Source organism: Chiloscyllium plagiosum, unplaced genomic scaffold (assembly GCF_037043375.1).
Source record: "Chiloscyllium plagiosum isolate Xiang-an unplaced genomic scaffold, Cpla_swu_hap1 HiC_scaffold_13, whole genome shotgun sequence".
NCBI lineage: Eukaryota > Metazoa > Chordata > Chondrichthyes > Orectolobiformes > Hemiscylliidae > Chiloscyllium > Chiloscyllium plagiosum.
The window spans coordinates 48,979,648-49,123,826 of NW_028270151.1; the positions used below are offsets into that span (position 1 = coordinate 48,979,648).

General features: G+C 41.9%; 1 protein-coding gene across 2 annotated transcripts; it reads right to left on the bottom strand.

The window, feature by feature from the left end:
* Positions 1 to 28,930: 28,930 nt before the first annotated feature.
* Positions 28,931 to 92,012, bottom strand: s100p (S100 calcium binding protein P). 2 transcript variants are annotated; one of them, XM_087993571.1, is made up of 6 exons: positions 91,897 to 92,012; positions 65,624 to 65,734; positions 38,774 to 38,863; positions 34,299 to 34,466; positions 32,516 to 32,711; positions 28,931 to 30,286 (listed from the first exon to the last, which is right to left on the bottom strand). In XM_087993571.1, the coding sequence occupies exons 1-6, from the start codon at positions 91,947 to 91,949 to the stop codon at positions 29,993 to 29,995; spliced, it is 912 nt and encodes a 303-aa protein (XP_087849697.1). In that variant the 5' UTR covers positions 91,950 to 92,012; the 3' UTR covers positions 28,931 to 29,992. The 2 variants fall into 2 exon arrangements, with proteins under 2 accessions (XP_087849697.1, XP_043558866.2); XM_043702931.2 differs by lacking the exon at positions 38,774 to 38,863.
* Positions 92,013 to 144,179: the final 52,167 nt, after the last annotated feature.

The following is a 144,179-nucleotide window of genomic DNA, read 5'->3' on the forward strand; positions in this document are numbered from 1 at the left end:
CCCAATGTTTCTTGTTATTCTCCAAAGGATATATCAGGCCATTTTATGATGTTATTATGCTCTGTTGCAAAGAAAACCATTTCAATAAACGACATGTAAAACAATCTTTTATATCCTTCCCTTTGCTTAGTTTTGTGTTTAGTGTTTCCAAATGATACTGCAACTGTAAGACAAAAGTCCAATCTGAAATGTAAAAACTTAGTCATTAAATTTAGCAAACAATGGGAGAGTCTGTATCCTGCACACAGTCAGGAAGTTACTCGACAGCTGTACACTGTGAGCTCTTGGTTACATTCCAGGATAGTTGTCATGAGCAGCAACAGCAGACAAAGAATATTCTTGCCAAGTAAGGTCTTCGATGACGACATTGTCTCACATGAATAATAAATTAGCACAGATTCTCTGCTGAATAGATGCATTCTTCTTTGGAGTTACTGCTGCCAAAATGGCTTTTATAAACTATTTGTTTTGTTAACTCAGTATTCTGTTAAATTCCCCTGACAATCCTTGGAACATGTCAACAAAAATGCTGACAAAAATTTTGACCAGAAAATATGTTTTGATTACTCAACAATAAAATTAACCTATTTTTTCGGCAAATAAAATATACAAACTACAGTATACCAACCAGAAAGAAGCAGTTGATGAACCATAGAAATTGATTGTGTTTCGCAGCGAATAATTATTCATAAAGGACAAAATGGTCTGTGCTTAGTGTTAAGGAAACTCAAACACATTTTTACTTTTGTAACATATTCTTTATGGAAACAGATGAAATGGAAGTTATGCCATTTTCTGGTATTTCTGGGAGAAAAGCAGTTAGGTTAAATTTTAAGTATTTTTCTTCTGTTTTCCAGATCTTTGTGTGTCTGTTGTTGAATAATGCATTATTTTAAAACAGGGAGAACTTACAAAAAGTTGTGGTCGAAGCTATGAGATAGCTCAAAATAGTGGAGACCTTTCAGTTGATAGTAGCTGTTTTTAACTGTTGTTATTTCCATACTTTGTGCATCCACCATATTTCTAGTATTATATTTAAAGGGGCAATGAGATCTTGAATTTGATATTTAAATTATGTTGCTAGTGTTAACCATGGTAGAGTAATAGCACTTTTTCCTTTGAGTTAAAACATTGTGGGTTTAAGTGCAACTCCAGAGACATGAGAATATAATGCAGCACTGAGGGAGTGGTGTCATTTGGATGAAACTTAAGACCCCATCTTCCCTCTCAGGGAAGACTCCCATGGCACCATTTGACAAAGAGAAGAGCAGTGAATCCTGTTCATTAATTTCCCGCCAAACAATTTTATGCTATTGTCTTTGTTTACTAAAAACACCACAATGAGATTTGCTCAATATCTAAGCTATTTGAGAAGAGTCAGAAAACTCACTCAGCGTTTAAAAAAAGAGGTGAGTGACCCAACTGTACTTCAAACAGCTGTCTCGCCATGGAACCAACTGTGATCAGAGAAAAATAAGAGTGAGATCTCAAGGAACTGGTTAGGTAATTATTTGGTAAATATCTAGCTCATTTACCTTGTAAAACACCAATCATGTAATTTTTTCTTTGCATCAGTAAAGAGAAACCTAATTAATTACAGCTAGTAAAGCGTATTTAGCATTAGTTCAATTTACCAATGCTTGTAATGTTTATTAATACCATATACATTTGTGTAAAAGTTGAATTTTTTAAGATTATTTTTAAAGGTTCAATTTATAGGAACATAGAACATAATAGCGCAGTACAGGCCCTTCGGCCATTGATGTTGAGCCGACCTGTGAAAATATTCTGATGCCTACGCTGTTCCATTATTATCCTAATGTATGTCCAATACCCATTTAAATGCCCTTAACATCGGCGAGTCTACTACTGTTGCAGGCAGGCTGTTCCATGCCCCTACTACTCTCTGAGTGAAGAAACCAACTCGACTGTATGTCTAAATCTATCAGCCCTCAATTTAAAGCTGTGTCCCCTCATATTAGCCTTTACCATCTGAGGAAAAAGGTTCTCACTGTCCACCCTATCTAACCCTCTGATTGCCTTATATGTCTCGATTAAGTCACCTGTCAACCTTCTCTCCAATGAAAACAGCCTCAGTTCCCTCAGCCTTTCCTCGTAAGACCTTCCTTCCATACCAGGCAACATCCAGGTAAATCTCCTCTGAACCCTTTCCAAAGCTTCCATATCTTTCCTATAATAGTGACCAGAGCTGCACGCAATACTCAGGTGCAGCCTTACCAGTGTCTTGTACAGCTGAAGCATGACCTTATGGCTCCAAAATGCAATTCCCCTACCAATAAATGCCAACACACCATATGCCTTCTTAACAACCCTATCAATCTGGGTGGTAACTTTCAGGGATTTATGCACCAGGACAACGAGATCTCTCTGATCATCTACACTTCCAAGAATTTTACCATTAGCCCAGTAGTCTGCATTCCTGTTATTTCTTCCGAAGTGAACTACCTCACAGTTTTCCACATTGAACTCCATTTGCCACTTCTCAGCCCAGCTCTGCATCTTATCTATGTCCCTGTGTGACCCACAACATCCTTCGGCCCTATCCATAACTCTGCCTACCTTCGTGTCATCCGCAAATTTACTAACCCAGCCTTCTATGCCCACAACTAGATCATTCATAAAACTGACAAACAGCAGTTTGTGGCACACAACTGGTAACTGAGCTCCAGGATGAGCATTTCCCATCAACCACCACCCTCTGTCTTCTTTCAGACAGCCAATTTCTGATCCAAAATCTGCTAAATCATCTTCAATCTTGAAACTCTGTATTTTGTGCAATAGCCTACTGTGTGGAACTTCATCAAACGCCTTACTGAAGTCCATATACACCACATCAACTGCTTTACCTTCATCTACCTGTTTTGTCGCCCTCTTGAAGAACTCAATAAGGTGAGTGAGGCGCAACCTACCCTTCGAGGAGAAAGTGAGGTCTGCAGATGCTGGAGATCAAAGTTGAAACTTTATTGCTGGAACAGCACAGCAGGTCAGGCAGCATCCAGGGAAGAGGAGATTCGACGTTTCGGGCACAGGCCCTTCTTCAGGAATGAGCAGAGAGTGTTCAGCAGGAGAAGATAAAAGGTAGGGAGGAGGGACTTGGAGGAGGGGCGTTGGAAATGTGATAGGTGGAAAGAGGTCAAGGTGAGGGTGATAGGTCGGAGTAGGATGGAGGCGGAGAAGTCAAGAAGACTGCAGGTCAGGAAGGCGGTGCCGGGCTGGAGGGATTCGGCTGAGACAAGGTGGGGGGAGGGGGGATGAAGAAACTGGTGAAGTCCAAGTTCATCCCCTGTGGTTGGAGGGTTCCCAGTCGGAAGATAAGACGCTCCTCCTCCGACCGTCGCGTTGTTGTGGTTTGGCGGTGGATGAGTCCAATGACCTGCATATCCTCGGTGGAGTGGGAGGGGGAGTTGAAATGCTGTGCTACAGGGTTGTTGGTTGGTTCGTCCGGGTGGCCCAGAGGTGCTCTCTGAATCGCTCCGCAAGTAGGCGGCCTGTCTCCCTGTTTTAAAAAATTCTCAAGGTCAGGTTCGTAGGAGAGTAGTCTGACACAGAACAAACGACCAAGAGGCGAGTCTGCTAGAATATGCTTCAGCTTTTTATTCCCCGCAGCGTCGCCACAACCAGGTACAATGGGTCTGGCTTATACTCACTCTACATGTTACCGGAACTGGGAGCCGTCAGTTCTCGTAGAGCGGTTGCCAACAACCCACGCTCGGCGGTTAAACGTAACCCCGGAGCAGACTCCCGGGTCTGGCTTATACTCACTCTACATGTTACCGGAACTGGGAGCCGTCAGTTCTTGTAGAGCGGTTGCCAACAACCCACGCTCGGCGGTTAAACGTAACCCCGGAGCAGACTCACCGAACTGGAGACTTTTCCAGCTGATATACTCTTTTCCAGATATAAACATTCATGTGAACAGCAGAGCAAGGCTAAAAAACACATTCCATTCTGGTTACATACAGATAAGAAGATTCACACGGGGAGGTGTGTAATAAGATTCACACGGGACTAAGCAACACCTCCATTCCGGTTAGATTCACACATGTATTGGGACATAATTTTTAACCGTTTCACCACATTCCACTGCTTGGAATTTTACACCACACTCCCCAATATAGAGGAGGCCACACCGGCTGCAGCGGATGCAGTAGATGATCTGGGTGGACCCTTCACAAAACCGTGTTGACTACCCCTAATCAAATTATACCTTTCCAGATGATTATAAATCCTATCTCTTATAAACTTTTGCAACATCTTACCCACAACCAAAGTAAGGCTCACTGGCCTATAATTACGAGGATTATCCCGACACCCCTTCTTAAACAAGGGAACAACATTTGCTATCCTCCTGTCTTCTGCACTACTCTGTCGACAATGATGACATAAAGATCAAAGCCAAATGTACTGCAATTTCCTCCCTGGCTTCCCAGAGAATTTGAGGATAAATCCCATCTGGTCCAGGAGTCTTATCTATTTTCAGATCTTCCAAAATTGCTAAAACCTCTTTGTCAACCTTAATCCCATCTAATCTTATAGCCTGTATCTCCGTATTCTCACTAACACTATTCTCACTATTCTCTGCGGTGTATACCTATTCCTGCCCATTGCTAACGTAAACATAACTGAATTATGGTCACTATGGCCAAAGTGTTCACCTACCTCCAATCTAACACCCAGTATCAAATCCAATATGGCATCTCCCCTTGTTGGCCTGTCTACATACTGTGTCTACATATCCTCCTGCACACGTTGAACAAAAACTGACCCATCTAAACTACTTGAACTATAGTATTCCCAGTCAATATTCAGGAAGTTAAAGTCCCCCATAACAACTACCCTGTTACTCTCACTGCTATTGAGAATCATCTTTGCTATCCTTTCCTCTACATTCCTGGAACAATTTGGAGGCCTATAGAAAACCCCCAATCGGGTGACCTCTTCTTACCTGTTTTTAACCTCAGCCCAAATTATCTCAGTGGATGAGTCCTCAAACATTCTCTCAGCTGCTGTGATAATAAACGCCATCACCCCCACCTCCACCTTTTATCATCATCTCTGTTCTCTCTGAAATATCTAAAATCCCGAATCTGCAACAACCATTCCTGTCCCTCCTCTAGCCATGCCTCTGAAATGGCCACAACATTGAAATGCCAGGCACCAACCCATGCTGCAAGTTCACCCATCTTATTCCGATGCTCCTGGCATTGAAATACACACATTTCAAACCGAAATTCTGATTGGCGGTGTCCTCTTGCAACTTTGTAAACCTATCCCTGACCTCACTACTCTCAACCTCCTGTACACTGGAACTACAATTCTGGTTCCCATCCCCCTGAAGCATTAGTTTAAACCATATCCCCCACCCCCCCACCGCCGCAGAGCATCAGCAAATATTGTCCCCCCCCCCATGCCAGGATATTGGTACTCCTCTGGTTCAGGTGAAGACCATTCTGTTTGTAGAGGTCCCACCTTTCCAGAAGGAGCTGCAATTATCGAAAATCCAAAATTCTCTCTCCTGCACCATCCCTGCAGCCATGTACTCAGCTCCATTCTCTCCCTGTTCCTCGCTTCATTAACATGTGGTATGGGCAACAAACCAGAGATAACAACGTGGTTGAAGATGCCCTCTAATGCATCTCATCCACATCCCGCACCTCCGCCCTCAAACCCCACCCCTCCAACCTCAACTAGGACAGAACTCCCCTGGTCCTCACCTTCCACCACACCAACCTCCGAATAAACCGCATCATCCGCTGACATTTCCGTCACCTCCAAACGGACCCCACCACCAGGGATATATTTCCCTCCCTACCCCTTTCCGCTTTCCGCAAAGACCATTCCCTCTGTGACTATCTGGTCAGATCCACAAACCCCAACAACCCACCCTCCCCTCCTGGCACCTTCCCCTGCCACCGCAGGAATTGCAAATCCTGCACTCACACTTCCTCCCTCACCTCCATCCAAGGCCCCAAAGGAGCCTTCCACATCCATCAAAGTTTCACCAGCACTTCCACAAATGTCATTTATTGGATCTGTTGCTCCCAATATAGTCTCCTTTATACAGGGGAGACTGGACACCTTCTCGCAGAGCACTTTAGGGAACATCTCCGGGACACCTGCACCAATCAACCCCACCGCCCTGTGGCTCAACATTTCAACTCCCCCCCCCCCCCCCCACTCTACCAAGGACATGCAGGTCCTGGGCCTCCTCCATCGCCATTCCCTCACCACCCGACACTTGGAGGTAGAACACCTCATCTTCTGCCTCGGAACATTTCAACTCCAGGGTATCAATGTGGACTTCACCAGTTTCCTCATTTCCCCTCTCCCCCACCTTACCCCAGTTCCTACCTTCCAGCTCAGCACTGTCCTCATGACCTGTCCCACCTGCCAATCCTCCCTTCCACCTACCTGCTCCACCTTCCTCTCCGACCTATCACTTTACCCCTACCTCCATCCACCTACTGCACTCTTAGCTACCTTCTCCTCAGCCCCACCTCTTCCCATTTACCTTTCCATCCTGGAGGCGCCCAACCTTATTCCTGATGAAGGGCTCATGCCCGAAACGTCGATTTTCCTGCTCTTTGGATGCTGCCTGACCTGCAGTGCGTTTCCAGCACCACTCTAATCTCCAGCATCTGCAGTCCTCACTTTCACCTGCCATTTTAAAAAGGTTGAAACTAAAATCCCTGTTGGAACATTTGCCAGGGGGGTGCATTTAAACCAGATTGTCAGGAGGATGGGAATACAAGAGGGAGCCCTGAATCAAGCAAAGTGAAAATGGCAAAAGTAGAAAACTAGAAAGCAAGCACAAAAGACAGACAAAGTATAGGCAAGCAGCAAATAGAATCAGAATAGAGAATGATGTTATAAGAGTTGAATTAAGTGCTCTTTATTTGAATGCACATAGCATTCACAAAAAGGTTGATTTGCACATATTGAGATAAATGGATTTCATTTAAGTGCTATTATAGAGAATTAGATAGAGGGTGGCCAAGATTGAAAGCTGGATATCCAAGGATATGCAACATTTAGGAGGGATAGGCAAAAAGAAAAATAAATTAGGTAGCACTCATAATAAGGAATGAGATGAGCTCATTAGTCAGAAGGTATCTTAGGTCAAAAAATCAAGATGTATGGAATTAAGAAATAGCAAGGAGCAGCAAACATTGATGGTAATTGCCTTTAATTGGTGGTAGTAATGTTGAGCACAGTCTTAACCAAGAAATTAGGCAAACATAGATAATAATGGGCAACCTCCAGTGAAGCATTGAGATAAATGTATATAATATATATGATTATAATTTCAGCTTTTAACTTAGAGACTGAAGGATTTGGTTTCAGTTCAAAGAATGTAACTTTGAAACAGTGACCTAAATATATCATTTCCAAAGAATAATGTATCTAACGATTGGCCTAGCAGGATTTCGGTGGTGGAATTGATGGGAATGTTTATATTACTGAGTTCCATGACATACAGAGAAAAAGCAGAGGCCATTCGTTTCGGTTTGACTTCAGTTCAGCAGTATCAGGAGTTCAGTTCCTCCTAGCAGAAGAATCAAGATCTTAACTTTAGCGATGGAAAGGGATAGGTCCATACCGCAGGGCAAGACTTATAGTTGGGGGAGGAAGGCAATTATGATGCGATTAGGCAAGTTTTAGAATGTATAGGATGGGGGAAGGAAACTGCAGGGGATGAACACAATTGAAATGTGAAGCTTGTTCAAGGAACAGCGACTGTATGTCCTTGATACGTATGTATCAGTCAAGCAGGGAGGAAGTAGTTGAGCAAGGGAACTGTAGTTTACTAAAGAAGTTGAATCTCTTATTAAGAGGAAGAAGGAGGCTTATGTAAAGATGAGACATGAAGGCTCAGTTAGGGTGTGTGAGAGTTACAAGCTAGCCAGGAAGGACCTAAAGAGAGAGCTAAGAAGAGCCTAAAGAAAGAGCTAAGAGGAGACATGAGAAGTCTTTGGCAGGTAGGATCAACGTAATCCCTAAACTTTTCTAATTGTATATCAGGAATAAAAGAATGACTAGAATAAGATTAGGGCCAGTCAAGGACAGTTGTGGGAAGCTATGCGTGGAGTCCAAGGAGATAGGAAAGGTGCTAAATGAATATTTTTTCCTTCAGTATTCACACTGGAAAAATACAATGCTGTTGAGAAGAATACTGAAATACACACTGTTAGATGAGACAGGATTAAGATTCATAAGGAGGAGGTGTTAGCAATTCTGGAAAATATGAAAATAGATAAGTCTCCTGGGCCAGATGGTATTTATCCTAGGATTCTCTGGGAAGCTAGGGAGAGATTGCAGAGCCTTTGGCTTTGATCTTTATGTTGTTATTGTCTACAGGAATAGTGCCAGAAGACCAGAAGATAGCAAATGTCTCCTTGTTCATGAAAGAGATTAGAGACAACCCTGGTAATTATAGACCAGTGAGCCTTACTTCAATTGTGGACATGATTTGGAGATGCCGGTGTTGGACTGGTGTGCACAAAGTTAAAAATCACACAACACCAGGTTATAGTCCAACAGGTTTAATTGGAAGCACACTAGCTTTCGGAGCGTTGGGTGACTATCACCTGATGAAGGAGCATCGCTCCGAACTCCGAAAGCTAGTGTGCTTCCAATTAAACCTGTTGGACTATAACCTGGTGTTGTGTGGTTTTTAACTTCAATTGTGGATAAAGTGTTGGAAATGATTGTAAGAGATAGGATTTACAATCATCTGGAAGGGAGTAATTTGATTAGGGGCAGTCAACATGGTTTTGTGAAGGGTAGGATGTGCCTCACAGACATTATTGAGTTCTTTGAGAAGGTGACCACACAGGTTGATGAGGGTAAAGCGCTTGATGTGGTTTATATGGATTTCAGTAAGGTGTTTGATAAGGTTCCCCATGGTAGGCTATTGCAGAAAATACAGAGACATGGGATTATGGGTGATATAGTGGTTTGGATCAGAAATTGGCCAGCCATAAGAAGACAGAGGGTGATGGTTGATGGGAAATGTTCATCCTGGAGTTCGGTTACTTGTAGTGTACTGCAAGGATCTGTTTTGGGGCCACTGCTGTTTGTAATTTTTATAAATGGCCTGGATGAGGGCGTAAAAGGATGGGTTAGTTAATTTGCGGATGACACTAAGGTCGATGGAGTTGTGGACAGTGTGGAAGGATGTTGCAGGTTACAGAGGGACATAGGTAAGCTGCAGAGCTTGGCTGAGAGGTGGAAAATGGAGTTTAATGCAGAAAGGTGTGAGGTGATTCACTTTGGAAGGAGTACCAGGAATACAGAGAGTACTGGGGTAACGAGTAAGAATTTTGGTAGTGTAGTTGAGCAGAGAGATTTCAGTGTCCATCTCTGAAAGTTGCCACCTGGTAGAGGAATTGAGTTTCAGAGTCATGAGGTCATGTTGCAGCTGTACAAAACTCTAGTGTGGCCACACTTGGAGTATTACGTACAGTTCTGGTCACCGTATTATAGGAAGGATGTGGAAGCTTTCTGTTGCAACATAACAGAAATATGCAATGTTGTAGTGTTGGGATTTTGAAAAGTTGAGAGGATTGAAATAAAATAGTATGGTGCTCCTGTTCCCTAACATAACACTAGAGCCTCCATAAATAGGTAAGTATTCCACTCACTGCTATCCATGTGCATGTCCAGCAGTCACTTAAATGTCCCTAATGACTCTGCTTCCGTCACCACAACTGGCAACGCATTCAATTCTCTGCATAAAGAACCTACCTCTGATGTCTCCTTTATATCTTCCTCCTAATATCTTCAAACTATGACTCCTTGTACCAGTCAATCCTGCCCTGGGGAAAAGTCTCTGGCTATTGACTCTATCTATTCCACTCATTATCTTGTATACCTCTATCAGGTCTCCTCTCTTTCTCCTTCTCTCCAGAGAGAAAAGTCCGAGCTTATTCAACGTTTCTTCATAAGGCAAGCCCTCGAGTCCAGGCAGCATTCTGGTAAATCTTCTTTGCACCCTCCCTAAAGCCTCTGTATCTTTCCTATAGTAGGGCGGCCAGAACTGGACACAATATTCCAAGTGTGGTCTCACCAGGGACTTGTAGAGCTGTAGCAAAACCTCGCGGTTCTTAAACTCGTTCCCCCTGTTAATGAAAGCCAAAACACCATATGCTTTCTTAACAACCCTATCCACTTGGGTGGCAACTTTGAGGGATCTATGTACTTGCACACTCAGACCCCTCTGTTCCTCCACACTGCCAAGAATCCTGTCTTTAATCCTATATTCAGCATTTGAGGTCGATCTTCCAAAATGCATTACTTCGCATTTATCCAGGTTGAACTCCATCTGTCATTTCTCAGCTCAAATATTCATAAATCCTATCCCTCAGAATTCTTTACAAAACTTTGCTGACCACAGACGTAAGACTGACTGGTCTGTAATTGCCAGTAATTTCCCTATTACCCTTCTTGAAAAGATGAACAACATTTGCCTCCTTCCAATCCTCCAGTATGACTCCCATGGAGACGGAGGAGGCAAATATCCTCGCTAGCAACTTAGCAACCTCCTTTCTCGCTTCCTGGAGCGGCCTAGGATAAGTCTGGTCTGGCCCTGGGGACTTATCAATCTTATGTTTTCCAAAATATCCAGCACACCAACTTCATCAATCTTGATCTGGTCAAGACTGTATCCCAGCTCCTCAAAGCTTTCATTCACAACAAGGTCCCTTTCCTTGGTGAAAACCGAAGCAGAAAAAACTCATTTAGAGCTTCCCCTGTCTGCTCAGACTCCACGCACAAGTTCTCTCTGCTATCCCTAATCGGCCCTACCTTGTCTCTGATCATTCTCTTATTCCTCACATATAAGTAAATGCCTTTGGGTTCTGTCTATTCCTTCTTGCCAAGCCTTTTTCGTGCTCCCTCCTGGTTCTCCTCAGTCCACTTCTGAGCTCCTTTCTAGCAAGTCTGTAATCCTCTAAAGCTGTGCTAGATCCTTACTTCCTCCACCTTACGTAAGTTGCCTTCTTCCTTTTGCTGAGAAGCTCCTCTGTTCTTGTCATCCAAGGTTCCTTAGTCTTACCCCTTCCTAACTGTCTCAGAGGAACAAATTTGTGCATCACTCGCAACAACTGCTCCTTAAGCAGTCTCCACATGTCTGCTGTGCCCTTTCTGTGGAACAATTGTTCCCAGTCTGTACTTCCCAACTCCTGTCTGATAGCGTCATAATTTCCTTTTCCCCAATTAAATATCTTCCCTCGGTAATTGCTCCTTTCCCTCTCCAAGACTATGGTAAATGTGAGGTAGTTGTGATCACTGTCACCAAAGTGTTCTCCCACCGCAAGATCTGACACCTGTCCTGGTTCATTGCTGAGCACCAAATCCAAAATGGCCTCTCCCCTCATCGGTCTGTCTACATACTGAGTAAGGAAACCCTCCTGAACCCACCAGACAAAAACGGCTCCATCCGAACCATCTGCACTTAAGAGGTTCCAGTCGATATTGGGAAAGTTGAAATCACCCATAACAACAACCCTGCTACTTCTTCATTTTTCCAGAATCCACCCGACTATGAGATCTTTAATCTCTCTACTGCTATTAGGGGTCTGTAGAAAAGCCCCAATGCGGTGGCTGTTCCCTTGCTGTTCCTAACTTCTACCCATACTGACTCAGTAGACAAACCTTCCTCAACAACCTTCGTTTCTGTAGCTCTGATGCACTCTCTGATTAGCAATGCTACACCCCCTCCTCTTTTTCCACTCTCCCTGTTCTTTTTCAACGTTCTAAATCCTGGAACATCAAGCAACCATTCCTGCCCCTGTGAAACTCACGTCTCCATTATGGCCACAACATCGTAGCCCCAAGTACTGATCCATGCTTTAAGTGTGTCACTCTTATTCCGGATACTCCTTGCGTTAAAGCTGACATACTTTAACCTATCCCTTTGTTTCATCGCGTGGAAACTTTCCTGATAGATTCAATACAACCTGTCACTGCCCCATCTGCAACTGTCCCCCTCTCAGACATGTGACTCTGATTCCCACCTTTCTCTCCTTTCAAATTTTAATGCTGACATCACTTTTATTAGCTATTTAGATTTTTGTGTTGCACTTATTCAGTGGTCCTGTTAAAAAAATTCAGGGCTTTTGACTGTTACACAGTGATCTATGTTAAAAGTACACATCTTTATACAGTACTTCAAATAAATATAGAGTATCAGGTTGACTGTGATGTCTACTGTGGTTGCACTGACAAACACTGAGCTGGAAAAGCATAGCAGATCAGACAACATCCTGATGAAGGGCTTAAGCCTGAAATGTTGATTTTCCTGTTCCTCAGATGCTGCCTGACTTGCTGTGCTTTTCCAACATCAGACACTCGACTCTGATCCCCAGCATCTGTAGTCCTCACTTTCTCCCACTGACAATCACTGTCAAGAGTCACCAAGGAAGAATACGCTCTATGTCAAAATACTGGATAATAGCTTGGACTATTGGAACCAAATCCCAAAAGTGAATTAATATCTTCAGGGAAGGAGGTAGGGGCTTAACTGATTTTTGTCAAATCTAAAAATTATTAAATAGTGAAGTGGCAGTAGCAAATTGGTAGAAGGAATAAGAGAAAATGTTTAACAACAAAATAACAAAATCTCCATAGTAAAGGCATGTAAATGAAAATTGGATTTAGTATTCTAGCTTTGGCTTCATTTATTTGCACACACGACTTCAGTTAGCAGGGTGGTAAGTGGAATTCATCATTTAAAAGCCAACAAACTTGCCAGTAGTTTTGTTTTTGTAAATGTGAAACCATGGTTTTGTAAAATGTAATAATTCATTTAATAAACTTTGAGAAAAACCTGTCATTAAAATAATAATTAAGAAATTTTGCAAGAGAATTTAATGTTGTCAGAGCTACAGGTTTTAATAGAGCATTCTATAAACTAGCACTCACAAGTGAGTTGTTCACTACTTCAATAACAGCTTCCAGTTTATTTCAATACTTTCTGTAGTTCTTGAAAAGTTGTTTTTCTCTCTAATGATTAAACTTGGATTATTTATTCTCTGGAAAAATGCTGTTATTATGCAACTAAAACCAACTGTTCCTTTCTACTTTACGCATTGATGATATGCCCAGAAGCACACAGTTGAGAGTGCCAAGAACTCGAACTCACTGGCAAAATATTGTGATTTCTCAGATTATTTATACCAGTACCTTCGGGCAGACTAATCAATTTCTGAGAAAACAGTCTTACATTTTCCCAAGTGAGTAAACCATCTGGCATGTGACTGATGTAAGGATTATGTTGTCAGCCTCTATTGTACTATGTGGCTGCTGCAGCCTGAAATGAATAACTTTAAACATTGGAGGATGTGCAGTTCAAATTAAGACAGCGATAAAAGCGTTGAGATTTGTTTAAAGGAGTTCAAGCTAGATCAGCCCAAATAGCCAGAAGGGCTTTCTTTTTGATATGGAGATCTCTAGCTTGATGACTAAAATGTCATCCTGTAAAAGTGTGATGCTTCATTTTAGTTTAGGACAATCAATTCTATTTAAAGAAATACAGTCATTAAAGCCTTGGTAATCAATGATGGAATGACCTTGTCACACCATCATACAAACTGTACAGCCCTCCACATACAAACCTGGTAAGATGCCATGGAAGGTGGCTTGCCAAGTTGCTAATGTTCTTTGAAAGAAGAAGTTTGGATGCCAACACTGTTCTAGTGATTAGGAGTTCTATTTTTACTCTTTGTTTGTGACAAAATAGTAAAGTTAATCAGGATAAAAGTGTAAAACAAAATAAACTGGTTGCCTCATTTTTCTTCAGTATTTCTCACCCTAATACACTAGTAGGAGAGACCTAGTAATATTATCGCTGAATTGTTAATCCAGAGACCTAGGCAATGTTTTGGACATCTGGTTTACAATCCCTCCACAGCAGATGGTGGAATTTGAATCCATGAACTGACTGTTAGGGGAAAATGACTCTGGATTAGTGGTGCTGGAAGAGCACAGCAGTTCAGGCAGCATCCAAGGAGCTTCGAAATCGACGTTTCGGGCAAAAGCCCTTCATCAGGAATAAAGGCAGTGAGCCTGAAGCGTGGAGAGATAAGCTAGAGGAGGGTGGGGGTGGGGAGAAAATAGCATAGAGTACAATGAGTGAGTGGGGGAGGGGATGAAGGTGATAGGTCAGGGAGGAGAGGGTGGAGTGGATAGGTGGAAAAGAAGATAGGCAGGTAGGACAAGTCCAGACAAGTCATGGGGACAGTGCTGAGCTGGAAGTTTGGAACTAGGGTGAGGTGGGGGAAGGGGAAATGAGGAAACTGTTGAAGTCCACATTGATGCCCTGGGGTTGAAGTGTTCCGAGGCAGAAGATGAGGCGTTCTTCTTCCAGGCGTCTGGTGGTGAAGGAGTCGCGGTGAAGGAGGCCCAGGACCTCCATGTCCTCGGCAGAGTGGGAGGGGGAGTTGAAATGTTGGGCCACGGGGCGGTGTGGTTGATTGGTGCGGGTGTCACGGAGATGTTCCCTAAAGCGCTCTGCTAGGAGGCGCCCAGTCTCCCCAATGTAGAGGAGACCGCATCGGGAGCAATGGATACAATAAATGATATTAGTGGATGTGCAAGTAAAACTTTGATGGATGTGGAAGGCTCCTGTAGGGCCTTGGATAGAGGTGAGGGAGGCGGTGTGGGCGCAAGTTTTACAGTTCCTGCGGTGGCAGGGGAAAGTGCCAGGATGGGAGGGTGGGTTGTAGGGGGGCGTGGACCTGACCAGGTAGTCACGGAGGGTCGTTGCGGAAGGCAGAAAGGGGTGGGGAGGGAAATATATTCCTGGTGGTGGGGTCTGTTTGGAAGTGGCGGAAATGTCGGCGGATGATTTGGTTTATGCGAAGGTTGGTAGGGTGGAAGGTGAGCACCGGGGCGTTCTGTCCTTGTTACGGTTGGAGGGGTGGGGTCTGAGGGCGGAGGTGCGGGATGTGGACGAGATGCGTTGGAGGGCATCTTTAACCATGTGGGAAGGGAAATTGCGGTCTCTAAAGAAGGAGGCCATCTGGTGTGTTGTGTGGTAGAACTGGTCCTCCTGGGAGCAGGTACGGCGGAGGCGGAGGAATTGGGAATACGGGATGGCATTTTTGCAGGAGGTAGGGTGGGAAGAGGTGTAATCCAGGTAGCTGTGGGAGTCGGTTAGGGGAAAATCCCATCTTGGTTCACCAATGCCCATCCTTACCTGGTCTGGCCTACATGTGACTCCAGAACCACAGCAATGTGCTTAACTTTTAACTGTCCTCTGGGTAATCAGGGATAAAAGCTGGCCTAGCCACTGATGCCCGCAGTAGGGAATTTTGTTTTTGAAAAAAACAAACAACCCAATATATCTGCAGGGATACAGGAATGGATTTGTTTATTTATTTGGAGAGAGACATGTTTTGAACAGTATTAAGTATTACAAATCACAAATGTTGAATGATCACATACAATTAGTCTGGAACCTAAAAAGAATCAATTGGCCTCAGCTTAACTGATTTTTGTCAAATCCAATGATTGACAAATAGTGGCAATACCAGTTAATACTGTGTTCCTAATGTTCAATGATAATAGCAGGAACAGAACTCAATGACTATCATACATGATTTATAGATAATGGCATGATGAACAAATTGGTGATGATCATCAAGGTGCTTTCCAGATCAAAATACTTCCATGTAAATGTAGACAGCATTGGGAATCATTCATGTTAATGATACCTAATCGAGGTAGTGGTTATATTTAAGACTTTGTCATTGAGCTTGAGATACATAAACACATTAGATTTTGGACTAGAAATTATATAGGCCTGCTTTGACTGTTGCAAAATCAGATAAAGATGAGCAACACATCAAAGTGGTTTATTTATCATACCTGCATGATTTTTAATGTTTGGCTGGGCAGGGCCATGTTGCTTATTCTTCCATGATGCCTACACTCTCTGCACTCAGCAGGGGGCACTGTTTACAGACTTAATGGTTCTAATAACCTGCTCCTTCTTAAAAGTAGGCTGTCTCTTTCAAAGGGAATTTGCACTGGACGACATTGTTGTATTTGAATTTACAATAAATTGAACAACAGAGTACGTAGACGGTTTCTGAGTGACATGTTACACTGAAGATGAGAGAGAGAGATATGAAGTGTTTCTGTGGGGTGTGAAAGGGCAAGGAGGCCTTAAAGGACGACCGTCAGAACGCAATGTAAGTGGCCACAGAGGCCAACCTCTGGATGCTGGACCTAAAGACCTGGCCACAGTCCCACAAGACATCTAATGATCAAGATCAGTGACTGCATCTTCCCATCAGATCAACTTCTCATGTTGCTCAAAGCACCACAACACCCCAAACACTCACCCTGCAGCAAACCCTGACACTCATCATTCATACTTAATGCCAGACACCCTCAAACTTACCAGTGCTTCCAGCCTTCCACTTACCTCTCTCTGGTTCTACACACCTCCAACTGTGCACCTATAACATGCATATCACGTGTTGATATCATGTGCATATCAAGATGAGAATGACTCAGGGCCATAAGTTTTTGCTATGGGTCTTTGTATACAGTGTGTCTATTTTATACCTGTTGGTCTTAGGCCACAACAGGCATCATCCAAGAACAGTGTTGTATAATGTCTGATATTCTGTGCACCTTCTGAGTAAAGCTGTGAGAGGGCCAGAGAACATTGGGAGTTTCTGCTTTATGCCCCTTCTTAGCTCTCAGCTCATCCTCACCACACTAACAGGCATAGTGCAAGTTACTGATGATGTGTGTGAACATGGACCGCTGACTTCCCAGTCCAATTTCAGCTTTCAGGCTCCCAAGAATTGCCCAGGCATAGAAGCCCTAGGAGAATCAGAAGTAGCAACAGTGTAACAATAATGAGGAAACATTTTAAATGGCATTCACAACTGCCAACTCAGACACTGGCACTGCACATATCGTGCAGCATGTACAAATCATGAGGTCCACTAGTTTGTAGGCTGGGTAAAGGCTGGCAGATTTCTCAGTTCACTAAAGAATGGTTGCAGAGGTTTTTCTGCCACATTAAACTAGATAAGGACCATGGTGTAGCAGCATACAAGAGAATGTTGATGAGCATGCACAAAGATGCTATCTGCATTGGCTGGCTGCGAAACAACAATCTGTCTCAATCACCATGGAGGAGCCTGACTCCAACTTGGCAGGGGCCATTTTATTGAGTTTGAAGCCTCAATCTGCAACCTCTGCTATATCAGATAGTCATCCTGCAGACTCAGAGGCACTGTCCTTGATGTTTCTATGCTTGTTATAACCATTACTTGTCTCCCCCCCAACACTCCGACCAATTAGAATGGAGCAACAGGAAGAGTTACTTCCCTTGGCATTTAAAACATTTCATAATGGTATATGGGTGCCACTAGGTGGCATTTATTTACTTATTTCCCATCCATAGTTGGTCTTGAGAAAGTGGTGATGAGCTGCCTTCTTGAATCATTGAAGTCCATTTGCTGTAGGCAGGCCACAAAGTTGTTAGCGAGTGAATTCCAGGACTTTAACACATCAAATTGGGTACCTGGCCCTTTAAATAACAGTAGCTTCATGTTCATTGTTTGCAGATGAAAAATAGAATGAAGGTACCTGCACACAGGTTGCTCAAACTTGAGATCCTCGTCTTATACTAGCCAATTGAGCTATGCTATGTTAGGATAGCTGTGATTCAAGATTTTCTGGCGTATCCAGGGGTCACACCTGTACCCCAGGAAGTGGTGGTTCATCCTCACTATGTGGATAGATTCAAGCTTTTTGTCTCCAGCCACTCTCAATGAATCAATGGCTACTGCTCAATGGTACCATTTAGAAATGTGTTTTTGATATGTGTTGTATTATTTAACCATTAGGATGATACATTATGAAACCATGAGCACCACTAACTTTAACAATAACATGTGATATTAATGATATTCTCAACTTATTATGGGCTGTGCCGATTTCCTCTGACTTTTAAAAAAAGAGCTTTGTAGAGGAGACATTGCTTCACAGAAAAGGTTGTGAATCTTTGAAGTTCTCCACCAGAGCTGAGGATGTTCAGCTGTTGAGTATATTCAGGTCATAGAGCAGCAGGAATTTTGATACTAACAAAATCAAGAGATACGGCGACAGTGCAGGATGGTCTATTCAAAATAGAAGGACAGCCATGATATGATTCAATGGAGGACAGGCCTGAGGGGCCAACACCTTTCAATATTATTGCAATTGCACATAATTAATGCAAAGCACCAATGACACAACCTGGGGGCATATCAGAGTAACAATTTACCATCATCTGGATGTTTCCCAAAAGTTCTTTCAAAATTGTAAAATTAAGTCATATGAACCAATCACAAAACACTGAAGTCAATATTTGCAGAGATAACAATCACTATCAGATGTGGAATCCTCCTTTCCCCAACCTCCAAGAACATAAATAGTCAAGCTCATTCCCAGCTCCCTCATAGTCTCCAGGGACCAGCAAAGTAAGTTTAACTCGGCTGATCGGTGAAAACAAAGTGGGGGTGTAGCTAAAATGGCACGGTTCTCCTTAGTGGGCAGGGAACTGCAGCCTTGTTGTAGCCAACACTTTCCAGCTGTCACTTTGCACTAAAAGTGAGAAAGCTTACCATCAGCATTCAGTTGAATTGCATTCTGGCATTTATAATTTATTGGGTTTCCAGCTCAAATTGTAGCATTAAACCACACACCCTAGCTTCCTGCAAGGAATTTAAATCTATCCTCAAGAACCTGCACAATGCAATTTTCACATGCAACCACAGGTTAAGCTAAACTTTAAGTTTTCCTTCACTAGAATGGCAAAGGTCCCTACCCAGAACTGCTAAATACCATGTTTCATCTAGGACATTTTACATATCATCTATTAATTCTCAGCTTTCAAAGTAGTCCAGCAAAAACTATTATTACTGGAACATAAGAAACAGGAGTAGAGAAAGGCCCCACCACCATTCAATGAAAAAAAACTGGCTGCTCTTCCATTTCAGATACACCTTCTTCCAATATCCCCTTTTCTCCTTATTCTTGTATTTGATGGTCTCTAACTGGCCCTCAAACAGACTGGTTTGCTGGGCCATTTCAGGGGTCAGTGAAGAGTCAATCACATTGCTGTGGGTCATATGTAGGCCAGACTAGGCAGATTTCTTTCCCTAAAGGTCATTACTACACTTGAAGAGTTTTTACAACAATTGATTATAGTTTCATGGTCACAACTACTAAGACTAGCTTTACATTCCAGATTTACAATATACACCAATGATCTAGAAGACGGAACTAAATCTAATATCTCAAAGTTTGCAAATGATACAAAGCCTGGTGAGACAGTATACTGTGAAGAGGATGTAGGGATAATTCAGTGTTTTAGATAAGTTGAGTGAGCGAACAAATGTATAGCGGATGAAGCATAATGTGGATAAATGAAGTTATCCACTTTCATAGTAAAAACAGGAGGGCAGATTATTATCTGAATGGCAACAGATTTGGAAAGGGGAAGGTGCAATGAGACCTGACTGTCCTCATAAACCAGTCACTGAAAGTAAGCAAGGAGGTAAAGCAGGTGGTGAAGACAACAAATGCTATGTTGGCATTCATAGCAAGAGGATTGGAGCACAGGAGCAGCATTGTCTTGTTGCAATTGCACAGGGACTTGGTGAGACCACACCTGGGGTATTTTGTGTAGTTGTGGTTTCCTTTCCTGAGGAAATCTGTTTTGGCTATGGAGGAAATGCAACAAACTTTTTACCAGACTGTTTGCTAGGATGGCATAGGAGGAGACACTAGATCAGTTGGGTCTGTGTTCACTGGAGTTTAGAAGAATGAAGGGCTATCTCATTACAAACCTTAAAAATTATAACAAGACTAGACAGGGTAAATGCAGGGATTATGTTCTCTATAATCTTGGAGTCGACAACCAGGTTTGAAGGACCAAATGGCCTACTCTTGCTTATTTTCTATGTTTCTACTTATTCATGGAATTCAAATTCCAACATATTCTGTAGTAGGATTTGAACATCTCCAGGTTACTGATATTATTCCAGACATTGGGATTACTCGTCCATGATATTTCCAAAACCCCACATACTCTTGTTTTCTTTTGTATTGAAGATCTGTCACTCTGAATGAAATATATTCAAAAGTTGAGTGTGTACTACTAGAGAATTCCGAAGTTTCACAACCATTTGAGTGAACAAATTGAACATTATGTTAATCTTAAATACTGACCCCTTATTCTAAGACTGTGACCCAAAGTACTTTACCCTACGTTCCCAGCATCTATTCTGTTATATCCCTTGAGAATCACATATGTTTCAATTAGATCATATCTTGTTTTACTAGATTCTGGGGAATAGAGGCCAAGTCTACTTAATCACTCTTTGTAGAACGATCTCTGAATTCAATAATAGTGAATCTTTGATGTATTCCCTCTGAGCCAAGTTTATCCTTCCATACTAGAAGACAAAAACTGCGCACAGTAGTCCAGATATGGTCTCAAAGGCTTTATACAATTGTAGGAAGATTTTCCTTTAATACACCAGTCACTTTGTAATAAAGACCAACATACTACTATTCCTGATTTTCTGTATTTGCATTTTAACATTGTGATTCAAGAACAAGAACCTCCAGAAATGTTTGAAAACCAACATTTCTAAATCTTCCACTGATTGAATCAGCAGATCCTTGGATCCGTACACAATTTGTCATAAAATACTTTTCCCATATTAGTGTGAGGTTTGCAATTAAACCATAAATAATGAAATAAGTCATCTCCTACAACAATGCAATACATTATTTTAACATTTAGACTGAATTACATATATGTATTCTGATCCAATTATTCTCCATTCTTTATCCAATTCACTTGAAGCAAACAGTGGGTCATGAGTCTACATAGGTTATTTTGACTTTGGACAATATAGTTGCATTAAAAGGATGACATAAGATTAGCCATTCATTAACCATTTCTCCCAATTTTAACTCTCATGGATTTTCTTTAGATTAGTCAGAGTTCAGATTACATTGACTGGATCCTGCCAAACCTATGTTACGACACAGGGTACACCCTCCTGCTTAATTTAAACCAGCAACATAGAAAAGATTCATCCTGTGCAGTAATCTGTGAAAATTCGACGGCCAAGAACTGTTTAAGTAAAATTTAACAGCTTTATTTCTTAAAGTATAACAGAGAATACTTAACTAACAACTATTTACAACTCCTTCCTCTAACCTATCTTTTACTTTCCCTTTTATGATATTAGTATGATAAAACCTCTGATTAAGATTTACCAAACTTCAACTTTTCAAAAACCAGCAAGATGTTTAATCTTTTTTTCTTTTTCTTTGGGATTTCTGTTTCACAGTTCGATAACGGTACCTTTAAGAGAGCTATTCTCCAGGCAATTTGCAGATGTTGTTGGTTTGGCAGGTCTCCTCCCAAGTGTTCAATTTTCCCCAGTCTTATGCCCCCAAAACATCAGATTATGTCATTGGCTTTTACAATTGTCAATATACTAAATTCAAATTTGATTGGAATTTGGTATTGTTTGGGGTATAATTTAAACTGAGTGGCCTAATTCGAATCTGTTTTATCATTTCCAGGCAACCAGCTATCTAATCTAGCTTTCGACTGAGTAATACATTGTTATCTTATTTAGAACATAGAACATAGAACAATACAGCACAGAACAGGCCCTTCGGCCCACGATATTGTGCTGAACATTTGTCCTAGCTTAAGCACCCATCCATGTACCTATCCAATTGCCGCTTAAAGGTCGCCAATGATTCTGACTCTGCCACTCCCTCAGGGAGCGCATTCCATGCCCCCACCATTCTCTGGGTAAAGAACCTACCCCTGACATCCCCCCTATCCCTTCCACTCTTCACCTTAAATTTATGTCCCCTTGTAACACTCTGTTGTACCCGGGGAAAAAGTTTCTCACTGTCTACTCTGATCATCTTATAAAGCTCTATCAAGTCACCCCTCATCCTTCGCCGTTCCAATGAGAAAAGGCCTAGCACTCTCAACCTATCCTCGTACGACCTATTCTCCATTCCAGACAACATCCTGGTAAATCTTCTCTGCACCCTCTCCAAAGCTTCCACATCTTTCCTAAAGTGAGGCGACCAGAACTGTACACAGTACTCCAAATGTGGCCTAACCAAGGTCCTGTACAGCTGCAACATCACTTCACAACTCTTGAATTCAATCCCTCTGCTAAGGAACGCTAATACACTATAGCCTTCTTACAAGCTCTATCCACCTGAGTGGCAACTTTCAAAGATCTATGAACATAGACCCCAAGATCCCTCTGCTCCTCCACCTTACTAAGAACCCTACCGTTAACCCTGTATTCCGCATTCTTATTTGTCCTTCCAAAATGAACAACCTCATACTTGTCAGGGTTGAACTCCATCTGCCACTCCTCAGCCCAGCTCTGCATCATATCTAAGTCCCTTTGCAGCCGACAACAGCCCTCCTCACTATCCACAACTCCACCAATCTTCGTATCATCTGCAAATTTACTGACCCACCCTTCGACTCCCTCTTCCAAGTCATTAATAAAAATTACAAATAGCAGAGGACCCAGAACTGATCCCTGCGGAACTCCACTTGTAACTGGGCTCCAGGCTGAATATTTACCATCTACCACCACTCTCAGACTTCGACCGTCTAGCCAGTTTTCTATCCAACTGGCCAAATTTCCCTCTATCCCATGCCTCCTGACTTTCCGCATAAGCCTACCATGGGGAACCTTATCAAATACCTTACTAAAATCCATGTACACTACATCCACTGCTCTACCCTCATCCACATGCTTGGTCACCTCCTCAAAGAATTCAATAAGACTTGTAAGGCAAGACCTACCCTTCACAAATCCGTGCTGGCTGTCCCTAATCAAGCAGTGTCTTTCCAGATACTCATAAATCCTATCCCTCAGTACCCTTTCCATTACTTTGCCTACCACCGAAGTAAGACTAACAGGCCTGTAATTCCCGGGGTTATCCCTATTCCCTTTTTTGAACAGGGCACAACATTCGCCACTCTCCAGCCTCTGGTACCACCCCCGTTGACAGTGAAGACGAAAAGATCATTGCAAACGGTTCTGCAATTTCCTCTCTTGCTTCCCACATAATCCTAGGATATATCCCGTCAGGCCCGGGGGACTTGTCTATCCTCAAGTTGTTCAAAATGTCCAACACATCTTCCTTCCTAACAAGTATCTCTTCTAGTTTACCAGTCCATTTCACACTCTCCTCTTCAACAATACGGTCCCTCTCGTTTGTAAATACGGAAGAAAAGTACTCATTCAAGACCTCTCCTATCTCTTCCGACTCAATACACAGTCTCCCACTACTGTCCTTGATCGAACCTACCCTCGTTCTCGTCATTCTCATGTTTCTCACATACGCATAAAATGCCTTGGGGTTATCCGTGATCCTATCTGCCAAAGATTTTTCATGCCCTCTCCTAGCTCTCCTAATCCCTTTCTTCAGCTCCCTTCTGGCTATCCTGTATCCCTCCAATGCTCTGTCTGAACCTTGTTTCCTCAACCTTATGTAAGCCTCCTTCTTCCTCTTTACAAGATATTCAACCTCCCTCGTCAACCAAGGTTCCCTCACACGACCATCTCTTTCCTGCCTGACAGGTACATACATATCAAGGACACGTCGTATCTGTTCCTTGAAAAAGTTCCACATTTCCACGACATCCTTCCCTGACAGCCTATGCTCCCAACTTATGCTCCTCAGATCCTGTCTTACAGCATCGTATTTACCCTTCCCCCAATTGTAAAACCTACCCTGTTGCATGCACCTATCTCTCTCCATAACCAAGGTGAAAGTCACAGAATTGTGGTCACCATCACCAAAATGTTCACCCACTAACAAGCCCATCACTTGTCCCGGTTCGTTATCAAGTACCAAATCCAATATGGCCTCCGCTCAGGTCGGACAATTTGGTGCTGTGTCAGGTAGTTCTGCTAGCTCTTAAAGGTACGTACACCCACATCTTCTTAACAATTAAAAGGACAAGTTATTGTTTTATTTGACAATAAATTAAAATCAAACTTTTGCACTGTTTCTTTAATGTAGTTAACTTAAACAATTCTAAGCAGGTTAGAAATCAAACACCAGGTTATAGTCCAACAGGTTTATTTGGAAACATGAGATTTCGAAGCGCTGCTCCTTCCTCACATGGTTGTGGAGAATAAGATCATAAAACCCAGGATTTATAGCCAAATGAGTCATGGACATGTGACACTGTACTCATTTTATGATCTTATTCTCCACAACCACCTGAGGAAGGAGCAGCGCTTAAAAACTCATGTTTCCAAATAAACCTGTTGGACTATAACCTGGTGTTGTGTGATTTTTAATTTTGTACACCCCAGTCCAACACTGGAACCCCCCAAGTCAATTTTAAGAAAGTACTGGTAAATAGAATACATCTCCTGTCATCTTCTCAAATGAAACCTGCATTTGAGGATTAAAACTTAGCAGCTGAGAACAAGGGAAAGCTTTTCTTGCTTATCACACTAAGTAACTGAATAGACCAATTTAATAATTCTCCCAAGCCAAGTACGTTTGGGCTATGGGACCTAACATAGCAAATCTAATAAACTTGGATCAAGCCAAGTGGAAATCCATCCTCTGGGCAAGAAACCTTAGTTCTTTTTAGCATTGTTTCACAATTAAAGTACTTCCCTTTCTCAGGATACTCACCTATAAATTTTGTTTAAATCAGATATTCTGCAAGCCAGGAATGCTGACGTAAGGTTTGAAGGCCTAATAGATTAAAGAGGCTTTAAAGAGCCGATATTGACAAAAGCGAAAGTTACATTGACACTTTTGTAAAGATCACCTCCAATTCTAAACAATCTGATAAATAACAATCTTGAATATAATTGAGGGGAAATGTTTTCATTAGGTGTTGGACAAAATGAACAGCTATTTTGGTGTCCGTGTTACCTGATCTTGGCCACAAAAGTTAAAAGAAATGGTGAAATGAGAGCAGTGTGAAACTTGCAGCTACTCCCAAAACCTGAGTTGCAGTTTTTCCTGTGAATTTTCCCTGGTTTTTACCAGCAGAAAATTTTCATTCAAAATTATTTTTAGGACTTGTATCGTCTGAAAGAAAAGCATGAGAAAGGAGAGATTGCTTTTTACAAGGCGTTTTTGAGAGAGGCCTGTCCACATGTTTATTGATTGTTGATAGCTCCAGAGGGAGTTTTTTCCCCCTGTTTGCGTGGATGGAATTTAAGATTTTCCTTTTGAACTTGTTTGTTGTAGATTCTTAAATAATGACAGGGATCAGCATTTCTTTTCTCAGACCCAGAGATTTGAAAGTTAACTGAAGAGGAGGATTTTTTCCAGTTGATGGGAGTTTCATCTAAGTGGTTGACTTGTTTTTTAAAGATTTTAAATGTTTAATTTTATTTTTCTCTTTTACATGCTTAAGATTAAAATACATGGGTAAGTAAGAATATTTTTTTTAATATCTAAGGTTCTTTTAAGAGCTGCTTCTGTTGAGGTTTAATGCTGTGGAGGCTTTACAGGAGACACAGTGTGACGGTGAGTAGATTTAGAGAGGTGGTTACATAACAGGATCAATCAGATGGATGGGTGTCTGACAGACATGGTAAGAAGGTTGTTCAGAAGTGTCCTGGGGCCAATTACTTTCAAACAGATATTTGTTTTGCGTACTGTTGAAGGGAATGGTCACTCAGAGTAAAACAGAAGTGACAGTCAGATCTTGGGCACTAAGAATGAATCTTATGTTAAGTGAGATTTGTCAAGATTTTAAAAAGTAAGTGTTATAGATGGCGCTCCCATCAGGGGCACTGACAGGAGATCCTGCGACAGGGACTGTGAATCCAAGATAGTGTGCTGCCTTCCTGGTCTCAGGGTCAAGGATGTCTCAAAATAGTTGAAGCATATTGTTGAAGGGGAGAGTAAGAAGCCGGAAGTTGTTGCACACATTGGTAAGAATGACATAGTTAGAGGAGGGGGTTAAGGCTTTGCAGAGTGAATATAGGAGGTTAGGTAGAAGTTTAAAAAGCAGAACCCCAAAGATATTAATCTCTGGTATATTCCTGGTGCCACATTCTAGTGACAGTAGGAATATAAAGATGAGGCAGATAAATTAATGCTGAAGAGATGGTGCAATGTGCAAAGATTCAAATTTTTGGATCATTGGGATCTCTTCTGGGACAGAAAAGACCAGCTCAAAAGGGATGGGTTTCACCTGAACTGTAAGGGACCAATATCCTGGTGGGGAAATTTGCTTGTGCTATTTTGAGAGTCTTTAAACTAGTAGGGAGAGGTGGTGGAGAGTTCTTGCATAGCTGTCAAAATTGAAAGACAGATGAGGATGTTTCTGAATCAAACCAGAGGAAGTTAATTAGAAAAGACAAACAAGAGCAAGTCAGAGAACGATGTAACTGAAGAATTAAACTGCATTTATTTCAATGAAAGGGGTCTTACAGGTAAGGCTGATGAATTCAGGGCATGTATAGGAGCATGGGACTGGGAGTCATAGCTATCACAGAAACTTGGCAGAGAGAAGGGCAGGACTGGCTGCTCAATATTCCAAGTTTTAGACGTTATAGGAAGGGTAGAAAGGAGGCAAGCAAGGAGGAGGAGTGGCGTTTATGATGAAGGGACACATTACTACTCTACTTATAGGATATTTCTGAGGGTTCGTCTGGTGAAGCTATTTGGGTAGAACTTGCAAAGAAAGGAATGGTCATCTTGATGAGATTGTAATAGAGGCCTCTCAGTACTTCGAGGGAAATTGTAGAGATATTTGCGTGTATGTAGAGAGATTGCGGATATATATAAGAATAATAGGGTTGTAATAATAGGGGATTTTAATTTTTGAAACATTGACTGGGAGTGCCAAGCCAGTTAAGGGCTTGGATGGTGAGGAATTTATTAAATGTATTCAAGATAATTTTCTTTATCAGTGCATAAACTTATTTACTAGAAAAGGAGCAAAACTTGAACGTCTCTTGGGAAATAAGGCAGGACAAGTGCCTTAGTTGCGCAGACCTTTTGAGAATAGGAGTTGGGTTGTCATGTTGAGGTTGTTCAGGATGTTGTTGAGGCCTCTTCTGTAGTACTGTACACAGTTTTGGGTGTCCTGCTATAGGAAGGATATTATTAAACTCGAAAAGATTCAGGAAAAGATTTACCAGGACGTTGCCGGGAATGAAACATTTGAGTTATAAAATTAGGCTAGATAGGCTGGGACGTTTTTCACTAGAGCGTAGGAGTTTGAGGGGTGACCTTAGAGTGGTTTATAAAATCATGAAGGGTGTTGATAAAGTGAGTAGCAAGGATGTCTTTCCTAGGATGGGGGAGTTCAAAACTGGTGGGCATATGTTTAAAGTGAGAGCAGAAACATTTAAAAAAGGTTATGAGGGGCAACTATTTTTTTAAAACATAGAAAGTGGTTTGTATGTGGAATGAACTGTCAGATGCAGGTACAGAATGCAGGTACAGTTACATCATTTGGATAATTACGTGAATAGGAAAGCTTTGGAGGGGTATGAGCCAAATGCAGGCAAGTGGATTAGTTTGGTTTGGGAACATGGTCGGCATGGACTAGTTGGACTGAAAGGTCTGTTTCCATGCTGTATATCTAAGTTAGCCTTTCTTGTTGTGCTTAAAATGAAAGGGCATGAATGTCTAAAGAAAATTTGCTAAAACTTGAAACATAAAGGAAAGTACTAGTAATTCTTATGCCAATTACAGAGTAAAAAGAAATATAAAGTGGATTCACTCTAATCTGAGGAAAGTGTTAAAAGTTTCAATGCTTTGCAAAATAATATAATTATGAATTACAATTTTTCAGAAGCTCTGACTTAAAGAGTTACTAGAAATTTGAAAGCAGGAGCATTATATCAATAGGCTGAAATTTAGTGAAAACAGTAACAAGTGAATGATGCACATCAGTACTTTTTTGTTTTTATTTCAGATTTCCATCATCCAATTTCTGTATTTATAAAAATAGGGTACAGTAATCTTTTACCTTATGACAATAATTAATGGCTGCTAATTAACCTTTTTGGTCCAGAAAGGGAAAATTATAAGGATGGAGTCTCATTCCTTTAATAAGATTGTTACTGCAGATTTTTAAATTTGAAAACAGGTCTTATTACTTTTCCTTTCAGTTTCCCCTCATGTTTAATCCAATTATTCTCCTTTTATTTCTTCTTCTGCTTTGGATTTGAAATTCATTCTAATACAACCTCTTTCTTAGTACTTTCAGTTTAATTCTCAATCCTTAAATCTCAAGTGCTAAGGTGATACCTTATTGGTGCTGTCATTTACTAATTCCTAAATACTTTGTTGCCATATTGTTATCATCTCATTATTCCAGAAGTTTACAGTAACAAAGAATATTTGAGCCAAATGTTTACAGGAAAATCTTTACCAGGATACACAATGAATTGGTCTGCTTCTGACCTGTATAATTTTGCAGCTCATCAGGCCTGTGCAGGTGTCTGCACAGACTGTTCACTTCAAATCCTCTTTATCCATCTCTCTCATTTTTGAAAAAAAAATTCTTCATTGGCTGTCATGCATTGTTGATATTCTGTGATCATGAAAAACATTACAGAAATGGAAATTCTTTTGTTTGTAATTTTGCTTCCATCTCTATTTCAGAGAGGATATTCCATTTCTCTGCAATCCACTGCATTAAAAAAAGGATTTCTTAACCTCTCTTTTCATTCTTGTGATGATCTTAAATCTATGGCAGCAGTAATTATTTGTATTGTTTTTGGTCATGATTGTGGCTGCTAGAGGAAAATCACCTAAATTCCAGAACAGCAGTGCAGAAGTTTCTCGGGATAGCACTGGAGCTCAACATTGTTACTTCCCTCCAATGTAAGGTCAGAATTGGTTATATTTGTTGATAATTACAGTTTTCAGTTTCAATAACAATTCCTCAGATAACGAAGTAGTTGATGCCTGGATTTGCCAAGACCTTGACAATATCCAGGTTTTGTCTGACAAGTGACAAGTAACATTCACATCACACAGGTAATGACCATCTAACAGTAGTGAGCCTAACCACCTCCTGGGATACTCAACAGAAAAAGTCAGTGGCTGGGTATTCGGTGTTGAATGGCTTAGCCGATGACTCCCCAAATGTCCTCCATTAGCTTGGAAGGCATACAGTGAATGTGATGGCATTTGTCCACTTGCTTAGATGAGTGCAACAGCTACAGCACTCAGTCCTAGCACACCCTTCAGGACAAAGCAATTTGCCTAATTAACACATTAACTTTCTTTTTAAAAAAGCAGAATTTCTAAAATAAACTATAAAGTTTCCGTTAAAAAGAAATTACACCCTGCTATTCATACTCGGTTGACATAATGCACCTGAACGTCTGTAAAAAGACTGCATCTTGTCACTACTTCCTGCTATAGTCTCACTGATTTCTCTACCTACTTCAGCTGATTAATAAAAATCAGTTATTCAAATAAAAATATACTTTATATTTCAGCCTTAGAAACAAAATGGATGGCAGGTATATTATTTAAAAATATGTAGTTTTAAAAAAATCCCCTATTCCCCTGTGAAAGTTCAGGAACCACATGATAATCATGAGTAAACAGACAGATAATTATTAGGTTTAATGCATTAGCTTTAACTCAGTGTTTGCAGGCACTGCTTTCACTTTAGTTCATTCTAAGAATGTGACTGTTTTTCACGTATTAACATCTCTTGTTTTGCTAATCAGTATCTGTGACTTCCGTTATCACTGTGCAAATTAGTAATACATTTCTAAATTATTATTTAATTATGGAAATGCTTGAAGTGTACTTTACATATTTAATCAACAGACATTCTAGTAAAATGTATTTAATAATGTGTAACAGAGAAAATAAATTCTTTTTCTGGTAACATTTTGACATGTAAATTCTTAAGGAACTTTGGAGAAAATTAGCATTTTCTTCTCACCTGTGACTGTTCATTAAGCAGAGACAGATACTGTGTCAGTTTTACCATGGCAATAATTACAATTCCACCAAGAAATATACAAGAAGGCCAAAAAGATGAATGTAACACAGCTTTAGACAAATCAAACCTTGTCAAGAGAACATTAGTTTGTCGTCCTTCTGGGTCATAGTAACAAGGAAAAGAAATAGGCTGGAATTGTGTGCTATTGTCTGTAATAGAAGCTATGAGCCTTTCAGTTTCTGAACGATTCCTACTACACTTTGTAGCACAGAAACACTGAAAAAGAAAAAGAAAGATGACTCATTTTTATCCTGTGAGTTTTAGCAAACATGATGATCAGAACATCTACAACAGTTTACAACAATAAAAAGTTAAAATTGCTACAGTCTTTGCAGACCACAGGGCTGCTCTTTCATTACGAACAGAGATGTGACTGGCGGTGGTTTAACTTGAGGGTTACCATGTCTCAGGTGAGGGGAGAGTTTCAGAAGGACAATCCTTTATGGTAACTTTAAATAGTGTGGAAATTGAACCCAAGCTATTGGTATCACTCTAAATTGCAAACCAGTTGTCCAACTGACCCTCTAGAACAATGTATGTTATTTGCAAATGCAGAATTGCCAATCCATAGCATTGCCCTATATTCTCAAAGGGATATTAAGTTGGCAAAGCTGTTTCATCACTAGGCCACTAAACAAAAAAATGCTGGAGATCACAGCGGTTCAGGTAGCATCCAAAGAGAGAAAGCAAGCTTCATCAGAGCTCTGCAATTATCTGCTCCTCCCTTATCACTGGATCAGACGTGGTGCTAGGGAGTCTGAACCAATTTCAGATTTGGAGATCAGTGGAATGTCATTTCATGAGCTTTAGGTGCAAAATGCTGAAGCTTACCAATCGTTATGGGTCATAAAATGATAGTATCACATATTAGCTTCAGTACAGAAGGAAATCTTTCAACTCATTGGCTCTCAACAAGAACAATCAGTCCCACTTCTGTACTTATGACAAGCCAGCTAATAGTTCAAGTCTCAGGGGAAAACAATCAAATAATCATCCAATACCCTTTTGAATGCCTCAACTGACTATGCCTCCATCACAGTTCTAGGCACAGTTGTGTGAACATTTTTTTTCTCACATTTGCTATATGTGCAAATCAATTTAAATCTGTGCCCTCCCATTCTCAAGCTTTTTAAGAACAGTAACAACTGCTTGAGTAGCTCTCGTGATTTTGGAAACCTCTACTGGATCTCCTCTTATATTCTCCTCTCCAAGGAGAACAGTCCAAACCCCTCAAATCTATTTGTGTCTCAAATTTATCATCCCTGTAAACATTTGTGAATTGCATCTGTACTCTCACTGATGAATTCACATCCTTTCTATAATGTGGTACCCAGAACTCCAAGCAATATTCCCACTTAGCTCTATGTTTTATATAAATTCAACATCATATCTGTTTCTTGCACTCTATGTCCCTATTAATAAAATCCAGGATACTGTATGCTTTACTAACAGCTCTCTCTACCTGTCCTGCCACCTTCAATGTACACATATGCATCCAGGTGTATCTGCTCCTGCACCTCCTTAAGTATTGTGCCCCTTACTTTGTATTCCCTTTCCACATCACACTTGTCTGCATTGAACCTCACCAGCAGCCTATCTGTTCACTCCATCAATTCTGTATTCTTTTGGGTTTCTACATTGCCTCTTTTCAGTTTACAATACTTGGTTTGAATTCCTATCTGCCATGTGAGAGACCTAGGCTGATGGGCATTTTAGTGGTAGTGTCCCTATCTTTGAGCTAGAAATCCCAGCTTCAAGTCCCACATGCTCCAGAGATGTGTAATAACATTTCTGAAAAGGCTGACTGAAAATATCACAATACTTCTAAGTTTTCATTCATCCACACACTTTGAAACTCTTCCTTCATTCCAAGATCTAAATCATTAACACATATCAGGAAAAGCAAGGGTCTCAGTGCTGACTCTCAGGTGACTCCACTACAAACCTTCTTTCATCCTGAAACATATTCATTGACAACTAGTCTCTGTTTCCTAATAATCATCAACTAATGTTGTATTTATGTTGCTACTGTCCCCTTTATTCCATGAACTATAAGGTTTCTCCTTAATCTGTTGTACGGCACTTTATCTAATGTTTTGGAAAGTCCACATACAGAACATCATCAGCATTACCCTCACTAATGAACATGAATATTGTACATGACTTTCCAAGCATTAATCCTAATGGGTGGAAACTTTCTGATATTTACAGGTGGTGTGACATTAGACAATTAGATATGAGTTATTACTTATAAGTTGATTCATATCTTTACATTCAGTAAAGAAGCTATCTATATACCCTATTAATTTGATTTAAGCATCACAAATTCTAAGCCCACTGCCATGTTACCATCTGTCTCCATAAACCCCTAGCAACTTTGTCACTCATATTGCATTTGGCTGCCTCATTATTATAGGAACGAAATTCCATACTACAGTTTCTCACCTCAGGATTAAAACGTACACTTTCTTGTGTGTGGTGTAGCAGAACCCTTGACCCTGTTGAGGATAGATTGACATATATCTGCACGCAAGGATACTCTGATGGCTTCCAACATTTTGATATGCAGTTGTGCATGCATTCCTTACAATTTGCAATTCTGGTTTCAAGGACAGTACATGTTGATTCTTCTGTCCAAACACTAGGAATATGAAAGAAAATTTTTAAGATGTTGACTGTGAGAAAAATACAGATTTAAGAACCATATTATTTTCCAGTCATGCTTTTAGTAAGAAATTTTAAATCCACTTCTTCACTTCATTCTTGTAAACCATATTCAACACCAATAATTCCCAGTTTTTCTAACTGTAAAACATGTAAAAATAAACTTTTATTTCAGGGTCTATAGGTTCATTAAGAACGAAATAGTCAGAGTTGAAATTTTCAATGATTTTAAAAATCAGTCATTCTGCAAATCATAATGATAAACACAATTAAAGGCGTGAAATTTCACTCTTGGATTGGGAATTCTGAATTGGGACACTCTTGGCTCCACAAACCTGACCCAGAAAAATGTCCCTTGGAAGTTGGAAATGTAGATCCAGGGATCAAGCTTTATGGGATCAATGAGTATGATCCCAGAAAGAGCAAAGATTGCCTCAACCTCCGTGTTGTCCATATTAAAATGCAACATCTTGGCTGTATCAAAGTTACAGATCAAGCATTCCTCACATCTGAGGCTATTTATAGTCAAGGAGTCATTGTGAAAAATGAGCAATACTTGACCATTATAACTTCATTCATCCTTAGGATGTCAGAGGAGTCAGTCATCTTGGCTCCAGGACATCTCTGCAGGAATTCATCAGACAGAGTGTCCTAGGTTCAATCATTTCTAGCTGCTTAATCAATGACCATCATAAAGTCAGAAATATTTGCTGACAACTGCATAATGTCCAACAACATTCATTATTCCTCAGATAGACAATGAAGACGTCCATGTCCAAATGCAGCAAGACCTGGACAATATCCAGGTTTAGGATGACAAGAGGCAAGTAATATTCACACTACACAAGGCCAGACAAAGATCATTTAAAATAAGTAATCTAACCATTCCCTCTTGACATCCAAGGGCATTACCATCCTGGGGTTACTACTAACCAGAAACTCAACTGGACTGGCCATATAAATACTGTAGCTACAAGAACAGGGCAGAAACTATGATTTCTGCTCTAAGTGATTCATATTCTAACAGCCCAAAGCCTATTCGTTTTCTATAAGGCTCAAGCCAAGGGTGTGATAGAATACTCCCCACTTGCCTGGATGAATGCAGATTCAACAACACTCAAGAAGCTTGACACTATCCAGGACAAAGTTGCCCACATGATGGGCACCGCATTCACAAACATTCAGTCCCTCCACCACCAATGCTCATTAGCAGTGACATATACCATCTTCAAGATGCACTGCAGAAATTCAGCAAGACTCTTTACAGAGCTCCCTCCAAAACCACGACCATTAACATCTAGAAGGACAAGGGCAACAAGTACATGAGAACACCAACACCTGAAAGTTTCCCTCCACAGCACTTGCAATCCTGACTTAGAAATATACCACTGTTTCTATAGTACCACTGTTGAAATCCTAGAACTCCTTTCTAAAAGACATTTTAATTAAAAATAAATACAATAATTTAGCTTGTTTGGTTCAAAAATCGACAAACTATATTTATTATTTCGAACACAATAAATCAATATATACATATATAATAAAATAGATATTTCTCCAGTACCTGTCTTTGCGGGATTGGACTACACTTGATCCTAAAAGGAATGCAACCACTATCGAGCAGACCAGCATTCCCAGGCCCAGAAATATGGCCCTGTCCTCTCCTGCTTTCAGGGCAGACACCATTTTACATTTCTCCTGAGCTTCACGTCCTGTTGCTTTTTTGTAATTTCTGAAATGCAAACCAACTGTGTTAGTATTGATTATCTAATATTTAAGTAAAAACTTGGGATGAGGGTCATTCTGAAGATTTGCATTATTACCTGTTGAGCCACAAATATAGGAAGGCAAGATCAGAGTTTTGGTTCGCAATTGAAAACGTCAATTGAAAATTAACACATCAATGAGACATTAGGAACAAAATGGACAGCGATTCCAAGCAATCCAATCATAAATTCCAAGATTCACCAACTGCTGACCTCACCAAAATATGCAGGGGAGTTAGAAAGGTCAGGGTATTGCAATAAGGTACATTTCAGACTCCTGCCAGGGGTACTGATACAATTGGTAGATGCTGGAGATGAGGGGAGGAAGATTTGGATAACATTCTCTTTCCTCTTCGTCCATTCCAACTGTTGTTCAGAACGTGTGAATCAGCCCTTGTTCTAATGAGACCATAAAATAAAGCAAAGCACCTTTGGGGTGCAGGCCACCCAAGTGAATTGAAATGCACATTCTCCCCCACTATATCACTTGATTTCTCTCTTCCTAGTTGGAAATTGGGAAATTAAAAGCCTTCTAACAGCTATTTCTTTCCTAATTCTGCTATCCTGCAGATGTGGATGGACAGGTCATCCAAGGATATGAAGGTTAGCTAGCTTGGCTATGATAAATTGGCTGCAGTATCTATGGGTGTGTAGGCCAGGTGGATAGCCAAGGTGAATAAGGGGTTATGGGGATGGGATGGGGACTCGGTGTGGGTTGGATATTCTTCAGAGGGTCAGTGCAGACATGATGGGCTGAATGGCCTCTTTCCACACTGTAGGGATTCTATGATTCTATGAGAGTCCATGATGGACATTGCTCAGGAAAATTACCAAGAGAATCCAATACCTGATTAAATCAAATATCTAGCAGCTACACAATTATCCCCAAACTCAGTGATGGGAATGCCCAGTACGTCATTGTGAAAGATAAAACAAAAACAATTGCAACTATTATCAGCCAGTAATGGCAAGGAGATGATCTTTCTCAGCTCCTCCTGAAGTCCTCAGCATCACTGATACTGATGCGCAGCCAATTCGATTCACTCCACATAACATGGCTGAAGGCACTGGATACCGCAAAGGCAGGGCCTTGGCAACAGTATAAAGACTTCTGCTCCAGAACTAGCTACGCCCACTGGTTAAGCTGTTTCAGGCCAGCTACAAAACTAGCATCTACCCAGCAATGTGAAAAATTGCTTAGGTATGTCCTAGCCACAAAATGCAGGGCAAATACAATCCAGCCAATTTTTTAAACAATTCCTTTTGTGAGATGTTGGCATTGCTGGCTAGGCCAGCGTTATTGCACATGCCTGATTATCCTCAAGAAGGTGGTGGTGAGCAACCTTCGCGAACTGCTGCAGTCCATGTGGTTTAGGTACAACTACAATGTTGTTAGGAAAGAAACTACAAACATTTGAACATAAGAACCAGGAGGAGGAGTAGGCCACCTGGCCCTTTGAGCTGCTCCACCATTCGTGGCTTCAGCTCTACTTACCCACCTTCTCACCATAATCTTTAATTCCTTTACTCTTCAAAAAATTATCTTAGCCCGAAAAACATTTGACGAGAAGCCTCATATTTCACTGGGCAGGGAATTCCACAAATTCACAACCCTTTGGATGAAGAAGTTCCTCCTCAACTCAGTCCTAAATCTGCTCCTCCTAATTTTGAGGCTACGCCCTCTTGTTCTAGTTCAATCCGCCAATGGAAACATCCTCCCTGCTTCTATCTTAACTACTCCCTTCATAATTTTATATGTTTCCATAAGAACGCCCCTCATTTTTCTAAATTCCAATGAATATAATCGCAGTCTACTTAGCCTCTCCTCATAAACCAATCCTCTCAACTCCGGAATCAACCTAATTAATCTCCTCTGCACCCCCTCCAGTGCCAGTACATTCTTTCTCAAGTGAGGAGACCATAACTGCATTCAGTACTCCAGGTGTGGCCTCACCAGCACCCTATACAGCTGCAACATAACCTCCCTGCTTTTAAGCGCAATCCCTTTCGCAATGAAGGACAAAATTCCATTCCTTCGAAACTACCTGTTGCACCTGCAGACCAACCTTCTACGATTCATGCACAAGGACACCCAGGTCCCTTTGTACAGCAGCATGCTGCAACTTTTTAACCATTCAAATGATAGTCCTTTTTATTGTTATTCCTACTAAAATGGATTACTTCACATTTATCAACATTGTACTCCATCAGCCAGACCTCTGTCTACTCACTTAAACTATCTATGTCCCACTACAAACTTTCAGAGTCCGATGCACACTTTGCTCTATTACTCATTTTTGTGTCACCTGCAAACTTTGAGACACTATACATGGTCCCCAACTCCAAAGCATTTATATAAATTGTAAACAAATGACATCCCAACACTGATCCCTGAGGCACACCACTAGTCAGGGATCACCAACCAGAAAAGCACTGATTTATCCCCACTCTTTGTTTCCTGTTAGTTAACCAATCCTCTATCCATGCTAATACATTGCCCGTAATGCCAAGCACCTTTATCTTATGCAGCAGCCTTTTGTGCGGCACCTTGTTGAATGCAGAGAAAGTGAGGATTGCAGATGCTGGAGATCAGAGTTGAGAGTGTGGTGCTGGAAAAGCACAGCAGGTCAGGCAGCATCCGAGGAGGAGGGGGAATCAACTTTTCGGGCATTAGCCCTTCATCAGGAATGAATGCCTTTTGGAAATCGAGATACACCATACCTACTGGGTCCCTGTTGTCCACTGTGCTTATAATGTCTTCATAGAATTGCTGCCTCCTCGGTCCCCTCTTGATCATCAGCAAAGTGATGGTAAGTGTCGTTGATAGTGCTATCAAATGGCATTTGCTTAACAATAACTTGCCCACTAATGCTCAATTTTAATTCTGCCAATGCCATTCAAGCCTTTTTTCAAACATGAACAAATGTTGAACTCAAGAGACAAGATCAAAGCATCCTTGATATCAGGCATCATAAAAATGGGTGTAGCACCAAGGAGCCCTAGCAAAACTGAACTTGGTGGAAGTTGGGTCGCACTTTCCATTAGTTGCAGTCATACTTTGCACAAAAGAACATTTTTGTGGTTGTTGGAGTCCATCAGCTCAGTCCTGGGCCATCACCCTCTGGGCTTTCTCAGAATAGCAGCTTTGGCACTTCTTCAGCTGCTTCATAAATGACATTCCATCATTGACTAGAAACTGACCTGAACCAGCCAAATGAATACTGCATAATACAAAAGCAGGTCAGAGGCTGTGGGAATTTAGTAGCAATTAACTCATCTCCTGATTCCTAATTCAACTTCTCTGTACCATCTACAAAACACAAAAAAGGAGTGTGATGGAATACTCTTCACTTGCCAAGATGAGTGGAGTTCCAACCTACACAACAACCTGACACCATCTAGAACAAAGCAACTCACTAGATTGGCAGTCTATCCACAACCTTAAGCATTCGCTTACTCGATCACTAATCACAGTGGCAGTGTGTAACACAGACGTATCTTTTCAAGACTATAAGACCACAGATTCAGGAGCAGAATTAAGCCACTTGGCCTATTAAGTCTGCTCCACCCTTCTGATCATAGCTGATATATTTTTCAACTCCATTCTCCTGCCCTCTCCCTGTAACCCTCAATCATCTTATAATCAAGAACATAGCTATCTCTGTCTTAGCGACAGAGAATGACTTGGCCTCCATCGCCTTCTCTGGTAATGAGGTCCACAGATTCACCACCCTATGGCTAAAGAAGTTTCTCCTCATCTCAGACTCCTTGGACAGCAACGTTCAAACCCACAATCTGTAAAATCTAGAAGGACAAGGGCAATAGACAGTATATGGAATGATCATCATCTGCAAGTTTACCTCAAAGCCACAAAACATTCTGATGTGGGACCACATCACAGCTATTTCACAGTCACTACGTCAACACACTGGAATTCCCTTCCTGACAGCACTGTGGGTGTACCTACACCACACTGACTTCAGTGTTTATGAAGGCAGCACACCACCACCTTCTCAGGAACAATTAGGGATAGCCAATAAATGTACATCCAGCTGGCAATGTCAATTTCCCATGAACGAAGAAACAAAATATCACACTCCAAACAAATGGCAAAGGCCACATTTTGGCCTTTCTGGCCTTCCCATAGTTCTGCAGAGTCTGAAAAGCTTATGTATATTAAGGTCGCAATTCTGAATATTGTCTGATAGATTGAATGGTAAATTAAATCTTTTTACTTTATATCAATATATGAATATAGATAGATTGCTCCTACCGAGAACCAGCACAAACACGGTGAGCTAAATGGCCTCCTACTGTGCAGTGGCAATTCTGTAATTCTGCACGTCTGGATATAGTTACATCACTGCCAATATAAACAGATAAAGTGTAATATTGACAGTAAATCAGAAAATAATATTTTCAGATTAATATTAAAGAATGTTCTGTTTTTCAACCATCCTCTTTAGATTACACCTGGATGCAGCTTTTGTTTAATTTTAATTTTATCTTCCTTCTTAGTTGCCAGCTCAAGCTTAGCCCATAGGTGTGATTGGCAGCCTGACCTTAAGCTGAACTTCCTTCCCTATATCTCTTTGCTTGCACTGTCAGCTTCCTCACCTCTGCAAATATTAGCCTACACCCTGCTCTTTTATCTTTACTGCTGCTTCAAAAACCCCAATTAATTTAAATTCATCCACACAGTATGATGGTACACTTTCCACCAATAGCATAAATGGATTCTAAAAGTAATCAGGCATGTTTGCCTCCACTGCTCTACCTGGAAGGTTAATGCACAAATTCGTCATGATTTGTACAAAATTTTCTTAAGATGGGTCCAAAAATCATCTTTTACTGGTTTGAACTTGTGACACCTCTTCTATCCTCCCATGCTTCAACTTAAAATTTAAAGTGCTCATTGGAGTAATTTTTCAAGGTTGGGAAATTTCCCACCACAGCTACCCTCCCAGGCAAAACACTCCAGATCCTGCATCACCTTATGGGAGCAAAATGTTTTCCCTAAGTCCCTTCAAAACTTCCTGCCTTTCACTTGAAAGTTACGACCCCTTCTTACTGACCCTTCAACTCAACAACTGCCTTCTATTCACCCTGCCAAAGTCCCCCATAATCTTATACATGTCTGTCAGGTTTCTCCTCAACATTCTCTGCTCCAACAAAACAATCTGAGCTTATTCAGCCTCTTTCCCTTCTCGTTTCCTCTTCCAACCCCCCTATCCTTTAATCTCCCCCCTTAGTTGTCTTTGGCTGCCCTTTGAAACCACTTCCATCCAAATCCTCACCGTCACATATTCCAACAATTTTTTCTATAACTTTGACAATTTAATATACCTGTTGGGCCAAAGGGCCTGTTTCCACACTATAGGAAATCTAGGATTCTAAATTCCGTGGTTGCCAGTTTTAGCCAGTGATAGGGCAGCTCAATATTTTTAATTCATTCACAGGATGTAGGAGTCGCTGGCCAAATGTGCAAAATGTGTATAAAATCACATTTTAGTCCTATCTCCAATTGTCTTCATATACACGTGACCCTAGCCCACAAAGGGAAAGCTTTTTATAAATGCTTGATTTGACCCTTGCTTTTAAACTAAACAGCTTCAGGATATTGGAAGAAGATTCAATAAAGATCAATGTTCTCCAAAAGCCTACTTTAGAAAATGGAAGCTTCAACCAAACACTGATAAATTGTTGTTTGAGGCTTACATGAGCAAACCCAGGCTAACCAAAGACTGTGTGCATGCATTGTGGGAGAGAAAGTTTAAGTGTTTATTTTGCATAATTCTAATTTGGTTTGTACTTTGTGGTTGGTATTAACCTGCAAGCTACAGTTTGTATGGTGGCTCAGTGGTTAGCACTGTTGCCTCACAGCGCCAGGGACCTGGGGTCAATTCCCACCTCAGGCGACTGTGTGGAATTTGCACATTCTCCCCTTTCTACATGGGTTTCCTCCGGGTGTTCGGGTCCTCCCACAGTCCAAAGGTGTGCAAGTTAGGTGAGTTGGCCATGCGAAATTCCCCAGAGTGTTCAGGGATGTGTAGGTTAGGTGCATTAATCTGGGGTAAATGTAGAGTAATAGGGTAGGGGAATGGGTCTGGGTGGGTTACTCTTCGGTGTGGAATTGCTGGGCGGAAGGGCCTGTTTCCACACTGTGGGAATCTAGGATTCTAAATTCTGCAGTTGCCAGTTTTAGCCAGAGATAGAGGAGCTCAATATGTTTTTTTCATTCTCAGATGAAGGAGTTGCTGACCAAGCCAGCATTTATTGTCCACCCTTAATTGCCCAGAGGGCAGTTAGGTGTCAAACACACTGCTGTGGGTCTGGAGTCACATGTAGGCCAGACCAGGTTAGGATTGCAGATTCCTTCCCTAAAGGACATTAGTGAACCAGCTAGGTTTTTCCAGCAATTGACAATGGATTCATGGTCAGATTTTACTGAGTTCAAATTACGCCATCTGCCATGGCGGGATTCGAACCTGGGTTCCCAGAGCATTAACTGGGTTTCTGGATTAACAGTGCGGCGATAATATGACCAGGCCACTGCTTCCACGGGGAGCCAGAGGACCAGATGAATGGAGTCCTCAGAGTGACTCAAACCGCTACGTTGTGTTCACAGCATATATATATAGGCAACTTGATGCAACATAGCACTCGATTCCAACTTACAAAAGAATGCTAGAGTTGAGTGCTTCAGATGTTCGGGGCAGGAAGGGAAAGGAGTGTTTGGTTGCATTTGCCTGAGCTTTATCCACTTCCAAGAATTAGTCCTTGTCCAGCTACAGAAGAGGCTGGTTCATCAGTATCTAGTAAGCGATTATGGTTTATTCTACCTTTAAGGCTCAAAATAGTACATCTTGAGTGAGTGGTGGGTAGGAGAACATAAAAATCATAGATAGAGACGTCTACTTACAGTGAAATCTGTAGCTGAGAGACATCAGACACTACAATGTCATGTTAGTGGGGGAAAGCAACTGATTGGTGATTGTTTCTGGTCTTTAAGTTTGTGTTTAGGTCTCCAGTTTTTCTTTCTGTCTACTCATAAAATACTGACAAAGTGTAAAAAGCAGGGTAATTAAGTAAAATACAATAGTGATGGCAGGATGGGGGATGTGTTACTGCTGCAGCATGTGAGAGCTGTTGGATACCACGATGATGCAGAGTAAACACATATGTATTAAGTGTTGTACCTCAAGGAACTTCAGATCTTGAGTTGAGAAGTTGCAGCTCAGTTGTAGACTTTGCGGCATATCAGAGAGTGGGGAAGTTACCTGGACACTTTGCACCAGGAAGTGGTCACACCCTTCAGATTAAGTCATCCGAATTTTGTCAGTGATCAGGAACAGGAGGGTGTGACTGCAGGTAAAGGAATCTTGGGACTCAGGTAGCAGCACTCGACGGGCTTCAGCCCATACAATTGTGCAACATTTATGAGGTTCTTGAAAGACTATAGTGGGAACTGCAGGGAGGATGAGCAAACTGACCACAGCACCAAGGTGCAAAAAAAATATTCAGTTGTGGAGAGGGGGTGGGGGTTGTGGTAGGAAATAAAAACATAGTAATGTTGGGGGACAGTATAATTATGGAGATAGATATTGTTCATTGTAGCTGTGAGGATGAGCTCTGAAGACTGTACTGCCCAACCACTGCCAGGGTTATGAACATGGAATGTTGAATGCAGCAAAATACAAATGGTCTCCCATGCGGGAAAAGAAAAACTTTCCTTGAGGAACACCTCTGCTGGGAGTTAATAAAGAACACATCTTCAAAAAAAAAAACAGAAACCCCATCTGAAACTCTGCAGTCCCGACTAAAGCACAATTTCTAGCATCTTGGCTGTGACGTTCTTTATCCCGGAGTCAAAACGTTTGTTTCATCTTTAGCAATTGCACTATCATGGATTATTTGTCACAAGCATTTTTCTTTCATATATGCAGTATTCTACATTTATCTACATTATATTTTATCTACCTTGTATATATTTTCCAAGGTTTATTTAGCCGGAAAACATTTTGCAGAGCCAATTCAGTTAATTATTTAAAAAGAGCGGAAGATGAGGTCTAATCAGGAATCAATTTGACTGATAACCAGGACTAAACCTTTTTGCTTAGTGAACAGCTTATATGGACATACCATTTACAAAATGACTGAATAAAGGTATATAAAAATAAAATTTCCAGAGATCTGCTTTCTCATTAGAAAGAGTCATCTGATGGTGGGTGGAGAGTCACTGCAGCAGAGGAGAAGGAAGGGCTTATGAAGGAGTGTCCTTTATGATTGCCTCAGCTGGTGTGGGAATTGAACCCATGCTGCTGACATCACTCTGCACCACAAACCAGCCATCTAGCCAATTGAGCTAACCAAGCCCCTACAAAAAAAATTATATTTTAAATATAATGTTGTTACAATTGCAGTAAATAATCAGCTATCAAATTTTAATTTCCAATTGTTATAACATTACATGGGCAAAAATAATTTTTAGAAAGGAATAGACATGGATCTAAAATGGCTGCAGTGGTAACTCGACCATAGATTCAGACAAATGTCATAAGACACATGTGGAATAAACAAAATCTTCTACACTTTGTATCCATATACATTGAAATCAGGCAACTGAGTCACCATCAAGAAATTTGTATCTCCTGTTTTTAAATCACCCGTGTATGATAATTTAAAACATTAGGGAGACCAAAGGCTTTCTATCAGTTAGCCAGTTTAGAAACATAATGGAACCTAACTCCAGGAATATACATTGGGCTATGTTTCATCAACTGCTTTTGAGAAGGAAAATGGATTTGTAAGACCTGGAAGATTCTGTCTGTGCCTGATTCTTCATCTTTTTAAAGAGAATGCCTGGTAAAAGAAACAAATTGAGAAAACAACCATCCACTGAAAACTGAAAAGATATCTACAAATCTGCTAAGGATTGATATCAGTCGACAATTACACAACTAAAGGTTAGCTGAAGTTAAAAACCTAACAGCTCAAGAATTCAAAGGAATTTTAAAGTGTACAACCTTTACTGTCCCTAGCTATATCAGACATTGATCTTTTTAGGCTTATTACCTTCGCTTATCAGTGTGTTTGATGTCACATTATCATTTTCAGGGTTAGTAGATAATATTTCTCTTTCTTTCACTCAAGAAAACCTTTTAATTGGCTCTTTCATTTTGAAGGAGTAACTACATCTTTAATTCATAAAACTGTGCAAAAAGAAATAAATATTTGCTGTGACCAACAGAGAGGGGTTTAAAAAGGGGTGAGCAAATTTTCACTCCTCACCTGGTTGTAATAATCCTTTCCCTTCAATTATAAACAAGAGAACTAAACTAGCAATTCCTGCAGACAATGCTGTGTGTGAAACATGTGAAACGTCACACTTTTTCTCCTTTTGAAGTTTATTCTTTCTATTCATGGTATGCCACACTGCAGCTCTACTTTTTGTCATTAAAAGCAATATTTGATAAACAAAGCTTTGTTTTATAAATGAAGCAGTGCAAGTCATTGCTTTACTTCTAAAACCTTTGTAGCTCCTAGTTACTATGGAAATATTGCTAACCATATTAATGGCATTGGATATGCTGGTTTATACAGAGGGTGGTGGTGGAGGGTTGTTTCTCAGGCTGGAGGGCTGTGACCAGTGGAGTGCCACAAGGATCGGTGCTCGGGTCCTTTACTTTTCATCATTTATATAAATTATTTGGATGTGAGCATAAGAAGTATAGTTAGTAAGTTTGCAGATGACACCAAAATTGGAGGTGTAGTTATCAGCGAAGAGGGTTACCTCAGATTACAACAGGATCTTGATCAGATGGGCCAATGGGCTGAGACGTGGCAGATGGAGATTAATTCAGATAAATGCGAGGTGCTGCATTTTGGGAAAGCAAATCTTAGCAGGACTTATACACTTAATGAGGTAAAAACAATGACTGCAGATGCTGGAAACCAGATTCTGGATCAATGGTGCTGGAAGAGCACAGCAGTTCAGGCAGCATCCGAGGAGCTTCAGCAAAATCAACGTTTCGGGCAAAAGCCCTTCATCAGGAATAAAGGCAGAGAGCCTGAAGCGTGGAGAGATAAGCTAGGGGAGGGTGGGGGTGGGGAGAGAGTAACATAGAGTACAATGGGTGAGTGGGGGAGGGGATGAAGGTGATAGGTCAGGGAGGAGAGGGTGGAGTGGACAGGTGGAAAAGGAGCTAGGCAGGTTGGACAAGTCCGGACAAGTCAAGGGGACTGGAAGTTTGAAACTAGGATGAGGTGGGGGAAGGAGAAATGAGGAAACTGTTGAAGTCCACATTGATGCCCTGGGGTTGTCACGACATGGGTGAATAGCTTCAGGGCAGAGGAAATGACCTGGGAGTTGCAGTGGGAGAGGGACTCCCTGAGATTCTTGTAGAGAGAGGAGGAAAACTTCTTCAAGGCAGGCCTCCTTGCAAGAGGATTCACAGTAGGGTTAAAATCAACAAGGTAAAAACAATGACTGCAGATGCTGGAAACCAGATTCTGGATCAGTGGTGCTGGAAGAGCACAGCAGTTCAGGCAGCATCCGAGGACAGGCAAAATCGACGTTTTGGGCAAAAGCCCTTCATCAGGAATAAAGGCAGAGAGCCTGAAGCGTGGAGAGATAAGCTAGAGGAGGGTGGGGGTGGGGAGAGAGTAGCTTAGAGTACAATGGGTGAGTGGGGGAGGAGATGAAGGTGATAGGTCAGGGAGGAGAGGGTGGAGTGGATTGGTGGAAAAGGAGCTTGGCAGGTCGGACAAGTCAAGGGGACTGGAAGTTTGAAACTTAATGGTAAGGCCCTAAGGGGGTGTTGCTGAACAAGGAAACCTTGGAGTGCAGGTTCATAGCTCCTTGAAAGTGGAGTCGCTAAGATAGAATTTAGTGTGCTTTCCTTTATTGGTCAGAGTATTGAGTACAGGAGTTGGAAGTCATGTTGTGGCTATACAGGATATTGGTTAGGCCACTGTTGGAATAGTGTGTGCAATTCTGATCTCCTTCCTATCGGAAAGATATTGTGGAACTTAAAAGGGTTCAGAAAGGGTTTACAAAGATGTTGCCAGGGTTGGAGAATTTGAGCAATTGGGAGAGGCTAAACAGGCTGAGGCTGTTTTCCCTGGAGCGTTAGAGGCTGAGGGGTGACCTAATAGAGGTTTATAAAATCATGGGGGGCATGGATAGGATAAATAGACAAAGTCTTTTCCCTGGGGTGAGGGTGTCCAAAACTAGAGGTTTAGGGTGAGAGGGGAAAGATCTGAAAGGCACCTAAGGGGCAACTTTTTCATTCAGAGGATGGTACGTATATGGAATGAGCTCCAGAGAAAGTGGTGGAGGCTAGTACAATTGCAACATTTAAAAGGCATCTGGATGGGTAGATGAATAGGAAGGGTTTGGAGATATATGGGCCAGGTGCTGGCAGGTGGGACTAGATTGAGTTGGGATATCTGGTCGGCATGGACGAGTTGGACCGAAGGGTCTGTTTCTGTGACTCTATGACTCCATATGCCTGACTAAACCTCAGTCATAGAGTCACAGGGTCATACAGGACAGAAGTTGAAACTTTATTGCTGGAACAGCACAGTAGGTCAGGCAGCATCCAGGGAACAGGAGATTCGACGTTTCGGGCACAGGCCCTTCTTCAGGAATGAGCAGAGAGTGTTCAGCAGGAGAAGATAAAAGGTAGGGAGGAGGGACTTGGAGGAGGGGAGTTGGAAATGTGATAGGTGGAAAGAGGTCAAGGCGAGGGTGATAGGTCGGAGTAGGGTGGAGGCGGAGAGGTCAAGAAGAAGACTGCAGGTCAGGAAGGCGGTGCCGGGCTGGAAGGATCCGGCTGAGACAAGGTGGGGGGAGGGGGGATGAAGAAACTGGTGAAGTCCAAGTTCATCCCCTGCGGTTGGAGGGTTCCCAGTCGGAAGATAAGACGCTCCTCCTCCGACCGTCGGGTTGTTGTGGTTTGGCGGTGGATGAGTCCAATGACCTGCATATCCTCGGTGGAGTGGGAGGGGGAGTTGAAATGCTGTGCCACAGGTTGGTTGGGTTGGTTCGTCCGGGTGGCCCAGAGGTGCTCTCTGAATCGCTCCGCAAGTAGGCGGCCTGTCTCCCCAATATAGAGGAGGCCACACCGGCTGCAGCGGATGCAGTAGATGATGTGGGTGGAGGTGCAGGTGAATCTGTGGCGGATATGGAAGTTTCCCTTGGGGCCTTGGAGAGAAGTGAGGGGGGAGGTGTGGGCGCAAGTGTTGCACCTCCTGCGGTTGCAAGGGAAGGTGCCGGGAGTGGTGGTTGGGTCGGTGGGGGGTGTGGATCTGACAAGGGAGTCGCGGAGGGAGTGGTCTCTACGGAAAGCTGATAGGGGAGGGGAGGGAAATATATCTTTGGTGCTGGGGTCTGTTTGGAGGTGGCGGAAGTGACGGCGGATGATGCGCTGTACATGGAGATTGGTGGGGTGGTAGGTGAGGACCAGTGGGGTTCTGTCCTGGTGGCGGTTGGAGGGGCGGGGCTTAAGGGCGGAGGAGCGGGAAGTGGAGGAGATGCGGTGGAGGGCACCGTCGACCACGTCGGGGGGGAAATTGCGGTCCTTGAAGAAGGAGGCCATCTGTGTTGTACGTATTTTGAACTGGTCCTCCTGGGAGCAGATCCTGCCGCATCTGCTCCCAGGAGGACCAGTTCAAAATACGTACAACACAGATGGCCTCCTTCTTCAAGGACCGCAATTTCCCCCCCGACGTGGTCGACGGTGCCCTCCACCGCATCTCCTCCACTTCCCGCTCCTCCGCCCTTGAGCCCCGCCCCTCCAACCGCCACCAGGACAGAACCCCACTGGTCCTCACCTACCACCCCACCAATCTCCATGTACAGCGCATCATCCGCCGTCACTTCCGCCACCTCCAAACAGACCCCAGCACCAAGGATATATTTCCCTCCCCTCCCCTATCAGCTTTCCGTAGAGACCACTCCCTCCGCGACTCCCTTGTCAGATCCACACCCCCCACCGACCCAACCACCACTCCCGGCACCTTCCCTTGCAACCGCAGGAGGTGCAACACTTGCGCCCACACCTCCCCCCTCACTTCTCTCCAAGGCCCCAAGGGAAACTTCCATATCCGCCACAGATTCACCTGCACCTCCACCCACATCATCTACTGCATCCGCTGCAGCCGGTGTGGCCTCCTCTATATTGGGGAGACAGGCCGCCTACTTGCGGAGCGATTCAGAGAGCACCTCTGGGCCACCCGGACGAACCAACCCAACCAACCTGTGGCACAGCATTTCAACTCCCCCTCCCACTCCACCGAGGATATGCAGGTCATTGGACTCATCCACCGCCAAACCACAACAACCCGACGGTCGGAGGAGGAGCGTCTTATCTTCCGACTGGGAACCCTCCAACCGCAGGGGATGAACTTGGACTTCACCAGTTTCTTCATCCCCCCTCCCCCCACCTTGTCTCAGCCGGATCCTTCCAGCCCGGCACCGCCTTCCTGACCTGCAGTCTTCTTCTTGACCTCTCCGCCTCCACCCTACTCCGACCTATCACCCTCGCCTTGACCTCTTTCCACCTATCACATTTCCAACTCCCCTCCTCCAAGTCCCTCCTCCCTACCTTTTAGCTTCTCCTGCTGAACACTCTCTGCTCATTCCTGAAGAAGGGCCTGTGCCCGAAACGTCGAATCTCCTGTTCCCTGGATGCTGCCTGACCTACTGTGCTGTTCCAGCAATAAAGTTTCAACTTTGATCTCCAGCATCTGCAGACCTCACTTTCTCCATACAGGACAGAAGCAGACCTTTCTGTTCGACCAATCCATGCTGACCATAATTCCAAACTAAACTAGTCCCACCTGCCTGTGCTTGGCCAGTTTCCACCTAAACATTTCTTATTCATGTACTTATCTTTTGAACTTTAATGTACCCGCATCCACCACTTCCTCTGAAAGTTCGTTCCACACACGAACCACTGTAAAAACAAGTTGCCCTTCGTGTCGTTTTAAAAACATTCTCCTCTCATTTTAAAATATGGCCTCTAGTCTTGAAATCCCCTATTCTTGTGAAAAGACAACTGCCATTCTTCTTAGGATTTTATAAATCTCTAGAAGGTCACCTGTTAACCTCTTAGATTCCAGTGAAAAAACTCCCAACCTATCCAATCTCTCCTTATAACTCAAACCCTCCATTCCCAGTAACATACTGGTAAATCTCTTTCTAACTTAATAATATTCTTCCTATTATAGGGAGACCAGAACTGGACACAGTACTCCAGAAGAGGCCTCACCAACATCCTGTACAACCTCACCATAACGTCCCAACTTCCACACTCAAAAGGTCTGAGCAATGAAGACAAGCTGCTAAATGCCTTCTTAACCAACCTATCTACACACGTCGTTCTGCTACAGCAAGCTTATTGTTAACAAAAATTCGCTATAACATGACTGACAAATTAGGGACACTGTTTCTAAAGTGCAAAACTTTTAAAACGCGTATTGTTATAATGTGATTCTGGTCCCATTAGTTTAAATGATGCTGCTATTATGTGATTTTCTTAGAATACAGGATTGCACGAGAATGGAACTACCATATTATAGAAGAACTGACTGTATGTGATGCAAACTTCAAAGAATTACGTGGCTGAACCCTAGGTCTCTCTGTTCTACAGCACTGCCCAAGGCCCTACATTTAAACATACAGGGCAACCCCCATATCTGTGGAATCATTTTCCACGGTTTCAGTTACCCACGGTTTACCACGGCCTGAACATATTATAGAGAACGTTCTGGAACCAGGGACTAGGAGGCAGCCGGGAAGGTAAATTTTCCATTGAAATGAATGGGTTCGCTCCTATCCGTGGTAGGTCTTGGAACGTATCCTCCATGGGTACAGGGCGAACGACTGTATAAGTTTAACCAAAATGCAATCCAAAGTAAACTCCACCTGGCACTCTTCAGCCCACTGACTCGATTGATCAAGATCTTTTTGTAATTTTAGACAACCTTCTTCATGTCCACTATATCACTAATCTTGTTTTCATCAGCAAACTTACTAACCATGCTTTCTATATTCACATCCAAATCGTTTTATATAAATAATAAACAAAAGTGTACCCACCACCTATCCCTGTGGAACACTGCTGGTCACAGCCCTCCAGTCAGAAAACAACCCTCCACTATCACCCTGTCTCCTGCTGTTAAGTGAATTTTGTATCCAATTGGCAGGCTTACCCTGTTGTTATTAATTTCTTTCATAAGAGATGCAATTTCTGAAATACATCTACAGTGAATGCTATTTTCATTTCTTTATTGTGTGGGCGGGTGTGGAAAAAGTCACAACTTTTCATAGTAATGCTGGAAAATGTCAATGACTTTAACAAGCCATCTTCCTAGAAATGTGGAAATTTGCCCAGGAATGTCCTCTTGATAAAAAGCAGGACAAATCCAATCTGGTCAATTACTACGCCATTAGTCTATCAGCAAAGTGATGAAAGGGATTGACAATAGTGCTACCATGCAGCTCTTAGTCAATAATAACCTGCTCACTGATGTTCAGTTTTGGTTTCACCTGGACCATTCTGATGTCATGGCTGCCTTGGATGAAAATGGAAAAAGAAGTAATCTCCAGAGGGCAAGTGAGACCAATTACCCTTAACATCCAGGCAGCATTTGACCAAGTATGGCATTAAAGAGCCCAATCAAAAGTGAGTCAATGGGAATTGGGGGGGCAAACTCTCCACTGATTGGAGTCATATCTAACACAAAGATAATTGTGGTATTTTTTCTTTTGACTGGACAGGCAGTTTAGATATTTTAATAAACCTACTCAGACAGGCCATTTGGCCAGGCCTTCATGCTCTGAGATAGGGGCCTATCACTGCGCCACAAGAACCCCAGGAATTAAAGTTGATCATAGCTAGCAACATTAGTTGCTATAGTGACTGAACCTGGGACCTTGGCTTTATTAGCTATTTGCTCTAAACACATGAGTTAACTGTCCATCAACATAATTGTGGCAGTATCCGAGGCCTCACTATCTTCAGCTGCTTCATCAGTGACCTTCCTTCTGTTGTAAGGTCAGAAGTGGGGATTTTCACTGATAATCGTATAGCACCATTACCAACTCTTCAGATACTGAATCAGTCAGTGTCTAAAGGCAGCAAGATCTGAATAACATTCAGACTTGGGTTGATAAGTGGTAAGTAACATTTGTGTCACCCAAGTTCCAAGCGATGGCCATATCCTACAAGGGAGAATTTGACCATCTCTCCTTGACATTCAATGACATTACCCACTGTTAACATCCTGGTTGTTACCACTAGCCAGAAATTTATCTGAGCTGAAAATGTGTTGCTGTAAAAGCGCAGCAGGTCAGGCAGCATCCAAGGTACAGGAGAATCGACGTTTCGGGCATAAGCCCTTCTTCAGGAAGAAGGGCTTATGCCCGAAACGTCGATTCTCCTGTTCCTTGGATGCTGCCTGACCTGCTGCGCTTTTCCAGCAACACATTTTCAGCTCTGATCTCCAGCATCTGCAGTCCTCACTTTCTCCTAGAAATTTATCTGAATCAGCCATAAAAGAGATGACACTAAAATTGGATGTGTAGTGGACAGCGAAGAAGGTTACCTCAGATTACAAAGGAATCTTAATCAGATGGGCCAATGGGCTGAGAAGTGGCAGATGGAGTTTAATTCAGATAAATGCGAGGTGCTGCATTTTGGGAAAGCAAATCTTAGCAGGACTTATACACTTAATGGTAAGGTCCTAGGGAGTATTGCTGAACAAAGAGACCTTGGAGTGCAGGTTCATAGCTCCTTGAAAGTGGAGTCACAAGTAGATAGGATAGTGAAGAATGCATTTGGTATGCTTTCCTTTATTGGTCAGAGTATTGAGTACAGGAGTTGGGAGGTCATGTTGCAGCTGTACAGGATATTGGTTAGGCCACTGTTGGAATATTGCGTGCAATTCTGGTCTTCCTATCGGAAAGATGTTGTGAAACTTGAAAGGGTTCAGAAAAAATTTACAAGGATGTTGCCAGGGTTGGAAGATTTGAGCTATAGCGAGAGGTTGAATAGGCTGGGGCTGTTTTCCCTGGAGCATCGAAGCTGAAGGGTGACCTTATAGAGGTTTTTAAAATCATGAAGGGCATGGATAGGATAAATAGACAAAGTCTTTTCCCTGGGCCTGGGGAGTCCAGAAGTAGAGGGCATAGGTTTAGGGTGAGAGGGGAAAGATATAAAAGAGACCTAAGGAGCAACTTTTTCATGCAGAGGGTGGGATGTTTTGGAATGAGCTGCCAGAGGAGGTGGTGGAAGCTGGTACAATTGCAATATTTAAAAGGCATCTGGATGGTCATATGAATAGGAAGTGCTTGGAGGGATATGGGCCAGATGCTGACAGGTGGGACTAGATTCGGTTGGGATATCTGGTCAGCATGGACAAGTTGGACTGAAGGGTCTATTTCTGTGCTGTACATCTCCATGACTCTAAGTAGTGTCACTCTGACAGCAGGTCAGAGGCTATGAATGCTGAAAGAGTAACTCACTTTCTGACTTCTCAAAGTTTACCCACTATCTACAAGACAAGTCAGATATATGGTGAAAGACTCTCCATCTGCCTGGATGAGTGTAGCTCCAAGAAAACTTGGAAAAACTCAACTCCATCTAGATTAAAGCAGTCTGCTAATTGACACCTGTTTAGATCCTAATTGTTAGCACTACCAGATAAGTTAGGTCCCAGAATAAAACATGGCTCATGAGACTTATAGTTAATGCTGCAGTTAGTCGGAGGTATGAGGCTGCAGATTTTCTTGAACAAAGTTTATTACACATAAGAAGAATCTCAAAAAAACAAGTTATCTGAATATAAATGAAACTCAAAAATGATCTCAAAACAATATGTTCACCTGATTCCTATGCATACCAGATATGAAAGTCCAGAGAGATTGTGCTCTCAGCATTTCTTTATGGATCTAGTCAACCGACTCTTCCTAGTCCTTTCCTATGGACACAGTTTGATGAGTTATTTCTAAATCTGTCAACATGAACTTTCTACAAATCTGAGAGAGTGTAAATGTTCTGAGTGCTATCAACCTGCAGATTTCTAACCAATCTCCTGGCTTGAATGTTTCACTAATTAAAATCCTTCTGCTGAGACACCTTTTTTTCTCAACTGCTTCTTGGTGAGAAACTAGATTTGCTTCTGAAATGAATTAGAAAAGCTTGCCTCTAAACTAAGGAAAGCAAAATTTGCTTATTCTAGATTCTGGTTTCTCTTTCACTGAAAACAAAGCTAATGACATTATATGAATGAATGATCTGTTGCAAGCACCATTTTCTATTAACACCACAGAGGTTTGCAGTCACTCGTTCACTTACAAATATTCTAATAGGGCACTGTTCCAGCAGGACTCTTCCCTTGTTTTTATTTTAAAAGAACCTTTCACAAAAGCAACCAACATCATATGCTACCATTTTGAAAGCTAAACTCCAAAAATGATCTCAACATACATATAATTTATACATCTTTAATCACATATCCTATTACACACCTTCAGCATTCATTCCTTCCACTTTAAATGCACTGCGGCAGAAGTCTATAATTTCCACATGATGTACAACACCAAAACTAGTGGTATAATAGACAGTGAGGAGGATTATCTAAGATTACAAAGGGATCTTGATCAATTGGGCCAATGGGCCAAGGAGTGGCAGAAATTTAAATGCAAGATATTGCATTTTGGCAAGATGAACAAGGGCAGGACTTAAGCAGTTAATGACTGGATCCTGGGGAGTGCTGTAGAACAAAGAGACCTAGGGATTCAGGTACATAGTTCATTGAAAGTTGCCTCACAGCAAGACAGAGTGGTAAAGAAGGCATTTGGCATGTTTGCCTTCATTGCTCAGACCACTGAGTACAGAAGTTCGGTTGTACAGGATGTTGGTGAGCCTGCTTTTGGAATACTGTTGCAGTTCTGGGTCACCCTGCTATAGGAAGGATATTATTAAATTGGAGAAGGTGCAGAAAAGATTAACAAGGATGGAGGGGAGTTGCTGGATAAACTGGGACTTTTTTCATAAGAGATTGAGAGGTGACCTTAGAGGTTTATAAAATCATCAGTGGCATAGATAAGGTGAATTGCAAAGATCCTTTCCCGAGGGTTCTGGAGTTCAAAACTAGAGGGCATAACTTTAAGGTGAGGGGAGGACGATTTAAAAGGGACTTAAGAGGCAACTTTTTCCACACAGAGTGGTTCATCTGTGGAATGAACTCCCAAACAGTTAATGCAGGAATGGTTACAACATTTAAAAGACATTTGGACAGGTATATGAATAGGAAAGGTTTAGCGGGATATGGGCCAAATGCAGGCAATGGATCTAGTTTAGATTGGGAAACTTGGTCAGCACCGATGAGTTGGGCCAAAAGGTCTGTTTCTGCGTCATATGACTCGATAACTCTAAGCCTCTTTCGACAGGACCTTCCAAACCCATGATGTCTCTAACCAAGAAGGACAAGGGTAGCAGATATATGACAACACTACCTTCTGCAATGTCTCCTCCAAGCCACTCACCATTCCTTTCGTGTCACTGGGTCAAAATCCTGGAACACCCTTTCTAACAGCATTGTAGGTATACCTACACCAAATGAACTATAGTGGTTCAAGAATGAAGCTGACCACTACCTTTTCAAGGTCAACTAGGGGTGAGCTCAGCCAGTGACATGCACATCCTGTGAATAAAATGAACAGGAACACTAACAATTCTCCTCTAAACTGCACAATATCCTGACTTGGAACCAGTCATTGGGCCAAAATATTGCAAATACCACCCCATGTCCAATCCTGTTATTGTTATTCCTAAATAGCTATGTTCCTAGGTGGGAAGGAACAAACTAATCTTCCTTCTTAAATCAACTTCTCCCTTGGTTGGTCATAGAAAGGATCCTTTTCCTTATGGATACCTTTCTCCAGTCTAAATGTGTTTATATTCTAAAAGAAGCCAAATTAACCAGCTTCCTTGACTTAAAGAAAGGGTGAGTTTATTAGTTATTAAACATGAGGAAAGATAACATAACACTACACACATAGACACAAATTAGAGATCTGAATTCAGTAAAAAGATACGTTGAAAAGATATATGAATAAATCTATGGGTTTTCTGAAAAGTAGGTAGCAGAACATTGCAGCCAGGAAGGTGAATGATTCTGATAGCTATGTCTTTGGTAACAATGCAATGTATTTTGAGATTCTTAGCTTTGCAAATTTGCCCTTAGGTTTTTGTTCTGTTTCCATTTTGACACCAACTTCACTGGCTAGCCTGGCTTATAGCATTCTTCTTTGGAAAAAAAAAGAACTGGGAATGCTATCAATCAGAAACAAAACCAGAAGTTGCTGGAAAAGCTCAGTAGGTCTGGTAGCATCTGTGGAGAGAAATTGAAGTTTGTTTCAGATCAAGTGACCCTTCTTGAGTTCTGAGGAAGGGTCACTCGATCCAAAATGTTAAATCTGATTTCTCCCCATTTGATTTTTTTTTAAAACATGCAATGTGTGGTATCTAACAGCTCTCCTTAAGTTGTGACTCCACAGCACACTATCCTACACTTGAACATCAGCTTACTGACATATAGAGGAAAGGGGTTGCAGTTGATCTTTAGTTTCCTTTTCGTATATTCCGCGAAGGATAAAGCTCAAACCATGTCTGCAATTAAGCTTAAAATCCAAAGGAGATGGTTCCTGCTGAAAGGCTTAGTCAATGTTTTATTATCTCTGCAGCCACAGGAGATCACCGTTCAGCAAGTTTTGAAATGCTCCTCTTCCTTTAAAAGGTTGCCGTTTGAATTTCCATTGGCACCTTTTCAAATGTGACATCACATGGTTCCTCTCAGGAAAGGAACGGAATTTACTACTATAGTGAGCTTTTAATTGTACGTCCTCTTTTTAAACAAAAATGTTGTAATTAAAGTTCAATGTATCCAGACATAATCAAGAGTTGTGATCAGTTGTCATGACAAAATGGAATTCAGCGATTCAAAACAGCAGCTCATTAACACCTTAAGGGCAAATAGGGATAGGCAATAAACTCTGGCTTAGCCAGTGACATTCATATCCAAGGATGAAGTAATAAAAGTCTGATTGATTCGATTATTTCCTACTAATTGAAGGTTTTGCTAGGAAACATGTCTGCTGTGTCATGGTGGTTGATTTACCAGAGAAAGCAAAGCACATTTTCCCTACTTGAAACCAGGTTACAAGAAACCTCAAGTACTTGCAATGTGAAGGATGACTGACTACTCTATCTGGTTTCCTCTGGTCTATTAAGGGATTTGAATCTACAAAGCGTGCAGTTCTGGCATTTATTGTCTCAGGGTAAAAACTGAAATAAAACTACTTGTTTCTGCTTTTTCTAAAACAAGGGGGGAAATTTATTTTGCATTTCTGTCATAGAAATACTATTCTACTAAACTTCTGCCAAGATTGCACTAACGGTGCATTACATATCCTAGTGAATTCATTACTGACAGCAAACAAACGATGAAAATCATTTGTGCTATTCATAGCTGCCACTTTGCCATGTGATAAACTCAGCAGCACTTCATTAAGGGCAATGCTTACATAGAGACAAATAAGAGATTTTGCAAACCCAAAATGATGTATTTTATGCTCTTATGAATGAGAAAATTAATGTAGCAGTACAATGCTATAAATTCCTACCAGGTTATGACTGGTGAAAGTATTCTGTGTGTAATAAATTAATTCCAATTCTGAAGAAATGTTTCTCATTCCACAGATGCTGCCAGTCCTGCTAAGATTCTCTAGCACTTTACAGTTTTATTTCAGATTTCCAGCAACAACAGGATTTTACTAATAAATTAACTCGATTGTTTTTCTCACTTAAAATTAGTCAATTAAGAAATGTTTTTAATGTCTACAATTGCCATCTCACATTCAATTGTCAAGAATTTTAGTTTTCTTCGCTATCTATTTATCAAGGCAAATTACCAATGAGAGTTTGAATCCATCGTGGTAACACTTTTGCCTCAATCAGAAGTTAGTGATTCAAAGTGTAATATAATTTGGATCATATAACCCAGGTTAACATTTCTGTTTAGCACTAAAGGAATGCTGCAGTATCAGAGATGCTATCTTTCAGGTGAGATGTTACAACAAATCTCCAATTGCTGTTCAGATGGGTATGAAAAACCACAATCATACAGTGCTTACAACGCTTAACATTACTACAGCACGATAGATAATTTTAAGCTGATAAGCCTTATCACATTGAGAAATGAATTATTTGTCTCACTAATACCTTAACGCCAAATCAAACAACAAATCTTCAGACCATGATTTAGCTACATTATGAATACATATTCTCTCGTATATAATGATCTGTAGGTTGAGCATTTGGGAATTGCAGTATATACTCTTGAAACTGACAAATTAAAACGGGCTGGCAATTTCAGGCCAATTTGTTGTAGAGGGAAATCAGAACAAGAACAGCCGAAGGTGAAAATAGGACACGCTTTTAACATCAGGGCAGATTTAATCCAGTTCTACAAATCATTTCAGTCACGTTGACTTGAATTTGTCTGTCTAATAGTCCACTGAGGGTACAATTATCCGTCAGAAACTTCGACAGAACAACCGGTTAAGCAACAATTTCGACTTCCCGTGATTTTCTGACTCCCGCCTCTCGACGAGTCTCCATTTATACTGATGCCTGAACTTTCAGCCAACAATTATGGCCTTTCCAAGTGAGTTAAAGGTAATCAGGCCCTCACATACTAGGTACAACTGTCAACCCTGAAATTAGTTTTTAAATACCAAGCCCATCCTCAGAAACATTCTAAACACATACATATTTGACAGCACCTTCTTCTTGTCCTGAATGGAGATGATAGAGAGCCTGGTACCTGAGAAAGTTTATTAAAGTGCTGGCTGTAAAAATCTCCCACTATTTCCCATCAACAGCCTGAAGCCCCCACAGCATCCCTCCTGCAGCGCCACAAGTGGCCGGTCCCAGAGTTGCACAAGCGCTCAAGGCAAGTTCCAGACTGGCATTTCTGGATTTCAGAGGTTACAGTATAATGATATTTAACATTGCAACTATCCAATGTATTTATTCCTTGGCTTTTATGGCTTAATAGTTTAATAAAAAGTGCTCACGCAATGGCTGAATTTTTATTTCAGGGTTGGGGAGCTGGAAATAGATTCATCTTCAGGGTCCTAGCCCCATGTCAAGTCTGTGTAAGTCACCATTTGAAAAGAACAGACCAATTGGTGGCCAGTGGGCATATTGGATTCCCAATTAGGGAGGGCAGAAGTGGGAAGGTAGTGGGGTATCAAAGGCAAGCTATGTTTGAAAAGAATCCAGTACCCATTACTTTGGTACTAATTTAGGAAGTGATGGCAGAAGGAGAGGGCTAGTGTGCATGTTGGATTGTAGGCACTAATGCCAGGACAGCACATTTCTTTAGTGATGAGATTCTCCATGAGACAGTGTCAATACATTACAACAATTCATTTCCTCTGAGCATCAATAAAAGGCCTTTCAGTCAAACCAAACAGTCTTGGCTAGAAATGGCAGAGAAAATGAGTAGATATAGTGTAAAAGACAGAAGTGGGAAGTTGAGTGTGGATCCTGTGGAGATCAGAGAGGTGCTAAACGAATATTTCTCATTGGTTTTCACTCTGGAAAAGGAGAATATTGTAGAGGAGAAGAATGAGATATGAGATATTATACTAGAAAGGACCGAGGTTAGTTACGAAGAGGTATCAGTTCTAGAAGGAGTGAAAGTAGACAAGTCCCCTGGGCCAGATGGGATTTATCTGAGGATTCTCTGGGAAGCTAAGGAAGAGATAGCGGAACCTTTGGCTTTGATATTTGAGTTGTCATTGTCTACAGGTTTAGTACCAGAGGATTGCAAATGTTGTGCCAGTGTTCATGAAGGGCAGTAGAGATGACCCAGTTAATTATAGATCAGTGAGCCTTCTGTTGTAGGAAAGGTTTTAGAAAGGATTACAAGAGATAGGATTTATAATCATCTAGCAAGCAATAATTTGATTTCAGATAGTCAACAAGGTTTCGTCAATGGCAGGTCGTGTCTCACAAACCTCATTGAGTTTTTTGAGAAGGTGATCAAGCATGTAGATGAGGGTAGGGCTGTTGACATGGTAAACATGGACTTCAGTAAAGCCTTTGATAGGTTTTCACATATTAGGCTGTTAGAAAAAGTTCAGAGCCACGGGATTGAGGATGATTTAGCAGTTTGGATTAGAAACTGGCTTTCTGAAAGAAGGCAGTGAGTAGTGGATGATGGAAAATATTCAGCCTGGAGTCCGGTTACTAGTGGTGTGCCACAAATATCCCACTGCTGTTTGTCATTTTTATAAATGACTTAGACGCAGGCACAGGTGGATGGGTTAGTAAGTTTGCAGATGATACTAAAGTCGGTGGAGTAGTGGACAGTGTGGAAGAATGTTACATGTTGCAAAAGGACTTGGATAAACTGCAGAATTGGGCTGAGAGGTGACAAATGAAGTTCAATGCAGCTAAATGTGAGGTGATTCACTTTGGGAAGAATAACAGGAAGGCAGAGTACTGGGTCAATGGAAAGATTCTTGATAGTGTGGATTTGTAGAGAGATCTTGGAGTCCATGTACATAGATCACTGAAAGTTGCCACCCAGGTTGATAGTGCTGTTACGAAGGCATATGGTTTTCATTGGTAGACGGATTGATTTCCGGAGCCGCAATGTCATGCTGCAACTATACAAAAAGCTAATGCGGCCGTACTTGGAATATTGTGTACAGTTCTGGTCGCCCCATTACAGGAAGAATGTGGAAGCATTGGAAAACGTGTAGAGGAGATTTACCAGAATGTTGCCTGATCTGTGGGGGAAGGTCTTATGAGAAAAGGCTGAGACATCTGGGTCTGTTCTCCTTGGAAATAAGAAGGCTAAGATGGGATTCAATAGAGGCATACAAGATGATAAGAGGATTGGATAGGATAGACAGTGAAAGTTTTTTTCCTAGGATGATGATGTCAGTTTGTACGAGGGGACATATCTACAAATTGAGGGGTGATAGATTTAAGATAGATGTCAGAGTCAGGTTCATTACTCAGATAGTGGTAAGGGGCGTGGAGTGCCCTGCCTGCCAATGTAGTTAACTTGGCCACATTAGGGAGATTTAAACAATCCTTGGATAAGCACATGGATGATAATGGGATAGTGTAGGGGGACGAGCTTGGAGTAGTTCACAGGTCGGCAAAACATCGAGGGCCAAAGGGCCTAATCTGCGCTGTATTGTTCTGTGTTCTATGTTCTATATAGCCTATTAAAGAGGATATGGATTAAGTAATGAATCTTATCAGATCGAGTGGATTGGTTGGAGAGACAGATAGAAGCGATGTGGAATTTGCAGCAGCAACAGTATGTGATGGATGGCAGTTATAGGAAGGGGGGAAGTATCAGATACAGTCACATAGATGGGTTAACTCCAGGAAGAGTAAGAGAGGTAGGCAGCTAGTGCAGGAGTCTTTTGTCGATATACCCATTTCAAACAGGTATGCTGTTTTGGAAAATGTAGGGGGTGATGGATTCTCAGGGGAACGTAGCACGAACAGCCAAGTTTCTGATATTGAGTCTGGCTCTAATGCAACGAGAGATACGTCGGCTTCCAAGAGATCAATTGTGTTAGGGGATTCTGTAGTCAGAGGTATAGACAGATGTTTCTGTGGCCAGCAGAGAAAAAGCAGAATGGTGTGTTGTTTCCCTGGTGCTAGGATCAAGGATGTCTCAGAGAGGGTGCAGAATGTTCTCACGGGGGAGAGGGGCCAGTAGGAGGTCATTGTCCACATTGGAACCAACGATATTGGAAGGGAAAAGGTTGAGATTCTGAAGAGAGATTACAGAGAGTTAGGCAGAAATTTAAAAAGGAGGTCCTCAAGGGTAGTAATATCTGGATTACTCCCAGTGCTACAAGCTAGTGAGGGCAGGAATAGGAGGATAGAGCAGATGAATGCATGGCTGAGGAGCTGGTATATGGGAGAAGGATTCACATTTTTGGATCATCAGAATCTCTTTTGGGGTAGAAGTGACCTGTACAAGAAAGACGGATTGCACCTAAATTGGAAGGGGACTAATATACTGGCAGGGAAATTTGCTAGAACTGCTTGGGAGGATTTAAACTAGTAAGGTGGGGGGGGGACCCAGGGAGATAGTGAGGAAAGAAATCGATCTGAGACGGGTACAGCTGAGAACAGAAGTGAGTCAAACAGTCAGGGCAGGCAGGGACAAGGTAGGACTAATAAATTAAACTGCATTTATTTCAATGCAAAGTGCCTAACAGGGAAGGCAGATGAACGCAGGGCATGGTTACAACATGGGACTGGGATATCATAGCAATTACGGAAACATGGCTCAGGGATGGGCAGGACTGGCAGTTTAATGTTCCAGGATACAAATGCTACGGCTGTACAGGATATTGGCTAGTCCACTGTTGGAATATTGCGTGCAATTCTGGTCTCCTTCATATCGGAAAGATGTTGTGAAACCTGAAAGGGTTCAGAAAAGATTTACAAGGAATTTGCCAGGGTTGGTGGATCTGAGCTACAGGGAGAGGCTGAACAGGCTGGGGCTGTTTTCCCTGGAGCATTGGAGGCTGAGGGGTGACCTTATAGAGGTTTACAAATTTATGAGGGGCACAGATAGGATAAATAGACAAAGTCTTTTCCCTGGGGTCGGAGAGTCCAGAACTAGAGGGCATAGGTTTAGGGTGAGAGGGGAAAAATATAAAAGAGACCTCAGGGGCAACTTTTTCATGCAGAGGGTGGTACGTGTAAGGAATGAGCTGCCAGAGGATGTGGTGGAGGCTGGTACAATTGCAACATTTAATAGGCATTTGGATGGGTATATGAATATGAAGGGTTTAGAGGGATATTGGCCGGGTGCTGGCAGGTGGGACTAGATTGGGTTGGGATATCTGGTCGGCATGGACGGGTTGGACCGAAGGGTCTGTTTCCATGCTGTACATCTCTATGACTATGACTATGACTCTAAGTATGGCTTTAAAACACTTTTTTGTAGACGGGCAAGTTAAGTGCAGCACCCCACCCAGATGATAGATTTCCACTCCACAGTCGTAAGTATATGTAACCTGAGGGGCATAGTCCTCCAGAACATTCAAATATGTGTGATAAGAACAGAAAAGTGCCAAGGAAACTCAAAAAGTCTGACAGCATTTGTGAAGACAGAAATAAAGTTAACTCTTCAAGTCAATATTACTTTTCTTCAAAGCTTTTCATGAGATGTTGTTTTTGTACAGGCCAGACCCCCCCCTCAAAACATTTCAAGAAAGTAACCCAGACCCTAACTTTGCGAATTGTTTTAAGCAGGTGTAACAAGAATACTCCAGGAGGGATGCAGCTGGCCACATCACTTGGTTTTAAACAAAACAGAATTTATTTACAAGATTACCAATTGAAACCCAAAAGAAAGGTCACAGAATATAGAATAACAACCTATCTGAAAACCCAACAGACTATTCCCACATAATGATGCTGTTCCAAATATTTGCAATGATCCCCTTAAACACTCCTTGCACAAAAGTTAAAAATCAAACACAGGATATTACAGGAGAGAAGTCAGGGAGAGAGGACCAGCCTGGATCTGCTTCTTTGGGTCCAGCATCTTCTTTCCACTTTACTGCTAAAAATCAAATCAAATCAAAGACAAGCTGAGCTGGGAGAACTGGCCCTTTCCTTGTACAAGTGTTTTTTTTTCAAGAACTTTAAAGCCTGCTGCATGAAGCAGTATCTATTAGCTATAATCAAACTGGCCTTAAAACACTTCAATTTAGACTTTTCAGCATCTCTCTTTTATGACTTCTCTGAACAAAAGAAGGACAACATAACATTGTTAAAGGAACAGTTTCGTCACAATTTGCACCACCATGTCTCAGAATTTGAACAAATGTTTATCCATGGAAAGAAAGGTCAACATCTAAGAGAGTCAAATGAAGCATCAAGGTCAATGTTGCAGTGCCCTGTTTGCCAAACACTGGTCAATGCAATAAAGTAGCATTCAATCAGTGATGAATGAATTAATGCTTAAAGACCCTGTGGTAGTAGCTCCCTGTACATTGTTGCAAGTGGGAAACCTGATGAGGCACCTATCCCAACACCTAGGATGACTGCCATAGGCATCACCATCTCAACTGCACTCATGACTTGTCTTCAGTCATACAGGTAACTCCCTACTCATACAGCCTTTGCATGGTAATCTTATAATTTGCTCATTAGGAGACCATTTTATACTTTTTATATGTTTAAACAAATCAATTTATTTCAAATAACAGAATCATAATAGCAGCCATGATGAGCATGACTGATAAATTAAAGATTAATTATGAGATAGGGAACAGGTGCATGTGTATGTGTTAGTTCTCATAGTGTGACCGTTTGAGACTGTTCTTCCATTATGGGGAGCAGTGAAACCTTCATGACTCATCTGTGTGGTGGATTCACATTATTTTTCATGAAAATATGAGGTTATGAACTACAATTCTCACAGAATGAAGAACTTTCAAGAAGAAATGTGTTTGGACATCTTTCCATTCTGATAGGTGTCTTGAAGCTTGAACTGGATCTCTACATAACATAATGATTGGACAAAGTTAAAAATCACACGGCACCAGATTATAGTCCAACAGGTTTATTTGGAAGCACTAGCTTTTGCAGTGCTGCTCCTTCATCAGGTGATTGAAGGAGCGGCACTCCGAAAGCTAGCGCTTCCAAATAAACCTGTTGGACTATAACTTGGTGTTGTGTGATATTTAACTTTGTCCACCTCAGTCCAACACCGGCACCTCCAAGTAATGATGATTGTAGTCACATTTGAGACAACATACGGGAGGTTGTTCCCCAGTTGAGAGAAAGTGAAGACTGCAGATGCTGAGAGCAATCGAAAAATGTGGCACTGGAAAAGCACAGCAGTTCAGGCAGCATCAGAGGAGCGGCAGAATTGACATTTTGGTGTTCCCTTATTGGTCAAAGTAGTGAACTGCATCTTGAGCAATTCAATAACTTACTCAATTATAGTCTTTAAGCGGAGATATCAATAGTTGCAATGCTTCTGTGCCTTGATCATAGGATTGTGTGTGGGTGTGAAGAGTGGAGTGTTGTGAGCCTCCAACAGAAGGTGGTGTTGGTAGGGGAGTGCACTGGTGTTCCTCTGAGCCCTTCCTGAAGGAACAATGGAATAAAGAATTCCTCTTTTATAATCTTTGTGCAACGTGTGTTTAAATCACCTGTCACAGATCCCTTTCAATTCCCTTTGTCCCTCATATTCATCCATATAGTCTATCAAGGGGCATGAAAAGATACAACTCCTGCAATTTTCTCGAGAGGACAGAATCATGGCAGCTGCTGAATGCCATGCATGGATCTGGAGGAGACACTTCTGGCTAAACATCGATAGAGTGGAATTCCTTTCTATCACTGAATGCCCTGGCTACTTTGCCTGTGGGCCTGATGGCCACATGGATTCAATTGACAGCAAGTACAAGGATAGAAATAATGGACTCTGTACTGTTTCTGGCCCCAGCCCTTCCCCCAAGCCAAGAACAACTGCTCCACTATGACCTAAATCCTAAGAACTTGAGGACAGTAGACCCCCTAGTGCTGAATGCCCCGGATATTGGGCCCTGATGTCCTGGGCCTGCTTGACAGTTCTTTCCACTTGAGAAAGTACTGTGATGAAGGTAAATCCTAGTGATTGCTGTGCCTATGTAGTGCCATTGGTGATTAACTCAATGTGACCTGGTGCCCCATCCACATGGTATCCATTACTTTGGCTGTGGTGGTCATCCGACTGAGACATGCAGTGTGGTCAGCTTCTGCCCAAAGGAACGAACCAGAGGCAATGTATTTCAGTGCCATGGTCATGTTGAGAATTACTGGCAGGACATGCTTATAATATTAGGGATAGTGTTATTGTCACTCGGCTATTAATTCAGAGACCCAGATAATGTTCTCGGGATCTGGGTTCAAGTGCCACCACTTCAAATGGTAGAATTTGAATTCAATAAAATGTCTGGAATTAAGAGTCTAATAATTGTCAATTGTTGTCATCTAGTTCAATAATGTCCTTAAAGGCAAGGAAATGTGCCAAACCTTACCCGGTCTACCTATCTATTTACTATCCTCTGCACAATGGGCAATGAATGCTGGCCTAGCCAGTGGTACACACATCCTTTGAATGAATTTAAAACATGATGACCCTCCATTACTGCATCCAGTTCTGCTACCATTTACCTTGATACCCTTCTAGATTCAGAGAGCAAACTTGTAGTTGTTATAACCTGTTTAGAAGATATTGCCTTTGTTCTGTCCCACCAGTTTGCCAATCACCTCTGCAAACTTCAGTGCCACTGACCTGTACTTACTGTATGAACTACTTGTCATGCTTTCATCTTAAATCTAAGCAGCTCAGCCACATCTTCACATTTGGCTGGACAATTAGTTTCATGATCCTTAGATTTGCAGATTGGTTGAGATTCTATAGTTCTGACCGTGTTTGAATTCCAGCATTCAAGAGTCATATCGTTTTACACCAGCAGTCATTTTGTTTCTGTAGCAGTCCTCTTTTAAAAACATAGGATTAAGGGCTAAAAATACCCATAGTATTTTGGGGTTCCAACCAGGCATTGTAACACTTCCAGTCCTTTAATTGGCCATTGATTGCCTCAGATCCAAACTTAAGCACTAAGCTGTTGAAATGTCTGCTGAAAAAAATGGTGAGGAGTTGGGACTATGTTGGAGAGCCAGTATGCCTCCACCTCAGATCCTGAAGATCAAAATCCAGCCGAGAATTTCTAAATATATCTACTCTGCAACTTTAAATTGTACTTGTAAACTGTAAACCTCTTAATCTGATTAACCTGACAGAAGCTTTCAGATGGAAAGATGTTCTTTGCAGAATCTGCTGGAAGTGAATTTTGATGCCATTAAACTTGTAAAAGGGATAGATATTTGAAAGTTTTGAAATTTGTTGAGATACTGGTCCCTTAAAATGCTACTGTGTCACACACTGATTTACATGACAGAAAAGAGGAAAGACAATAATTGGCTCTTACCTTTCTTGTTGCTCTCTGTGTTGTTGCCTGGACCACAGAAACATCGTAGGCTCAGAGCGACTACTAGTATATCTCATTGAAGAGGAGGAAATCACATTGTGCCGCAGGGACCTATTGAAGGGAAAATCCCTGAAATCCATTAGAACAGACCAGTTTAAAGACTCAAGAGTTTTGCAATCTCTCTGCAGCTAAGGGACTTTAGTCATGTAATAGGCAATACTCTTTGCCAATTTCTCATCCTCATCTCCCTTAATGGATTATGCTTATAAAGCATAACCCATAAGTTGTTGCTTGATTATTTGATACAATATGTTTATTAGGAACCACCAGTTTGCTACCATAAAACTGCAGTTTCATTATGATTTAAAGTCCCATCCTACACAGGTTTCCTGATTGGTCTTGACCGGAGAATCCATAGCAACGTATTGAGGCACACAGGTGCTTCTGTGCAACAATTATTGCTCATGTGGAAAGTAAACTTTGTGGCTTAAGCTCCCTCATGTTGATTAAGAGCTTTGGTTTACAATGAGGACCAGTGGGAAAACAGCTAAAGGGTTGGAGACAGAAAATCACTGTATTTCTCATGAGTTTGTGGAATAAAACCAAAGCAGTGACTGTATAAATGTAATACTGTTATAGTTCATGAATCTCCTTTGTTATATTTTCCAACAGGGACAAGCTAATTAATAGATGATGTCATGTGTGGCACACTGCTTCAACTCCTTTTTGATAGCACGCAATATCACTGGATTGAATGCAATGATGTCTGAATCATGAGGGACAGTACAATGAATATTAAGCTGTTCATTCATCTGTGCTCTGCCTGAAGGCAGGTCCTTTGCTAATTGTCTGCTGATTCTGTAATCCCAATCTGTTTTGTTGATAGGTTTTGTCATGGCAGTTTGCCATTGTCTTTTAGTCGCACTTGCAGGGCAATAAGTCAGGTCCCAAATCTACCTCAGACAAAATGGGAATTGAACCCATGTTGTTGGTTTTATTCTGAGCCAAATACAAGCCATCTAGCCAACTAATCTAATTGGCTCCAGCAAGCCTGGTATTTTGAAAAAGACATTACAGTGAGACACAGTGACCAAATAGAAAAATGCAGTATTAGATTAGAATATTTTACAGTGTGGAAACAGGCCCTTCGGCCCAACAAGTCCACACCGACCCGCCGAAGTGCAAACCACCCATACCCCTACATTTACCCCTTACCTAAAATTACGGACAATTTAGCATGGCCAATTCACCTGACCTGCACATCTTTGGACTGTGGGAGGAAACCGGAGCACGGGGAGAATGTGCAAACTCCACACAGTCAGTCGCCTGAGGTGGGAATTGAACCCGGGTCTCTGGCGCTGTGAGGCAGCAGTGCTAACCACTGTGCCACCGTGCCGCCCACCTATCCATGAAAATAGATTAGAAAATTTTAGAACTTTTACAATTAGAATAACAGGCACAAGCCTATCACATAAAAACAGATTGTATTTGTAATTTTACAGCTATAGAAAAATAAAAGTCTTTGATAGTCCACAATTATTGCACCTGCCCTTGTTCCAGCTGAAAGTTAAAGCTTTTCAGAGCACGCTGTTCCTGGCTGTTGTCAGCAATTGGAGTGCCTCATAAACTAGCCTAAGCGATTGTGGTTCACTTTGGTTTTGGAAAGCTGCTCAGTTAGGTGCCAGGTTGAGTGTCCATTCCACCTGTACAATAACTTCAGTGAGAGACCAACTAGAATTTCAGAATTGAGGTCATTGTATGCAACAGACTAATTTTCATTGCTTATCATGCTGTTGATAGGTAGGTTGACCTTTGGGAGGATATGAAATTTAACATGGTCTGCAGCAGAAATCTTTGGTGGTTAAACACAGCAAGATATAAATGGCAGGGAAATTTAATGTATATTCATAGCTGCAAGAATGGTGAATTTATGAAAAAAAAGCCACTCAAAACTCTCAAGAAAAAGAAGTAAAATAAATAAATACCACTGTTACCAGTTTTCCCTGACAACAGCTGCCGATGATTTTAATTAGTAGTGTAATAACTGTCTTCCAATCTGTAGTACCCATTGTTTGCGGATAGGTTGAGTAAGTAGTAATGACAACGCTAATTGAAATGTACATAACAGTTGGAACAGCCAGTCTTGTATCCACACTGCAGTTTACATGAGCAAAAGATGACTTGGTTTAAACACATAAGATCCTGAGGGGTCTTACACAGTAAATGTGGAGAAGCTTTCCGCTTTTTGGAAATCTAGATCTAGGGATACCATTTAAAAATCAGATTTGCTATTTAAAATAGAGATAGGTGACTTTTTCTCTCAGAGAATCCTGAGTCTATGCAACTCTCCTCTTGAAAAGCTGGTTGAAGTGGAATCATAGAGATGTACAGCATGGAAACAGACCCTTCGGTTCAACTTGCCCGTGCCGACCAGATATCCCAAACCAATCTAGCCCCATTTGCTAGTACTTTGCCCATATCCCTCTAAACCCTTCCTGTTCATATACCCATCCAGATGCCTTTTAAATGCTGCAATTGTACCAGTTTCCACTACTTCCTCTGGCAGCTCATTCCATGCACGCATAGCCCTCTGCGTGAAAATGTTGCCCCTTAGTTCCCTTTTATAACTTTCCCCTCTCACCCTAAACCTATGCCCTCTAATTCTGGACTCCGCCACCCCAGGAAAAAGACTTTCTCCATGCCCCTAATGATTTTATAAACCTCTATAAAGTCATCCCTCAGCCTCCAACGCTCCAGGGAAAACAGCCCCAGCCTACTCAGCCTCTCCTATAGCACAAATCCTCCAACCTTGGCAACATCTTCATAAATCTTTTCTGAACCCTTTCAAGTTTCACAGCATGGAGTCTTTGTTGACAGGTTTTTAAGGTAGGTTAAGCATGGGCTTGAAAGATTACCAGGAAAAGGTGAACTCTCAATCTGAACAGCTATGATCTTATTTAATGGTGGAGCAGGCTGGAGGGGCTGAATGAAGTATTCCTGCTCCTAGTTCATATGTTTGTATGGGCGGTTAATTATTTAAGTAAACATCTACTTAATACTATAACTGGGCAGTACCTAGCCTTGGCAGGAGTGCTGATCAAGGTGAAGTTTGTCCAAATGTCATAATTGAGCAAATTCTTTCCTCAATTTTCATTTTGCTCCTTTCCCATTTACAAGTGTAAATTTACCAGATGAAAACTGATTCTTGAAAATTTAATTCTCTTGAAATGGGAGGACAGTGATTGGACATTTTGGTGGAAAGCAATTAGAAAATGAAGCATTCCTCCTATTTTACCTGATTACCACTGGGTTTACTGCTGAAGAGTGCAAACTAAACAGTCTTTTCCAGGCAATTCAGATACTTACAGCAGTGATTGCACCAAAAGGAATCAAAACATCAGATTTATGAAACTTCTGTGTCAGTCTCTGTAGTTGTCTAATCACTAACATAGAAGAATCCCTACAGTATGGAAATAGGCTATTTGGCCCAACAAGTCCACACTGACCCTCTGAAGAGTAACCCACTCAGACCCATTCCCTGACATTTACCCCTGACTAATGCACCCAATCTATACATCCCTGAACACTATGGGCAATTTAGCATGGCCAATTCACCTAACCTGCATGTCTTTGGATTGTAGGAGAAACTGGAATACCTGAAGGAAACCCACACAGACAGGGGGAGAATGCATAAACTCCACACAGACAGTCACTCGAGGTTGGAACTGAACTCAGATCCCTGCCACTGTGAGGCAACAGTGTTAACCACTGAGCCATCCTGCCAGTAGATGTTTTTAATCAACCTGTCTGGATGTGTTATTACACACCTATGGGTAGAGGAAGTTGGCCCTCCTGGATCAAAGTGAGGGACTCTATCACTGCACCACACGATTTCCTCTAAGTTACAAAGTTTTGTTGTAAAGTGGTAACAGCTGTGTAACATGTTTTGAGTGAATTCTCAGCTGTTTGTTGAATGCCCAGAGTTTGCTACAGTTTTTGCTTGCTGATGATGTGTAACGCAAATACTTATAACCCCAACTGTGGCTTTATCCAGGCCTGCTCCATGGCAGGTATGTTTGAAATACTTCACCATTGTGTGTCTAACCATCAGCCTGGCAGCAGAAATCTACAAAAAACATCCATTTCTGTCACTGGCATGTGTTGTGCTGCCTGTATGAGTGAGAGAGGGTTGAGAAGAGGAAATTGATGTGTTGTGTTTGCTAAATGATCTATAATTATATATGTTTTGAGCAACTGATAAAATATGTAAACAAAGATAGCATTTACACTAAATAATGTACTAAATTGAGTGTTTATTATCTTAATATGACATGATCCTGTTAAAAAAATCTCCAAGTTGAATATCAAATAACCAATGATATATTGAGATTGTGTCTTCTGTTTGGTGAACCAAAATGAATCGTCTTCAGTTCTCGCCTAAAGTCATGTCCATCAGAGCATCACAATCTCCATGTTGGGTAGAGAAGGGAGGCATGTCCTGAATCCCAACTAGAAAAATGATTGATCCACACTGACTACACAACCAATTAGTCCCCCAAGGAGACTAACTTGCTGTTGCAACATATATTTTGGCATGCATGTTGTAACCTGGCACTACAGATAATGGTGGTAGAAACTCCACTTTATTTCTATTACATGGCTGACCTGGAGTCTCCCTTTCTTGGTGCCTGTCATTGATGTGTGTTGGAAGGATTTGTAAGTAATTACTCAACCTGTGGTGTTGTTTGATGGCTGTTTGTGGAACTGGAGGCTGGTTTCCAGTGGTGTATTACAGGGATCAGTGCTGGTTCCCTTATTGCTTGTGATATATTTCAGTGATATAGATGAAAACATGGGGTGGGTGATCAGTCAGATTGTGGGATGACATGTAGATTGACTAAGTGGCTAATAGTGAGCAAGAAGGTCTTACATTACAGGAAGATATAGATGGATTGGTCAAATGGGTAGATCAGTGGAAGATGGAATTTAACCATGAAAAGTGTAAGGTGGTGCACATTGGAAGAAGTAAAAAGACAAGGGAGTACTCAATGAATGGCATGACACTAGGAAACTCATAGGAACATAAGGATCTTGGGATGCTTGCCCATAGATACCTGAAGATTGCAGGACAGGTTAATAGGGACGTTAAGAAAGCATATGGGATGCTTGCCTTTATCGGTCTCACATATGATGTGGAGGTGCTGGTGTTGGACTGGGTGGACAATGTCAGAAGTCACCACGTTATAGTCCAACAGGTTTATTTGAAATCACAAACTTTCAGAGTGCTGCTCCTTCATCGGGTAAAGGAGCAGCATTCTGAAAGCTTGTGATTTGAAATAAACCTGTTGGACCATAACTTGGTGTTGTGTGACTTCAGTCACTGAATGGGTTATAAGAGTAGTGAGGTTACGTTGGAGCTGTAGCTGTACAACACTTTGGTTAGGAGATTCACTCGGATGTTGCCAGGGATTGATCAGTTTAGCTATGAAGAGAGCTTATGTAAGTTTGAGTTGTTTTCATCAGAGTGGAGAAGGTTCAAAGGGGACTTAATTGAGGTGTTTAAGATTATAAGGGCATAGACAAGGAGAATAGGAAGCCGCTGCTCTCCTTAGTTGAAGAGTCAAAATCAAGAGGGTATAATTTTAAGGTGAAGGGCAGGAGATTTATAGGGGATTTGAGGAAAACGGTTTCACCTAGAGAGAGTGATGGGAATCCAGAATGCAGTGTCTGGGAGGATAGTGGAGGCAGAAAACCTCACTACATTCAAAAAGTACTTGGGTGAGCACTTAAAGTGTCATAACATTCAAGGCTAAGGACAAATGCTAAAAAGTGGGACTAGTATAGATAGGTCAGTGCAGACTCAATGGGCTGAAGAACCTCTTCTGTGCTGTTTGATATTATGGCCATATAATGCATGCACTTTGCTTGGCCATTGCACCCCAGAGTGGGATTTGAATCCACAGCTCTGGTTCAGACGCAAGGATGCTACCTATTGCACCACAAGAACACCCACACAGTAGTAGGAAAAGGAAAATAATAAAATAAGAACTAGCAAGTACGAGTGTATTTTAAATAGATTCCACCTTTTTGCCAGTTAAGTTTTTATGAAAATGTGAATGGACTTGCTTCTACACTCTTTATTATCTGTCTGTCTCTGTATCTGTTGAAAAACCTGATATTAGTAATTATCTTAAGAAATTTGCATCAATGTTAATGCCACAAAATAAATGTCTAGCATATAGTTAGTTTTCAATCATGGCAAAGAGAATAAAATAATAGTCAGGTTCTGTGTACACTGGTACTGCTAGTAATGTGATAACAGCAGCTGTTGCTGCAAAATCACATCATAAAAGTGGCCATACTGAGCTAATGTGCATAGGTCCACACTGATGGTTTGAATGTGAAATGTGATATGTAGTTTAGATTTGACATTTAGCTGGTTAATGGAGAAATATTCCAATTTATCCACATGTAATTGGAAGTGAGAGCATAGACCTGCTGTTTTTATAGTATTAATGGACAAAAGAAAGTGACACAGAGAGCTGTGCTGTGAGAATACAAAGAAAAATGCTTCACTATGGGCTGATGCTACTCCATTAATCAGTAGCCAGTAGAAATATACAACTTACAATCTGATATGACCCTATCTGATGTGCTCTATTTCTTACAAATGCAGTAGTTGCTCTCTCTTTTGCCCATCCTCAGTGCAACCCAGAAGAGGTGAGAAACACGATAAAATGCTCTCTCTCTGAATGTTTTTTTTTAGATTAGATTAGATTAGATTACAGAGTGGAAACAGGCCCTTCGGCCCAACAAGTTCACACCGACCCGCCGAAGCAAAACCCACCCATACCCCTACATTTACCCCTAACCTAACACTACGGGCAATTTAGTATGGCCAATTCACCTGACCCTGCACATCTTTGGACTGTGGGAGGAAACCGGAGCACCCGGAGGAAACCCACGCAGACACAGGGAGAACGTGCAAACTCCACACAGTCAGTCGCCTGAGGCGGGAATTGAACCCGGGTCTCTGTGCCACCGTGCCGCCCACCGTGTTCTCTTGTATACCAGCCTGGGTTTGAGTGTTAGTGTGCTGTGACAGTCGCAGTATCCCCTAGTCACCTTGTATTGCAAATAACAACTGTATCACTCTGAGTGCCAGTAAAAGAGTAACAGGTCACAAAAGGACTTTCTGTCTCATCCTGAATGCCAGAATTCAATTGTGAATAGAATCCGAATCTACAGAATCTCAATCAATCCGCAAAACTAAGAATTGATAAACTGATTGTTCAACTACCAATACAACTGTATTTTGTGTGTGTGTGTGTGCACTCACATTTAGTTATTATTAAATATACTCTTTTTCATTCAGGAAAGCCTGATTAAATTAGCTCCCTTTAAAAGCATCAATTCATTTGGGTCTGGGAAAATATTTACTCCACGGAAAGGATCAATTTGAATCATCCTTCTTGCGACCAATTGAGTGGATACATGAATAAAGCAATGAAGCCAGTTCATCCTTTCTCACTTGAGAGCTTAACGATTTTGGATATACCTTTGGAACTGTAACAAACTGGGGAACCTTAAATGGGCATTAAAATATGAACTAGCGTAGGCCCCTCAGCTTCTTAAGCTTGCTCCATTATTCATAAAAATTGTGGCTGTTCAGAATACTCCACTTAACTGCTTACCCTGATAATCTTTCAATCTCTTGCTTATCAAGAATCTTTCTACCTCTATCATAAAAATATTCAAGGACTCTGTTTCCCCCACCTCTCTAGAAGAGGATTCAAAGACTCATGACCATTAGTGAGAAAAAAATTACTCCCTATGCCTATCCTAAATAGGTCTTCCCCTTACTTTTAAACAGTGACCCTTGATTTTAGATTGTCTCTTAAGAGGAAATATCCGTTCCACATGCATCCTGTCAATTTTCCTCATGACTTATTTTTCATCACCTTCTATACTTCACTGGATACAAGCTTAGCATGTCCATCATTTCCTTATAAGACAATCTGCCCATTCAGGTCTTCATCTAATAAACCTTCTCTGAACTGCTTACAACACATTTACAACCTTCTCTAAGCAAGCAGACTAATACTGTACTCATACAGTATCCATACACTCACTCCTCATTTTCCAATGATTAATTATTTGCAGCTCTGTGTGCTTAATCACAGACCTGATTTCTTTTCTCATTGGATCATCTGTTCTGATCATGCAGTCCTTCACAATACTTAAGAGAGTTACATTGGAGCAGTTTGGCATCTTCTGTTATCTGTAGAAAGTCTATTCGCCTAACACTGGAGGATAATGAGAATTTGGCACAATATCAGTTTCCATTAGCTTGTTTCTTTTTGACTTGATTTACCCCTGTCTATTTTATGTTTACATACCTGATATAGATTCCTAAAACATTTTTTTCCCTTTGTGGTGCATTTTTCATGAGTTCAGTTGCTTTGTTGATTTGCTTGTAAATGTCAATGAGATTGAGTTTAGTGGACAAGAAAAGACTATACAGTTTTTCATTCAACAGGGCTACCTTGAAAAGTACAATTAAAATTTTAAAAGCCTATCATTTTGTTTATATTATTTATTTAGAATTATGTCTTTAAACTTAGCTACCATGTTACTGAATTTCACAAACGAATGATTGTGCAGCACAGTTAATGAAACAAGATCAAAAACAGAAATGTACTTACATACTCAACAGACAGGCAAACGACTTACGAGAATATATATATATATAGTCAGTGGGATATGTGAAATGTGTGTGTTGAATACATGCAGATGTACAATGTTTAAGACATGTGGTACTTACCTGTGGGCAGATAAAGCACTCTTTCTAAATTTCAAACTCATTTACTGAACAGTCATTCATATATAATGAAAAACATTGCTGGAAATATAATTGTAATTAAATCTGGAAAGATTAACTTGGGGTGGGTAAGCTTCCAGAAACAATAATTTCAGACAAAATTAGCCATCACTTGGGCAAATGAAGATTTAATTTGTTATGTCACTCATTCTGCTTAGTAGATTGCTCACAGTTTCATCAGTTTTAACTTGAGGATAATTCAAGCACGCAGGGCAGGCAGCAAGTCTTTCATGTTTTTGCCTTGAGGCTTGTACCATTTTATCTCGCAAACCTCATTTCAATATGGTTGATTGTTGTCCTCCTGAAAGCATAGAAAATGCTGATCTAGGATGGATGTATTGGCCCTGGAGCGGGTCCAGAGGAGGTTCACGAGAATGATCCCAGGAATGATTAACTTAACATGAGGAATGTTTAAAGACTCTGGGAGTATACTCCATGACACTTAGAAGGATGAGGGGAGATCTGATTGAAAGTTGCAGCATACTGAACAGTCTGAACAGAGTGGACGTGGGAAGATGTTTCTATTGGCAGGAGAGACGAAGACCCGAGGGCACAGTTTAATAGTTAAGGGAAGACTCTTTATGGAGATGAGGAGAAACTTCTTTCGCCAGAAAGTGGTGAATCTGTGGAATTCATTACAACATAAGGCTGTGGAGGCCACGTCATTGAGTATATTTAAAACAGAGAGTGAACACTTCAAGTCCAGTGTGATTCTTCTTCGGAATGAAAGGGGATTGGAAATTGTTTAATGTACTTTTGTAAGAGGCAGAGAGGCGGTGCAGGAGACAGATAATGTGGAGGCAAGGTACAAAGGACAAAGGAGTTATTGATGGTGATGAAAGAGAAAAAGAGATGTAAAATGGGTATAAATTAAGGTGTGAAAGGGAGAGAATGCTGTTGAGAGGAAAATAGAAAAAAGCCACAGATAAAACAAAGCTGCAGGGTTGGGGGTGTTCTGAGGGGATGAAGAGAGAATGTACGTAAATTAGAGTACAAACATCATTAAACTATTGGTCATAGAGGCTACAAAATATCAGCACAGAACATGAGGTTGTTATCCAAGCTTATGTTGTGATTTGTTGGAACATTTCAGCTGGTCCAGAATATTATCATGTGGGCAAGATTGTTTATTGAACTGGCAAGCAAATGGCATGTGGAGTCATTCCTAAGCACAGAGTGGAGGTATTTCACAAAGCGGGCACTCAGACCACAGACCACAATGTGAATCGCACTGTCAGCTTTAAATATGGTAGACTAGAGTGGAAGAATATAAGTGAAATGCTGCTTCATCATTTGGAACCTTGGGCAGTGAGGAGAGAAGTGGTGAATGGGGCAAGTGTTACATCTTCTGTAATCATGTGGCATAATGCCAATGGGAAGTGAGGAGTGTTCAGAATGAATGATCCCTGTGTAATGCTGACAGTGGAAGAGAGGGAAAGATGTGTTTGGTGGAGGTATCCTGCTGGAAATAGCAGACATTGTTGAGAATGATCCTTTGAATGCAGAGACTGGTGGGGTGGAAAGTGAGCACAAGGAGAACTCTGCTATTGTTCTGAGAAGAAGGAGAATGCCGAAAGCAGAAGTGCATAAGATGGATTGGACGTGGCTGAGGGTCTGGCCACTCACAGTGTGGTGGGGGGATGGGTCTTCAACTGAGGGAAAAGGTCATATTGGAGGCACCCAGTAGAAAGTGGTATCATTGAAACAGATGCAGCAAAGACAGAAACTGGGAGAATGAAATGGGATTCTTGCAGGATGCAGGGAGTGAGGAAGTGTAGTTGAGTTAAACAGAGGAGTCCGTAGGTTTGTAGGGGATATTAATGGATAGCCTATCCACAGAAATGGAAACAGTGAAGTCAAGGAAGGGAAGTGTCAGGGATGGATGAGATAAAGGTCAGGGAAGGGTGGAAATCAGAAGTGAAGCTGATTAATTATTCCAGTTCCAGATGAGAGCAGCAGGCAGTATTGAAGACAACATTGATATTTAAGAGAAAGAGTTGTGGGTAGAGCCTAACTAGGACTGGTACAAGGAATATTCCACACACCCCACAAAGTGACAGGTATTGCTGGATTGTATCACATCTCGTTCGCCTCTGTCAAAAATATAAAACCAAAACATTTTCCAACCTCTTTCAGTTCTGAAGAAGTGTCATACAGACTCAAAATGTTAGCTGTTTTCTCTCTCCACAGATGCAGCCAGACCAGGTGAGTTTCTCCAGCATTTTCTTCTCTTTCAGATTTTCAGCATCCACAGTATTTTGCTTTAATTTTGTTCAATGATTAATTGATATTGTGATATTGTGAAATGGCTATTTGTAGTTAATGCCTTCCTGGATCACTTACCTATGTCTCTCATTTCTAGGAGCTTTTCATAGATCTCAATGGAACACATGTCAACACTTAGCTGTTGAAAATTCTAATGAGATCTTATTAGAGCACAGGAGTGGAATTCTAGGGCAGCCCATTCATATCTCATAAGAGTAAAAGGAGAGGCAGAAGACTCACTTGCTCCCATGACCAAAAATTAAGGTGGGAGACCAACAACTACAGGCCAGTTAGTTTATTGATAATTTGGGATAAAATTAACAGTCGCTTGGGTCAATGCAGGCTACTTTAGGGAAGACAGCATGGATTTGTTTGGGGAAACATGGAAAATAGGAGCAGCAGTAGACACTTCAAGCTTCATTCACACTTCAAGCCTGCTCTGCCTTTCAATATAATCATGGCTGATCGTCCAACCCTTCTTCCATTTTCTCCCCATACCCTTTGATTCCTTTACCTCTAAGAATTAGATCTAACTCCTTCTTGAAAACACTCAATGATTTTAGCCATGACTGCTTTCTGTGGCAGTGAATTCACAGGCTCACCACTCTCTTGGTGAAAGTATTTCCCCTCATGTCAGTCCTGCCCCACATCCTTAGACTGTGACCCCTGGTTCTGAATTCCCTGGTCATCGGAAGCATCTTTCCTATGTTTACACTGTCTACTCCTGCTAGAGTTTTATAAGTTTCTATGAGATCCCTCCCTCCTCATTCTTCTCAACTTGAGTGAATATAATACTGAAAATAACAAATGCTGGAGACTACAGCGGGGGTTTGACAGCATCCACAGAGAGAGAGCAAGCTAACATTTTGAATCTTGATGACTTCACCAGAGCTCTGTGATCTCCAGCACTTGTTGTTTTCAGTACAGATTCCAGCATCTGCAGTAATTTGTTCTCCCAGTGAGTATAGTCCAAACCAGGCCAGTCTCTCTTCATACGTCAGTCCTGCCATCCCAGGAAGCAGACTGGCAAACCGACGCTGTCCTACCTCCAAAGCCAGAACATCCTTCCTCATAGAAAGAGACCCCAAAATCACATGCAATACTCCAAGTTTGGCAAATCCTGAATTACAAATTGGCTGGTTGCAGCTCCTAGCTTGTATCAATTTTCAGCCTTTGACTGCCAGTCCAAACTGCAACCAATCACTGGCAAGGAGTCACCCTCCTGCCTCGGGCAGAAGCAGAGCATTGTTCATGGTGGGCAGTGTGAGGGGCACACAGATGTCTACAAACCAAACCCTGGTGATTCACCCACAGCTGACCCCACTGCACTGAGCGAGCCATCTCTCCTCTTGAAACTACCCTGACTCCTTGATGAGAAGAGAGCAGCACAGGAAGGGGCAGCTCTCGCCTTGTCTTTCAGCGATCAGGGTCCCACTCATGGCCAAGGGGCTGACCTCTGGTTGAGGAGTGGAGAACTTCACATCCTGTTTCATCATCAGACATTATCCCAATTACCCAATCCACCCACCCATCTCACTCACTGACGTTGTGTTTGTTCAGGGGATGCACTAGGTCATTAGATGATAACACACGGTATTGGACTCTGTGATGGTGGCAGTAAGGGTGTTGGGCAATGGGTAACCAGTGTGTGTGCTTTGACTTCAGTGTCCAATGCCATCATCCCTCTTATGGATCTGTCACATTCAGTGAACTTTACTGGAGAGCAGTTTGGAACATGCTGGAAGGCCAAAGCTAAGATGTTTATTGTTATATTAAATGTGCCAGACGCATGTTGGCATAAGTGTCTGCATGGCTGTGGTCGAGGCTGCTATGAATCCCTTAATTCCACAATTAATTTCTCATGGAGCTAAATAATTATCCATGGAAGTAGACATCCTCACAGTGTCTTTCAAAGTCAACCATTCATGCTTGAGTTAGATTCTTGTAACTGTAGACAGTATGCATAGAAGTCTTATTAGTACATTATGAATTTTCCAAATCCCCCTGACGGCTAACCCTTCACTTTCTGGTTTTGGCGTGCAGCACCTGTTTCACATTAAGTAGTTTGAAAACATTTGAAAAAGGCTGCCCCCTCTGAAATGGACTTGCCTTCACTGTCTCTGCTACCACCATCCATCTTGCTCCTTTGTGAAGTATATATCACCAGGTGAAATTCCAATTATTTCTCTAACTGGATCACCAAAGTGAACATGTCTTATAGCACTTGGTAGGCATGAGCAATCTAATCGTTCACTCCTGGGAAAATTAGCTTCTCATTCACCTTGCAGAGATGCAGGCTCCAATGGAGGGGAAACATATACATTAATATTGGCAGGATAACTTTATTGTAACTTAGCGTTATGAAGATGATTGTATTTCACACGCTACTGTAATTAGATCAATGTAAATTCAGTGTAATGTTACATTTAAGTTGCTGATATTTAATTTTGTCACCAGGTAATGAAGCTCTTTACCTCTGATGCTCAATAATTCTGAAATATCACTGATTTTCAATGTCTTCTCTGAAGCTGTAAACTGGGAAATCAGTGGTGGCTCATCTCTAAACCTCTCTTTCTCTCCTGCAAAAGGGGAAAGAACAGATCTATGTGTGACTGTAATTTTTGATGTTCAACTGATGGGATTCGGCACATTTGCTGAAGGTGCTGTCGAAAGAATTATAGTGAATTCCTGCAATGTCTCATGTAGATGGTACACACTGCAGTTACTGAAAGTCAGTGGTGGAGGGGGTGAATGTTTGTGGATGTTAAGCCAGTTAAATGGGCTGTTTTGGTTTTTGGTGTCAAACTTCTGGATTTTTGTTGGAGTTGTTAATACCTCGACAAGTTGTTAACACCTGCACTACATTTCTGACTTGTGCCTTGTAGATGATGAATAGGTTTTGGAGCTTCAGAAAGTGTGTTACTCACTGCATCCCAGTCTCTGACTTGCTCTTGTAGCATAGTATTTATGGAGTTAGTCCAGTTCCATTTCAGATCAATGGTAACACCCAGGATATTGATAGTGGGAGACTGAGCATAGAAGTGCAATTGAATGCCAAGAGGCAATGGTTGGATTCTCTGTTCTGGGAGATGGTCATTGCCCTGCACTTGTATGTCAGCCCAAACCTGGACATTGTCCAGATCTTGCTGCATTTGAACATGGAATGCTTCAAATGTTCAGCAGTTATGAGAGATACTGAATATTGTGCAATCATCAGCAAATATCTGACTTCTGACTTAATGATGGAGGGAAGGTCATTGATGAAGCAATAGAAGATGGCTGGGCCTACCACACTAGGAGAAAGTGAGGATTGCAGATGCTGGAGATCAGAGCTGAAAATGTGTTGCTGGAAAAGCGCAGCAGGTCAGCAGCATCCAAGGAGCAGGAGAATCGACGTTTCGGGCATGACCCCTTCTTCAGGAATGAGGAAAGTGTGCCAAGCAGGCTAAGATAAAAGTTAGGGAGGAGGGACTTGGGGAAGGGGTGTTGGAAATGCGATAGGTAAATGCAGAGATGTCCTGGAGCTGAGCTGACTGACCTCCAACAACCACAACTATCTTCTCTTGCAACAGGCATCACTCCAACCAGTTGAGAGTTTTTTTCCTGATTACCATTGACTGTAGATTTGCTCAGGTCTCTTAATACTAAACTTGCCCTTGATATCAAGGACAATCACTCTAACCCCACCACTTGGATTCAGTTCTTTTTCTAAGGCTGTAATGAAGTTAGGAGCTGAATGCCCAAACTGAGCGTTGGTGAGCATGTTATGGCTAAGCAAGTGCTGCTTGATTGAACAGTTGTTTACCCATTCCATCACTTTAGTGATGATGAAAGTAAACTGACTGAGTGGCAGTTGGTCAATTTAGATTTGTCCTGTTCTTTGTGTACAGATCATACCTGAGCAATTTTCCACATTGTTGGGTAAATGCTACTGTTGTAGTTATGGCTGGAACAGCTTGGCTAAGGGTCCGGTAAACTCTACAGGTTTTCAGAACAGAGGACGCCCTCTGGTGTGAATACCTTTCTCTCCAACCAAATAAACTTAATTTTAAAAGGAGCCATGTTAATCACATGTGTTATTTAACATAGGAGTGAGTTGTTAAATGTCGGAAATAATAATAATGGTTCTTGTGGGAACAGGTGTGGTGGAGGCAGAAGAATTGGGAATAAGGGATAGCGTTTTTACAGGGTGGTAGTCCAGGTAGTTGTGGGAGTTGGTGGGTTTGTAGAAGGCGTCCCTGTTGAGTTGGTTATCATTGATGGAGATGGAGAGGTCCAGGAAGGGAAGGGAGGTCTCTGAGATAGTCCAGGTGAACATAAGGTCAGGGTTGAACATGTTATTGAAGTTGATGAACTGTTCAACCTCCATGTGGGAGCATGAGGTGGTGCGATGAATTGTTCAACCTCCTTGTGAGAGCACAAAGGTGGCACAGATAGTGGGACAGTTGGTTTCAGGATTCCTGGCTTGAATATTTCCTAATCAACCTGTTCAGAGATGTTATTACATACCTTCAGAGCATTTGGGCTTTTGAACTGAGATCTCTTGGCCCAGAGATAGGACACGAACACTGTATCACAAGAGCTCTCAGGATCCCCACTTAGGAAGATTAGTTGAAATTCTTTTCACCTATATCCATTTGACTGGCTTGCTGACTGGCTGGTTCTGGCGCTCCATGATAGAGTCCTTTTCCTCCAATACAGGGTGGTTCTTTAACTGTGACCTTCACAGCACAGTGGTACTTGAACAGAGGCTAGTTCACCCAAATACTTCAACTCATTAGCATGCTTTCTTCCACCAGCACATACAGATGAGAGTTGAACTGGCTTTCAACCCCTGTTCACATGTATTCTTGAAAGGGGAAGACATAAAATATCTTGTGACCAGACTGCTATCCTTTCTCTCATCATGTTCATATCTGAGTTAACTTCTAAGAGGTTATAGTTTCATTTGTAGTGCATTTCTCTTCTTTCAAGTCCATCTATTTGAAGGTTCATTGATATCTTGTCATATTTGACATTCCAAGATCTCGCTCTTTCAAGAAAGCCAATGAATTTGGATCAGTGGTCATATTTTGGCTACATGTTAATTTATTAAAGAAACAAATGTTTAATTAAAATTCAATACGTCTTTAAGTAGTTCAGAGTTCCTCCATCATCTTGACAGTTACTCCAGATGACAAATGAAATGTGAATCATTCATGGTTCATTACAAAGGGAAAAATATATTTAAAAAGCCCATATTCACAGACACATTCATTCTCCTAGCCTCAGTCAATACTATCTTTTTAGTTCTAAGTAGATCCCTTTAAGTTCTGGACATGACAGTTGCAATTACGTTTGATTTCCCAGCAATATTTGTGTTTTTTAAAAGTGGTACAGTTGAAGGAATAAATCCTAATAGAATAACCACATGTTCTGAATCTTAAAAATTTCAATAAAATTTAGCAGCTAGCATAGACTCAGTTATTCAAGTAATCTTCAGCTTTCCAACAGTTACCTGACATTTCTCAGCCATATTGTCTTCGCTTTTTCCTGTTATATGTCTGACAGCAGCACAATTATTGTTCTTAGGTTTGGGACAAGCATTTGGTAGAATCCATACATTCCCAAGAACCTCACAATTTCCAATTCTGTTGTGGGAATTGGGAACAATGGTATTATTACTACCTTTCAGGCCCTGAGTGTTACTTGTCCTTTAATTAAATGTCACCTGAGAGGTCACTTGAGCATTAAAGAGCTTGCTGTTTGCCAGATTGATGACTCAGTCAATTGACTGTATTTTCTGGAAGAGGGCTTGCAGTTGCCCCAATGCATTTCCCAGATATTGATGAGGAGGTCATCTAGATGCACCATGTAGTTAGATAACCCTGTTACTATCTAGTTCATCAGGCTTTGAAAGGTGACTGGGGCATTTCACAATCTAAATGGCATGATCAGACACTCGTATAATCTTTCCCGAGTTACAATGATAAATTCCCTTGCATGAACAGTCAAAGGAACTTGCCAATACCTCTTGAATAAATCCTTTTCTGTGATATTGGTTCCATTAAATTTTCACTGGGAAATGCAGAGCTGTGTGAAGCCATCCAGCTTGAGCGTAAGCACAACTGGGCAACTCCCTCTGCGGCTCAGAAGCATTATTAGTTGGTACATTAGCATGTAGTTAATTTCCTCCCAGAACTGGACCAGTTCTTTTAGGCCTAGCCCTGAAAACCCCAGGGATTTCGCTTTATGGGAGGGGCCTTCTCATATCCACATTATGTGGAGTGAGGGTTTTATAGCCTGACTTGTCTGAGCAAATGGCCTTAAATGTAACGAGCAACAACATTGAGTCAATTCACTGATCTGCACCTAGGTAAGCTAATACGGAATCTACATTTGCCACTATTTCTATATTAGTTAGCCACCCCTAAGGTGCAGGGGGAAAGAGTTCAACATGGGCCTCACCCACTTTCCTTCCAACTCATCCCTTCTGCTGCATTCATTCTATAGGTCAGTGGCAGTGTGATGGGACAGATCATTACCTACTCGTTCTCTTAGTTGTGGGTTTTTTTTTCCCTATGTTGACATGACACACCCTTTGATTTACTCCCCAATCTGGTGTCTCAAAAAGATAATTCTCTTCCCTGAGCATTATATTTATTTTATCCAAATCACTGACATCAGGCATTTAAAGCTTCCTCTATCATTGATAGAAGTACTTACTGACAGTCTCAGAGCTGAAATGTGTGGGCTTTGGAATGATGTCTGCCTGCTCCTTTATTACTGTCTGGGAGATTTCCAGGTGTTCACAGGTCAGTCACTCTTGGAGTGTAGACTAATGTGGAGACATTCTCTTTCTGTTCTAAAAACCTCGCCTTGATTAGTTTCAAAAGCCCAAGCATATGGTGCTTGTAACCTAATTCAAATGGAATAAGACCAATGGACTCATTGGATGAATTCCTGTTGGCGAACAGAGCAAACTCAAGTCCTCCATCCAGTGATTAAGGTACTCATGACAATATGTCCTGATTGTTGTTTTTAGGGTTTACTAGAAACATTCTAGCATTCCTCTGTGACCCTTGTTGTATCATGCCCAGGTTTTATCCATAAAATCCTGGGAAATTTTGGACGTGGGATTTGAACCCTAATCCAACTGGAGTTTGGTGGGTAAACCATACTGGGTGAAAGTGAGGACTGCAGATGCTGGAGAGTCAGAGTTGAAAAGTATGGCTCTGGAAAAGCACAGCAGGTCAGGCAGCATCCAAGGAGCAGGAGAGTTGATGTTTCGGGCATAAGCCCTTCATCAGGAATGTGGAGGGGAAGGAGGCGGAGAGATAAATTGGAGAGTGGCGTAGGGGTGGGGGAGTAGGTAGCTGGGAAAGTGGTAGGTGAATCCAGGTGGGGGGTAATATTGATACATCGGTGGGGAGGGTGGAGCAGATAGGTGGGAAGGAAGATGGACAAGTAGGACAGGTCAAGAGGGTGGATTGAGTTGGAGAGTTGGATCTGGGAGGAGGGGAGATTTGGAAACTAGTGAAGTCAATGTTGATGCTGTGTAATTGAATGGTCCCAAAACGTAAGATGAGGTGTTCTTCCTCCAGTTGTTGGGTGGCTTGGATTTGGTGGTGGAGGAGGCCCAGGACTTGCATGTCCTTGGGGAGTGGGAGGGGGAGTTTAAGTGGTCAGCCACAGGGCAGTGGGGTTGTTTGGTGTCTGTGTCCCAGAGATGTTCCCTGAAACTCTCTGGAAGTTGGCGTCCAATGTCCCTAGTATAGAGGAAACCACATCAAGAACAATGGACGCAGTAGATGAGGTGGGTGGATGTGCAGGAAAATCTCTGCCAGATGTGATAAGATCCTTTGAGCCTTGGGTGGAGGTGAAGTGGGAGGTGTGGGGGCAGGTTTTACATCTCCTGCGGTGGCAAGGGAAGGTGCCGGGTGTGGAGAGTGAGTTGATGAGAGATGTGGGCTTAACAAGAGAGTCATGGGGGAATGGTCTGTGTGGAATGCAGATAGGGGTGGGGAGGGAATTATATTGGGTCAGTTCTTCAGCACTGCTTTGGCAGATATGTTTCACACGCAGTTCCTGATAAATAGATACCACACCTATAATGATAAGGTATCCCACACAGGCCACTAACACCTTGCTGAACAGTTCCCCAAAACTAGACCAGGAATCATAGAGGTGCAGATCTTAATACAGGTTGAGGCTTTTCCAGATATGGCAGGTTCTGCAAGGTCTCGTGACATCAGATGTTCCTTCTCAGGGGATGGTCTCAAACAAGAGGTCAGAGTTATGGACTGAGAGGAGGTAGTTTCAAAACTGAGATGAGGAGAAACTACTTCTCTGAAAGGGCTGTAAATCTGTGGAACCCTCTGCCCCAGAGTGTAATGGAGGTAAAACCGACCAACAGATTCAAGAACGAAATAGACAGATATGTTTCTGATGAAAAGCACGATAAATGGCTGTGGGGAGCAGGCAGGAAAGTGAAGTTGAGTCCAGGAAATGATCAGCCATGATCATGTTAAATGGCAGAGCAGTGTTAAAGGGCTGAATTGCCTAGTGCCTCTCCTAATTTCTGTTTTCCCATGTTTCTATGTTCCATCCTTGTGAAGCTGTGGCCAGTAAGAATACTGGCTTGTGTTTCAAAGGCCAAGCCTATCCACATGCCCAGCCTTTGGAATCTTGTGAACTGACCACAATATTTCTCTACAAAATCCTGGTGACACCACTCACTATCCAAACCTCATTTGTAGGGCTGTGATGGGGTCTCCCTTTCCTCATAATCACCTCATTTTCAAAGTAGTAGCTTTCAGGAACTGCTTCTGCCTCAGTGTGAGCAGCCTGAGTTAGTATATCTAGTAAATAAAAGCAAAGTACTGTTCATGCTGGAGAACTGAAATGAAAGTGAAACTCAGCAGGTCTGACAGCAGCTGTGGATAAAGCAACAGCAATAATGTCTTGAGTCCAATATGGTGTTCTGAATAAAATTTTTAAAAATTCATTCACGAGATGTGGGCATCACTGGCTAGGACAGCATTTGTTGCCCATCCTTTATTGCCCAGAGTGCAGTTAAAAGTCAACTACATTGCTGTGGGTCTGGAGTCACACGTTGGCCAGACCTGGTAAGGAAGGCAATCTTTTTTCCCTGAGGGACACTATTGAACGAGATGGTTTTTCCTGACGATCAACAATGGATTCATGATCATCACTGATATCTTAATTCCATATTTTCTTACTGACTTCAACTTCCACCATCAGCTGTGGTGGATTTGAACTTGGGTCCCTAGATGATTACCCAGGTCTCTGGATTAACAATCCAGCAATAATACAACTAGACCATCGCCTCACCTCCCCTCCCCTCCCCTCCCACTTCAGTCTCCACTGGCTGAGCTTATCTGGCCATTGATCTTGTGATCATACAGTCAGCACTCTCTCCTACAGTATTTGGTTTCTCTGACCTCAACAGGCTTACTGGTGAGTATTGGTGATGTTATATTCTTTGATCCTGACATATCCCTGCTGGGTCAAAGATCTCACTCTCGATCTCTTGCTCGATGTCTATCACTCTCTCTATTTTTCTCTCTACTTCTTTGTCTCTTGTGCTCTTTCACTACCCCTCACACTATCTCTCTCTCTCTATCTCTTTCTATTTGCTCCAAACACACATAAAACATTGTTGGGGCCAATGGATTTTGATTCTAATCCAGTAAATAGTTATCTTTTATGCAGGGTGATTATTCCTCAACTTCATTACTCACCTGCATCTTCATTAAAATATTTGTATGTCCTCCTGAGCAATAAACCACAGATTTAGATGTTAATAAAAAAATAATTTGCCCATTTCTTTTCACTTGTGTTCTCTCATGTTATGAGCCATCCATGCTGTTAGGATTGACGACTTGCTTGCAGCCATCTGCCAAACTGACTCTGAAACCAGATATTAGATACATTTTGCAAGAGCATGCAGTATGGCTGTATGTTTGATTGTTTACCTTGCTTTGTGTGCAAATGTAGTTGCCTTCCATAATGACATGTGATGGAACTGCAGAGAATCAAGACCCCACCCCTATAACATGATTCTTACTGATGTAACGTATTAGGACAACATTAACTCAATTTTACTAGAGTCATAGAGATGTACAGCACTGAAACAGACCCTTCAGTCTAACTCGTCATTGCCGACCAGATATCCCAACCTAATCCAGTCCCATTTGCCAGCACTTGACCCATATCCCTCTAAACCCGTCCTATTCATATATTCATCCAGATACCTTTTAAATGTTGTAACCATACCACAGCATCCACCACTTCCTCTGGCAGCTCATTTCATACATGCACCACTCTCTGCGTGAAATAGTTGCCCCTTAGGTCCCTTTTAATTTTTCCCCTCTTACCCTAAACCTATGCCTTTTAGTTCTGTACTCCCCCACCCCAGGGAAAAGACTTTGTCTATTTACCCTATCCATGCTCCTCATAATTTTGTAAACCTCTATAAGGTCACCCCTCAGCCTCCAACATTCCAGGGAAAACAGCCCCAGCCTATTCAGCGTCTCCCTATAGCTCAAATCCTCCAACCCTGGCAACATGCTGGTAAATCTTTTCTGAACCCTTTCAAGTTTCACAACATCTTTCTGATAGGAGGGAGACCAGAATTGCACACAATATTCCAAAAGTGGTCTAACCAATGTCCTGTACAGCTGCAACATGACCTTCCAACTCCTATATGCAATGCTCTGCCCAATAAAGGAAAGCATGCCTTCTTCACTATTCTACCTACGACTCCACTTTCAAGGAACTAAGAACCTGCACTCCAAGGTCTTTTTGTTCAGCAACACTCTCTAGGACCTTACCATTAAGTATATAAGTCCTGCTAAGATTTGCTTTTCCAAAGTGCAGCACATCGCATTTATCTAAGTTATACTCCATCTGCCACACCTCAGCCCATTGGCTGATCTGATCAAGATCTCGTTGTACTCTGATGTAAACATCTTAGCTGTCCACTACACCTCCAATTTTGGTGTCATCTGCAAACTTACTAACTATACCTGCTATGTTCACATCCAAATCATTTAAATAAATGATGAACAGCAGGGGAACCAGCACTGATTCTTGTGGCACTCCACTGGTCACAGGCCCCCAGTCGGAAAAGCAACCCTCCACCACCACCCTCTGTCTTCTACCTTTAAGCCAGTTCTATATCCAAATGGCTCGGTCTCCCTGTGTTCTATAACATCTAACCTTGCTAACCAGTCTACCATGTTCCGTGTTGTACATTTCCTTTTCCATGTAATTGGCTTGCTCGCAAATAAATTCGGTTTAATTTGCTGATCTCTGAGAGGCCTTATTGTCTCCCTAGCAACCCTTTTGTTCTTAATATACTTATAAAATCCCTTTGGATTCTCCTTAACCCTATTTGCCCTCCTTGTTTCCCTCTAAATATACTCCTACTGCCTTTATGTTCTTCTAATGATTCTCTTGGTCTCTCCTGTCTTTACCTGACAGATGCTACCTTCATTTTTTTAACCAAAACCTTAATTTCTCTAGTCATTCAGTATTCCTTACCAGCCTTGACTTTAACACTAGCAAGAACTTACTGTCGCTGACTCTCATTATCTCATTTTTGAAGACTTCCCATTTTCTAGCTGACCAATTACCTGCAAACATCCACTCCCAATCAGCTTTTGAACTAAAAGCATTGCTTTGCATAAACAGACCCATGTCTCATATGAGCTGAAATTTATAATTTTGTAAATGTTATGAAAAGGCTTATATATCACAAGTCTAAGAATTGCCCCACATACCAGAGTATGTTGGATTGCTCTTAACAGGATACTTAGTATACACTCTTCTGTCTTCAAATTGTAGTTAAGTATGAGCTTGTCAAACATACTTATCCAAGCTAAAATTAAACCGAATTTATTTGCGAGCAAGCCAATCACATGGAAAAGGAAATGTACAACACGGAACATAATTTCAGTACTCAAATTAAAAAAAACTTAAACTGTTCCAAAATAATAAATAATTCATGTTTTTTTCCCCATAATCTTACGAATCTCTAATGAATTATTAAATGGTAAAAACCTTTTCGGAGGTTCTTGTCCTGACATTTGGTTACAACGTAATCTACTCTTAATAGCTAATGTGAGCAGCAAATTGATGCCCATGTGTACTGGCCAAATAAACTAACATGATTCTTTTCTGATCGAACCACAACAGCAAAACAAGTCTCGTGTCTCCCACAAACTTAATGGCCTTCTCTAGAAAGCCTGATGTGCCATTTTGCTAAAAACTGAGGCAATATCATTTTGTCTCAGCTAATTGCAGACAATTTTAAATGACATTATTGCCTGTACTCAATTTTATATGAAATATTTATTAGAAACGTATTTTCAGTTTATGGTATCCTCAAGGTCTATTTTCATGAAGGCATTTTGCAATGATATTTTCAACTGCAAAATCCTCTTATTCTTTAGCAGTTAAATGCTTAAAATAGATCAGGAAATCCCTTAGAACTGCTTCTGTTCCACCTGATTTTCTGCAGATGAATAGACTGAATTCAATCATATAAACTTTACAATGGTTCCCCTGTCCTTTCCCCAGATTCTAAAAATTCCTAATTTTCAAGTCCTTATATTTCCATGCTCTAATAACTTTTTCCATTAAAGCATTTCCTCTAATGAAAATCCTAAGCCTATGCCCCCTCACATACCTGTTCTTATTCAAATGCTGCAATGGACTCAATGCACATTTAAAATCATTGCAGCAGGGAGGCTGCAATGGTGCCGCTCATGCACTGCACCTGGGATGATAAATATTCTATTTGTCTTGTACACTTAACCATGTGCTGAGGTTGAGCTGGTAACATTCTGATGCTTAGGAGAGTGTTATACTAAAGAAGTGAGCTGATACCATCCAAATCCCACATGTCTAAGTTGTGACCAAAAGAATAAACGCACTCAACGTAAGAATATAATTTGAAGTAGCTAGTAAAGGTGAAAATCCCCAAAGTCATTTGAGAAATAGTTGGATGGTAAATTGAATTGAATTGGCTTTATTGTCACATGTACTCAAATGAGAACAGTGAAACATTTATAAGTCACCACCTGTAGTGCCATCTTAGGTACAAAGATACTCAGCTACGGCTTCTTCAGTTGCAAGATCTTAGAAGATAGAGAGATAAAATGTCAGCATTGCAGAAATAAAAGTCCAGAGCAGCTGTTTTCAAATGCAGATCATGCTGGCACCTAGACTCCAGTCCGCACTGGGCCTTGGCTCCAGACCGCACAGGGCCTCACCTTGAGGTTCACAATGCCGGGAGATTGTTCCGGTATCACCTCAAGACCGGGAGATCATGCTAAAGCCATGACAGGCTTAGAGACTGCCACACCGGGCCGAGAGGATGCCATTCCATGCTGGAGGCCGCCACACACCACACCATCCCAGTGTAGCGGACCCTGTGTTTTTCTTCTGGATGAATGATTTTCATTACCAGAAGCTTCCTTGTCTGAACTTGTTGCGCAAGAAGAGGTAAAAGTACTGGATTAGCTGTTTGAGTATTTGTAATGTCTTCATATTTAGAATGATTGTGAAGGTAAAATCAGATAAATCTGATAAAATTAGAAAACTACCTTATATCTAAAAACAAAAATCTAAAAATAATTAGACAATATGAAGTTCAAAAGAGAAAATTTTGCTTGATTAGCCTTAATGAAGAGTTGAGAGAGGAGGCAATGGTAATTTATCTGTACTGAACTGTTGTTAGTCTACACTTAAAGTACTGCCCATCATGTTTCTGCCCATCATATTTCAGAAAGGGACTAGAGAAGATTACAAGGCTAACACCACAGGCTAGTTCTCTACCAGTAAAAACCCATAATACTTGGAATGAACATACCGGTCCTGCTGGAGCTCAATTTTAAAATGCACAATATTTGTTGAACCAGTACATGTCATTCACAAGTGAAATAACTCCACATTAGCCAGTATCCGATCACCAAGTCACCCTTTATTTACACTGATCGAGCTCCCTCAGAGCCAGCTCTCAGAGTGAATAGTACCTCTGACACTCCTATTTATATCTGTCAGCCATATAGCTCTCTGACTGGACCAGATTAACAGCTCATATTAGGTAACATATTCTATGAGGTTCACCTGGCTGACCAAGTTACAATCAATACAAGTTTCATTGGTTTTTCCATCAGGATTCTCTTGACGAAACATGGAGGAATCTCTAAAGAGGTATTTAACATCATGAAACTTTTGATCAAATGTTTACTGAAATAATGTTCTCCCTTGTGGGTAAGAGCATTTTGAGAGGCTGTTAAAATAAATTGTAAGAACTCCACTAGAGAATTTAGAAGAAACGTCTTAACACAAAGCAAGGTGAAAATAAGGAAGCACAAGGAATGGCTTAATCAAATAGGATAGACAGGTAGAGATAGAGATAGAGAGAAAGAACCAGAACTGGTTGGACCGAATAGCTGGATACTATACTGTAAATCGTATTAAATGTGTTTTATGGCATTGAATGCAGGAAGAAAAATATTTTCTTTTAATCTGTGCTAGTTACACAGGTATGTCTTGCAGTCAAAACAATCCCTGAAATAAGATGTTCACCTACAATTCAGCTTTATATTGAATTCAAGAGTATATTGTAAAAGTTGAAATACAAATAATCTACTTGGCAGGTATTGGTAAACCTAATTTTACAAATTCTAGAGCACAACTTTCCAAGAAATGCAAATAATAAATTAAGCTATTACCAAGCAATAGACAGCTTTTTCTTAACATTTGGTGGTAACCATCAATCAAAGTGAATTAGATATTTTTATTTTGTAATATGATTTTTCTCAATGGTGCATGCTTTCATCTCTCGAGGCTTTTCACTTCTGTTTCCCCACATCCTCCACAGGATAATCAACTAAAAACACAAGTTTATTTGACTTCCTGTCAGTTCAGACAGTTGGAACCTGGCTCTAAATCTATCAAAACTCAGAAGTTTATTACAGTTATCCACAAACAGATCAGCAACCCACAAACGTATCTCGCGACAAGTTTTTTAAAATCCACAAACAGATCAGAAAGCCACAAACATACCTCAGGAGAAGGTTATTTTTGGAAAAAAAATAAGGTTTAAACTTACCCTAGTTTCTTTTGAGGGTCCTTGAGAAAGAAGTTTGTTTTATCTCTCAGCATGTTGTAGCTTGTCTCTGGTTTCAACTTTGCTGCTCTCAAAATCTGCAAAGGAAGGAAGGGTGGGCATTTGGGCATCATTACAATCAGAAACAAAAGCAGGAAGTTTTCTCAGTGCAGATGTTAACGAACTGTTCTATGTAGTTATAACCAAAGTACTTTCAACACTCATTATATTATGGCTAAGTTGAGTGACCATGCTTTTTGTCCCACCCCACAAGAAAATATTTACATTAATATCATACAGACTCACAAAGGAAATCAAAAGTTTATCAAATAATAGTTGAGTTTCCAGATGTCATTTTAATTAACTTTTATCCGGGCATTCCACTTTTTTGAATGAAATATTATTTTAGATAATTTTACTTTACAATCCTACTTTAATGTATAATTTCAGGACATTGTGTATGATTGATAGCCTGTAAGGCTCAGTATAAATATTTTAACAAATAAGTTATTGGGATATAGGCAACATTACGGGTTGGTGAAAAAGACCCTCAGCAGGCTGAGATGGCCCTTTTCTTATTCTTTACAGTGATTTCATACCAATTTCATACCTCATTAGTGCAAACTGGAATCATGTATAGCAGGGAAGGCCAGCAGGCTCCCTACACTAAAGCTCATTAATTAACAGTTGGAATTTTATAACAGTTTGGCAATTATATACAGTTATTCTATCGAAACCAACCTTTTTATGTTTAGATGTTTAAACTGAATTTGATTTGTCAAACTCCCATTTTGGAATTTGGAGTATTATGCACTGAAATATTAGTTCGGGACTCTGGATTACTAATCTATTAACATGACCTCTCCTGTACAAATACTCAAATCCTTGCTCACTATCTGAGACTGCAAGAAGTTTGCTTAAAACTTTTCACATGAGATAATAATTTTGTAAATGACAATAACTGTAGATGTCAGATATTAGTCTTGTGAATTCAGTAATAACTATGTTAGAACAAAATAATCAATGTAATCAATGTTTACTGTGAATTTTGTCAGGCTATAATATCATAATAAACATTTATTCAAAACTATTGTTTCTGGATAACTCCAGTAGATGTCTCTGTTTCCATAAAATGCAAGTATTACTGCATAAGTATTCAGGGAAGGAACTGTGTTATGCTATAAATGAATAAAATTATGTCTCTGAAGGTGATAAAATTGTGCCAATTAGAAATCCTCAGGTTATTATGTTGGTATGTTTTCAGGAATTTGTGACAGTTTTTATGCTTTCACTTTTCTGAAAGCCAATATCTTGATGCTTATAAACATAACAATTTGTAAGAACTATGTGCTAACATTAAAAATGCTTAAAAAAAGTGTTCCTTTAAAAATCAGAAGGAAGGAATTCTCACTATGTGTATTGCCATTTTTAAAATTGTCCTTTGGACGTAGTATCGGCAGATTTCCAGAAGTTAAGCAGGTAATAGAAGAGTGTGTATGGTGCCTGCCTGGAAAACACAGCTAGAGGACCTGAAACATTTTGCTTTGATGTCATTATCGCCATATGAACGGTGAACTGCCAGTACAAAATATGCTGTCAACATGCAATTTGTCATTCTGGTATGGGAAATAGGGAAGGATGACTGCATAGGATAGGGTCTGCAGCAGCACTTTTAATATGTGGTCAAAGTTTTTACATTTTCACAAGCATCAAGACAGTGTATTGTGAAATGGCAATATATTCATCTTCTTAGGACATTTTACAATTTGTGTTGTAGTTAATGAATTTGAATATTTAGAACTTTCAAATGGATAAGGATCATATTGTGAAAAATTGTTTTGTTAACGTATAATATTTCAAAAGCAAAATATTTAGAATGTTGTTATGATTCTAATTATGAAAATAATGGACAAATCAGGACCTGCATTATGATCTGATTTGATAGACTCTAATTATTTAAACTAAGCGAAAGTGAAGATGGCAGATGCTGGAGATCAGAGTCGAGAGTGTGGTGCTGGTAAAGCACAATAGGTCATGCAGCATCCAAGAAGTAGGAGAATTGACGTTTTGGGCAAAAGACTTCTTCCTGATGAAGCGCTTTTGCCCAAAACATCAATTCTCCTGCTCTTCGAGTGTTACCTGACGGGTTGTGCTTTTCCATCACCACACTCTCAACAAAATAATTGAAAGAATAGTATGCATGGAAGGATCAAATGGAAGAAAATAAGCAGCAGGACTCCAGGGTTGGATTGAAATGGCAAAACTTCTTTATTATAAAAACTTGAACAAAACAAAAATAAACAATAATGACGAGATAAATATACTGAACAGGTAACAAATAACATTGTTAACTATGGGAAACACGTCACACATGTCATTTAATTTACTGTCACAATTTTCACGAATTCAACTGTAACTGTGAGTGAGGACTTACTGTGTAATGCAAGTGATGACTTACTGTTTTATATCTAGGAATGCAGGAATTTAATCTTCCTTCTCTCTCAGGTGCCAGTTGCTCAGTGCCAAAGTAGAACCATTCATTGTCAGATTTTAATAGCAAATCAATATAATAAAAAAGACATAGAGAAAATGTGTGGCTTTGAGCAGTATTACTTGCAAAGGAATAGATTCCTCTTGGCTCACAAATTTGTGAAATAAAATGCATATACATTTTCACCCTCCATAAGGCTTCCTGTTTGTTGATTCAATCCTCAGCCTTTTTTAAAGAGAAGGCTTCCACCTTGCAGTTTTTTTTCCTTGTGACAATAATAACTTGAAGCTGTGGTTTGAATTTTGCTCTGACAATTTCTTCCTTCTTCATGTTATAGCCCACATTATTTTATATAAAATTTTCTAAGGAAGACTTAACTTCTTTAAGTATTGATCATGAGTTGTAACAAAATCCCTATCCTCCAAGTGAGAGAAACACTATTCATTTCGTGCCAAACTGGTGCAAGATTGTGCTTTTCTCATGTGATTAGAAAGCACTAGGAAATCATTCTTGGCATTAATCATGTTGATAGCCATCCAGGCTAAAGCTAACCATTCCATGTTTTTTGTTTTAGCAAAGCACCTCAGGCTAATGAAAATTTAATTTGACAGTCTTTTGTCATTTAACTTTTAAGAACATACAATTAGTAGCAGAAATAGGCTCCTTGAGCTGGATCCATCATTCACTATGATCATGCTTGATCTATTTACTTCACTTTCCCACCTATCGCTGATAATCTTTCACTCCCTTTCTCAATGATCTATCTACCTTTGTCATAAAAATATTCAAAAACTATATTCTCAATGCCTTTTGAGGAAGAGAGTTCCAGAGACACACAAGACCCCATAAGGAAACACTTTCTCTTAACTTTGTCTTTAAAAATGATACCCAGTTCCAGATTCTTTCACTAAAGGAAATATGCTTTCACATTTATCCTGCCAGGACTGCTCAAGATCTTGCATGTTTCAATCAAATTGCCTCTTACTCTGTGACGAGTAGAAGCCTAGATTGTCCAACCTTTCCTGATAAGAATAACCTGCCAATTCCATGTTTTAATCTAGTAAATCTTCTCTGAACTGTTTCTAACATATTTAAACCCTTCTTTAAGTAAGGAGACCAGCAACATACAGAGAACTTCAGGTATGGCCTCACATGTGTCCTGTATAACTTTTACACTCAATTCCTCTCACATTGCATGATAATATTCTATTAGCTTTCACAATTGCTTGCTGTAATTGTATATTAATCTTTTGCAATCCATGCACTCAGACATCCAGATCCCTCTGTATCTCAGAACTCTGCAATCTCTTTCCATTTATATGATATGTTTTTAAAACATTCTTCCTGTCAAATAGCATATTTCATATTTCCTTACACTATGCTCCATTTGACAGATCTTTGCCCACTTTCTTAACTCAGTTATATTTCTTTGTAGCCACCTATTGTTATCTTTACAACTTGCCTTCCCAACTATCTTCCTGTCTCTCTTCTAAACCTTACTTAAACTTTACTTTTGGATATTATTTTCATTTTGATCTCTAACTATATTTTCTAATTGGTAATATACACTGCATGTCACAACAAGCAGATTCCCTGCACATTGCATTTTCCTTTACAGAAGACATTCACTCACTTTCAAACAATATATGAGAGATGACTAAGACTGGAGGATCAAGTAACATTATGAATCTGTTTCACTTGGAGCTGCAAGCAATGAAAATCAATGGCGCTTGAGTAGTAATAGTTGAAAGATTTGAGACTGAGGACTTATTTGAACAAGTTCTATGAACATTATTGGCATCATTTCATGAAGCACAGTAAAAACCTATTGTTAGACAGCTTCACTTTGTAAGTTTACCATCTGTCACCATCTAGCCTTTCAGAACTACTACCTTGTTCCTTTTCTCTAAAAAATAAAATATAGACAGAAAATGCTCAGCAAGACTGGCAGTATTTTTGAACAGAAACAAGATCTGTCCTTAATCAGAAGCTGGTTTTCAGAGTTTTCTGCTATTGAACATTAATCATTTATGTCATAAAATAATTCACTATAATGTGCAGCTTGGAATTAAAATCATCAGTTTTATAGCATTTGCACTTTGGTCTAGTTTATTTGAATTCACAATGGGAATCAGAGGAAAAGCACTGCACTGATTGGAGACATATCTTGCACAAAGGAAGCAGACTATGGTTGGAGGTGAATCATCTTAATTCCAATACATTGCTGTGGCAATTCTTCGGGGCAATGCCTTGGTCCTAACCATCATCAACTGCTTCACCAATGATCTGCCCTCCATCACAAAGCCGTGGGCGGCACGGTGGTTAGCACTGTTGCCTCACAGCGCCAGAGACCCGGGTTCAATTCCCGCCTCAGGCGACTGACTGTGTGGAGTTTGCACATTCTCCCCGTGTCTGCGTGGGTTTCCCCCGGGTGCTCCGGTTTCCTCCCACAGTCCAAAGACGTGCAGGTCAGGTGAATTGGCCATGCTAAATTGCCCGTAGTGTTAGGTATAGGGGTAAATGTAGGGGTATGGGTGGGTTGCGCTTCGGCGGGTCGGTGTGGACTTGTTGGGCCGAAGGGCCTGTTTCCATACTGTAATGTAATGTAAATAATGTAACATGTAAAAAGTCAGAAATGGGGATGTTCACTGACAATTGCATAAAGTTTGGTACCATTTACGATTCCTCATCTACTGTGTCAATGTTCAGCAAGGCTGGATAACGTTGAGGCTTGGGATGTTAAGTGTCAAGTAACATTCATGCCATACATGAAGTAGACAATGATCATCTCCAACAAGAGAAAATATAAGCACTTCCCCTTTGCATTAGATGGCATTGCCAGTACGGAATCTCCCACTAACTAATTCTGGGAGAGGAGGTTAATACTCATTCTTTTAGGGAATGATTCTGAAGGAGTTAATGTTCATATTACGTTGAACTCTACCTAATTTGATGATATCTCATGGTCTTTGGGTGGAGACAATTGAATTCTTGAGTTCTGCCTAGTTACTAGAAGGGAACAGATGTATTTTGTACTTAAAACTATGCCTGATGACTGGTATTGTAAACTTATACCAATTGCTGTCATGCAATGAACTAGTTTTTTGTGTTAAATAAGTGCCTCCTCTATTTTGCCTCGTCTGTGCTCTGTCCTTTACCACTGATAATTAGGTAATCAATACAGTGAAAGAAAGATAGGTGGCAACAAACTAACCAAATTGGGATACCGCATACTGCTACTGTTGCATTTGAACATATGATACCATTGACCAGAAACTGAACTGAACCAGCCATATCAATACATGGTTACAAGGACACATCAGATGTGGGAGCTTTGTGACAAGTAACGCATCTCTGACTCCCCAAATCCTATCCACCATTTTGTCCAAGGCACAAGTCAGGAGGTGATGGAATACTTCTCACTTGCTTGATTGAGTGCAGCTCCAACAGCATTCAAGAAGCTTGACACCATCCAGGACAAAGCAGCTGCTTGATTGACATCACCTTAAACATTCACTGTCATCTTCTCAAAGGCAATTAGGGCCGAACATAAAAATGTCAGTGGAGAAAGTAATGTTCATATCTTGTGAAGGAATTTATAAAACGTTTCAGCTTGTTAGTTATCAACATAGGTGTTAGCTGAATAGTTTCAAATGATTGAACGACACTAGATGAAGTTTCATGATTAGGAGGAAATGAGGAGGGGAATACTGACTGTAATTTTTTTATTATTCACTTGTGGGATTTGGGTGTCTCTGGCTGGCCAGAGAAAGTAGTGATGAGCTGCCTTCTTGAATCACTGCAATCCACTTGCTGTGGGTTGACCCACAATGCTGGTAGGGAAGGAATTCCAGGATTTTGACCCAACGGCTGTGAAGAAATGGGGTATATTTCTCAGTCAGCGTGGTGAGTGGCTTGGAGGGGAACTTGCAGGTGGTGGTGTTCCCAATTACCTGCTGCCCTTGTCCTTCTAGATGGAAGTGGTCATGGGTTTGGTAGGTGTCATGCAGCCATTTAAAGTTTAATTGACAGTTAAAAAGCTGGAAGCAGAACCTTCTGGATCACAGATTCCCAACTGAGAGAGATGCTGACCAATTAGAAACAAGCAGATTTCCAGCACTTCAGGTGCAGGGCATTGGATCATTTAAGAATGGTTGGACGTCTCATCAGATACGGACCTGGCCCAACCTGATTTGGGCTCAGTGGTGTTCTCTTTGACCAGCTGTGCTTTTCCAGCACCACACATTTTGACTTTTACTGAATGTTGCCTAGCAACAGCAACTGGTCTGCAGTTATTGTATTTTCCAGTTAACTGTATTGAGTCAGTTGAAGAAAATCTCCAAGCTGGAAAGAGCATTCTCTGACACTTATGAAAAATAGCAGAAAATGCTATAGCACAATCAACTTCCACTTTGCTGAAATATTGTGAGAATCTGGTAAAGTCAAATCTCAAGATTCCTAACTAACTGTTAACTGAACTGAATTCTGATATGAAAATCTCATTGATTCGACAACTGACAGCATTGAAATCTTGATGACAGGAAGTTGAATGGTCAACAAGAAGTTGTTCTTTTATAATCTTCTGAGCTTGGAGCCTTGGATCCAGTGGAATATTTTCCCATTTCTCTTTTTGTATAAAAGTCCGATATCATCACAGTTGTGTTGTCTTGTCCTGTAAACAATTGTGTTTGTTCAGGACTAACAGGATATAGTTTAATTCTGAATAGTAGCTAGTTGCTAACCAGTTTTGGCACTCAGGAAAATATTAAATTTGTTTCAATAAGTGAGCATTTTGGTGATAACATTTTCCACTTACTCTTTTGGTGCAACTTCTGTGTTAGTGGGGCTTGATGAGTAGTGCACTCTTCCCATCAGAGTCCTAGCACAAGTTACATGCCTGCTTTTGGCTTTTGGTTGTCAAAAGTATTTGGTTTCCTCATTAACTTCAAATTAGAACATAGAATATAGAACAGTGAAGAAGGGCTTATGCCCGAAACGTCGATGTTCCTGCTCCTTGGATGTTGCCTGACCTGTTGCGCTTTTCTAACAACACATTTTTCAGCTATAGAACAGTACAGCACAGTATAGGCCCTTCTGCCCACGATGTTGTGCCAAGCATTTATCTTCATCTCAGATCAATGTAACCTACACATCCCTCAATTTATTGCCATCCATGTGCTTGTCCAGTAGCCGCTTAACTGTCCCTAACGTATCTGACTCTACTACCACCGCTGGCAGTGCATTCCACGCACCTACCACTCTCTGCGTAAAGAACCTACATCTGATATCTCCCCTATATCTTCCTCCAATCATCTTAAAATTATGACTCCTCATGACATCCATTTCTGCCCTGGGAAATGTCTCTGGCTATCTACTTTATCTACGCCTCTTGTTACCTTGTACAGCATGGTGGCTCAGTAGTTAGCACTGCTGCCTCACAGCACCAGGGACCCAGGTTCGATCCCAGCCTGTCTGTGTGGAGTTTGCACATTCTCCCTGTGTCTGCTTGGGTTTCCTCCGGGTGCTCCGGTTTCCTCCCACAATCCAAAGATGTGCAGGTCAGGTGAATTGGCCATTCTAAATTGCCCATAGTGTTAGGTGCTTTAGTTAGAGGGAAATGGGTCTGGGTGGGTTTTGCTTTGGAGGGTCGGTGTGGACTTGTTGGGTCGAAGGGCCTGCTTCCTCACTGTAGGGAATCTAATCTAAAACATCTATCAAGTCACCTCTCTTCCTTCTTCCCTCCAGTGTGAAAAGCCTTAGCTCACTCAACCCCTCTTCATAAGACAGCCCTCCAATCCACGCAGCATCCTGGTAAATCTCCTCTGCACCCTCTCTAAAGCATATACATCCTTCCTATAATGAGGTGATCAGAACTGGACACAATTTTCCAAGTGTAGTCTAACCAGGGTTTTATAGAGCTGCAGCAAAGCCTTGCGCCTCTTAAATTCAATCCCTCCATTAATGCAAGCCAAAACACCATATTCTATATACATAGACCTCAAGATCCTGCTGTTCGTCCACACTGCCAAGAATCCTATTTTTAACCTTGTATTCAGCATTCAAATTCGACCTTCCAAAATGGATCACTTCACATTTATCCAGGTTGAACTCCATCTGCCACTTCTCAGCCCAGCTCTGCATCCTGTCAATGTCTTGTTGTAACCTGCAACATCCCTCGACACTACCGACAACACCACCAACCCTTGTGTCATCAGCACTTTCACTTCTTCATCCAAATCAATTATAAAGCCTACAAAGAGCAGCAGCCCAAGAACAGATCCCTGCGGGACACCACTGGTCACAGACCTCCAGGCAGAATACTTTCCATCCACTACTAATCACTGTCTTCTTTCAGTCACCCTATTCTGTATCCAGATAGCCAAATTTCCCTCTATCCCATATCTCCTAACTTTCTGAATGAGCCTACCATGGGGAAACTTATTAAATGCCTTATTGAAATCCATATGTACCACATCCACTGCTCTACCTTTGTCAACTTGCCTCATCATATCTTCAAAGAACTCAATAAGTCTTGAGAGGCATGACCTGTCCTGTACAAAGCCATGCTGACTATCCTTAATCAAACTATGTTTTTCCAAATTGTCATAAATCCTATCTCTCAGAATCCATTCCGGCACTTTGCTTACCACAGACATAAGACTCTGGATCAGTGGTGCTGGAGGAGCACAGCAGTTCAGACAGCATCCAAGGAGCAGCGAAATCGACGTTTCGGGCAAAAGCCTTTCATCAGGAATAAAGGCAGAGAGCCTGAAGCGTGGAGAGATAAGCTAGGGGAGGGTGGGGGTGGGGAGAAAGTAGCATAGAGTACAATAGGTGAGTGAGGGAGGGGATGAAGATGATAGGTCAGGGAGAAGAGGGTGGAGTGGATAGGTGGAAAAGGAGATAGGCAGGTAGGACAAGTCCGGACAAGTCATGGGGACAGTGCTGAGCTGGAAGTTAGGGTGAGGTGGGGGAAGGGGAAATGAGGAAACTGTTGAAGTCCACATTGATGCCCTGGGGTTGAAGTGTTCCGAGGCGGAAGATGAGGCGTTCTTCCTCCAGGCGTCTGGTGGTGAGGGAACGGCGGTGAAGGCGGCCCAGGACCTCCATGTCCTCAGCAGAGTGGGAGGGGGAATTAAAATGTTGGGCCACGGGGCGGTGTGGTTGATTGATGCGGGTGTCCCGGAGATATTCCCTAAAGTGCTCTGTTAGGAGGAGCCCAGTCTCCCCAATGTAGAGGAGACCGCATTGGGAGCAACGGATACAATAAATGATATTAGTGGATGTGGCAGGTAAAACTTTGATGGATGTGGAAGGCTCCTTTAGGGCCTTGGATAGAGGTGAGGGAGGAGGTGTGTGCGCAAGTTTTACAGTTCCTGTGATGGCAGGGGAAGGTGCCAGGATGGGAGGGTGGGTTGTAGGGGGGCGTGGACCTGACCAGGTAGTCACGGAGGGAACGGTCTTTGCGGAAGGCGGAAAGGGGTGGGGAGGGAAATATATCCCTGGTGGTGGAGTCTTTTTGGAGGTGGCGGAAATGTCGACGGATGATTTGGTTTATGCGAAGGTTGGTAGGGTGGAAGGTGAGCACCAGGGGCAATCTGTCCTTGTTACGGTTGGAGGGGTGGGGTCTGAGGGCGGAGGTGCGGGATGTGGACGAGATGCGTTGGAGGGCATCATTAACCATGTGGGAAGGGAAGTTTCGGTCTCTAAAGAAGGAGGCCATCTGGTGTGTTCTGTGGTGGAACTGGTCCTCCTGGGAGCAGATACGGCGGAGGCGGAGGAATTGGGAATACGGGATGGCATTTTTGCAAGGGGTAGGGTGAGAAGAGGTGTAATCCAGGTAGCTGTGGGAGTCGGTGAGTTTGTAAAAAATGTCAGTGTCAAGTCAGTCGTCATTAATGGAGATGGAGAGGTCCAGGAAGGGGAGGGAGGTGTCAGAGATAGTCCAGGTAAATTTAAGGTCAGGGTGGAATGTGTTGGTGAAGTTGATGAATTGCTCAACCTCCTCGCGGGAGCACGAGGTGGCGGAGGAAGAGGTGGGGAGTGGTGCCGGTGTAATTACGGAAGATCAACTGTTCTACGTAGCCAACAAAGAAACAGGCATAGCTGGGGCCCATACATGTGCCCATGCCTACCCCTTTGATCTGGAGGAAGTGGGAGGATTCGAAGGAGAAATTGTTAAGGGTGAGGACCAGTTAGGCCAAACGAATGAGAGTATCAGTGGAAGGGTACGTTGGGGACGTCTGGAGAGGAAAGAACGGAGGGCTTGGAGGCCCTGGTCATGGCGGATGGAGGTGTAGAGGGATTGGGTATCCATGGTGAAGATGAGGCGTTGCGGGCTGGGGAAACGGAAGTCTTGGAGGAGGTGGAGGGCATGGGTGGTGTCTCAAACGTTATGTGGGGAGTTCCTGGACTAGGGGGGGTAGGACAGTGTCGAGGTAGGTAGAAATGAGTTCAGTGGGGCAGGAGCATGCTGAGACAATGGGTTGGCCAGGGTAGTCAGACTTGTGGATCCTGGGAAGGAGGTAGAACTGGGCAGTGTGGGGTTCCCGGACTATGAGGTTGGAAGCTGTGGGTGGGAGATCTCCTGAGGTGATGAGGTTCTGTATGGTCTGGGAGATGATGGTTTGGTGATGGGGGGTGGGGTCATGGTTGAGGGGGCAGTAGGAAGAGGTGTCCTCGAGTTGGCGTTTGGCTTCAGCGGTGTAGAGGTCAGTGTGCCAGACTTCTACTGCGCCCCCTTTATCCGCTGGCTTGATAGTGAGGTTGGGTTTGGAGCAGAGGGATTGGAGGGCTGCGTGTTGTGAGGGTGAGAGGTTGGAGTGGGGGAGGGAGGTAGACAGGTTGAGGCGGTTAATGTCCCAGTGGCAGTTGGAAATGAAGAGGTCGAGGGCAGGTAATAGGCCAGCGCGGGGTGTCCAGGTGGATGCTGTGTGTTGGAGGTGGGCGAAGGGGTCCTCGGAAGGTGGGCGGGAGTCCTGATTGTGAAAGTAAGCTCGAAGGCAGAGGCGACGGAAGAATTGTTCGATGTCACGGCGTGTATTAAATTCATTGATGCGTGGATGGAGGGGGATGAAGGTGAGTCCTTTGCTGAGGACTGATTGTTCGTCCTCAGTGAGGGGGAGGTCTGGAGGGATGGTGAAAACTCGGCAGGGCTGGGAGCTGGGATCTGGTGTGGGTGTGGAGCTAGGAGTGGTGGTGGGGGGAATGGGGGTGGAGTCATGAGTAGGGGTAGTGTTCCCCTCGGGGTTCTGGGGGGTGGGGATAGTGACAGTGGGGTCTGTGTGAGGCGTGTCAGCGGAATGCAGGTGAGTGGCACTGGTAGGGGCGGAAGTGGTGGTGACCACAGCAGTAGGGGTGGCAGAAGTCACTGAGCGTGTGGCATCAGCGATGATGTGAGGGGCGGAAGTGATGTCACGTGTGATGCATGAGGAATTGTGAGGGGTGGAAGTGATTGTGGGAGTGGCCATGATGGGGGCGGAAGTGACATCATCAATCAGTGTGGGGGTGGCAGCTGCATCAGCCGCATGGCTAATGGCGCCCAGGTAGTTTCCGAGGCCAGGGGAATCTTCTGGAATGTTTGAGGAGTGCTGGTTATGGAGGTGGGTAGATAAAAGTTTGTTGTACTTTCAGTTTTTGATGTTAAATACTGTTTATTGAGAGTATGAATTCTCCCGAGGATGAAGTACAGAGTGGGTTCTTTGTAATTCTGAGAGAGTGTGGCCCTCAGCTGAGGCAGGGATGACTGTAGAGAGGTTAGGTGCCGGCTCATTGCTGCAAGCGTGGAGCGGAGGATCTTGAAGGACAACCATTGCTAGTGTTTTTGAATCTGTAGTTTGTACTGTTTGTCCTGTTCGGGTCAGACTGACTGGTTTGTAATTCCCAGGGATTTCCCCATTCTCTTTCTTGAACAGCAGAATAACATTTGCCTCCCTTCAATTATCTGGTACTACTCCCGGGCAGAGTGAGGATGTGAAGATCATCGCCAAAGGCGCAGCAATCTCATTTCTCACTTTTTGTAGTAACCTTAGATATATCCAGCCCTGGGGACTTATCTCTCTTGATGCTTCTCAGAATTTCTAGCAGATCCACTTCCTTAATATCAAACTGTTCAAGCCTATTAACCTGGTCCAGGGTATTCTCACTATCAACAAAGTCCCTCTGTCTAGTGAATACTGAAGTGAAAAACTTAATTAGGGCCTTCCCTACGTCTTCAGAATCCAGGCACAAGTTCCTTCCACTATCCCTGATTGGCCCTACATTCTCTCTGATCATTTTCTTATTCCTCATGTAAGTGTAGAACGCCTTTGGGTTTTCCCTAATCCTTCCCACCAAGGCTTTTCGTGCCTCCTCCTAGCTCTCCTCAGTCCAATTTTGAGTTCTTTCCAAGCTACCCTGTAATCCTCCAAAGCTGTGACAGATCCTTGCTTCCTCAACCTTAAATAAGCTTCCTTCTTTCTCTTGACAAGAAGCTCTTGTCATCCAAGGCTCCTTCACCTTACCATTCCATGCCTGTCTCAGTGGGACAAAGTTATCCAACTCTCACAACAAGTGCTTCTTAAACATCCTCCATATTTCTGTTGTGCATTTCCTGGAGAACAATTGTTCCCAATTTATACTCCACAGCTCCTGTCTAGTACCAGTATAATTTCCTCTCCCCCAATTAAATACCTTCCCATACTATCTGTTCCTATCCCTCTCCATGACTATGGCAAAGGTGAGGCAGTTTCGGTCACTGTCACCAAAGTGCTCTCCCACTGAGAAATCTGACATTTGGCCTGGCTCGTTGCTCAGCACCTGTATTCCGTGAGATCTATCCTTGCTAATCAGTCTCCCATGGGGAACCTTGTCGAACGCCTTACTGAAGTCCATATAGATCATATCTATCGCTCTGCCCATATCAATCCTCTTTGTTATTTCTTCAAAAAATTCAATCAAGATCATGAGACATGATTTCCCACACACAAACCCCCATGTGACTATCCTTAATCAGTCCTTGCCTTTCCAAATACATGTGCATCCTGTCCCTCAGGATTCCCTCCAACAAGTTGCCCACCACCAACGTCAGGCTCACTGGTCTATAGTTCCCTGGCTTGTCCTTACCACCTTTCTGAAATAGTGGCACCATGTTAACCAACCTCCAGTCTTCCGGCACCTCACCTGTGACTATCGATGGTACAAATATGTCAGCAAGGGTCCCAGCAATCACTTCTGTAGCTTCCTACAGAGTTCTCGGGTACACCTGATCAGGATCCTGAGGATTTATTCACTTTTATGTGTTTCGAGACATCCAGCACTTCCTCCTCTGTAATATGGACATTTTTCAAGATGTCACCATCTATTTCCCTACATTCTATACCTTCCATGTCCTTTGCCACATTGAATACTGATGCAAAATACTCATTTAGTATCTCCCTATTTTCTGTGGCTCCACACAAAAGCCGCCTTGCTGATCTTTGAGGGGCCCTATTCTCTCCCTAGTTACCCTTTTGCCCTTAATGTATTTGTAAAAACCCTTTGGATTCTCCTTAATTCTATTTGCCAAAGCTATCTCATGTCCCCTTTTTGCCCTCCTGATTTCCCTCTTAAGTATATTCCTGCTACCTTTATACTTTTCCCAGGATTCACTCGATCTATCCTGTCAATACCTGACATATGCTTCCTTCTTTTTCTTAACCAAACCCTCAATTTCTTTAGTCATCCAGCATTCCCTACATCTACCAACCTTTCCTTTCACCCTAACAGGAATGTACTGTCTCCAGACTCTCGTTATCTCATTTCTGAAGGCTTCCCATTTTCTAGCCATCCCTTTACCTGCGAACATCTGCCCTTCTTTAGTCCCTAAAGCTCAGTGTTATAATAAGATTACATTACATCCCATCAATTCTGGCTAACAGAAATAGAAAATCTGTGATTTTGGTCTTTCTCCTTCACTGAAATTAAGATTGACCAAACATTTTTTTTCCTGGAAACTGATATTCCTCAATTGCAACATGTTTGAAGTAAAATCTAAATCAAATGGAACCGAAAAAGACTTCCAGGGCATTTGCTCAAAGCTATGTCTGCTCCATCCGGTGCTCCAGCTTCCTCACAAAGTCCAAAGATGTGCACGCTAAGTGGGTTAGCGATAGTGAATGTAGGCTTATGCAGAGTGGGTGGAATGCTCTTCAGAAGGTTAATGAAAATTCAATGGGCAAGATGGCCTGTATCTGCACTGAAGGGACCCGATATAAACAAAAGGTCAAATTTTCTGAGGAGCAGCAATCTTATGCAAATTGCCACGTCACACTTTATTTTTATGAAACAAGGGAGTTCTGCACTTCTGAGAGAAAGTTCTAATCAAAGTTCCTGAAAAAATGTGGAGCTATACTTCCATTCTGACTGTTCTCTCATAGCACAGAACTAGCAGTCGGCTGTCGTATTGTGAAATTTAAAGGTGTGGTACCACTGACAGCCATTTTGACAGTTGCTGTCAAATACTGTGCATGTAAGGAAAGTGTGATGTTTGGGTACCAACTGAATGGGGGAATGGGTATCAGGTAAGTAGGTTACCAGGTGGATGAGGTATTAGGCAACTGAGGTGCCAGCTGGGTGGACGATAGGGGACTAGAGGTTAGGATAAAGATGAGTAAGGGTTAGGATGCCAAGTGAGTAGAAAGCCAATGTGCAGGTAAGTAGGGTGCTAGCTGAGTAGCGTGTCACTGTATATGGTATAGAGTGCCAAGAAATAGGGTGACAAGTGCACAGGATGCCAAACGGGTAGGGTGTCAAAGTACATGGAGGCAAGAGCACCAGGCAAGTGGTATAGTGTTTAGGGTAGGTCAAGGTGGGTGAGAGAATTTGGGTCTGGCCATTGGGTGGGGAAGATGGGTATTGGGTTTGGTGGTGGTACCAAGGTGGAGACTGTCTGGTGCGACACAGAATAAGAGGTGATTTTGTCCAGTGTTGGGGAAAGAGGATCAGGTATTGAGCAGGAGAAAGGGATGCATTGCTAGATGGGGGTCAGATTTAGAAATGGAGAAATGGGGTCCGATATAGAATTGGGAATGGGTGGGGGTAGCATGCCCAGCAGTGGGAATAGGAAGGGACACAGAAGCAGAATGTGATAAAGGGATGTTTGATCTTGGTCAGGGTCTGAGGGCTACACAAATCCAGGGAAGGTGTCGTTAGGGGTGTGTGAGCAAAGCATGGTGACAGTTGAATAGCAACTCAGGAATGAGTCTATGTATTTCACAGAGTCATAGAGATATACACCATAGAAATAGACCCTTCGGTCCAATTCGTCCCTATCAACCAGATATCCTAAAACATTCAAGTCCCATTTGCGTGCATTTGGCCCAAATCCCTCTAAATCCTTTCTATTCATATACCCATCCAAATGCCTTTCCAAGGTTGTAATTGTACCAGTCTCCACCACTTCCTCTGGTAGTTCATTCCATACACGCACCTTTTGTATGTAAAAATTGCCCGTTAGGTCCCTTTTTCAATCTTTCCCCTTTCACTTTAAATCTCTGCCCTCTAGTTTTGGACTCTCCTATCCTTGGGAAAAGATTTTGCCTATTTATCCTATCCATGCCCCTCATGAGTTTATAAATCTCACCCCTCAGCCTCTGACGCTCCAGGAAAAACAGCCCCATCCTATTCAGCCTCTCTGTATAGCTCAAACCCTCCAACCCTGCCAACATCCTTGGAAATCTTTTCTGAACCTTTTCAAGTTTCACTAAATCCTTCTGATAGGATGAAGAACAGAATTTCACGCAATATTCCAAAAGTGGCCTAACCAATGTATGGTACAGTCTCAACATGACATCCCAACTCCTATACTCAAAACACTGACCAATAAAGGCAAGCATACCAAACACCTTCTTCACTATCCTGTCTACATATGATTCCACTGACAAGGAACAGTGAATTTGCACTCCAAGGGCCCTTTGTTTGGCAACACTCCCCAGGACCTTATCATTAGGAAGAGGGAAGAGGATTCTGGGTAATCCAAGATGGAGGATGGGAAAAATTTCTGTCTGAAAGAGCTGCTCCTTTTTTTTGAGGTAGTTTAGGTGTTGGAGGTGATTTCCTCGAATTCCAGGAGCAGCAATTACTGTTTTATATGCTGTTGCATTGTTTTGGAACTTTGGAAAGAGAGAGAGAGAGAGAGCACAGTGACTGCCTTTGCTGTTCGAATTCGTGTATCGCTGGGCATCGGAGTGCATCTGGGAAATTCAACAAACAGTGAAATTCACACCTAATCTTGGAGGAACTGTTGGGTGAAGTTCACAGCACAGAATCAGATAAGTTTATTATTGTTTTAAGTCTGTCCAAGAGAAAGGCTGTGGTAGTGAGTATAGTGGATTCTTTCTTGATTATACGTTTTTGGAGATAAGTCTCTTGAAATCTAAAAAGGAGGTCCTCAAGGGTAGTAATATCTGGATTACTCCCAGTGCTATGAGCTAGTGAGGGCAGGAATAAGAGGATAGAGCAGATGAATGCATGGCTGAGGAGCTGGTGTATGGGAGAAGGATTCACATTTTTGGATCACTGGAATCTCTTTTGGGGTAGAAGTGACCTGTACAAGAAAGATGGATTGCACCTAAATTGGAAGGGGACTAATATACTGGCAGGGAGATTTGCTAGAACTGCCTGGGAGGATTTAAACTAGTAAGGTGGGGGGTGGGACCCAGGGAGATAGTGAGGAAAGAGGTCGATCTGAGATGGGTACAGCTGAGAACAGAAGTGAGTCAAACAGTCAGGGCAGACAGGGACAAGGCAGGACTAATAAATTAAACTGCATTTATTTCAATGCAAGGGGCCTAACAGGGAAGGCAGATGAACTCAGGGCATGGTTAGGAACATGGGACTGGGATATCATAGCAATTACGGAAACATGGCTCAGGGATGGGCAGGACTGGCAGCTGAATGTTCCAGGATACAAATGCTACAGGAAGGATAGAAAGGGAGGCAAAAGAGGTGGGAGAGTGGCATTTTTGATAAGGGTTAGCATTATAGCTGTGCTAAGGGAGGATATTCCTGGAAATACATCCAGGGAAGTTATTTGGGTGGAACTGAGAAATAAGAAAGGGATGATCACTTTATTGGGATTGTATCATAGACTCCCTAATAGTCAGAGGGAAATTAAGAAACAAACTTGTAAGGAGATCTCAGCTATCTGTAAGAATAATAGGGTAGTTATGGTAGGGGATTTTAACTTTCCAAACATCAACTGGGACCGCCATAGTGTTAAAGCTTTAGATGGAGAGGAATTTATTAAGTGTGTACAAGACAATTTTCTGATTCAGTATGTGGATGTACCTACTAGAGAAGGTGCAAAACCTGACCTCCTCTTGGGAAATAAGACAGGGCAGGTGACTGAGGTGTCAGTGGCGGAGCACTTTGGGACCAGTGACCATAATTCTATTCGTTTTAAAATAGTGATGGAAAAGGATAGACCAGATCTAAAAGTTGATGTTCTAAATTGGAGAAAGGCCAATTTTGACGGTATTAGAACTTTCAAAAGCTGATTGAAGGCAGATGTTCGCAGGTAAAGGGATGGCTGGAAAATGGGAAGCCTTCAGAAATGAGATAACAAGAATCAAGAGAAAGTATATTCCTGTCAGGGTGAAAGAAAAGGCTGGTAACTATAGGGAATGCTGGATGACAAAAGAAATTGAGGGTTTGGTTAAGAAAAAGAAGGAAGCATATGTCAGGTACAGACAAGATAGATCGAGTGAATCCTTAGATATAAATGCAGTAGGAGTATACCTAAGAGAGGAATCAGGAGGGCAAAACGGGGACAGGAGATAGCTTTGGCAAATAGAATTAAGGAGAATCCAAAAGGGTTTTACAAATATATTAAGGATAAAAGGGTAACAAGGGAGAAAATAGCGGCCTTTGTGTGGAGCCACAGAAAATGGGGGAGATACTAAATGAATATTCTGCATCAGTATTTACTGTGGAAAAGGATATGGAAGATATAGACTGTAGGGAAATAGATGGTGACATCTTGCAAAATGTCCAGATTACAGAGGAGGAAGTGCTGGATGTCTTCAAACGGTTAAAGGTAGATAAATCCCCAGGACCTGGTCAGATGTACCCGAGAACTCTGTGGGAAACTAGAGAAGTGATTGCTGGGCCTCTTGCTGAGATATTTGTATCATCGATAGTCACAGGTGAGGTGCCGGAAGATTGGAGGTTGGCAAATGTGGTGCCACTGTTTAAGAAGGGTGGTAAGGACAAGTGTGGTGTAAAATTATGTCCCAATACATGTGTGAATCATAATGTAACACATGTATTGGGCCAAGCAGTGGAATGTGGTGAAAGGGTTAAAATTGTGTCCCAATACATGTGTGAATCTAACCGGAATGGAGGTGTTGCTTAGTCCCGTGTGAATCTTATTACACACCTCCCCGTGTGAATCTTCTTATCTGTATGTAACCAGAATGGAATGTGTTTTTCAGCCTTGCTCTGCTGTTCACATGAATGTTTAGATCTCGAAAAGAGTATATCAGCTGGAAAAGTCTCCAGTTCGGTAGAGTCTGCTCCGGGGTTACGTTTAACCGCCGAGCGTGGGTTGTTGGCAACCGCTCTACGAGAACTGACGGCTCCCAGTTCCGGTAACATGTAGAGTGAGTATAAGCCAGACCCGTTGTAAGTATGAGACCTGGTTGTGGCGACGCTGCGGGGAATAAAATGCTCATATTCTAGCAGACTCGCCTCTTGGTCGTTTGTTCTGTGTCAGACTACTCTCCTACGAACCTGACCTTGAGAATTTTTTAAAACATTTTGGCGCTGCGAGCAGGGTCAATCGCAATTGAGGAGAGATTTTGATACAGAACAATGTTTTGGAAAAAGACTAAGAAACCAGAAGAACAAACTGTGGAGGTCCCGACCGTCCCGGGATGGCATGGACCGTGGCATGACGTGGCAGTTTGTTTGAGAAATGGTGGGGGGCGACCGGAGGAACCCCAGGGTCGCTGCTGTCCACCCTTGAGAGGATCCCAGTCCTGCCGAAGAACCCCTTGCCTGGGGTACAGCGGAGGATGTGGGCATGTCCAAAAAGCTGAAGCGGAGTTAACAGAATTGAATGGGATTGAACTGAACTGAACTGAGTGGAACTGAAGTGAATCAAATTGAACGGAACAAAATGGAACTGAGCTAAATTGAATTGAAATGGACGGAACTGAATTGAACACAATTGAATTGAACTGAACAGACCTGAACTGAGCTGAATTGAACTACACTGAATTGACTGAACTGAAATTAACTGAAACGAATTGAACTGAATTAAGCATAATGTAACACATGCATTGGGCCAAGCAGTGGAATGTGGTGTAAAATTATGTCCCAATACATGTGTGAATCATAATGTAACACATGTATTGGGCCAAGCAGTGGAATGTGGTGAAAGGGTTAAAATTGTGTCCCAATACATGTGTGAATCTAACCGGAATGGAGGTGTTGCTTAGTCCCGTGTGAATCTTATTACACACCTCCCCGTGTGAATCTTCTTATCTGTATGTAACCAGAATGGAATGTGTTTTTCAGCCTTGCTCTGCTGTTCACATGAATGTTTAGATCTCGAAAAGAGTATATCAGCTGGAAAAGTCTCCAGTTCGGTAGAGTCTGCTCCGGGGTTACGTTTAACCGCCGAGCGTGGGTTGTTGGCAACCGCTCTACGAGAACTGACGGCTCCCAGTTCCGGTAACATGTAGAGTGAGTATAAGCCAGACCCGGGAGTCTGCTCCGGGGTTACGTTTAACCGCCGAGCGTGGGTTGTTGGCAACCGCTCTACGAGAACTGACGGCTCCCAGTTCCGGTAACATGTAGAGTGAGTATAAGCCAGACCCGTTGTAAGTATGAGACCTGGTTGTGGCGACGCTGCGGGGAATAAAATGCTCATATTCTAGCAGACTCGCCTCTTGGTCGTTTGTTCTGTGTCAGACTACTCTCCTACGAACCTGACCTTGAGAATTTTTTAAAACAACAAGCCAGGAACGATAGACCAGTGAGCCTGACCTCGGTAGTGGGCAAGTTGTTGCAGGGAATCCTGAGGGACAGGATATACATCTATTTGGAAAAACAAGGACTGATTAGGGATAGTCAACATGACTTTGTGCATGGACGTGTAGTGGACAGTAAATCATGTCTCACAAACTTGATTGAGTTTTTTGATGAAGTAACAAAGAAGATTGATGAGGGCAGAGCAGTAGATGTGATCTGTATGGACTGATTAGCAAGGTCAGATCTCATGGAATACAGGGAGAACTAGCCATTTGGATACAGAACTGGCTCAAAGGTAGAAGACAGAGGGTGGTGGTGGAGGATTGATTTTCAGACTGGCGGCCTGTGACCAGTGGAGTGCCACAAGGATCGGTGCTGATCCCTCTACTTTTTGTCATTTACATAAATGATTTGGATGCGAGCATAAGTGGTACAGTTAGTAAGTTTGCAGATGACACCAAAATTGGAGGTGTAGTGGACAGCGAAGTGGGTTACCTCAGATTACAACAGGATCTTGATCAGATGGGCCAATGGGCTGAGAAGTGGCAGATGGAGTTTAATTCAGATAAATGCGCGGTGCTGCATTTTGGGAAAGCAAATCTTAGCAGGACTTATACACTTAATGGTAAGGTCCTCGGGAGTGTTGCTGAACAAAGAGACCTTGGAGTGCAGGTTCATAGCTCCTTGAAAGTGGAGTCGCAGGTAGATAGGATAGTGAAGAAGGCGTTTGGTATGCTTTCCTTTATTGGTCAGAGTATTGAGTACAGGAGTTGGGAGGTCATGTTGCGGCTGTACAGGACATTGGTTAGGCCACTGTTGGAATATTGCATGCAATTCTGGTCTCCTTCCTATCGGAAAGATGTTGTGAAACTTGAAAGGGTTCAGAAAAGATTTACAAGGATGTTGCCAGGGTTGGAGGATCTGAGCCACAGGGAGAGGCTGAACAGGCTGGGGCTGTTTTCCCTGGAGCATTGGAGGCTGAGTGGTGACCTTTTAGAGGTTTACAAAATTGAGGGGCATGGATAGGATAAATAGGCAAAGTCTTTTTCCTGGGTTTGGGGAGTCCAGAACTAGAAGGCATAGGTTTAGGGTGAGAGGGGAAAGATATAAAAGAGACCTAAGGGGCAACTTTTTCACGCAGGGAGCGATATGTGTATGGAATGAGCTGCCAGAGGAAGTGGTGGAGGCTGGTACAATTGCAACATTTAAGAGGCATTTGGATGGGTATATGAATAGGAAGGGTTTGGAGGGGTATGGGCCGGGTGCTGGCAGGTGGGACTAGATTGGGTTGGGATATCTGGTCGGCATGGAAGGTTAGACTGAAGGGTCTGTTTCCATGTTGTACATCTCTATGACTCTATTAAGTGTGTAAGTTCTGCCTTGATTTGCCTGATCAAAATGTAGATTTTTGTTTAAGTATTTTAAAGAAGTGATATACAGGATTGATGAAGGCAGAGTAGTGGACATGATCTATATGCACCTCAGTGAGGGATTCAACAAGGTATGGTAGACTGGTGAACAAGGTTAGGTCACATGGAATTGAAGGCGAACTAGCCATTTTGATACAACATTGGCTAGAATGTCAAAGAAAGAGGGTGGCAGTGGAGGGTTGCTTTTTGGACTGGAGGCCTATGACCAGCAGTGTACAGAAGGCATTGGTGTTGGGCCTACTGCTTTTTATCATTTATGTAATGATTTGGGTGTGAATATTCGTAAATTTGCAGATAACATCAAAATTGGCACTGTAGCGGACAGCAAAGAAGGTTACCTCAGAATATTTACTAGTCCAATTTTCCTGAGTATCTATTTACTTAATTTCACTGGAATCCTCTGAATTCTTTGTTTTAAATGGAGACTTTTGGAGGGTTCTAAGTAGAGGGCAATTACCTAGTGGAATCGTCAATTTGCAGTGCAATTTCTTCATTGTGTGTGACAATGGGCATTCTGCAGGGTCCCTGTGCACAGCTCCCATTTATGATTAGATTACTTAGTGTGGAAACAGGCCCTTCGGCCCAACAAGTCCACACCGACCTGCCGAAGCGCACCCGCCCAGACCCATTCCACTACATTTACCCTTGCACCTAACACTACGGGCAATTTAGCATGGCCACTTCACCTAACCTGCACATTTTTGGATTGGGGGGAGGAAACCCACGCAGAGATGGGGAGAATATGCAAACTCCACACAGAGAGTCGCCTGAGGCGGGAATTGAACCCGGGTCTCTGCCGCTGTGAGGCAGCAATGCTCACCACTGAGCCACCGTGCCACCCACGGCTTACTGATTGTCACATCACCAGAAAATCTGGGCCTAACAGCACAGAACTTGCTGTCTTGCTTTCTAACCAACAAAACATGGCTGATTGAATAAAATGTGGCTCTTTATAATGCTGCATATGATTTTACACCTGTGACTTATATAGTGATTTCTTAAAATTTCAGCTAGGCTAATTAGGGAGTTGCTGGGCAGAGGTCAGATATGTCTCGGCAGGGGGAGTAATCATTGGATATCTCTCAGACCCTCCTCTACATCTAGAGACTGGCAGCTGAGCCAAATAATAATAGAATTCTGACCTCACCATTGCTATTCTTATATTCCCAACTGGTAACAGTGGTGGATGTTTTTAAAAGACAATTTGTCATCCTAAACAAATTACCCAAGTTGAAATTCTGTTTAAATGCAAATGTACAAATTGAAATTCTAAGCAGGTTCTTTCCTGACTTCAGAAAAAAAAGCACGGCAAAAGTGAAGAAAAAAATCTCCTTTGAAGTGAAGTTACTGTATTTGTGTTGCTGGGGACAGCAGTAGACATTAGAGGGAAAGTATTCCTGTGAATGAGCAGCAACCGCAGTGGGACACCTAGACAATTTCAAGAGTCGGATCAAAACAACTGTGAATCAACAGGAAGGAAATGGAAAGTGTGCAGACAGGCATTGCAGAATGGCCAGCCAGCCAGGAAAGAAAAGTACGCAGGGGCGACAGAGACCTATTCTTTCTTCTGGTGCCTGGAGATATGGTCCTGGAATAGCCTCTACACTCATTTAATTTAGATCTATCAATGGCGTGTATGCTGTAGGTTTCTTACTGTCTCCCTACTCATGACTGCATTGGTGTAATGAATGCAGAAACGTCTCCCTGACTCAGGCTTGCAGCTGCCTCACTGTGATGCAGAAGAGGCTATTCCACTCATTCATTTTATTTGTTCTCCTGCCTGCTTGCTGCATGTAAGGGGAGTTAAAATTGTCTCCTACTATATTATTTAATTAGACCATTTTTATGTGTTGACAAAATGATATTTTATATTCCTCTGATTGTTTTAAATGATGTGCAATTGAATTTATTTCAGAGATCAGGACAATGCTCCCTGTAGTTTCCTTTTTTTTGATGTGATATTTGATGGATTGATTCTGGATAGAGCATGCCAGCCTCAATCCTGCTCCAGTTGTAACTCTTAAATTACACCAGTTATATTCTGAATGCCTAAAACCGCTGAATAGGCTTTCATGTACTATAACAAAAAATGGAGAATTTAAATGTAACATTTGCATTTTGCCTAATTACTGCTGGATCAGCAGTGAGCTGTTTGTCCAAAGATGCCTTCAAGCAAAAGATTAATACGTGGACAGAAGCCAGGATCCCTTTCAAAACAGCCACGAGCCAAATTCTGTTGTAAACAACTTAGCCCTGACTCCATTGTCCTCAAAGCAGACCTGTTTTTCCAGGACTGAACTGCACAAACAAAATTCATATTACCATGGAGAACTAAATCATGTGTGCGGGCTGCAATCCAAGCTTAATGTATTGACCCATTTTTGATGGGTCAAAAGTTCAAAATGGATTATATTCGCATGCATGGATTCATTAAGAGCAATTAGAATCAAAGGAATTTATAGCCATGCTGTAGCAGATTAAGGTTTACTTTGAAGATTTTTAACTTTTTTTAAACTGGGCACACATATTCACACCACATTAAAGCAATGCAGCTGAAGATCAACTTTAGCCAATTTGGTTGAAAACCACATGTTTGATATTGGAGGCTGCTCCTTCATCAGGTAGCTAGCAGGATCATAGGACACAGAATTTATAGTAAAAGATCAAAGTGTCATATACCTGATGTGATGTATTGAACAAACCTAGATTGCTGTTAAGTCTTTAATCACTTAGAATGGGGTTGCAGGTTCCGATTCATTAATATGTAAATCCCAGAGAAAAAGGGTGACATCTCAGCTCAGACATGCATTAGAGGTGTGAGGTTAGAGTCTGTCTGTGTCCCAACCTTGAGTCAGACTGGTTCTATTCCCAAAGTAGGAATTTATAAAATGTCACGTGAATTGACTGCCTACAGATTGTGTGCTTTTTGAACAAATTGGAATGTGTCTGCAAATACAAATCTGCAAATGCAAATTCACCCTATACACTTATGTGTGTCTGCGTGAATGTAATGGAGTATAAGTCTGTGAGAGGGTGTGTGCATGAGTGTGAATTTGGGAATGTGTGTATGTCTGAGAGCGCATGTGTGTGAGAGAGGGTCTTTGCGCGCATGTGTGTGTGTGTGTATAGTGTAGTGGGGTCACCTGTAGTGTGACATGATTCCAAGATCCCGACTGAGGCCATCCTCATGGGTGGCGAACTTGGCTATCACCCTCATCTTGGCAACTCTGCATTGTTGTGTATCCTGGAGTCTGTCTTGGTCACCTGAAGATCCGAGGCCAAATGTCCTTGACCACTGAAGTGTTTCCCAATTGGGAGGGAACATCCCTCTCTGGCGATTGTTGCACAGTGTCCATTCATTCATTGTTGTAGCATCTGCTTGGTCTTGACAATGTACCATGCCTCAGGGTATCTTTGCCTGCAGCATATGAAATAGACAACGTTAGCAGAGTCACATGAGTACCTGCTGTGCACGTACATGATGAGACTAAGCAGATGCTACGAAAACAGATGAATGGACACCATACAACAATCACCTGATAGGGATGTTGCCTCCCAGTCGGGGAACACTTCAGCAGTTAAGGACATTCGGCCTCGGATTTTGGTTGACCTTCCTCCAAGGCGGATTCTGTGATATGCAACAATGCAGAATCGCCAAGCTGAGGCTGAGAGCCAAGTTTGGTTCCCATGAGGATGGCCTCAACCGGGATCTTGGGTTCATATCACACTACAGGTAACCCCACTGCACAATACACTCACACACACTCACACACAAGCACACACATGCAGACAGTCTAACACACTCATACACTCACATAGACCCTCTCTCATACACATGGTCTCTCTCAGGCACACACACACATGCACACACTCTTTCACAGGCATATACTCATTCACACTCGTGCACACATTCTATTAAGCATGCATATAGGTACACACATGCACACACACACTCCCACAAATATGCACATATGCGTGCATGCACACACACACTCACTCTCTCTCTCCCTCACATGCACACACATACACACACAAGTCTTTGGGGTGAATTTGCATTTGCAGATCTATATTTGTAGATACATCTATTTTCCTCAAAAATACACAATCTGTAGGCAGTCAGTCCATGTGATATTTTATAAATTCCTATTTTGGAAATAGAACCAGTTTGTCTCAAGGTTGGGATACAGACAGACTCTAACCTCACACCTTTGATGCATGTCTGAGCTGAGATGTCACCCTTTTGTTTTATGAAACCTTAAGTTATCTCAGGTCTGTGACTTGAAGGAAGTTCTAGAATTTCTACACCAATGAATCAAAACCATCCTAAGTGATTAAAAACTTAACAGTAATCTGGGTTTGTGCACTAGATCGCATCAGTTGTGTGACACTTTGATGTTTTACTATAAATTTTGTGTCCTATGATCCTGCCCCACTAGCTACCTGACAAAGGCGCAGCACGCTCTGAAAGCTTGCACTTCCAAATAAAACTGTTGGACTATAACCTGATTTTGTGATTTTTAACTTTGTCCACCCCAGTCCAACATCGGCACCTCCACATCATGTTTGATATTGGTTCTTATCCTGGACTGAATTTTCATTTGCCTATTGGGAGAAATACCCTGAGACTGTATGCCACTGGCAGGGCCTCACATGTAACAGAAAAGTTGTAGGTAAATCACAAGCATGTTGTTCGTAACCTTCTGTCAGCTGCTGTGTACAAGGAGTTTTCAGGTACTGGGGCCTCAAAAATGAAACTACTGTGGTGTGAACTTAAATTACACTTCACCATTGTTGTAATGTGGGATAAATGCACCTTTATTGACTGAACTACATTAGATTGTTCTTACCTGTAACCAGTGACTTAATAAACTGGCGATTTTTAAATTTCAGAAATATATTTATTCATTAAAAATTCATCTAAAGGTATGTACAGAAGTTTTAAGCCAGTTCTATACAGCCTTTGCAAAGAGGAAAAAAAGCACATAAAACATTGGAATTTTGACATTTCTCAGAGCTTCCCTACAGTTGCAAAAATGAAAGCATTTTCTATTTATGCCTGAAACTATTCATGTTCGTTTTGAGGGAATGAGAGAGTCTGATAACTAAACTGTCATTGGGGTGACGTAGTGGCTCAGAGGTTAGTACTGTTGCCTCACAGCGCCAGGAACCTGGATTTGATTTCAGCCTTGGGTGTTTGTCTGTGTGGAGTTTGCACATTCTCACTGTGTATGCAGGGGTGCCCTCCGGGTGTTCTGGTTTCTTCCCACAGTCCAAAGATGTGCATATTAGGTGAATTGGCCATGCTAAATTGTCCATAGTGTTCTGGGATGTGTAGATTAGGTGCATTAGTCAGGGGTAAACGGGGAGTGGGTTTGGGTGGATTACTCTTTGGAGGGTCAATGTGGACATGTTGGGCCGAAGGGCCTGTTTCCACACTATAGCTATTATATTCTATGAACTAATCCTTAGTTTTACTTCAGCACAAAGACCTTAGACTGTGGTCTTTCCCCACTGCACCTTAGTGGCAGCTACCCCAAACTTTTGTGCATTCCTCCGTACATAGTCCTGGACCATGGAATGTGTCAGTCTGCAATGCTCAGTTAAGGTCACCTCCTTGCTCTGGAAGACCAACAAGTTTCAGGCAGACCATGAGCATCTTTCACCAAGTTGATGGTCCTCCAGGTGTAGTGGATGTTTGTCTTGGTGTGCATCCTGAGGAACAGAGCGTAGAATGCAGAGTTCTATGTTAAGGACCTGCTCAGGACAAACCTCAACAAAAACCACTGCATCTCTCTCTAGATCTTCTTTGCAAAGACACATTCCAGAAGGAGATGTGTGATAGTCTCTACCCTCCCACCGACCCCACAGCCACTTTGAGGGCGACGTGCAGTGGCATGGAAGTACTGGGCATACATGAAGGATCTCTCAGGCAGTTCCCTTCTCAACACCAGCCAAGCGATGCCTTGATGCAAGCTATAAAGCTCTGGTGATTTGACATTCTGCCAAATGACTTTCTCAGTCTGCTCAGGGTACAACCATACAGGATTCACCTTTTCATTTTGCCGCAGGGTCTCGAGGATGTTATGTACTGACCACTTCCTGATGGACTTGTGGTCAAGGGTACTCTCATTTACAACTTTCCCAATGTGGGATAGGGGACTTGGACCTGTCCAACTACTTGGAGCATTCTGCAGTGCTGAGGCCAGACCCATCTTTCATAATACCAGGAACAGGTAGGGCCTCAGTATGAAGTGACATATGGTGTTTGTGTACTGACGGACTATGTACTGCTTGATGCAGCCATATACAAAGCTGGCCATCAGGATGAGAGCAACATTGGTTTATGTTTGTCCTTCACTTATCTAGACTTTTGTATGGTGTCCCTAGGGATATGATCCGGATTAAACATCCAGATGAAGTGGAAGATGGCTAAGTGACTGCAGTGGTGCAGGCTTTGGGAATGGGCCAGACCTGTGCCAGATACAACAGCACAGACAATACCTCAAACCTGATGACCATGTTCTTATAAACTCAGTTTCTGCGTTACCTTGGCAATGCACTTCTCCCAAGTTTGTGCCCTGGCCTCTCCCGACAGCTTCAAGTTAACTGGCCTAACAGTGAAGGGGATAAAGGATTGGTGGGCACAGTTCCCAAAGAATCATCATCTTGCTCTCATCTCAATTCACCTTAGCTCCCGAGACCAATTCAAACTGGCTGCAGATACGAACAGTGGATCTGAGCAGGAAGTGTCAACATCTTTCATGTATGTGGAGGCTTTGATGTGCAGGCCTCCACGACCTGGAATAGACATTTCTCCAAACCTTTATTCCTGATGAAGTGCTTTTGCCTGAAACGTCGATTTTACTGCTCCTCGGATGCTGCCTCAACTGCTGTGCTCTTCCAGCACCACTAATCCAGCATCTGCAGTCATTGTTTTTACCTCTCCAAACCTGTGTCATTCCTGATGGACTTGACAAAAAACTCTATACAACACTTAAACAAGGCAAGAGAGTGTGGACAGCCCTGCTTGACTCCACATCTGATGAGGAAACTTTTAAATTCCCACACATTGATTGAGACTGCACTATTAATCTTTGTGTCGAGTAGTCAGACCCATTTGTGGATTCCCTCCCCGAAACCCATTTTGGAGAGCATGTCCCACGTATAGGTGTGTGATATCCTGTCAGAGCCCATCTCCTAGTCGAGGCAGATGAGGTAGGCATCCATACCAGTGTCCTGCATGTAGGGCAAGGCTCTCAGAGGTTATCCTGCCCAGTGCAACAAAGGTTTGTTCAGAGTGAATCACCAATCACAGAGCAGACCTGACCCAGTTGGTGATTTTTTTTAATTTCAAAAATATACTTTATTCATAAAATTATTTGGATCTCTATACAATTGGTCATGCCATTCTTGTGCACACATTATATTGCTTTACATACAGACATCGAAATTTGTTTTTCCGATATACAAGTCTGTACATTTACTATCCAGCTCTTCTGCTGAGGCGTCAGCAGACCCCAAATGACTGGGTGGGCCCCCTGTTCTTCTTAGGCAGGCAAATGTTACACAGTGGTCTTTCCCCACCGCACCTTGGCAGCTGGCCCAAGCTTCAGCGAGTCCCTCAACACGTAGTCCTGGACCTTGGAATGTGCCAGTCCGTAACACTCAGTTGGGGTCAGCTCCTTCAGCTGGAAGATCAACAGGTTTCAGACAGACCAAAGAGTGTCTTTCACCGAGTTGATGATCCTCCAGGTACAGTTGATGTTCGTCCCGATGTGCGTCCCAGGGAACAGACAGTACAGCATGGAGTCCTGCGTCACATAGAACATAGAACATAGAACATAGAACATAGAACAATACAGCACAGAACAGGCCCTTCGGCCCACGATGTTGTGCCGAACTTCTAACCTAGATTAAGTACCCATCCATGTACCTATCCAAATGCCGCTTAAAGGTCGCCAATGATTCCGACTCTACCACTCCCACGGGCAGCGCATTCCATGCCCCCACCACTCTCTGGGTAAAGAACCCACCCCTGACATCTCCCCTATACCTTCCACCCTTCACCTTAAATTTATGTCCCCTTGTAACACTCTGTTGTACCCGGGGAAAAAGTTTCTGACTGTCTACTCTATCTATTCCTCTGATCATCTTATAAACCTCTATCAAGTCACCCCTCATCCTTCGCCGTTCCAACGAGAAAAGGCCGAGAACTCTCAACCTATCCTCGTACGACTTCCTCTCCATTCCAGGCAACATCCTGGTAAATCTTCTCTGCACCCTCTCCAAAGCTTCCACATCTTTCCTAAAGTGAGGCGACCAGAACTGCACACAGTACTCCAACTGTGGCCTAACCAAAGTCCTGTACAGCTGCAACATCACTTCACGACTCTTGAATTCAATCCCTCTGCTAATGAACGATAATACTCCATAGGCCTTCTTACAAACTCTATCCACCTGAGTGGCAACCTTCAAAGATCTATGTACATAGACCCCAAGATCCCTCTGTTCCTCCACCTGACTAAGAACCCTACCATTAACCCTGTATTCCGCATTCTTATTTGTTCTTCCAAAATGGACAACCTCACACTTGGCAGGGTTGAACTCCATCTGCCACTCCTCAGCCCAGCTCTGCATCATATCTAAGTCCCTCTGCAGCCGACAACAGCCCTCCTCACTGTCCACAACTCCACCTATCTTCGTATCATCTGCAAATTTACTGACCCACCCTTCGACTCCCTCATCTAAGTCATTAATAAAAATTACAAACAGCAGAGGACCCAGAACTGATCCCTGCGGAACTCCACTTGTAACTGGGCTCCAGGCTGAATATTTACCATCTACCACCACTCTCTGCCTTCGACCGGTTAGCCAGTTTTCTATCCAATTGGCCAAATTTTCCTCTATCCCATGCCTCCTGACTTTCCGCATAAGCCTACCATGGGGAACCTTATCAAATGCCTTACTAAAATCCATGTACACTACATCCACTGCTCTTCCCTCATCCACATGCTTGGTCACCTCCTCGAAGAATTCAATAAGACTTGTAAGGCAAGACCTACCCTTCACAAATCCGTGCTGGCTGTCCCTAATCAAGCAGTGTCTTTCCAGATACTCATAAATCCTATCCCTCAGTACCCTTTCCATTACTTTGCCTACCACAGAAGTAAGACTAACAGGCCTGTAATTCCCGGGGTTATCCCTATTCCCTTTTTTGAACAGGGGCACAACATTCGCTACTCTCCAGTCCCCTGGTACCACCCCCGTTGCCAGTGAAGACGAGAAGATCATTGCCAATGGTACTGCAATTTCCTCTCTTGCTTCCCACATAATCCTAGGATATATCCCGTCAGGCCCGGGGGACTTGTCTATCCTCAAGTTGTTCAAAATGTCCAACACATCTTCCTTCCTAACAGGTATCTCTTCTAGCTTACCAGTCCATTTCACACTCTCCTCTTCTACAATACGGTCCCTCTCGTTCGTAAATACTGAAGAGAAGTACTTGTTCAAGACCTCTCCTATCTCTTCCGACTCAATACACAGTCTCCCACTACTGTCCTTGATCGGACCTACCCTCGTTCTCGTCATTCGCCGAGGTTCGTCCCGGCGCTGCTCGGGACGAACCTCGACAAACATCACTGCATTCGTCTCCAGACTTCTTCTGCATAGGCACATTCCAGAAGGAGGTGTGTGACAGTCTCAGCCCCCTGCAGCCGCTTCGAGGGCAGCGTGCGGTGTGGCTGAGAGTCCGGGCATGCATAAAGGATCTCACAGGCAGAGCCCTTCTCACCACCAGCCAAGCCATGTCTTGGAAAGTTCTGGTGATGAGGCATTCTGCCAAATGGCTTTGACAGTCTGCTCAGGGAACCGCTCGATTGGATCTGCCCTCTCCTTTTCCCGAAGGATCTCAATGACACTATGTGCTGACCATGTCCTGGTGGACTTGTGGCCAAAGGTGTTTTTCTTCGTAAACTTCTCCACGACGGACAGGTGATATGGAACGGTCCAACTACTCCGAGCGTTCCACAGCAGCGAGGCCAGGCCCATCCATCGCAACACCGGGGACAGGTAGAACCTCAGTACGTAGTGACATTTGGTGTTTGCATACCGAGGATCCACGCACAGCTTGATGCAGCCACACACAAAGGTAGCCATCAGGGTGAGGGTGGCATTGGGTGTATTTTTTTTCCCCCATTGCCCAGATCTTTATACATCGAGTCCCTTCGGACCCTGTCCATCTTTGACCTCCATATAAACTGGAAGATGGCCCGGGTGACTGCAGCAGCACATGTTCTGGGAATAGGCCAGACCTGTGCCACGTATAACAGCAATGACAGTGCCTCACACCTGATGACCAGGTTTTTTCCCACGATGGAGAGCGACCGTAGCTTCCACCTGCCCAGTTTCTGCCTCACTTTGCTGATACGCTCCTCCCAAAGGCGCATGCCCCAGCACCCCCCCCCCCCCCCCCCCCGGACCAAATACTCAGCACCTTCAGGTGGTCGGTCCTGATGGTGAAAGGGGATCGAGGATTGGTCGACCCAGTTCCCGAAGAGCATGGCCTCGCTCTTGCCTCGGTTTACCTTGGCCCCCGAGGCCCGTTCGAACTGGTCACATATGCACATGAGTCTGCGCACGGACAGCGGATCTGAGCAGAAAACGGCGACGTCATCTATGTACAGGGAGGCCTTAACCTGCAGGCCCCCGCTGCCAGGAATAGTCACCCCTCTCAGGCTCGCATCCTTCCTGATGGACTCGGCAAATGGCTCTATGCAGCACAGAAACAAGGCAGGAGAGAGAGGGCAGCCCTGCCTGACTCCAGATCTGACTGGGAAGCTAGCTGATTCCCACCCGTTGATTGAGACTGCACTGACAATGTTGGTGTAGAGCAGTCTGATCCAATTGCAGATTCCCTCCCCAAAGCCCATTTTGGAGAGAACATCTCTCATATACCTGTGTGATATCCTGTCAAAGGCTTTCTCCTGGTCCAGGCTGATCAGGCAGGTGTCCAACCCTCTGTCCTGCACGTAGGCAATCATATCCCTGAGGAGTGCGAGACTCTCAGCGATCTTCCTGCCCGGCACAGCACAGGTTTGGTCAGGGTGAATCATCGACCCCAGAGCAGACCTGACCCGGTTGGCGATAACCTTTGACAGAATTTTGTAATCCACATTCAACAGTGAGATTGGTCTCCAATTTTCGGAGTTCATCCCTCTCCCCTTCCGCTTGTAGATGAGGGTGATGATGCCCTTCCTCATGGATTCAATCATTGTACCTGCCAAGAGCATACTGACATACACCTCCAGCAGGTCCTGGCCAATCAAGTCCCACAGAGCGGAATAGAGCTCGACCGGTAAGCCATCGCTTCCGGGATTTTTATTCTTTTTGAAGGACTCAAGGGCCTTGGTCAGCTCATCCAGAGATAGCAGCTGGTCCAGCCTCTCCTGTATTCTGTCGCCTAAGACCTCCGTGATAGAGGACAGGAACAACTGGGAGGCCATGCTGTCGTTTGGTTTCGAGTCATACAGACTGGCATAGAAGGAGTTGCTGATCCTCATGACATCAGCCTGAGATGACGTTATCGAGCCATCATCTTCCTTCAGGCTGCTGAGCATGGAGCTCTCTTTGTGCACCTTCTGGAAGAAGAAACATGAGCACGTCACGTCCTGCTCCACGGAGCAGACCCTGGACCGGAAGATTATCTTGGAGGCCTCAGAGGCAAAGAGCGAGGCTTGCTGGCCCTTCACCTCCTTGAGGTCCTCCGTGACATCAACCCCCAACATCTGCAGCAGGAGCAGGTTCTGCATACTTTCCTGGAGCTGGGACAGTTTTCCCCGCCTCACTCTCGCCTCCTGAACACCTTTGAGGATGAAGAACCTCTTGATGTTTCCTTTTACTGTTTCCCACTAGTCTGCTGGGGACTCAAAGAGGGACTTCATGGTTCTCCAACCTGCGTAGTCCCTCTTGAGCTCCTCAATGTTTCCCGGGGTCAACAGCTTTGTGTTCTCCAACCTGCGTAGTCCCTCTTGAGCTCCTCAATGTTTCCCGGGGTCAACAGCTTTGTGTTCAGCTTCCACGTTCCCTTACCAGCCTGCTGCTCGTCCTGTAGGTGACAGTCCACCAGCAGGAGGCAGTGGTCAGAGAAGAACACTGGCTTGATGTCGGTGGATCTGACCGAGAGTGTTTGGGACAGAAACAGGTAATCTATCCTTGAGCGGATAGACCCGTCTGCCCATGACCAGGTGTATCTATGCTGCGCTCCATCTGCAGGGGCGCTGAAGACGTTGTGCAGCTTGGCATCTTTTACCGTGTCCATCAGGGCTTTGGATGTGGCGTCCAGTTTACTGGCCCCCGTCAAGCTCCACGCTGGGGCCATTTCCCCAATCTGGTATCTTCGGTCGGGCCCAGGGTCTGCACAGTCCAGTTCTCCAACTGACAGTGGGGCTGTCATAGGACCACTATTCCCAGTTACCTGGAGCTGTGGGCCGGTGGGTACCTCTTGGTTCTCACGGGTGGGGGGAGGTCTTTACCCATCCCCTCAGAGGGATCGTCTTTTTCTGTTTGGACAGTGCTGCCCTCCTTTTTCCCCGTGTCGCTCTGTCTCCTCCTCTGCTGACCCAGTTGGTGATAACCTTAGACAGGGTTTTGTCATCTGCATTCAGCAGTGGGACTGGTCTCCGATTTTTGATTTCCTCCTTTCACCCCAATGCGTTTGTAGATGAGGGTGATGATACCTTTCCTCATAGATGTGCACATGCTGCCTGCCAGAAGTATACTGTTGTGCACCTCCAGCAAGTCCTGGCCAATTGAGTCCAACAGAACTGACTATAACTTGGACTCTCCTTATTTTTGGGAGTTTTATTTTATTCAAAGCACTTGAGGGCCTGAGTCAGCTCAACCAGAGGTAACGGATGGTCATGTCTCTCCCATCTCTATTGTTCAAGACCACAGTGAAAGAGGACAGGAACAACTGGGAGGCCATGCAGAACTGTACACACCATATCTTTAGTCTGTGCAAGCAGATATTTATTGTCAATTTGCCTGTAGATTTGTGCTGAAATATGAAGACTCTTTAATTCAATTTGTTGATTTAGTTGTCCATTCTCGTTTACTCCAGAGATTTCATTATTAGTAAAACCAACACATTCCTGTCCTCAGTTCTGTTATTTGTAGATTGATACTTTGTATGTTATCACTTACAGTGACGAAAGATGCTTCCTGATAAGTTAAGGAAGTCAAATATTTGGCTTAAACTTGTCACTTCCAAGTCATCTCAGCATTTAGTATCAAACTTGAATCTGCCATAGCTTTTTGTTTACAAAGCTATGTTGCACTGCAGGTTATATCTGTATAGACTTGTCAATTGACTTCAGTGGGATGTGTTGTATATTGGTTATCTCATTACTTGTGTTTCCATACAAACTGTCTGATTCTTGCAATCTGGATTTTCTGCAGTTTTGACAGCAGTGGAAAACATTTCTACCAAATTGTCCAGTATCATCACAGGTTCTTATCTCATTGATGTTTTGAAGTAAGTTTATTCTGGCAACATAACCAATCTAAATTTGTTCTGCTTTCGGTTTGGATTTTGCCATGTGTCTAGGGAACTCAATGAAATCTTCCATTGTTTTACCTTTGACTGGTTGCTCCTTGAGCAGTTGTTCCTTGACCAATAAGCTTTATCTGATTTAACACCTCTGCCATTTTAACAAGATTGATATCATGATACACATTCCTACTCAAGACTGAGTATGCTTGATTGTGAAGTACAAATAGATTTCTGCTATATGCTGATGCCCAGATAGGGATATTGCTCATAGCCTAACTCCTGGACCATTGAATATGCATATGAACAGATTCGAGAATAGCTTCTTCCCTGCTGCTATCAGACTGTTGAGCAGACCTCTGAAATTTAGTTCTGATCTCTCTCTCTCTCTCTGCATGTTCTCTGCGACTGCAAAACTGAATTTTTCACTCTGTTTTGCCATCCTGATGCACTTTGTATGGTACTATCTGCCTGGAAAGCCTGCAAAACAACACTTTTCACTATCTCAGTACATGTGACAACAATAAATCAAACCAAATCAAACCAACATTGGCTCACTGTCTGATAATATAGTAATGTTTGCTTGGGATTTAACTTGTAATTCATGAGATGACCATTGGTATTAACAACTGCTTATCAAAATGTATGATCTGATCACTTATTTCCTCTACAGATATCTTAGGTTTTGAATCAATTGTAGACTGTTTGACCTTATTATCTTCATGGTGTAAATAACCAATTTGCTTCTTTTTTTTTGATGATTGAGTCCTATTTTGGCACATTTTCTGAAAGCAACTTTATTGTGTGACAGAAAAATCATTCAGTTTTAATTGCTGGAGACTACCTGTGTCTGTGTGAATTCTTTGTTCCACAGCACTGACAAGAACTTTTAGGGTCTAGTGCCTGTCCTACCAGGTGTATTAGTTTCTCGTGTGTGTTGTTTGGTCTTACACATTATGAGTTGAAAGAATTTTGCTGATCTTGTGTGCCATGGTTGACCTGTTCATCCTAGGATTAACCTGTGTTACTTCTTGACTTCTGTGGTATTCACTATCTGAACTGCTTTCTCCACAGACAAATCATCTTTTGATGGTAATAAATCTGACAAAGAATCATCAGTAATTCCAACAATAGTTCTGTCACTTATGAATTCTGACTTAAAATGATGATCACTGTATTTTACCAGTCTTCTGTAAATTTATCAATGGAATCATGTGTGGATTCACCAAGATACTGAATTCTTCTATTAAGTCTTGCCCTTTCAAGAATTTAATTTATTCCGAGATTAAAACAATTCTGAAAGTCTTTCAGTACTTCTTTATAAATATCTAATTTTCTTAACCCCTTGATGAGCAATAACATCATCAATATACCCCCAATTGTAGGTCAAAGTGTACTTATTTATTCAATTTCTTATTTAGAATCTAATTTAGAAGCTATTCTGCATCTTAAGAATTGTTTCCACCAAGATTTTCAATACTGTGTTCAATTTATCCAATGTGTGAAATGAAATCTTTCTGGCAATGTTATTTCCTCTGCCATGTCTTCCTAATGTGATTATTTATTTTCCTTACTTGTGGACCTTATGTTATAGTAATAGCAGTGATGCTGCTCTGTGTTGCTGTACTGAAAGCTTTTCTTTTGATGTTTTGCAGTCCAAATTGATGATTTTTGATTTTTTGTTGCTTCAAGGATGAATCCCTAACTTCACAGCCTTGACAATGAGTCAAGTATTAAAGAACTGAATGAATCCCATGCCTGTGGGCTTTAATAAACAATGTCTGTTTTGAGCATAATTTCAGAAAAGTGCTCCAACTGTTCAGGGCTTTAGAGCATGAATCCAAAGGCTTTTATGATGATCGTCCTACCTCTGGGTTTAGAGTCTGTAATGCGCAGGTAGTTTGACAATCCTTTCACATTTGGTGGCGGTATAAACTTCACGAGACTTAGCTTTCCCACTTAGTCCTCGACTTGCAAGTGCCTTGGAATCTTGCATGTTTTTAACATATTGATTTGTTGCCCCCAATCTTCATTATCCAAGTTTGCTTTTGTCTTTCGTGCCCAATCTGAATAATATTCAGTCCCCGAGTTGTTGTTTTCAAAACCGTTTGTTGATATAAACTTTCCTCTTTTTGAAGGACTGAAAATGCAGGAAGTGTTCTTTTCAGAGTAGTGAAGATTGTAATTGACATTAAGAACTTTATACAATAAAATCTTAGCATGGGGTGAATACTAAGTGTGTTGGTGTGACATTATGTTGAATAGGGGCTGTAAAGTAGATTAGATTAGATTACATTACAGTGTGGAAACAGGCCCTTCGGCCCAACAAGTCCACACCGACCCGCCGAAGCGCAACCCACCCATACCCCTACATTTACCCCTTACCTAACACTACGGGCAATTTAGTATGGCCAATTCACCTGACCTGCACATCTTTGGACTGTGGGAGGAAACCGGAGCACCCGGAGGAAACCCACGCAGACACGGGGAGAATGTGCAAACTCCACACAGTCAGTCGCCTGAGTTGGGAATTGAACCCGGGTCTCTGGCGCTGCGAGGCTGCAGTGCTAACCACTGGGCCACCGTGCCGCCCACTACTAACCACTGGGCCACCGTGCCGCCCACTTGGGAGGATGGGTGGGGATAAAAGTTGACATAAATATGTGGCCATGGGGGTGGGGGGGTGCATTGTTTGTTAAGGATGAATCAAAGCAGAGCTGAAATGAGGATTATAGGTTGGCATGGATGGTGACTGGAGGATGTAGTTGACATGGATGGGGTATGGAGAGTGTATGAGGTGTTAGGGAATGTAAGAGATGAGAGCTAGAGGCCTGTTTCATGTCTTGTGCTCTTTTTTTCTGAATCTGACTTAATAGATATTGGTTTGTTTCTCTTTTTGGTTTTTGTGAGGTAATGCCTCACTGATTCTTAAGTATACAAAGTTGCAGATTGGCTTTAACAATAAAATGATGATTATTATGCAAAACAAATGCATTTAAATAACATAAACCAAACCATTTATATGTATATAAAACATGGGCCAGGTGCGAGCAAATGGGACTAGATTAGGTTGGATATCTAGTCGGCATGGACAAGTTGGACCAAAGGGTCTGCTTCTGTGCTGTACATCTCTATGACTCTATGACCCTACTCACACCACCAGAGAGAATCCCCTTCACTATCATCCCTATAAGACATAATTCAATTGTAGCTTCAATGTCAAGCTTTGAGAATCTAATAATCCATATAGCAGAGCTTAAATTTTACAGTTTCAAATAACCCCTTCAGGGTTCTATCCAAGCACTTCTGGTCTGGAACTTTAACAAAGCAGCTCTTCTTTAAAAAATTCAAAACTATCTTCTTCCTTAGCAAGTTTTGAGAAGATTTGTAGCTTATGTTGAGATTCTAGATGTAGGTTTGCTTGCTGAGTTGAAAGGTTCATTTCCAGATGTTTAGTCACCCTACTAGGTAACATTTTCAGTGGGCCTCCAGGCGAAGCGCTGCTGTTAATTCCTGCTTTCTATTTATATGCTTGGGTTTCTTTGGGTTGGTGATGTCATCTCCTGTGGTGATGTAATTTCCTGAATGGGTGATGAAACATCTAGAAATGAACCTTCCAGCTCAACGAGCAAACCTACATCCAGTATCTTCTTCCGTTTTTAAGAACAACTGGTTTACACATACATCTTCATTCAAGAACCCTGCAGAACTGCTTAAATTGTTACCAAAAAGTTTTTTTTTCTTTGCTATGGAAGTTGCCCAATCAAAAGAAAAAAAGTTCTGATCTTCTGAACTGGAGTTGAATACTGGTTTATTTTGTTCCTTGGTGATTTCTCATGTAAGCACAAACCATTACTGTCCAGGAAACATTTATCTCATGCCATGTTTTAAAATAAATCCCCAGAGCTACAGAAATACTTGCACATTAACCATTAAACACTTTCAAACACACAGAAAACCCATGTCACTAATTTAAATTCAAAAATTCAAACTTAAAAATGTCTTTTTTATTCATTCATGAGCTATGAGCATCACTGGCTAAGCCAATATTTATTGTCCATCTATAGTTAACTTTAAGAAGATGGTGGTGAGCTGCCTTCCTGAAATGCTGCAGTCCATTTGGTGTCGATAGACCAACAATTTCATAAGCAAGATAGTCCTCGGAAGTTGACCAGTGACAATGAAGGAATAGCATTATATTTCCAAGTCAGTATAGTGAATGCTCAGAGGGGACCTTGCGTATAGCGTGTTCCCATGTATGTGCTGCCTCTGTCTTTTTAGATGGCAGTTGCTATAGGTTTTTAAGGTCCGGTCTGAGAAACGTCTGGGTGAATTTCTGCAGTGCATCTTGTAGTTCATTATTAAAGTATTTATAAGTCATATACCTTACATCACAGAGTCTATCTTTCAACCAAACAATACTTTCCCCTCGTGTAGTATAAATACTGATATACCCTTTAGATTGCTATTTTCTGAATTGTCCTGAAGAACATGCTGAAAAGCCTTGATAAATTGTATCTTTTTTGCAAAAATACTCAACTTCTGTACCACCAGGTGGCTATCTACTATTACAGAATGTGAGTAATTTAGACTGACTGTTCTTGGTGTCTTTTGCATTTATCAGAGGTTAAGTAACTTTAAAGAGGTGTGTTATTTTGCTGCCCATCTTCCTAATCTATTCAAGACATCTTAAAGATTCTTTGGCACTGTTCAAATCAGAATGGGAATTCTGCTATGATAACACATGCGTCTGTCAATCATAATTCCCAAAAAAGATTGAATCTCTCCTTCCTCGCAATAGGATCCTCCTGTGCTGTGAACTTCAAAATATTCTATTACACATGGAGCATTTCACAGATATGATTAAGAGCAATTAAATAGCAAGACTTCCTTTGTATGAAATTCACAAATAATATCCAATAATATCAAATAGAATTCAATTGTGTAACTTGTAACAAGATAGAACCTTGCATCTGTGGATATGGTATGCCACCATGACATGATTTGATGTGATATATCCACCACTATCACACTGTGATACCTTTGTTGGCTCTCATAATATAAGGACTACAAGTGAGACCGGTAGAGGGATCCAGGAGGTAGTGCTAAAGGAGCCTCAATCCTTGAGCTTGTGTAGCAGGTTTGAGATTTTTGATCCCTGTGTGGAGCCGGCTGTAGGGAGGATGAGCAAATGGGCCAAAGCACTGTGGTACAGGAAGCATTTCAACAGAGGGGAGAAGTGAGAAATGTAGTTTTAATCAGGGACATTATAGTCAGGTCAATAGACACTGTTCTCTGTGGCCAGGATCGAGAGTGTGATGTCTGTGCTGTCTGCCTGATGCCGGGTTCAGGATATCTCATCTGGGCAGCATAAGAATTTGGAGTGGGAGGGGAAAGATCCAATTGTTTTGGCCCACGTAGGTACCAAAAATAAGGTGCTAAATTAGAAAGTCGAACTAAAAGGTTGTAATCTCTGGATTACTCCCTGAGCCACAAGCTAATTGGCACAGGGTCAACAAGATTAAAGAGGTAAATGAGGGAAAAACGGGTTCAAATTCATGGGACATTGGCACCAGTACTGAGGAAGGAGCAAACTGTTTCGATGGAACAAGCTTCACCTGAATCACACTGGGACCAGTGTCTTAGGAAATTGCATAACTAGGACCAAGGATAGGGCTTTAAACTAAATAGTGGGGGGTAGGTTCAGTTGAATGGAAAATTAGAAAAAAGTCAAAGTAGAGAGGGTACTCAACAGAGTTATTCAAGTTTTCAAAACAAGTAATAGGACAGAGTGTATAGAAAAGCTTATACATCTGCAAACACAGGAGAACTATGGGAAAAGGAAGTCAACACAAGACCGAGGGTGTTGTACTTAAATGCATGCATGATATGAAACAATGTAAATGAGCTGTAGAGCAGATTGAAATTGGCAGATGCAATGTTGCGGGTACCACAGAGACATGACTGCAAAGGAACAGGGTTGGGAACTAAATATCCAAGGATACACCCTATTGAAGGGACTGGCAGATAGAAAGAAGGGGCGAGATCACCTTGTTAATCCAAAATGAAATGAAGTTGATGGTAAGAAGCGATGTACAATCAGAAGAGATAAAATCTGTTTGGGTAGAGTGGAAGAACTGCAAAGGGAAAAAGATCCTACTTGGAGTTATGTATTGGCTTCTTAGCAGTGGTCAAGATGTTGGGAAGAACATATGTCAGGAAGTAGAAAAGGCATGTAAGAAAGGCATTATTACAATAATGATGTGGAACTTTAAAATGCAGGTGGACTGGGAAAATCAGGTTGATGGTTGCATCTCAAGAAAAGAAAGCTATGGAATGTCTACAAGATGGTTTTTGGAGCAGTTTATAGTCGACCACAATAGGCAACAGTTGAAACTTTATTGCTGGAACAGCACAGCAGGTCAGGCAGCATCCAGGGAACAGGAGATTCGACGTTTCGGGCACAGGCCCTTCTTCGGCCTGTGCCCGAAACGTCGAATCTCCTGTTCCCTGGATGCTGCCTGACCTGCTGTGCTGTTCCAGCAATAAAGTTTCAACTTTGATCTCCAGCATCTGCAGTCCTCACTTTCTCCTCCACAATAGGCAACAGGAAATTCTGGATTTGGTGATGTTTAATGAGGCAGACTTGATCAGGGAACTTGAGATGAACGAACCCCTTGGGACTAGAATCCTGAATATGATATAATTCATCATGCAATTTGAGAGGGAGAAGCTAGAATTGGAATTGAGTAAAGGTAACCCCAAAGACATGAGGGAGGAGCTGCCTAGAGTTCATTAGAAAGGGAGCCTAGCAGGGAAGATGGTAGAACAGCAATGGCAGAAGTTTCTGGAGGAAAAGCAGAAATTCATTCCAAGAAGAAATGACTTACTAAGGAATGAGGCAACAAGGAAGTCAGGGATTGCTTAAATGTGGTGAAGTCAAATGGAAAGCCAGACAATTGGGAAACCTTTAAAAACCAGATGAGGATAACTAAAAGAAAAATAGGTGGGGAGAAGATGAAATATGAGACTAAACTACCTAGTAATATAAATGAAGATTGCAAGAGATTTTTTCCCGATGTATTAAATGCAATTGAGAGGCAAGAGAGAACATTGGACCACTGGAAAATAAGGCTGGAGAAGTATAATGGGGAATGAAGAGATGGTGGAGGAACAGAGTAGGTAGTTTGCATCAGTTTTCACAGTGAAAGTCACCAGTAATACAGAAGAACAACAAGAGATTCAGAGGCAGAGGTGACAATAAGGAGAAGCTGTTGGAGAAGCTGAAAGGACTGAAGGTGGATAAATCACTTGGACCAGATGGGCTATCCCCACCCCAGAGTTCCAAAGGAGTTAAATGAAGAGATTATAGAAGCATGGGAGATGGATCTTTCAGGAATCACAGGAATCAGAGGGTCCCAGATGACTGAAAAATGGCTAATGTAACACTTCTGGTTAACAAGGGAGGGAGGAAATTATTGGCCACAAAAGCAGAAATTGTTGGAAAAACTCATCAGGTCTGTCAGCATCTGGAGAGAAAGCAGAGTTAACATTTCAGGTCCAGTGATCCCTCTTCAAAACTGATATGTATCTTGGAAAAGATATGTATATATGCTGAAGATGGGGTAGGGGGAGGGGTGGGGAAGTAAATGAAAGTTGGTGATGGAACTTAGGGAGAGAGAGAGCACAACATGTTGGGAAGACAAAGGAACGGGTAAAGGTCAGCCAGGGAGAATGAATAGATGTTAATGGAGGCCATGAGAGGTTGACAATGGGTTGTTTGTGGCAGCAGTCCATGTGATGACAAGGTCTGGTGTGTGGGTGTTGGGGTAAGGGCAGGGGAGAAGGTGCTCAGGCCCTAAAATTGTTGAACTCAATATTGAGTACAGGAGGCTGCAGAGTTCCCAAGTGGAAAACGAGATGTGGTTTTTCCAGCTTGTGCTCCCTGTCACTGGAGCACTGCAGCAAGCCTGAGACAGAGATGTTGGCCAGAGAACATAGTGGTGTATTGAAGTGCAGGCAAATGAAAGCTCAGGGTCATTGTTACAGACACAACATAGGTGCTTTGCAAAGTAGGCACCTAGTTTGAGTTTTGTCTCCCCATTGTCAAGGAAACCACATTGTGAGCAACAGATAAAGTAGACCATATTGAGTGAGGTGCAGATAAATCGTTACTTCACCTGGAAGGTGTGTTTGGGGCCTTTAATAGTGAGGAAGGAGGAAATAAACATGTTGCAACTTCTGTTGTTGTTCTTCTATCATGTTGCAAGAGAAAAGAGACCTGTAAGATGGAGACTGAGGTTATATGTCATGATATGTTGATGACCTCATGAACATTTTTCTTAACAGTTTATCACACTACTTCTGAGACATAGCCCAACATCCATCATGAATTAGCAGTCTCAGTGTGTAATAAATAATTACAATGTCAAACTTTACTAAATGGGATACCACATTTCCTGGAACATGGAGAGACTAAATAAGAAAGAACAATGAGTTCTCAACATTTTTATATTTATATTTTACTACATGAAGGAAAATTAAAAATTGAAGTTTTGTTTAATTTATGTTTGCTCTTCTTTGTTTTTTTTGTGAATAACATTAGTTGAGGAAATGACCAGTCTTAAAGAATCTGGGGATACTCAGCAATGTCCTTATCCTTCTAACTTGTGCAGATTTTAAAGTTCCTATAAATTCACATATTTAATGGGGAAATAATGCAATTCATAAAATGGAGCAGTGTAATATTATTTTTAAATTATTTATGATTCAACATTAATGTTGAATTTTAGTGCCACAAATCCGTGGAACAGACACTGAAATAAATCAAACATAATACAATGAGATATCTAAAACTTTATATCCTACATTCATACATTCAGAAGATGAAGAGTGATACAGATGATACTTTTAGAATAATAATAACCATTTAAAATCAACATCTTATTTCTAATTTGGCAGCACAGCAGTTAATCCATGATTTAGTTTCAGTCCAATGTAATCTTTGTGCATTATTCATTCAGATTATGGGATGAGAAGTTCACCAGCAGTACTTTACAACATTTCCAAGAAAAGGCAGCCCATAATTTTTGATTTTAGTAGAGCTTTATTATACTTGCTGTGCCCATCTAGAACAAGATGTACCAGTGCTCACTCTCCTGCATCTCTTTCATAGGCTAATTACCAATCATTTCAGTTGGCTGTTATAACCTGGGAACATGTGGTAATTTATATCGTACAATGATGTTCAGCTCATGTGGTGCCAGCTTTATTAGAAGTTGTTCTATTTATGTAAAGTCACATACTTATTCTCCCTATTTAACCAACTAATGTGCAATTTTAAGTAAATACAAATTTGTATTTAGTGCACTTTAATGACAATGTAATCTTTTGATATGCAGTTAAATTAAAATAACAAATAACATCCAGCAGGAATTCTCTGTTGCTGAGGCCTGTTAGTTAAAATCTGCTGGGCAGCTAACAGCATCTCTGAGCCAGGCTAGCTTTTCACTGAGCTTGTTTCTCACCCAGGGGATTTAATTCTTGGCAGTGTACATGAAGCAGACTGAGACATTTCTGAGTGCAATTGGCTGCTACATAATTTCAAGGACATCTTTCATTGCATAACACTGTATGATAAATGGGACTCAAAGATGAAACTCAAATATAATCAGAAAAGCACATGTGGATCATCGTATGTGCTACTTTAATGTTGCTGTACTTCAATCAATTTTTGTTGTTTGTTAAATTTCACTCTATCCAATACCTAGTGTAAACTATTTGTGATCTTGAAAGATGTGAAAAATCACATGACACCGGGTTATATCCAACAGGTTTATTTGAAACTGCAAGCTTTTGGAGCCCTCGCTCCTTCCTCAGGTGGCTAGTGAGAGAGAATACATCAGACACAGAATTTATAAGCAAAAGATCAAAGGGTCATGCAGTTTATATGAATGTGTTGATCAAACTTAGATGCTATTAAGTCTTTAATCAGTTAGAATGGAGATGGAGGTTTCAATTGGCTAATATGTAAATCCCTGCCCAAAAATAAGGTGACACCTCAAGTCAGACAATGCATTTTAGGTGTGAGGCCATGTTTCAAGTCTGTTTGCATCTCAATCTGGAGTCAGTCTGATTTTACTTCTAAAGTACGAATTTGTAAAATGCCACATTAACTGACTGTTTAGGGATCATTCCTTTTTTTGAACAAACTAGAATGTATCTGCAAATAAAATTCTGCAAATGCAAATTCACCCCATAAATTTATTTGTGTGTGTGTGTGAGAGAGAGAGCGAGCTCATAAATTGTATGACCACATTCGTTGTTGCCCCTGCTAATTCATCAACCACCTTCACTGCTGAACCTACCACAATCAGTCCCTACACTGTTGTTGAGGAACCCGCTGCTCAGCTGCCTCTGTTGCTTTCCCCTTAATCATCTTTCTGCCCACGAAACCTCAACCCACCATCCCACTCTTCCCAAACACCAACTAAACCTTAAAGTAATGTCTTTCCCTCTGGTTTATTTTGATCTCTCTTGATACCCACCCAAGATCAATTTGTTCATGAGATCCATTTCCTGCCTCTTTGATCCTATTCCCACTAAATTGTTGACTGTCCCTTTCCGGGGCCAAGTTGTAAGTTTCTCCCTTTGTTCAGACTCTTGAACTTCTCCTTGTAGTTTCAAAACCCATCTTGATTGTTTTCTCAAAAATGCCCGTTTACCATCTGTTTTGTGAAATTACCACCACATCGCCAACCTGCCTTTCCTCTTGTGTACGTGCTATCACCTCCTAAATTCACAGCGATCTTCCTTGCAGTTCTATTTCTGAACATCCCCATTCAGGTTTCAATCCCTGCCACTGCACAGAATTGGCACTACCCAAAGTCAAAAATTATATCCACTGTGACAATGGCTGTAATGCACTATCACAACTCTGTCTTCTTGACATGGTCAACAGCATGGTCTTTGTTTTTCTCAACTGCATGCAGCTCTTTAGCAACATCATCCACAAACTGCCAATCAGCTTCTACATTTACAGTGTTGATGCTAAATTCTAGTTTTCTGCACATGTATTATTTTTTAGAAAATTTCATAGTTCATTGATCTATAACACAATGAATTCATATCTCAGTCTTCTTCCTACCTTCAATACATCACTACAGTCAAGAGAAGCTCACCAACATGGAAATTTAGGTGTCAGCTTGTACTGTATTTTTAACATTACCTTATTAGTCATTTCTGAGGCATCTGTTGCCCTCTGGAAAAGTGCCAGGATTTGGATGCCTAAATTCATGGTTGGTGGTAATGATCTGCCTGAAGAACACAATTGTTCTGATAAAGGATGTACACGTACTGTATCTATTAACCACCTGCATATTCTTGGAGCTTATTGCGTACTATAAATGAAACACTAGAGGATTTGTGGCTCTTGACTAGACAAATATGTTTAGAAATTTAAGGTTTGGCAATGTTGTAACTGCAAACTGAGCCAAGTTGGAAAGCAAAATGCCTGTGATAGAGGAGGAGTTCAGCCATAATCATAATGCTTCTGGTTTATGACTGGCAATTAAATATAAGGATCAGGTCCAGAGGAAAATGTTTTGCATTTTAACATGATGTTATAGGTAGATTTAAAACTGAGCTGTAAATAATTCTGGTTTCTGTTGCTTAAGTTATTTAGATTAATGGCCTGCATTGAATGTAATGCATTCCTTAAACTGTGGTACCTTGAATTCAACAGTTTAGCACTTTGTAATGTAATGCCAAAGTTGCATATGTCATTATCTTATCAAATTTTACTGGATGAACTGAAGCATTCTTATGGCATCCTTCCTCAGGCAGCTGAGGAAATCTGGCATGAAGGCAAATATCCTTGCCAACTTTTATAGGTGCACCATTGAGAGAATTCTGTCTGGAGAAGGTACAGAAGCCTGAACACACGCACCAGCTGATTTAGAATCAGTTTCTACCCTACTGTTGTTAGAATACTGACTGGACTCACATAATTTTAACATTCGCCTGTACCTGTATTTTTGATTTTGCCGCTATTATTTACTACATATGCTACTTAACTCTGTGATCTACCTGTATTGCTCGCAAGACAAAGCTTTTCACTGTGTCTCAGTACACGTGACAATGAATTCAATTCAATTCAATACAGACATTCACTCCCTCCAGCCTTTTGATATGACTACAAAAGTTAATGACAGGACAATTTTTTTTGCATCAGGACAACATTTTCATGCCATATGTTGGCGCTTGGCTCTCATATTGGAGAAGTATCTTAATCCTTGGCAAGTGGGTAGCAAGGTGAGTATGAAACTCAGTTGATGTTACACAAATGAGGCTCAGGCTATTGTAACATTCAGACCATAAATAAATTTGTTGTGTTCAGGAATGGAGGAGTTCAGGGGATGGGAAGGTTGGAGATTTCAAATTTCTTTGGACATGGAAAACTCCAGTTAGCAAGCTAAAATATTTTCTAAGTTGTGATCTTGGCTATTTTTTGGTGCATCAGTTCTTTAGGAATTTTTAAATGTCCATTTAAAAATTTCTGCCATGCATATTGGGTTAATATCACTTCCAGATATTTGATTTTTTAAAATTATTGTGTTGAAATGATAATTGATAACCTAACTGTTGATTTGATTTACTCCTGATTATTACCACCAAACAAAAACATGAACATTTCTATTTTGTGAGTCTGAGGTATTTCTTAGCTTGGTTTTACTGATTTATAGTTAGCAACACAGCCAGTGTTCTTAATCCCCCAACTGAAAGTTGTTTGAAAACTATGATGGATTTTAACTTCATTTGCATGCTTTCCTACAACCTCTGTAGCACTACCACATATCCGCTCTCATTCTCTAGGGAAATCTCCATTAAATCAATTTTTCAGGGTTAACGATTTTAGAGTACATGTGGGAATCTGTTCTTTGTAAAAATGGTGGGCGAGTAATTAGCATTCATGTGGTGTAACTGACATTTGAATTGACTGATTGCGTGGGCTGGCTGTCATGGTTTTATGAAAGTATAAATTGTTCTGTTCAACTTATTATCTTACCTGATCTGCACACCCAATCTTTTCAGAATTAACATCCTTTTTATATTTAAAACATAAGAATGAAAATGGAGGTTTAATGCCAGACATTTTACCAGAGGAAAAAAAATTCACATCTCCAGGGCAATCACATCCATTCTATTGGAAACTTTGAAAGCCTACTTCTGCCATTTGGAAACTGATTTTGTTCACCAAAGTAATTAATTTCTGTATATCCTATCAATAATTGTTATTCTCAATTTGTCACATTGACTTTTCTTTTGGTTTGAGTGTGAAGTGACCATTTTTTGAGAAAAACATTTGCATAGTCTTCCAGTATATTAAATTATTTATGTAACATTAAGTATTGATGTTCTTACTGTTCTAATCTTCAGACTATTTTGGGATAACTGCATTGTTTTCTGATTTTATTTTCTGTTGTTGGTGTGTGTTTAATAGGTTTTCCTGTAAATGTAGTAATGCCAGGGAATGCCATGGACAACACTGACCTGTTTTGTGAATTCTACCATATGGCATGAAAATGTTGTCCTGATGCAAAAAAAATTGTTCTGTCATTAAATTTTGTAGTCATATCAGAAGGCTGGAGGGAGTGAATGTCTGTATTGAATTGAATTGAATTCATTGTCACGTGTACTGAGGCACAGTGAAAAGCTTTGTCTTGCGAGCAATACAGGTAGATCACAGAGTTAAGTAGCATATGTAGTAAATAATAGCGGCAAAGTCAAAAATACAGGTACAGGCGAATGTTAAGATTATGTGAGTCCAGTCAGTATTCTAACAACAGTAGGGTAGAAACTGATTCTAAATCAGCTGGTGCGTGTGTTCAGGCTTCTGTACCTTCTCCAGACAGAATTCTCTCAATGGTGATTATATTCAACAATATTCTTTGTAGGTCAAAGATAATAAATGGTGGTTGGATTAAACATCTCATGCAATATAACACTGTTTATGCCCATTTTTGTAAGGAAGTATGCAATTTATCCAATTATAAATTACAGGAGTTGAGGTGTAGTGGCCATTTTTCCAAATGTAGATGAAGCAATTTTTAATCAAACCACAATGGTCTTGATTTGCATAAGTAAAGTTAACAGCTCTCACTATCATTATGAAATAAGTCAGATAAATGGCGTTAGTTTGCCTCCAGCAGGATAGTTCACTGGATGCATCAATGTCTATGTTATCCCTTGTAACACAAGAAACAGGGTGGCGTATTGTGGTTGAAGAATACAAAGACATTTATTCCAGCTGATGGTTATGGAGAAACATTATATTCACAAGCACAAAATGTCTGGACTAACATTCAGCTATTAGAGAAAATTGAGCAGTGTGTTTTCAAAGGCATATCATGTTTCAAGTGATCTTGGGGTAAGATGGAGTATGAGACCTTAACACCCTCGGATCACATTTTATGGTACAGTGAAATACCATGAGCATGGCTCTTAAAGGTAGACTGTCATACTGACCAGAAGACATAAAGCAACATATCTTTTTTCAAAAGATGAAAATCTCTCCCAAACTCTTCTTTAATACTGTTGGATCATCCCTGGATAATGATCTTTTGCAAGTCTTGTAGTCGCTCATCTTCAGTTGTTGTCAATTGCAACTGTTCATTCTGGCACTGGCCAAAGTGCCACAGATCAACCTTGAGAACATCTTTAACTTCATAGTCTAGAGCACCAAAAGGTAGATCAAGAGGAATTACTTGGCCTTTCTGTGGGTTGGGTAATGTGGCAGTTGGTGTAGGTTGAGTAATATGGCAGTCTGGCAATTGTAATCATCCTGGTGTCTGGCTTATGTTGCACTTCAAAGCCATATCCATGGAGATTATTGACTGATTTGAAACCCATAATCTGTTACTCCACAATGGGTGTGGTTTAAATCTCATGAATTGTGACAATACTGAGACTGACATATGCTGGTACTTTTGCCACTGATGGACCATTGGTATCTCCTAAGTGGAAGATTTCAGAAAGCCAAGATGAGCTTGTATAGTGGCACTGTATTGTGATTCTGCCAGTTCATAGAACTGGTGATGCACCATACATTATGAGACAGTCTCTTGCGCACTGTAGCATGGAGTGCCACTTACTGAAAGTACACATCTTTCAGGACGCATAGTGACAATGTTTTGGCACTAGCTCCTGTGTTAATTATAGCTTTTACTGTATACCAAACCCAAACAAGCAGATGCAATGCAACCAAAAACTATAGCTACATTACCTTTCATTAAAGACATATCAGAAATGACCTCGAGACTACTTAGACCCCTTGGCATCAAACTAGCTGATAGACCTACCAACATACTTTAACAGCGACTAATGAACCTAAATGATCCATTAGATACTACCAGCAAAACTAACATCATTTACAAGATACCACGCAAGAACTGTAAAAAACACTACGTAGGATAAACTAGCAGGAAACTTGCCATCAGAATATATGAACACCAACTGGCACCAAAAGACACAGCCCACTGTCACTAGTTTATATACATACAGACAAAGGAGGATACCACTTTGACTGGAATAACAAACACATCCTAGGACAGGCCAAACAAAGACATACATGAGAATTCTTAGAGGCATGGCATTCTAACGAGAACTCCATAAATAAACACATCAATTTAGATCCTATCTACCTCTCCTTGGAAACAAAACTGGAAAATGACATTATCCACCTTAAGAAACCAAGACCTAATAATAGAGAGGTGGGACATACCACCAATGTTTCACTGGAGACTCTCACTGATAATGTTACCTAGTATGGAGACGAAACGTCTGAAAGCAAACCTTCAAGCTCAGCGAGCTAATTTACATACTAATTCTGTGACTGCGCAATTCTGGCCCCTTTCTCCTGACCCACATGCAGTACCTTCTCCGTGCAACTTTCCTTTCCTCCCTTTACCTGCCAGGCGTTCTGAGGCCCAGGAAAACTGTCTGTCCAGATTTAAACCAGACATATCTGATACATAGCAAAAATGAGGACTGCAGATGCTGGAAACCAGAGTTTAGATTAGAGTGGTGCTGGAAAAGCGCAGCAGGTCAGGCAGCATCCGAGAAGAGGGAAAATCGATGTTTCGGGCAAAAGCCCTGATTCCTGATTAAGGGCTTTTGCCCGAAATGTCGATTTTCCTGCTCTTCGGATGCTGCCTGGCCTGCTGTGCTTTTCCAGCACCACTCTAATCTAAAATCTGATACACGCACTATAACTACAACTATTATATTAAAATGATCATCCTACTCCTAGGAGTGGTTTTGTTGTCTAAATAGCCACATTCTCCCCATCATCCGTCTGACTTTGGTTAAAGCTAGAAGTGAGCAGATTTGAGATGGGTATCTGATGATAGCAAATCATCACTCTATAACCTTCAAAAAATCTTTGAACAGTTAATTAAAGGCCAAGACCATCCAGTTGCTGTTGTTGACAAAATCTGCCCCATTGATATATTATGTTCTGCATTCTCAGTATCTTCAGGTCGTTTACCATTCTGCTTATTTGCTTACAGATCAAAACTGTTTTTGATATTTCTTCTATTATTTTTCTTGATTTAAAACTAACATTAAAGAATTAAGGAGCTTGTGCTGATAAAAGTCCTGCATATTTAGTTTTTGAGAGGTTTTGGCACATGTTGTTGTCCTCTGTTTTTTCAATAATTGTTGGCACACTTTGCAGATGTCATTTAAAAAAAATCTTCATTTCAAACCAAATTTGAATTGGGCGTACTTGACAACTGTGATGCAATCATAGCAGATTGTTGTTAAA

What these genes read in the sequence shown, in the direction of transcription:
- s100p (XM_087993571.1), bottom strand. Translation starts at nt 91,949, where the DNA reads ATGCTGAGAGATAAAACAAACTTCTTTCTCAAGGACCCTCAAAAGAAA. An exon ending in GTCCAATCCCGCAAAGACAG is followed by an intron (nt 32,712 to 34,298) that starts GTACTGGAGAAA and finishes TCATATTCCTAG; the next exon opens with TGTTTGGACAGAAGAATCAA. An exon ending in GTGTACGTTTTAATCCTGAG is followed by an intron (nt 30,287 to 32,515) that starts GTGAGAAACTGT and finishes TTTCTTTTTCAG; the next exon opens with TGTTTCTGTGCTACAAAGTG.